Source organism: Diuraphis noxia, unplaced genomic scaffold (assembly GCF_037042655.1).
Source record: "Diuraphis noxia isolate RWA-SAM2 unplaced genomic scaffold, SU_Dnox_SAM2 contig0005, whole genome shotgun sequence".
NCBI lineage: Eukaryota > Metazoa > Arthropoda > Insecta > Hemiptera > Aphididae > Diuraphis > Diuraphis noxia.
The window spans coordinates 37,333,419-37,444,501 of NW_028301715.1; the positions used below are offsets into that span (position 1 = coordinate 37,333,419).

Genomic DNA, 111,083 nt, shown 5'->3' on the forward strand with positions numbered 1-111,083 from the left:
CGGTGCCAAGAGAGAGATACGTTCGCTGTCCGGCCGGTTCATAATGTTTGGTGCAGTTCGACCGTGTTCAGCCACGAGGACATATTTTTTAGACACTACACTGGCATTTGTTGTCTCCGTCTCACAAGTGCATAAATATTAAATTTACACTCAGCAGATCACAGTCAGCTATAGCTTCTCTAGTTTAAAAATTAGAGTGAATCGACATATCATAGAACTTGATATGAATTTATAGGTACCTGTGTGAGTTTTTATGATAGGTAATTCAGTTTTCGTCTTTTAAGGGAGTTATAAGCATTTTAAATTTACACTGCATTATACATGCAAAACTTGCTAAGACATTAAACAACCGTAAAACCCACATACAAACACAAATATTGTTCTTACCATCAAGTTACATAAATGGTCAATTCACTCAATTCTCCCTAATTTTTAAATTAACAAAGCTAAACGTTATCTACTGATCTATGATATACGCACTTGTAAGAAGGAGACAACAAATGCATATCGAGTACCGTTCTTTTAAAGTATAAATATTTCATTATCAGTGTAAGCCTTTTCGAATTATTTGCACATTTGCTTATAGAAATAATGCCATGAAAAGTTTTGAAAATAATAACGCGATTTGATGATCGATCGCAACTATTATTATATTATTACAATAGTATAATGTATTAGGTACCTTATGTTATGATACCTATAATAATCGTGTACCCTATGAGTCTACTCTATACGACTATACCGCTTGATTTAAGGTTTTCAAATTTAAAAGTTAATAAAAAGTTCTTTGATTTGTTTTTTGCATTTCATTATCATTTCGAGTTGTCCAAGAAAACATTCAAATGGAGATATTATTGATTTATAAAGCAATACTACAATATTAAAATAAAATTATATACGTATACCTTAGATTCTTAGCGGAGCGAAGAATGTATTGATTTTACCATATGATGTGTGTGTGTTTTTTTTTTTGTCTGTCATCACGTTTTGGGGCAGTAAAAGTGCTTCGATTTTTGACTTCAGTACCTCGTTCGATCAGAAAGTGAATCTAGTTGGTACTTTTGGGGTCAAAACTAAAAAATAATTGTCTTAATAATTGGGATAAACAAGCTAAAAATTAAAGAAAAACCGGGAATACACACTGTCAATTTTCGACAAAATCGAATTTAGATTGATGTTACTTTAAAACAAATCACCATAGATACATGACATTTTTACCAAATGCTAATATAAGTATATTCTATCCACCATACAAATTTCGACTTAAATTGAGCTATTTATAGGCATATGCAATTTTCGATCATTATTAGTTTATTTTTAATTAATATATATAGATACAAATTTATTTGTTGAGTAGAAAAGCTTGAAAATTTAATACGAGGTTCCTAATATATAGTTACAATAGCAGTGAAATACATAGTCACAATTTTTTTTTTTTATAAGCATCCAAAGTTTGAATTTTTCCAAAATATGTAACAATTACGAAAATTCGCAAATTATTTTAAGCTAGAAATTCATAAAAATGTTCTATTCAAATCTGATTTAATACAAAATTTCTTACAAGTTTGTCAACTTTTATCATAAAATAAATATCCACCAGATATTCAAATTAAGTTTTTATGAGCGTTTGAAATTAAAATTTTTACAACATTGGATTTTCACTTGATTTCTTATTTAGCGATTTTCTTATTTTGGTGTAACTCTAAAAAAAATGACCGCAGATACTTGAAATTTTCACTGAATGTTTATATAGAAATTTCCCATATTTGATAAGATTTTCAATATATTTTGATTAGTTTTGAGCTGTTAACTGACATTTTAATTTTGAAACTTTTTTTAGTTTTTTTTTTTTTAAATATCGATAAAATTTTAGTGATTGGGTCAAAAAACTTCAAAATTTAATATAATAATTAATAAGGCTTCCAACATATTGTTTCAATAGCAGTTGATAAATATTAAAAAAATATAATATAGTCACGATTTTTTTATAAGCATTTAAAGTACAATTTTGACTAAATACATAAAAACTACGGCAATGTTCAAATTATCTTAGATAGAAATTCATAAAAAAATTTCTTCTTTTTAAATCAAAGTTTTGAGAATTTTTAAAAATATATAATATATCCTAGACAGATAAACCGTCTCTGCTCAGAATCGTTTTTCGTATACAATGACATAATATCATTGGATTCAAATTTAATTCCATCCATTACAGTAACCCACTTGTAACCTATTGTACAGCATAGTGATATCCATTTTCTCGCTTTTTTTATTTTAAATATAATATTGACAAAGGGACATATTATTATTTTAAAGTTTGAAAAAATACATTAGAAATTATGTAGTCTCTCTTTGATAGTACTTATATAAGCGTGAGCATAATTTTTCACGAATGAAAATTGTCAAATCGAAAACTAAAATTTGGTTGGCTGACACTGACCTAGAAACTTGCTGATGTCATATGATTTCATAGTCTCAAATACAACCAAATATGGAAAAATTAGTTTCTGAAAAACAATGTAAATTAACATACAAAAAATGGAACAATAAATAAAATAAACTTTTTTATTTAAAATTTTAATTCAATAATTTGAAATATAATCATATAATATGTTATAATAATAAAAACTGAATTTTTTTAAAATACCTAGGTGGGCGCATGTTTTTACTATACGAATGCGTCCCTCGAGATTTTTAAAAAACAATATGTGACACACTGCATAAAAAGCTGGAGACCCATGGTATAGAATATAGATGATATAGTTTAAATACCTATTTAATATTATATTTATTGTAACATTTCAAAAAAGTATTGGTTTTCTACCATCGACAATGATTGCATACACATATAATAATATACTTACTACAAACTATTTTATGTAGAAATTTGTTTATTTTTTTGAATTATCATTTAACGTGCTTTGATTATTTTATTAAATTTACTAGCCGGACATTATAAAATGCATACCTTTATGTTTGGGCTGCCGTGGCTGCGTTTTTCTACCAATCTGTATGACTGTAAACTTTATACGTTTTAATTTGTATTTTTACAAAGTATTAGGTACCTACGCGATAAACCAAACTGTTTGTATAGATAAATAACTGTTCTTTAATACTATCCGAGTTAAATCAATCAACAGGCAACAGCCATTTTTTACCAAGCCCTATAGCTATTAATGTGTGTGCAGTGTGTTATGCACAAGGGTAAGAGCAGTTGCGCAGTGCGCACTTAATAATTACGAAATTATAATGCAAAAAACGGACGACGCACTTTTACCGCCATTGCGACAAACAACTGCGATGATGGCCACTCGACGAGCGTACACGTTGCCAACGTCCTAACAAGTTTCAACTTTTTGAGACCATTACTTCGACAATTCACACTCTTTGTAGAGAATACAGTAGCCCGATCAGCTGATCGAGTGTCGTGGTAAACCGGTACCTAACTACCAACTGCGAAACACAAATAGATGTACTAAAATATTGTATTTGAAATTAAAGCTGCAGGTACATGATATTTCGAAATTTCGCGGCCAATCCCCGTGCGTCGCAATAATAATAAAGATGCGTATAGGTACCGGCTATATAAACCTATGACTATTTATAATCAACGTAAAATAGGGTGTTTAGAACGACAGTTGACGAATCGTAGCGGGTATATCGTACGCAATGAATTTAATATTTAAAATGCATTTTTTCCAACATCCTTATAGACCCGAAGGTATATTACGAGTTTTTTTTTTTTTCAATCCAGTTGAGAGTATATCCATTGAGTGTTTACGTCGTGTAATCGTAAATACATCGTTCGCATACGGATCGATTAATATTTATTACGCTCGGTCGTTTAATTTTAATTCGACGGGCGGAAATGCCTATACATAGTAGGTATACCTACCTACGTAGTATATTATATAACACGCGTAGAAGGTATGTGTTTTATAGGCACACGTAAGCACGTCACGACGCGCACATACGGCACACACACGGCAAACGTAGTTGTATATACCTATATATACCACGACGATACCACAATAACCGCACGGGCACGGCGTTTATACCCGTCTTCCAGTTGCTGAACTCGAGCAATGATCAGTCAATTCGCCGTAAACAAATAATAATACACACTATATGCCGACGTTGCGGGCGCGTTTGCAGCACACAGTTTTTTATGCATATGTTTCCGCGCCGTGAACGCTCCAGACGGAGTGGCGCGCGTGTGTGTAAAGGTATAGGTACCTGCGATGTAACACCCCATCGCGACGTGGACATGGGTGGAAGACATCACCCGCTGAAATGTTATATTATAATATGCATATTTCAATACAACAATTCGGAACCATCCGTCCGTGATGTGTAGGCGCGTGCACGCAGGGTGCAGGGCTGACGATACGCACCATCGCCCGCTGTCCACGAGCGCGTGTAGAACATGCGTAGCTATAATATGATGATGATCATAGTAATAATAATAATATGTGGTACAACGCCTCTGTCTTTACCACGCGGCCGGCACAACCCTTTATGACAAATAGGTCACTAAAACCATTTTATCTTGTCCCCCGGTGAAAATTTACACCACATTTCCATTATCTCCGGTACACATATCTAGATGTAATTCGCGTATGTATTCGTGAACTGCGGGATATGATGAGTTTCCTCCGCATACAATATGATCCGACTATTACGCACGAATATTTACCATACATACAAATATCATATAATAAGCGAGGTACCTAAGTACTTATATACATAGCCACATAGGTATATGTACCTACCTAGATATACATATTGTGTACAGATGATGGAGAGACGAGTTGTATACATTATGATATGATATACATTATACATATATTATTAGGTATATACGACACACCATAGGCCACGTTTATATATAAGGTGTAACAGCACTATTCAACAAATTTCCATTACAAATATTACTCTTACGCCCTGTATAGGCACGCATTGTACATTATTATTATTATCGTGTCGTTGAATGCGACTGAGCTGGTCTTATATTTATATCGTTATCAGCTCACGATTGCAGTTTCGGGTGTAAGCTCGACGCTCGTCTATGTATATTATATTAAACTAGATGAATTACAGCTCTCATGAATAGAGAAATACATACGATTTCCCAAGTAAATTCAGAACTGTTAATGTAACTTCATCCTTGGATATTTCATCCCGCTCGCACTTATGCAGACTATACTTACGTCACAATTAAAAATTATTACAAAACAATAACGATAATAATATGTACATTATTAATTATCATATTTACAAGCGATAACCATTCATGACGGTCAATCACTGCTGTAATTAACAGCCTGTTATACAATTTAATATACATAATTCACTGATGGCTAATGTCCATTAACCCATTACAGGAACGCCAGGAGGTAGGACAGTTAGTACAAATGCATCGCCAGAAAATATAATAAAATATATATATAATTATTTTTTAATAATTTAAACTTTTCAAATAAGTAATCAAATATAAAAATCCAATAATCCTCTTTATTGTTAGTAAATTTATTTCCATGATTATGGCCAAAAATCAAAATAGTGAAATTTTGAGAAACTCTAACGCATTTTCATATAGGTATAGTTAGGGTTGGGATTTTTTTTTTTTTAACTCGCGGGACACACAATTTTTTTAAATGTAATATTGTAAAAAATCGGGATATTGACGTCCCGCTTTATCAAAAAGCGGGAATCGGGACAAAAAAAAAATAATTGTAAATTGATTAGGTATCTTAGTATCTATAGTAAAGTAAAATAATTATGAAAAATTATGGATATTCTTAAATTAATATAACTGATACAAAAGTAGTTATAAAATCTAAAAACAAATCAATATTGTTTTAATGTTAGATGCTGCAAATATTTTGTTCCAAGTAGTTGTAAAAAAAGCGGGACTTTCTTGTCCCGCTAGCTCGTAAGACGGGACACGGAACAAAAATTTAAAAAACTCATAAAAATCGTGACATACGCGTCCCGCTAAACATTGAAACGGGACGCGGTACAAGTATATTAAAAATCGGGAATGTCCCGCAAAATCGGGACGTATCCCAACCCTAGGTATAGTCAGGCAAGTACATCAGTTTCATGTAATTGGAGTTTTATTTTACTAACATTAACAATTTACATTGAAATAAATAAGATAATCATAATATTTGATAAAATATTATTATTATAATTATAATCTAACGTTTGTTTAGCAGGTGGAGTTCCGGTTAGAACAAACGTTTCTACATGGGAGCAATAATTCATCGCAAAGAACTCGAGTGGTGGTCACTCGTCTGGTAGCCTGTTACGCCGGACGATACTCAACCAAGGAACACCAAGACCCAATTTGTTCATAAATCAGTTATTATTGTTAATACTAATAAACTATTTACAAAATAGTACTCTATCTGCAAATGTCTCTATGTAATATCACAGAATAGATACAATCCTAAAGGACACTCTAAATGTAAACAAAATCGCGACGGATTGGCGGCCATCTTCCTAACAGGAAAAATTCTCATAGGTTATCATTATTCATTTGATAAACGTGATTTCATTTATTCAAAACATTAAATTTTAAATCTTTTAAGTTTAAATGTTTACAGTTTTTACTTATTAAACAGCAATTTAACTTTGCTACCCCATGTATTTTAATTTATTTTAATAATAATTAAATACTAATAATTATATTGTATACTAATTGAAAACAATAAGTTTAGTTTTACAGAATGGTCACACTGTTGGCCTGTTGGGAAGATGGCCGCCACGATTTTTCGTTCGGCCTATGCTGTATGTGTTAATTCCTATCACTGTCAGGGCCCTGAGTAATATCGTTGAGTTATAAATATCTTAGATTATTATTATATTATTGCGATATAAGACAATAAAATTCGATTAGGTATTTTATAGCTATAGCAATCAGAGCGTTGTTCATTTATTGCTATAAGTTGATATCATGTCAGCGAAACATTTTGTTGTTTCTATTTAACCGCGGTTTTACTCATTATGTATTACTCAGGTACGCGTTTAACGATATTTCAATATATAAGCACACTAACAGATGAGTATTTTATGTTCAATATTATAGATTTTCCATTGTGTGGGAATGAACCATCCATAACAATATCATTATTATGCTATGTATTTTTTTCGCTACCAACAAAACGAGAAAAATTACATTCTTTAAACAATAAATATGATACGGAAATAGATCAATAAACTAAACATGATGAAGCACAAAAATTGACAAAAGATTGATATTTCGAACGCCTTAAAATATATAATATATTATTCAAATCCAAAAAAAAATTTTTTTTTAAGAAGGTTCGTCAGGACTAAATGTAAATTTATGAAGTAAAATAAATATAAAAACTCTTAAAAAAAACTACGTATAAATGATACATTTTCATTGTAATTAAGAATACTATGATATTTTATTATGTAACACTTGATACCTACATAAAAAAAAGTTAAATTTTTCAAGCTAATTAATTATTATAATGCATTTTTACACCCACACTCGCATATATTAAGTAAACAATTACACCATTAATAGATTGCGCCTTAAATGACCTTTGTGACAAAATGTAGCTAATTTAGTGTACTGTGGTGCTTATAATAATATGTGTGCGTACTATAGTCTGAACTTTGACTATAAGGTAGGTACAACAGAGTTTTCATCATTCATATATGCATATACAGAGGGTAAATAATATTCACCGCCCGGCGGAGGTGAGTGGGTAGATATGTGAACTGTTACTTTTTTACTAGTGAATATACCAACAAAAAAAACAAAACTACGAGTTTAACTATTGGTACTTGTACCCACGCTATTAATCGACCCAATGAACGATAATATTTACCGAAATGTAACATGCCACTTTTCAACTGCTGAGGACTTTATAGTGTCACACATATAGCGTAACTATATAAATATTATATTATACCTATTATACGTACAACGTATAGTACCAGAAAATTACGTATTGTTACATCGGACTGTAAGTAATACCTAACCTATATGCAATAACTGTGCGAGATTGTTGGTTGTTCTGTGTCAATTATTGCTGGAAACATTCTCGTTATAATGAATGTGAGCCATTTCGAGACAATATTGTGGCGTCTGGCGTGGAGGGCTTAAAACTCAGTAATCGGTTATCGTTTAATTTTGATACTATAGTAATCTGTATAACCGTTTCTTTAAAGATATCTCAAACATTATGATAAACGTTAATCGTTTAAAAATCGTTGATATGGTTTTTTGGTGATTGGTTACGCACTTGGAAGACGGAGACAATTCATACGGGTGCTGTGGGCACTTTTTAGTAGCTAAAAGGTATAGGTATTTAAGCAAAACCACTGAAGACTATATTATTCAATGTTAAAAAGAATAGCTATTATATTCTTTGATACAAAGGAAACAAATCATCTACAAAATAGGATTGATAGGTTTATCTAATGTTCCCGAATTTTCTGAAAGACAACTCCATATCCATATTCGAGGTCATAGTTTAAGCAAAACAGCTACAGAAATATATATATATTTATGAAATGAATGAATTCCAAGAATTATTTCAAAGGATCCCAAATAAAGTCATTACGCAAAAACATAAAGGTAAAGTACCTCCAAATTTGTATTTACTTTGAGTTAGGAAAATCGAAAACATCTAAAATGAATTTAAAATTAAAATTAAGTTACAAAATATGGTAAGAAAAAGCTTTTTAATTATTAATAGTTTTACGAAAATTCACTTTTAAATTTATAGATTATAAAAGCTCTTTTGAAAAATAAATCGTAATATACATTTGAAAAAAAAATTAAATTATAATAGATTCGGAAAAGATACAAAAATTCCTAAAGGTGCATACTACATTATCACTTACGAGTTACGAATTACGTTTAAAACAATACCAACAATTATTTTAAGATATATTACTTTTATTCAGTTAAATAATTTAAGTCTCTATACATTGAACGCATACACTATAATACTATATACAACTACTTTTTTCTAAAGGATTTAAAAGTTTAAAACATAAAAGATCCATTAACTTGGCAGTATAATACATAGGTATAATAATATAATAAACATGATTCATACAATCATATTATAAAATCCACTTGAAAATATTTTTGTATTTTAATGACACGTATAATAATTTTACTAAACATGTAAAATATTATGTGTTATTTGCCTTAATTATCAAATCAAAATACACATATATATTGTATTACGCAGTGTTTCGTTAGATTATGAATAAATAGAAAAAATTAGATCTCACGATCTCTATAAAATGCAATAAAAACCATCTTGTCTTTAACAAACTCTGTATAAAACTTTAAAAAAAATAATTATGATATTTAAAAATGTTTAAATTTAATCAGTTATAAGTTTATAACGACGAGTTATACTACTCTGTTATTTTTGAAATATCGAGTACGTTTAACACACTCTAAACGTGGATAATGTTAAGTGGATATAAATGTTTTATAAGTGAAAAAAAAATATAGAATTTGAATTTTGAAGTACCTATACCTATCTTAGATGGTAAAAAATCCTGAGAAATGGACCTTTCGTCGCCCGTTGAGTATGCGTTGAGGTCGCTGCATTTAAGTGTGAATAACATTGTTCCACCAGAAACCACTTCAAGCATCACGTTGGGGCTGCCCGTTGGGTATAAAATTATCATTTTAGTACGTTAGATAAAAATTAATAGCATAAAATGTATAAAAGTTTAATAAAAACATATGTTAGGTACTTAAGTATACTAATATAATAATAATTAATAATATTATATTATTTAAGATATATACGATATAACTATAACAATATAATAACACAGCACTACATTTAAATGATATACTATATGTAATATGTATTGTGCATTTAATTATATTTTAATGGCTTAAAATGTATACTTTTATTGAAATAAGTAAAAAAAATGCAACGATGACAAATACTAAAAACATAATTATCCTTAAAAATCAAAATTTTGTTTTTGAATGAATTCCTAAATATATTCAATTTATGTAAATAAAAATAATAATTTTCCATAACGATAATTCTTCTCTAAATAATAAACGTTTATTGTTGAAACAATCATGTAATAATGCAATATATATATATCGGTATTATATTCGCAGATATTTATAGCTTATTACTTATTTTATTGATTTATTGTTATTTTAAATTTGTACTCAAATATGTAAAAATTATACATGCTTTTTGAAGTATTTTCATTCAAATCATCCCCTTTCCTAGGACACATATCAAACATGAATCTATTTAATAATGCAGAACTCACAATTGTATGGAAAGTATTAAATAGTACAATGACGTTATTGAAATATTTTTACCGTCCAATTATATTTAATTGGCAAAAAAAACACGCGACCCATGGGTCGAAATCTCCTAGTTTTCATACATAGTTGCTGTTCGTTAGTGGTGACACAATGTTTATGACAAGAATACATATTTTTTTATTGTGGTTAACAGTTTACACAAATGGAGAAATTTACAAAATTGGTAAGGTATTATTTACAACATTTACTCTGTATATTTAAATACACACAATTTAATATGTATTACATTATTCCGTTTTTTAAAACAAAGATATAAAAAATATATGTGTTGTCTTTGTCATACAAACCTACAATATGATGGCAAACTTAACGTTAACAATAATCCATATTGATTAAAAATTTGTTATTTTTTAAATGAGACTAAACTGACCTAATATAAAGTTTAAAGATAAAATCTCTATTATTTAGAGAATCTCGAAGACTTTTATTGATATTATAATTTTTATGCTAGTTAAGATCATATAAAATATACAAAAAATGTACAGTTTTATAATGCTCATAACTTAATTTTGATTAAAGGATCTATAAAAAGCCTCGATATTTCATTAATGGGTAATAATATTATCTTTAAATTTTAAAATACCTCACACTCAAGTTTTAAAAATAACAAAGTAAAATGGATTACTCTGTACTTACAATTTTCTTAAGTCGTAACTCGTAGTTACAAACCAATCTTGTAAGACAAAGAAAACACATGAATGTGTTGATGGTGGCCACTTAATAAATAATGGATAAAAAACAAATTTATAATGTATACCTATTAACGATTACAATATGTTTGCTTAACTTGCATTTAAATATTTTACTTTTTAATTTATCTTAAATTATTTTGAAGATATCATCATGTATAGTAAATAATAACACACGTTAATGGCAAAAATTATCAAGTCCCTACAATTTATATTTTTTGAATTACAACAAAATTATTAAAATTATTAATTTTTAATAGATGCCTAATTTTGTAATAATTGGAACTTCAAATTCCAATGTAAAGACATTTTGCATACAAAACATTTTATGATAAACCTCCTGCATTCAGTTTTAAAGCTTTTTGGCTCAGCATACATTTGTAGAAAATTATTTATAAAAATTTGAAAATTTGAATTTCTATTACAGCATATATTATAATATAACACTTTATTATATGTATAGAGTTAAGTTACAAAAATGCAAAATATTTTGAAAATTGTACAAATAGCTAGAAAATAATAGTATAAATATTTGATGAAAATTCCAAACATCTATAAAATATGACTTTGTTTGTATATGTTGAATTACAACAAAATAATGGAATCGATTTTGTCAAAAATTGATGTTGCATAAATATTGCCGATTATTAGTAAAAGTAACAGAATTTTTTTTTAACTTTTGAACCCCAAAATACCAATTAGATTCAATTTGCTACAAGAAACCACTCATTGAAGTTGAAGATCAAAGCATTTTTTCTACTATAAAAAACATCATTCAGACAAAAAAAAACAATAAAAACCTCATAATATTGTAAAACTAATAATTGTAAACCATTGTGAACCTTCATTGTTCCACTAAGAATTTAATACAAATTATCAATAGCGTAGGTGCCCACATAATATAATTCCATAACAATATAATTATTAATGTCTGTTCAGAACTATATTATTTTATATACCTACATATACGATATACCTACCTACCTAACCAAATTAAGCATTTTCCGTGTGGACATAAAGATCCATCTGTCAAAGGTTTAATTGAAACGGGCGACGAAGCAATACTCCCAGCACATGGAACTTTTCTTTTGAAAGTAAAATATTTATTATCTTTTATGCCCGGATTCGTTAATGAAAGAGTGGCTGTTTGTTATTTAACTACATGCAGTTATTTAATAATCCCAAAACGGTCAAAACTCGAATTTAACATAAGATGTTATGCTTCATTAAAAATATTATAAAAAATTAATATCAAATATCAAGACAGTGTTATAAGTGCTTAAAGTTGAAAATATACTGAAACAATATTACTTAAGCAATCCAAATTTATTTTATATTTGAGTTAGGTAGGTACATGGTAAGTATTAGCAAAATATTAGGAATTAGCCTAATATTTTCGTAAAATTAAATTTGAAATTTTTGTAGTGTTAATCGTTTTATTTAAGAATATTCTAATTTTATTCTACCTAAAAATACAAAACATGTTACTTAATAATAATTATAATATTATGTTTCCATTATCGAGTGGTTTTTAAAATCACACCCTCCCTAGAAAAACACGTACCAATTAATAAAAAAAACTACTGTCTTAGGAGACGGTTACGATCTGCTTATTGTTTAAACACGATCAGTCAATATAATATAATATAAAATGTATAATATATTATGTAATTATACCTACTCGTATATTATACATTTTTAAATGCAGCAAAAACAAATTAGATTTTTCTTCGTTGTTTGTCGTATTTATTTTTGTCTATGATGTTTAATAACAAATGCATTATTTACACACGATTTTTCATTAACTTTAAATCAAGGTTCAATTTTAGACTCTAAGTGGAGCGATGAATTTATTGATTTTACAATGTGTTTTTTATTTAGTTTTTTTTGTGTCTGTGTACACGATAAGTTGTCGAAATGATGCTTCGATTTTCAACTTCAGTAGCTTTTCCGGTTGGAAAGTGAATATAATTGATTGGTGAGTTGGAGAGGTAAAATTTTGAATTTCCTCAAATAGTTTTCAAAAGCACCGGGAAAAAAAACAAAAATTAAAGAAAACGGGAATTTTTACACAAAATAAATTTTTGAGAAAATCGAAATTTGATTGTTGGTGTAACTCTAAAAATTACCGTAGACACTTTAAATTTTCACTGAATGTTTTTACAGGCATTTTCTATACTCCATAAAATTTTCAAAATATTTCAAATCTTTTTAAGTTATTTATAGACAATTTTTTTTTTATAAATGACAATAAAATATTATTTGTTTGGTAAAAAAGATTTAAAATTAAAATACCAAGCTCCTGTTACGACGAAAGTTAAAAAATATTAAGAATACATAGTCACAATTTTTTTTTATAAGCATTTAAAGTTTGAATTTTGACAAAATACTTAAAAATCAAGAAAAATTTGTAAATTATTTTGATGAGTTAGAAATTAAAAAAAAAAATTATTTTTAAATCTAAGGTTCGAAAATTCAATACAAGATTCTTTGTGAATTAATCTACTTTTATCAAATAAAAAGTATCTATCTGTCAAATTATCAATACATTCATTGCTCCACTCAAAATTTAAAATAATTAGGTATTGACTTTTGAATATAGTTATAGATTTATTGAAAATAACTAAGGTCTATAAAGAAACTAATTTATTTCTACATATTATGGCTCAGACGTCACAATGTAAAAATATTATCTTTGCCATACATTATATAAACAAAAAATAACAACTACAGTACTTACCTATATTACGTTACAACCTTTTCTGTCTGTTTGACTAATTGGTTTTTGTTGTAATATACCCATATCAGAATTAAAACCATATATCGACTTCATTCACAATAAAATAACATTCCTTTACAGTTTACATCACCATCGACTCTTTTTTGACACTGTAACTAAAACACAACAATAAAGTACATTGAAAAATTAATTATTTAGATAGTATAAGTAACTGTATACCTAATATGAAATAAGATAATATGTAATAATAGTTTGAATATTAAACAAAATTTGAATTACTCCATTAACAAATTCCTATTTTTAGGAAATATAAAAACGACAATATCTTGAAAAAATTATTGGCCACAGGCTGTTTTAGTTAGGTTAAAAGTTCTGGCAACGTCACTGATAATTATATGACTAAAAAAATACATATATGTATATTGAACAAAAAAATCATTATTAAAATGCTATAGGCATACAACGCCCATTCATTAAACGCGGTAATTAAAATTAGATGTGCTCACTTTTTTTTAGATTCTGAACGAAGTGATGAATGTATTAATTTTACAATGATGGTTTTAGATTGTAAATGTTGAGCTATCATAGTTTTATACTAATAGCTAATAAAAAAAAAAAAAAAAAAAACTAATAAACTTCAACTTAAAAATACAGAAATCAATCTCACTAATAATAAATACACTGTAATAGGTAGATAATATGGCTATATATGCAAGCATTGCATTTGTTAGGGTTGAAAAATTATAATTAGATATTTTATATATGGGTTTTTAATAAAATTGTAATATAGATTTTTTTTTTTTTTTTTTTTGGGGGGGGGGGGGGGTGAGGCTTCTACAACAAGGGCCATTAGCCTGTGGAACTGTCGGGGAGGAAACTGTTGGTTTCGGTACTGGTGGATGTTTAGGCAGAATTTCGAATGGGCACCCGTAGGTTTCTGCCATGCCTAGGTGGGGAGCGGCGGCCTTTCTTTCCAGATAGCATGAACGGGCCGGAAAGCGATGCCACCCATGACCACCGGGATTCGGTGCGCGTCGCAACCGACGCCTTAATTTGTCCGGCCACTACACCCTCTATTATAGTTTTGCATACGATATTTTCAACAGAAAATTGTCAAATTATTTTAAACTAACGTAAACTATTAACATTTAATTATAATAACAAAACTTTTACTAATATTATGTTTCTATATTTTGTAATATTATATATTTTACAGGTGTATTAACACAAAGTGAAAATGATACAAACTTCATTCAATTGAAATCCATTGCGACAAACTACAACGTTTCGATCGAACCTATTTTAAACAATCCGTCGTATAATATAACTAATAAATGTATGTATAGCCTTGTGCTATATTTAGTATTCACCTTTATTGAATTAATAAAGTCAAATTAGAATAGTTAATCAATAAATACGGAAATACCCTGGAAACATTGTTTTTGTCATAATTAAGTATTTGAATAACTATTTACTGCTATTAGATTAAATACGTAGAATTTAATTTTAAAAAGGATTTCAAATTAACTAAACGTCGTATTTTATACTAAGGTCATGGTATACAATACGATTAATGTTTATTAATTGTATACCAGTATAATAGATATTAGTACTTGGATACATAGGTACTATTGTACATAATTCTGAGTTTTCAATATTCAAAATCCTATATCTATCGTCCTGAAATGCTATGGAACTGATATAATTAGACATTAGTATACCTACAATACGTTACAAATAGTTATTTACTTTAAACATCAATATTACCGCAAGATTTTTATTTTTTACAGTTTGCAGTGCTGTGTCGAATAACGCATTAGCCACCATTGACCTCCTCGTTCCCCCGTGTATACTATGCTGGAAAATAAGTAACGCAAATTCAATGGCCTATTTTCGAACTGACTTTTCCTACATTCAAACGACAATCCAATTAATTGAATCATATGTCACATGGTTGAATATTACTAAAGAAATTACGTTCGTATTCACTAACCAAGCAGGTAAATGTATTATTTTTAATCAATATTTTCTAAAATATTTGAACTAACTTCTTGTACTCAGATGCAGATCAAGCCGTTGACTATTTAATTTCGGGAAAATCATCTTTAAGAGCTATTGTCTTAAATCAACTAACATCGAATGAAATTGCTCAAATTAAGAATACGAAAATTGGTATAAGACACGTAGCTCTAATAGGAAATAATTTGGATCAATATGTGCAGACAGTTAGTGCAAAAATCAATACATAGCCGTGTATCTAACCTACACTATAAAGCTAATGTAAAAAACAACTGTTTTTTAATCAGATAAATCAAGAGAAATTAATAAAACTGGATGAATCCTGGATAATTGTTACAAACGATTCGACCAAGTTAAAACTTGAATCGTCAGTAACACTCATGAAGTTCGCGTCATGGAGAAATGGATACACAAATAAAATGACGCGTGCTAGAACTTTATTTAACTTCATTTTCTACTTTTTAGACCGTGTACCACGGGATCGTCCAAAACTTAGTTGCGACTTGATTTCAGATGTTTTAGTCTTAGAAAAACGAAAAAAAATCGAAGATATACTCGACTCGGTATATTCCTAAAACATATTATCTAAGTATACTATATATAACCCATCATACATATTACAATTTATAATTTTTATATCTAATACCTAATAATTCTTATAATATTTATAGAATAATGCGTTTTAATATATATAATAGTATGTACTTATTATGTTTAAGTATATTATGTATATGTGTGTTACTTGTATCCAATGTTTAGTACAAAAATAAAAATGAATTGCATTACGACATTGATACCAACCTGATGACGTACAACGAACAAGCGATGATACTCAGAGTCAGTCCGGATGGTGAACCTAATCAGTTGGGTGCGTGGACCGTAAATGAAGGTTTAGAAATGAAATCCAACGCTTCAACTCTAATCAGCGGCCGCCGATTCTTTAGAATTGGAACCGCAATGGTTAGTTTAAATTTTATTAAAGATTTGATACCATCATATTAATAATGTTGTAATTGAAAATCTTATGAGCTCTATTTTTATACCCTAAGTCTATTCCTTGGACGTTCATGGACGGTGAGTGGAAAGGTTATTGTATTGATCTAATCGAAAAACTGTCCAATGAAATGAATTTCAAATACGAATTAGTCGTTAAAGACAAATTTGGTTCACTCGACCCAGTAACAAACCAGTGGAACGGGCTCATCGGTGGACTTGTGGAAGGAGTGAGTGAATGTTGAGTAGGATTTACGTATAGGTACGTAATTATTAATTTTCAAGCTTTTATATTACTGTGTGGTTACAGGAATTAGATATTGTTATAGCTGCACTCACCATGACATCGGAACGGGAAGAAGTTATAGATTTCATCGCCCCATACTTTGAACAAACGGGAATATCAATAGGTGAAAGAAATATATAAACATTTTAATTGGTTTATAATTTTAAAAAAAAAAACGAGAAAGCCATCACTCTGAGGAAGTGAATATGTTAAAGATATTTGAATTCAACAATAAATTATTTTATGGCATAAAAAAAAATTCTGAAGTGAAATGAATATAGTAGCCTATATTTTTAAGAATATTTTAAAATACATTTATATTGGTAACAAACTAATAAGTATTAGTAATACGGTAGCTAATATAGGAAGAATAGTAAAATAGCATGATATAATATTATACTATACTATTTTTAAAACCTACCGTAAATGCTAAATCGGTGAGATTAAGTTCGTGGTATAAGTATATACAATGTTATCAAAGATGAAATTTTTATACTAAAAAATTCGGATTTGTATTTTTTTAATTTCTATTTACATACGAAAAATCTTATGCTGAATTTCCAAGCTTTAGCAATTGATAATTTAATAAATCGTTTACTTAAAAAAATTGAATTTAAAAAATTATATCTATATGTATATTTTTGACATTTTTAAATTGTTAAAAAAAACAACTTTTTAACTAATTAAAGCTAGGTAACATTTTTTTTTAAATATAATATAGAAAAAAAAGCTATAAAGAGACTAAAATAGCAATAAAATATTTTGAAATTTATATTATACCTAAATATTAAAATAAATATATGGTAAAAATCCAAGTATTGCTGCAATAATTTATTTTTTTGTTACTATGAAGAAAAAAATTGATTTTGTCGAAATCTGTTTCTGGTTAAAAATGCACGTTTTTCTTTAATTGTTATGTTTTTTTTTCAATTTTTTTGAAAAGTACCAAGTATGCATTTTTTGAAACATCATTACTGATGTGATTGGCGACCTATGGTTTAAAACAAACGTGAATCCAAGAGGGGCCAAGGGTTGATGCCCCCCCCCCCCCGTAGACTTGTGGATTCTAGAATATCTGTTTTCGGTAGTAAAATACATTACCTTGGCGATTGGCTAAAATGTTATCCCCCCTCCCGTAAATCTATACTGGATCCACGTCTGGTCTAAAATAAATTATAAAAACACACATCATTGTAAAATCAATTCATTTATAACTCCCCTCTGAATCTAAAAAAAATGGCTGCACATTTAATCTTCAGATTTTTCGCTTAATGCCAACGAACGCGCAATTCTACAACACTAAATAGTGTAAAATAACAATGTTGAAATGTTTCTTTCTTTATGTGTGTATCATTGGTATCAACCATTCTTTTACTGTTAGACTCAAAATTATATTTGCGCAGTGCTATACAAAAGCTTAACAGGCCACTACGTAACATATTTCAATTGAGATATATTAAATTTAAAAGCAATAAATCATCGCATTTGAAAGAATATTCTGAACAAGAGTTTTTTAAACTGCACTTGTTTACATTTCCACATTTTAATCCTTAAACATTCAAACATTCTTTAAAAAAAATTTGTGCTTAAGGAAATCACCGAGAAAAACGAACGTACGAACGTATAATTTTACTTTAATTGATATACATTTTTCTTGTTTTTAATTCATTCAAAATAAGTATTGGTTTAACGAAACGTATTTTAAAAGAAAATTCTTAAAAATATACTATTGAATAGCGAAGTCTTGACTCAAAATCAATTATCTTAGCAATGAAAACTAATAGAATTATTTATTTTTGTATAACACTTTATAACACAACGAGTACATTGCACGAGTACATTCGATTGAGAGGCAAGACATTTCTTATAGCACATCGGTATTAGGTTTTATTTTTCTGAAAGTTAAAAAAAAAATCAGATAACTCATTTTAAAGCATTTATTGTGTATAAATGAAAACCAAAAATAAATATTTTACTCTCGGAAATCAGAATCTATTGCTAAAAACTGAAAATTGCGTTGCAATCAGATGGCATTAAGACCCCAAAAATACATACGCAGAACACCATATCACCAGTCTATATTTCCCAAGTAATTCGTGATTTTAAATTGTGAATACTGTATTGAATACAATATTTCAAACTCAAATGTGAAATTATTACTAATAATAGTATAGCCACAACACAGTGCGGTCCTTATTTTACGATTAGTAATATTGAATAATTGTAAAAAATTGTTAAATGCCCACAGGTAATACACTTCATATTATTAACAGTAGGTACAATATGTTTTGTGAACACATAAATTTAGTTTTCACTGTTTTTATTTTCAGTATTATTTTACCAGAACTAGAGATAAATTAAATAAAAACCAAAAAGTTTTTTAAAACTAATTATATGTTACAACTTATAAGAACCGTTGATCCTCGATGTGTCATTATCGAATATAGAAAAAACTACAAACACATGAATACATATTACATAGTACATACACACATACCTACATTGCATGATACATATAAACATACATACACGAACTGTAGTGATTTAAAGTCACGGAAACAAGAAAAACAACTTTTCTTCCTGTGCTTTTATCTTTCTTTGTGTCTATTTTATAGTCTGTGTACTATATATATTAATATCCTGTTACCGCCAAACTATTTTAGTGTCGTCTGCCAAATTGTATAACTTGGGTAGGTAGGAATATAACGATAAATTATAATATTACTTATTACTTATTATCATACCTACAGAGCCCACTTTTATCCAAACAACTAAACCCATTTCAACAAAAAATACAACCGAATGCAATCCAGTAAGTAAAATTAGTAACTCATTTCATTATTCCACTTACCTATACCTATATATTATATAAATACCGGGTTCCAATTTGACAATTTATTTCAGGCAGATCTCAAGATTTAAATAAACAGAATTTGTGTACCGACCAACTACTACCTACTCGCTGTGTTATAATACTTGTTTATATAATACTTGTGGTTCTTAAGTGTTCCTCGGCTATATATAATTATAGTACCGCCAATCAGTGGCGGCGCGAATAGCTATTTTATGAGGCGGCCGCCTCATACAAAAGTGAGGGTGGGTATCCCAATGACTCCAAGACCTATAGGGCTAGTTTATAATTTACACTCACATAGTCACATAATCACATACCACAAACATACTAGGGTAAATATTAGGTAATCTTCGTTACATTATCGAGATATGGATTTATTAGGTACTTTTGCCTCATGAAATAAAATAAATGCCAATGTAAATTGTAAAATTACGCCTACCCCTACCATGATCTCCACATATACTTCTAAAATAGATACCTAACAATATTCGTCGCTTGGTCGCTTTATCTAACCATGTGTCATTTCAGTGATCAGGAAACCGTTCAGAAAGACTTCGCTGTTCAAGTTCATGACCGTACTAAAACCCGAAGTTTGGCTTAGTATCGTAGCTGCTCTGGCCATGACTGCGGTCATGATCTGGATACTAGACAAATACTCGCCTTACAGTGCACAGAACAACAAAGCCAAATACGAACAATTCAGGTATATTTACCTACCATTTACGATAAGTATAAATGGGGAATTATTGATTCCGCCGAAACTACCTGTTTAGAAAAAAGGTTTGTATCGATTCCGCCGGCTACTGTATAAAATATCTACATATCGATTCCGCCGGCTACTGTTAATATTATTTACATATTGATTCCGCCGGACACTGTTTATCCCCCCCTTGTATATGTATTTTATATAGTACATAATACAAATAAAAAAATAATAATTGTATAATTCAAAAATAAAATGTATATTCAAATTAATTCGTGTATGTGAATATATTATAAAATATTAAAATGTATATAGGTAATATGTACTATAGTCTGAATTGTATAGTCTTGTATATTATGTAGGACTGTAATTTTAAAAATACATTTACAAATTACAAGGGTGGGATAAACAGTAGCCGGCGGAGTCAATAGCCGGCGGAATCGATATAAAATCGGCGGAATCGATATACGCCCCGAGAATCAACTAAAACATAAAATAGATCTCGGAAATCAACTAGGGTGCTGGGTGGTGATCTACTTTTCCGCCAAAATCGACCTTTCCGTTTACCGCCAATACAAAAATATATATTTCCTTTTACTGCCACCACAAATTTCAGTTTCTATATTTTGGTAACCCCTTGGTAATGATTTTTAAAATAACAAAAATAATTAGGTAATCAATTTTTAATTAAATATATGATTTTACAAAAACACATTCAAGTGATTACTTAAAATTAAAATTATATATAATATTGTATAATATATTACAAAAAAGTCAATATTACGACGTAAAATACAATATCACAGTCAAACATTTAATTATATTATTTATTTATTTCTTATAGTTATACTCTATTGATTACCTAATGTTATAAGTATCGTAAAATCTATAAAAGATCAAACCAGACAAGCGTTATCTTTATTGTCAGTTGTCGCATAAATTTCGAACATGATCTTATTAATAGAGAAAAAACATGATTTTGAACATATTATCTACGTGATAAATATACGTAGGTATATAATATAATATTTTAATACTTTCAATCATAATTTTAAATATCACTTGAATGTTTTTTGTAAAATCATATATTTAATTAAAAATTGAGTACCTAATTTTTTTGTTATTTTAAAAATAATTACCAAGGGGTTACTAAAATGTAGAAACTGAAATTTGTGATGACGGTAAAAGGAAATATATATTTTTGTACTGGCGGTAAACGAAAAGGTTGATTTTGGCGGAAAACGGTGACGCTCATCAACTCACTTATCCCGCGATTTTCAACCCCAAAAAAAGTTATATCATTATATTTAACTGTACTTACGTTTTTTATGAGTTTTTTTTTTTTGAAAAATCACAAATATTGACCACGAGTGTTTATTTTGGATAGCTGTCGAAAAAATAAAATATTATCCCATATTATATTAGGATTTACAGACAAAAGTCAAACGTAAGTGTACGTATATAATAGGTACCTATATTAAAGCCGCATATATTAGCACAATGATTGCAGTTTTCAGCGTACACATTACATCTTACAGTGAATCTTTATTCTATACATTATACGCTGTGTGCAGGCATTTCACACTCGTCGAGAGCTTTTGGTTCGCCTTGACGTCTTTTACGCCACAAGGAGGAGGAGAAACGCCAAAAGCGATCAGCGGCCGCGTCTTGGTGGCCGCTTATTGGGTTTTCGTCGTCCTCATGTTGGCTACGTTCACTGCTAATTTGGCAGCATTTCTGACAGTGGAAAGGATGCAGGTGAGCTATATATTATTATTATGTTCCTCGGTTTTATATATACCCATTGGCGCAACTAGGGGGGTGCAAAAGGGTCTTTAGCACCCCCAAGTTCTAATTTAGCACCCCTTGATGTTTTAAATCTAACTATTATAATTATAATGAAATAACATCAATTTTATGTTTTTAATAGTATAGTTGCGCCTATGTATATATACCCATACGTAACACACTATAATAAATTGCATGATGTTTATATTTATTATATTATTTAACAATTTGTCCGTATTGCACTACCTACTGCATAATATATACAGACGCCAGTGCAGTCCTTACAACAATTAGCTCGACAGTCGAGGATCAATTATTCGGTGGTTGACGGTAGCGACGCCCATCATTTCTTTCGCAACATGAAAATGGCAGAAGACATTTTATACAAGCGAGTACCTATACTACCTATATGTTTACTGATTTCACATGTGTAATATTTATACAGCGTAAAAATAAAAAAACAAAGAAAAACAATAATTGATAAAAACCATGAAATACTTGAGGTTTTTGTACTGTGGTAATTCAGAAAAAAGTTCTTAGAGACTTGTATTCTTTACTACTCCGTTGTCCAGCAAGTATAACGTAACTCCATATATAGGCATGCGTAAGCCTCTTTTTTAGGGTATGTAGAAAAGCTGCCACTGACACGCCCTAAAAGTTATTTTAAGCATGTAAAATTCTGATGATATTTTATATACACAATGCACAAATATTGAAATGCCTTAGGCCGGTTCTTACAATGTCCGGTAAAGTGTCTGTTAACTTTAACAGGAAATTATAAAAACGACTCTTAGTGTTTAATTAAAAAAATACCATGACAAAATACAAAAAATATATACTTCGCAAATACTTGGTACCTCATTGATAACTGATAACCATGGATGTTTCAACTTTAAATTTGCTATAGCTATTGTAATATCACCCGGCCATGGGTATGCCAATAAGTGGCATACCAATATTCTTATTGTGATTATATAAGTGAATCAAACCTAATCACTACCGTTAGTCTGATATCATTTCCCTGGTTTTTAATCATTTGTTATCATCATAAATATTTCAATATACGTACTAATTATTTTTCTTGCGCAAAAAAAAGTTTTTTTACAGGGTCGATTTTCGCCGCACAAAGAGCTTCAAGGCATACAGCTGCATACCCTGATACCCCCTGCGCATTCCTATGAGTAACTCTGATAATATTCTGAAGAAAGGGTTGAGATTTCCATAAATCCCTCAATCGTTAGATATTTTGCGAAATTCAATGCTTTAGAACATTTTTAAATATGATGAATCCATGAAATATTTTATTGCTTTAAAATTTAAATCAACATTGTACCATTTGTACCTATAGCCTATAGGTATGTTATGTTGCATGCAATGTCTAGTAGATAAAGTCAATTTTTTTAATAATCTTTTCAAGTTCACCATTTTACACAAATAAGGCAATAGAGTACTAAACAGTGAACACTGTGTATACGAAAACTAAAATACAAATAACGATTAGAATTTTTAATACTATGGATCACAAGTCACAATGGTGTTGGACTTGAAACAGTTATAGATACCACGTACCGACATACCTATAGGATGATTCCACCGTTGTAAAAAACAAATTAAATCTATTTATTTCGAGGCTAGACAAAACTTGTTTTTTATATCACTGGTAAACAGAAGTATACTGTATCTATTTGACATTTAGTAAAATACGTTTAGGTTAAAGTGCTTCAATTTCAAATAGAAAATAATATGTATCCAAGGCTTAGCTTAGGTCCTAAGCATTCTAGAAATCGACTAATTTAATTTCAATGCCTAGTAATATATTTATATATATTATAATATAGGCAGGTAGGTACTTATGGTACTGTATATAGTAATTAAGTATATAGACCACAAGAAAATTGTATGTTACACATGTATTATATTATTATTGCAGAATCTGGATAGGTATATTCTAAAAATAATTCTCACCGATGAGGCTATGATTTATGAGAAGGAACCAAGTAACTGAAGTAACCAACTTATTTTTTTTCAATAAGAAAATTTAATATTTTTAGTGTATGGAAAGAGATAGCATTAAATCAAACAAACAATCGAAAAGATTTTCGAGTTTGGGATTATCCGATAAAAGAAGAATTTGGACAAATATTAGCGGCAATAGAAAGAACTGGAACCGTTCCGAACAGATCTATCGGATATCAAATGGTGACCGTAGTCAAAAACTTTAATAATCTAAAATTAAATTAAATTCATTTAAATTAATTTAAACATTAATAGTTTACTATAAAATTGAACACTTATGATTTATAATACATCTACCATTTTATTATAATAGGTATTGGACAATGAGCAAGGTGAATTCGCTCTAATTCACGATTCGTCTGACATTGAGTATGAGGTTTATAATAACTGTAACCTGACCGAGGTAGGAGAAATATTTGCGGAAAGACCATATTCGATAGCTGTCCAGCAAGGAAGCCTCATACAAGAGGAAATTAGTAGAAAGTAATTTTAATGACACTTATTTGTATTGATAATAAAATAATAGGACCTAACCACCAGACAATTTTCTAGGATATTGGATTTACAAAAGGATCGATTTTTCGAACTATTGAACGCCAAGTATTGGAATGCTTCCAAAGTGAACATGTGTCCGAATGCCGACGATAGTGAAGGCATCACATTAGAGAGTTTAGGTAATCACTATAATTTTTCAGTAGACTAATTGTAAAAGTAATAACTCTTAATAAAGACACAGACTATACTCCGTTTGTAATAAGGACCTTGGCAGCGACAGTTTTCGTCACCTTCACCTAGTCAAATGCCTGACGTATAATAGTTAAGACATGCCCCAGCGCACAAATCGACCACCGAGGTTCCTTGTTAACATGAACGAAGTATAGAGTCTGAGTGGTCCTAATAATGAGTAGGTAATAATAATTCCTGACATTAAATTAAATTTAATGTTTGATTGAATAATATACTATTTTATCTAACATACATAATAATATTGTAATATTAAAACAAGTAATTAAACTTATAGAATGTAAATCGTTCAATCGCGAATCTTATCAAACAAAACGTATTATAATTATAATACGTAGGTAGCCTAACAAAAATAAAGTTTTTCTCAAAATTTAAGTTAATAAATATTCCAACAAACTACATACTTACCTTAATTTTTAACTATATTATTATGTTTCTAGGCGGTGTTTTCATAGCTACATTAGTTGGCTTGTTGATAGCGTTGATAACACTTGCTTTCGAAGTTGTCTATTTTAAACACAAACGCGCCAAGGTAGCTGAAGTCGGTGTTGTTAATAATATCATTCACAAGGATAAGCTGATGTATGGCCACGAGTTATTCATGACGTTAGGCAGGAATTCAAATTCAGATGAACAAACACGTTGGGCAAATAAGATCAAACTAGATTCAACTACTGGCCGTCTAAACAATGCATTATTCTTTCGAAGGAACAAATTTCAAAACTAGAACTTCAGTTGTTTGATATAATGTTTTATAATATTTATAAATAATATAGTATGGATATAAATTGATTAACTAATACATTTCATAAATAAATTATTTTACATCATATATATATATATATATTATACAAATGCACTAATTCAACATAACACCAAGAAAAAACGGCGAATTTCAAATATAATCATAATAAAATCAAAAAATAATATAATAAATATAATAACAACAGATATTTCTATGACTGTGTATACATCATTAAAAATTATAACTGTAACATAACAATCGTGCAGTATAATGAACAAAACTATAAGTAATCATATGGTAATTCAAGTAATTGTATTGGTGTTAATCCCACATTGACCCCTACCAATTACCTAAAAATAAAAACAAAATATAAGATAATTAGAGATTCAAATTTAATTTTTAATAACCTAATATATTTTTAGTACTTATGTAGAATTGTATTATACTATTATACTTGTTTAGGTTTATTTTTAAAATAATATAACCCAACATTTTGTTACAGAACTCGACTAACACGATGGCTTATTATTTTATTAATACTGTTTAGTTTATTAAATTAATTTTTTAATTTCACTGGGAATCAAATATAAAACAAACAGGAAAAAAAAGTATTTAAAAGTTATTAATATTCATTGTTTAAAATTTGTCAATTATCAATACTACAGTAGTCGCACTTTAACATTACTATAGAAAGGTTTTCTAAAAATAAATTTACATTTAACAATGAATAGTACACATTTCATTTCCAAATAATAGCTATTGTTTAAGTATTTTATAAAATGATATAGGTACTTGAAAAGTTTTAAATTAAAATTGACATTTTTGTCACTGAGGTATTATAGTGAAAATAAAAAAAAAATTTAATAAAATAATTCTCAAAGATATAATACATTGGGACAAAAATAACCCGAATTAATATGATGCATGGGAATTACTGAATTTTCTCATATGTCCAGCACAATAAGATCTTGTAATAACAGTCAAATGTTTTCGTGATGATTACACTGTTATTTAAATCACAAATCACTTACATTTAATGAATATAACGCATACTGTAAGAAACATAATGATATAATACATCACACAGTAAAAATAATGCATAAATAGAATAAAATTGTAAAACTAGAAAATGCAATGTCTCATGAAAAAAGATGCACCGATTAGTTTAATTAAATTTATTGGGATTCAGTTATCACAAGCATACTATAAATTATGAAACAAAACAATTTTAACTGATATTGTTAATAGATAATTAACAGTAATATATTTAGAGCAATTATACTCTCTTATTCCAAATAAAAGTAGTAAAATAATTGACGTATTAATTATTATTTATCAATGGAAAAATATTTTTGTACAATATTATAATAGAATAATACAATAATTATTTATTTAAGAAAATATATTATCATTTTAAAATTAATATAAGAAATAATGTAATATGTAAATGAACAATAATGAAATATTTTTTATTTTTTACACTTCATAGATTAAAACATAAAAATCAATAACTTTCTTTAATTATTTTAAAGAAAACTTAACTAATTAGTACAATAAAAGGTACTGAAAATAATATGTTTACCATTTTTGTATGTGCTAACTGAGCAAATTGCGAATTTCCTTATGCATGTGACACAAAAATTCTACATAGGATGGACTATTGTCGATGCCATGATCTTCGACTAAGAAATGTCTCATAACAGTTTCAATTTTATCTTTTTGTCGTATAATTGAAAGCTATAAATAAAATATAGCATTTAACATATATGATATAAATCAGATTAATATTTTGCTACAGAAGTAAACATACTCTCATTGTATGCCTTCGTTCTTTTTGAATTTTAGATAGCACCTGACGAATAGCTTTATTGAGTGGATTATCCAACACAGGAATAGCAGAATGTTCAATATTAACATATGCTATGTTCTGAACACCAAACACGTCTGATAAAAATGTTTGACTTAGACCCATACCAAGCCACAAAAACATATATACCCCATTTTCTATAAACAAAAATATTGTTAAAAAAATAAAAAACCTAGTGTATTTATTTTGATGAAAAAAAAAAATGATTAGGTTACCTAAAATATAAGCTCCATTCTCCGCAAACTTTTCAATAGAACACCTCAACTGATCTGGTATTGGAACATCATCCAAGATTTTTTCATCAGCAAGTGTATGAATAGGAATCAGACGTGGATAGAAATAACCCAATGTAGTAGGAATGTCCGCAGTTATAACCAGATGCATGTTAAACCAACGATCATCAACTGTCAGATCAGGACCTACATAAAAAAATAACATACATTTTAATTTCTATCATAGGTAAATAAAATAAATAGCATACCACCAGACATTGCATCACTTTTAATTAAACAATTAACATATAGAGGCATAAGTTTCATGCATTCGGGCAATATAAGTTGACCAGCTGAAGATGGTGAAGCACAATGTTTTCTATAAGTAGCTAGTATTTGAGCAGTCTTATTAGTAATTGCTTCCTTTACTTGTCGTCCAGAACTTTCCAAAATTTTATACATAACTAAATAAAATCAAAATACAAATTAAAAATTCAATCTGTACTATAAAAACAAACACAACATACCTTGTTTTCCAAAGAAATTCATTATTGTATCTAAGTCACAACTACGATATAATTCACCCATTTGTCCACTAGAACGTAATGATAGATTTAATATACGGACACGCCTTTGTCCACTACATGACGTGTATAACATGGCTGTTTGTACTAATACTCCATCTTGTTCATCTAGCTTATCATCATGTTTTACTTCAATTGCAATAGCCTGGAAATACATGGTTTAATACAATTAATAATGTGTTAAATGGCAAAACCAACGATATAACATATGACATAAAGTTCACTGATTTGGATTGACTAAAAATCCAGAGGAATAGTGTTGTGTATTATTATTTGTTACATATTATAAATTTAAAAGTATCGAATAATTACTTTGAAGGTTTCTTTAAGGGGTCAGTGATGTAAAACATAAAGCCAAAGTGTTGCTCACTTTTAAACATGGATAAATAGGTAATGGGTATTGATACAACTATTTAAGATAAATATGACATTTTATCACTATATATTTAAAATATGTGTAGTATAAAAGAAAAATACATTTAAGTACAACAATTTTTTTTTTTAATTTAGTGAAAGTAGATCACATTCTAGATGCACATTTTGAGATTAGGTACCTAAATATTAATAAGTAATAACTCATCAAAAAATATTATATTTAATAAAAAATTGTTTTTTTTAAACTTACTTTATCACAATCAATAGCAGCCAACTCAACATCGGTAGAATTCGACATAAAAAAATGTCCATAGAAATCAGTGGGACGAGTACCAGTAGATGTTCGTACTCGCATTACAGCATCAAAGACAGTTGGTCGACTAATGTCATGTTTCAAATCAGACAAGAATCGTTGACCATCAACTTCAGCCTATAAATGTTGAAATATTAATTGCATTATGATAAAATTACAGTAAAATTATAGTATGAACATATTATAATTAATTAATAACAAAACATTAAATCTAAACAACTTACTTGGAAATATGTGTATTTGAAAATTTCACCCCCACTAATTTTAGAAATTTGACCGATTGTAGGCAAATCTATATAAGAATTATTAGTGATGAATAGATCAACACTACACCCGACTTGAACGCACTCTTCTCCTAATTCTTTATACACATTTGTTTGCGGGTCTGTTTACAGATACATTTATGAGTATTTTATCAGAAAAATTTAAAAATTATTCAAGATTTATCTTACTCAAAATAGTTTTTTCCTTATCTGTGGCAAGTAATTTTCGATCTTCACGATTTTTAAGTTTACCTGGAGCTTCTGCTATTGGTAAGGATGAATGAAATACAAATAATTTACCACAACAATCAGCATTCTAAAGAAACAATGTTTTGAAAATAAATAATTAAAAATTGCTAAAAGCCCTGATAGAAAAAGAACATTACATATAAACATTGTTATTCAATTATCTTAAGAATAGATCTTACAGTATTGCAAAACGAAATATACCTTCAATGCTTCCATTCCTGCTTTTATTGCTGGTAGAAGAATAGTTTCAGTTATCCTTGTTTCATTGAACAGAGTGGGAATTTGTTCCATAAGTACATCAATAACTTGAGAAGATTGTTCTGGATCGCATAAGAACCCATCTAACAATGGCATAAACACTTCTGAAGTGTCACCAACAATCATCATTTGAGGAACAGCTAATGTTTCCTAAAATATATTTTATTATTTTCATTACTAATTTAGTTGTGGAGACAATATTCCGTAACATTTAAACACAATTGACAATACTAATGGTTTTATGAGGTTTTAATTTGACAGATTTTAAATTAACCATCAGTCTGGTAGATTTACTTTATACTAAACAAATGGTTGGTCACGAGGTCCATAGGTTATGTAATATCATATATTTAACAAATGGCTTGGTAAAATTATAGCTTAATATATATCTGCTACAAATTTAGTGCATTTATAGTAGATATGTAAAATAAAAAGCTAAAAAGTTGATAGTGGTCAATGGTTCACAAAAATAAACCATGAGTATTTAAATTTTAAAGCAAGATATGAGCATTTGTAAATAATAAAATTGTACAATCTAAATTTAGTTTAAGTATATAATTATGTTTCTTACCTTTATATTATAAAAATGGACAGTTGTATCATAAGTTATAAAACCAACACGTATTTTACTTTTTTTATTTCCCAATTCAGTTGGTAATTGAGTTAATAACTCTTTCATGAAAGCACATAAGAGTCGAACAAGTCCAGATTTTATATTATTATAAGAAACATCTATAACAAATATATATGCAGGAGGTTTTGGTTGCATTTCTTTCTGGAAAATATAAATAAATATATTATATTAAATTTAACTTCTATAGTCTACTGATCAAAACTAATACAGTGAACCTCCTTTAACGGACACCTCCAAATAACGGATAGAATTTTGGGAACAGTGAAATGTGTACTCAATGTATTTCCCCTCTTATAAGCGGACAACATTTAAGCGACTGAGAGTGTCCAGTATTTAGAGGTTTCACTGTATATTATATATTTATTTATTAAAAAAGCAAATACTATATCTGAAACAGTTACCCATAGTTATCATTATTAGATTAGGCAATGAAAATAATAATAAGCAAACTAATTTATTTTTCACACAATATCAATGAAGCAAATAGTTAGAGAAAGTAATTAAAGTAGTCAAAAGAACATCTTTAATATGCAGTACTGGAACTTTGAAATCAACTAACACAGGATGGCTAACAGACTCCTTAAAAAATAAAACAAAGTAAACAGTTCATATGCAGCGATGCTCAGATTGAATAACTAATAAATAGATAGTATGTATCTCTCATTTTACTATATACTTGAATAAACAATCCTGCTTTTAATCAGAATCTATACTGGTGTATAGTTATAAGTAATAGAACTTTTTAATCTTGCAAAGTTTTCACTATCAGTTATTCTAAACACATTCAACGCTGCTGACCTGATTGTGTGTCATTACAAGTTGTTCACTTATATCAGTAACGCATTTACGAGTCATATCAACTCTGTTTCAATTCATCATAACAGAACTTATTTAGTAGATCAGAAGCCATGGTTTTATTTTATCATAAGCTTTTATTATTACATAAATAAAATATACCATATTAAAAATAATAGAATTACCGATGTGAGCTAATTTTATGTTTGGGAAGAATTACTATAGCCAATGTACATGTATTGTTCCATCATGAAATTTAAGGGAATGATTGTGAATAAACATAAAATAAATAAATCATGGTTAATTAGGTTATGTATTTCAGTTGCAATTAAACGTGGGATTTTTTGTTAAGACTTGCCGTGACACATTGACTTTATATATTATGCAATCAGCAATGACACATTAATGTGTCACAGACATGAAAGGTGTTAGAAAAAATATCGCTTATATCTACAAGTTCTAGAAAATTAAAATATTTTATTTTAAGTTTAGATATTTAATTTGTCTTATAATTTAAAAGTTTTTTGTTATACATACCCTACAATATTCTTTTGGGACAATAAATTCATATGATCCAAAACATAATTCAGGCCTTTCAGAGCGGTCAAGTCGTTGACCAGTATGATCCAAATGTTGGAAATATTCAACCGGAACTATAAAAGATGTATTTTGTTAAAAATGTATTATTAATTTATGAACACAAAAAAATTACCTTCAGTTGTAGCTTTACATAAAAGGCAAGTAAAATGTTTTCCGCCATCAATGAACTGCATAAATGGACTCATGTAAGCTTTACACCTCTTACATCTAACTGGTCCAATTTCTCCAGTATTTATAATAGGTAGAGGATATTCATCTGGTTTTATTTTTGCTAATGGACTTATAACTAATCCAAAAGGTACAGATGTCTGCAAATATTTTAAAAGCAGTTATTTATATCAATTATTTAAAACTAAAATAAAAATGTATTCACCTGTTTCATAATATCCGTTGTAGTAGGTACACAATACATAGTTGATCTTATTAATCTAGGTGATGCATTACCAGAATCTTGCACAGTAAAATCTGTAGTAACTAAAGGAGGTACTAAACCTCTTTGATTAGTTAAAAATAAACCACTTTTACTCTGCTGGTCGTCTTGTATAACTTGTACCTGAAAAAAATAAAATTGTGTCATTATTATCTTTGATTATCTAACAAATTTAATATGGTTTAATACTTACTGGACTTGGCATTTGGTCAGGATCTAATCTCCTACTTGGAGCTGGCTGACCCATATAAGCTGGTGTACCTTGATTAAAACCTGGTTGTTGAGGTTGATACCCAGGTTGTTGAGGTGGATACCCTGGTTGTTGAGGTGGATAACCAGGTTGTTGAGGATGAAAACCGTTATGTTGTTGTGAATATCCAGGTTGTTGATGTTGTTGAGATGCTAAGCCAGGCTGTTGAGGAAGGTAACCGGCTTGTTGCGATGGTAAATTACCAGTTTGAGGAGGAAAACCCATTTGTTGAGATGGCAAATTTCCTGGCTGAGGAGGAAAACCTTGTTGCTGCTGAGGTGGAAAACCTGATTGCTGGGATATTAAATTGGGTTGTTGCAGTGGCGAATTATTAGGTAGTGGTGGAAAGCCTGGCTGCTGCATTGTTGAATTAGGTTGTGGTGGTAAACCTGGCTGCTTAAGTATTGAATTAGGTTGCAGTGGAAATCCTGGCTGCTGCAGAGTCGAATTAGGTTGAGGTGGAAATCCTGGTTGTTGCGATGATGAATTGGATTGTGGTGGGAAACCTGGTTGTTGCAAAGTTGAACTGGGTTGAGGTGGGAAATCTGGCTGCTGCAGAGTTGAAGCGGGTTGAGGTGGAAAGCCTGACTGCAGTGGTGTCGAAATAGGTTGAGGTGGAAATCCTGGTTGTTGCGATGATGAATTGAATTGTGATGGTAAACCTGGCTGCTTTAGTATTGAATTTGATGGAGGTGGAAAACCTGGTTGCTGAGATGTAGAACTAGGTTGAGGTGGAAAACCTGGCTGCTGTAGAGTTGAATTAGGTTGTGGTGGAAATCCTGGTTGCTGAGGTGTTAAATTTGGTTGAGGTGGAAATCCTGGTAGCTGAGGTTTTAAATTGGGTTGTGGTGGAAATCCTGGCTGCTGCAGAGTCGAATTAGGTTGAGGTGAAAATCCTGGTTGTTGCGATGTTGAATTGAATTGTGGTGGGAAACCTGGTTGCTGCAAAGTTGAACTAGGTTGAGGTGGGAAATCTGACTGCTGCAGAGTTGAATTGGGCTGAAGTGGAAATCTTGGCAGTTGAGATGATGAATTAGGTTGTGGTGGAAAGCCTGGCTGCAATGGCATCGAATTAGGTTGGGGCGGGAAACCCGGTTGCTGTAGAGTAGAATTGGATGGAGGTGAAAAACTTGGCTGCTGAGATGTTGAATTGGGTAATGGCGGAAAACCTTGCTGATTTGGTTTTAAATTTGTTTGTGGTAAAAATCCTGATTGCTGAAGTTTTGGATTTGCTTGTGGTGGTGGAAAACCAGACTGTTGCAGTGTTGAACTAGGTTGAGACGGAAAGCCTGGTTGCTGGGATTTTGAATTAACTTGTGGTGGAAAACCTGACTGCTGCAACATTGAATTAGGTTGAGGTGGAATACCTGGTTGCTGCTGTTTCAAATTAGCTTGAGGTGGAAAACCCACCTGCTGTGGTGTGGAATTAGATTGTTTTGAAAAATCTTGTTGAGTTATTGAATTAGACTGTGGCTGAAAATCTGGCTGTGACACTTTTGATTGTTGTAGTGGATAATTTGACGGCTGAGATTGATACTCTAATTTTTGAGTAGGTAAATTTGATTGAGATGGAAAATGTTCAGCCAAATTTGGTTCTTGGACATTGCCTGAATACGGTATTTGAGAACGAGATTGAGGTGGAACAACAGAAAAAGCTGATTGAGTTGGTTGAGATAAAGAACTTAATCCAGAACCAATTTGATTGGTAATAAAACTTGAGTTATTTGTACTAAATTCATTAGATTTTGCATACATTGCCTCATTTGAATTATTTGGTGTGCCATTATTAAAATCTCTCGATTCTTGCTTAATAATTCCATCATGAATATTTGATTGAATACTATTTCCAGGAAAAGGAGATTGTGGTACCATATTATTGGTCTTGTCTTGAAAATTATCCGAGGAATGTACATTTTGGTTAGAACTTCCTCCAAAAAGTGCTGATGAAGAAAATTGCTTAGGAGGTCCAGTTAGTTCAACATTAAAATTGGCAGGTGAATATGACAGTGGAGTATTTACTTGTGATCCACTTGAAAAATTGCTAATATTACTTTGCTAGAAAATTAAAATAATATATAATTTTTGATACATCATGAATTTCTTATAAAAAATAACAAAACTATAAATTACCAAGGTATTGTTTTGAAATGATGGCTGTGAAGATCCATTATTAAATCCCAGTTGTGAAAATTGATCATTCAACTGTCCATCAGCCTGGTTATAAGACGGTACATCTATAATTAAAATAAATGATGTAAGTATGTTATATTTTAATCAATTAATGGAATAAAAAGAAATTTATTTACCTACTTATTCATTTGAACAAAACTATTGTTACATTATTATTAGTAGTAATTACTATCATTAATTATCAACAATAATTGTTTTTGTAATGTTAATTTTTATATGTATAGATGTTTAAAACACATTATTTTATGCAATATTTAAAAAAAAATTTGTACAGTAAATTTAGAAAATACATTTTTAATTTAAAAATATTACAATGATCGTTATAAAACTAGCAATTTCTGGAATTTATTTAATTTGATTAAAAATATTATATTTAATCAATATTTAAAGCACCAATTCTACTTTATAATATATATATGTATATTTTTAAACTGATTATGATAGGTAAGTGCTTCAGTAAACAAATTATAACTCCTAAACCCATAAGTTGATAACGTATAAATGATATTTTACACTTAGAATAAATATTCAGCAGATTTTATGTAACTAGAAGATCATTTGACCATTATCAAATTTAAATATATATAAAAAAATTTAAATAACAATACATCAATGCTTTAAGTTTAAAGGCCAATTATAATTTTAAAAAAAAGGTAATCATTTTATATTTAATCATTATAATTACCATTATACTTGTTACTAGTATAAATCCAAAACATATCAGTGTAAACATTCAAAGAGCTTGTTACTTACTATTTGATGATGAATTATGTTGACCATTTTGTTGTGATGTCGGAGGAGCGCCATAATTTTGTGGTGGACGCTCTTGTGCAAACTGAGAATTATTCATTTCTTGATCAACTAAAATAACGTTACATATACTGTAAAAACAATCAAACTATAAGATGATGATCTACACAATATGAACTAATTGATAGGTACCAAAGCAAAATATAGTACACACTCTTACCAGTTTGAAAATATCCCAAAATATTGGAAAATACCAACTGTAAATTGTGGCCTTTTTTTCACTCGGACATTTACAAATAATTTTAATTGTACTTAGCTCTTAGGTCTTAACATCATATATGATACATCAACTGGTCGGACAGAGCTAAAAACAGTGAAAACGCTATACGTGCCACGTAAGTGTGTATTGCGCATGCGCCACCAAGGCCACGTTCCGAACTATTTCGTAGCCAATCAGAACAATTGGAAACCGCGGTATTACTATGAATTCAAAATTCTGTTAATGACGAATGATGATCATATTCAACATATTTTCAAAGTTCAAACCCCAAATATTATGTTTATGTAGAATCCTGGAATAAAATGGAATCTATGATAAAATAATATCATAAAGTATTATCATTTTATTTCGTTAATTGCGTAAAAGGGATCAATTTCATATTTGGATAGATACGCAATAATTAAAAAGAAACTTTTTTTATTAATTCAATGAAAAATGTCGTTACAAAACCGATAATAGTTCCCATAAATTATAATATTAGTACCTATGCATCTATGTATGTATATAATATATATATGTATGTATATATATTATATTTAATCATAGACGAATCTAGGAATTCATAACAGGGTGTGCCGTTACCTCAAAAAGGCCTTCTGTAGTTCAAAATACCTCTCAATAACTGCAGTTATCACACATTTAAAATATGTTTCCCATTTAAAATAAGATTAATAATATTAAATAATATTATTAAGATTAATTTTTATTATCTAGTTTAGATGCTATTTTTCATGCTGTAAAATACACATGTAATGTTTTAAAATTATTCAATTTAATAAACTACAATTATTGCAAAGTTCAATATATTTTGTTTCTCATTATTTTTTTTTTGGACATACTTACAAAGTTACAACCAACAATTAAATTGTTTATCAATTATGTTTAAAATTCTTGGAAGTTTATTATAACATCTTATTTTTATTGTTATTAATAACAAAGAATTGTATTAAATATATAATATATAACTGGTATCTAGTAATAGGCGACATGATGATATATTGATATTATACTTATAATAATACTTCTGTGTTAAATGTTAATACTTAATACGAAATAAAGTATTTTTTATTTTGTCAATAACCATAAAAATGATAATTATTGGTAAAATTAAATTACATAAAATAACTATGATTATGGCTATAAATTACAACTATAACCGTGCTAAAAATAAACAGGCATGTTTTCTCTTTTCTTGAAAATATTGCTGATCTTTTATCAACTATGCTTATTACTATAATATTTATTAACAATATTAAATTGTACCCATAAAAATGTATTAAAATTAAAATACAAATTGTTTAATGTTTAGACTCAATACCATTGTAACTGAAATGAGTATTATGGGCCCTACACAACTTTATACGAGACGCAGGGAGTGCCCTGGCACACTAGGCACACCCTGTAGATTCGCCCATGTATTTAATATAATATAAATTGAATTACAAAATAAATATCATCGTTATTCATTGTTCTATTGAAATTATATGAGCTTCTCTTTCGTTGCTTAAGTTTATAGTTTATATAGTTAGATACTACTGAAGTACTGAAGAGTATATGGGAATGGATACAACCTATATGGTCATATGGACCACCTGTCAATAAATTGCATTTTTACTACCCAATTATCGATAAGCCTTTAGACATTTTATTTAATTTATATATTGTTTGACACCTATATTGAGGTACTAGTGATATAATGTAAAGTAAAATAACTTTTATTACCGTAAAGGCGTAAATTCCCTATGTAGAGCTTTCCGTACTGTTATGCTATTATTTGAGTGTTTAATAATAATAATTTGATATCAATAATTTTTTTTTGTTTGTAATAATTAATTAAATTTGTTCTTTTTTCCGCGTTCTTTTCTTCCTTGGTATTTTTTACCGATTATCATTTATGTACCTAGGAGCTAAGGCATTGGTAAAATTATACACCACTCACTGTTATAACTTCTAAGTATGTTTTAATATTATTGATGTCCCAATTAACTAGCAATCATTTGCAAGACCTAAACAAAAATCTAGATAAAAGATCGCACGCAATTAACTATTAATCAATATTACATTAATTTTTCCACCCTGGGAATGATATAAATTAATATGCACAAAATTTCATATAGGTGTAAAATTATCAATTATTATTACAAGATAATTTTCAAATTTTCTTGAAAATCATTAAAGGTTACTTATGAGAATATTTTTTTGTACAAACCTATTTTGAAAAAAATTGGTTTTGTTATTTTTATCGTTATCATTTTATAAGTATTTTACTATTTTGTCCGACTATATTATGTTTTAATACTCATTTCAAAGCAGAATATTTTTCTAAGACTTTCAAACGGAAATGGATCATTCCTATGTATTTAATGTTTTAAGTATTGTAACCTTACAGGGGACAAACGTCTTGAGACCGGTAGTGCCGGTAGTGGGTACCACACCTACTCTCTGACCCCTGCCAATCTGCTATGTCTTTAGGTACTTTGATTAGTGATAAAATACTTATAAAAAATTATAAAATGTCTATAATGTTCGGGTTTTTGAACATTTTAGTATTTACTATTTTACCCAATTAGATTCAGTAAATTCGAACAATTTCTATACCTACACCTACTACATTCACAAAGACATATAAACAAGAATCTCAATGGGGCTAAAGGGGCTTAGTCTCCTACCACTAGACTCTCAAAAATGTACAGTTTTTTAGCTGTGTAGGATAGGAGCACCCTCCACTCAGTTTGATTTCAAAAATGTTAGTCTTCCTTGACATTTTAATGAAATTTGTAACTTTGGACAGGCATGGTATTATTGGTATTTGGTATTGTATTGCAGTATTGCATGTTGAACGATAGAATATTACCTATATTTTTACATATATACCAATACCTACCTGGATACTTTTATAGTATCAATAGTATAGTTCTATAATGTTACACAAATACATTTACTTCTTATATTTGTACGAGCCCGAGGCAAAAATAGCTTCGTTTTAAAGTAAAACAATGTGGAGGAGCTAAGGGATAATGCCGATAACGGTACCAACTCAGTGGTGCTATTGTATATTTTTCTTAAATGGTCAAATAATCAAACAAATTAAAATACAATATGAAGCAAGATTGCTAAAACATGATTTGATACATACTCTATTGTAAAGGTTTTTTTTTCAAGATCGTGATTAGATTAATTAAGAATAATAGTTATATTTGTCTTTAGAATTTCTATAGCACTATAGCATCAGCATCTTAATATAATATATGTATGATTAATAAATATTTTATTATTAAAATAATTTCACCCTACATAAAAAACAAAAAATTTATTATCATTATATTAGATTTTTAGTGCTTTCCTAATACATATCTACTCAATTTTGTATAATTATTTATTTATATTTAGTTATCTGTGCGTACAATTTCATAGAATTATATTTCCAAACCTTAAAAAATTATAGCAATGTTATTCCACAACAAGTGAACTGATTTTACAACCAGACAGCGACAAATGATCTTTTCCCTCTCAAATGACACCACTCGATGTCCATAGGTTTAATATAATTATTTAAGTACAATGTTGAGAAATTGGTGCACACTGCACAGGTATAAATGATAGATATGTCAGCGAGTCAGCCAGTTATATAATTCCTCTTAAAACAAAGTTTTTTTTATTGAACAATAAAGTATACAGTATACTTCCATTTAAATACTAACCAGTAGATATCAGGTAATGAATTCCTGAAAATTTCAACCACAGCTCAAGTGTATTTTATTTTATAATTTGAAGATTTCTTTCTTAAAAAATATTTTTAAATTTAAAATAACTTCTACTTATAGGTACCTATTGGCTATTACTCTTAAGTCTTAAACATAGAAATAGATTATTAAAGTGTACAGATAAATATATTTATTGTTTGATAAATCTATTTTTATATATTGACATTAATTAATTTATCCTTATTTATAAATGATATTTGCATATTGACTATATATACCTAATACCTATGATAGTATGCTTCTGATAAAACTATTTTAATCATTTTACAAATATAGTAGTTGCCTATTTAATTACTATTACCACATTTAATTAACTCTAACACACTTCAAACATATTAATGTAGGTATATCATCAACCCAAAACCCATAGACATATGAGGGTATATTTAAATGTCAACTAGGTGGATAACCTAGATATATTTGTCACAAGGTTAGCAATTTCAAAATTAAGAAAGATGCAAAACATTTATAAAATAAAATTATAACTCCAAAACGCCAAGGATAAAAATAAACAAATAATAAGCAAAACCACTACAAATTTAATTTTATTAATATTCAAAATACTGATAGAAAATTATAATTGTACATTTCAAAATAATCCTTTACAAACAACAATGGAAAATTAACATTGAAGGGACTAAAATAATTTTCTTAACATTCTTAAACAAAATTATTTGATTATTTCTTCTTTTTTTTACAACTATCAATGTTATTTTTTATCAAATCACAGAAATGGAAATTTATTTAATTGTAATTAATATCAAGAAAAAAAAATACATAACTTTGAAACAATAGAAAAAATAAAACTCTAGGTAGATAACAATGTTATTTCCTAGCTAGTCAGTGCAACACACAAAGACTATCACAGACAATCTAAAGAAGCACGAAAGCTGCTTATATTTAATATAAGCAAACAACACCATTCTGCACAATTTTTGTACATAAATGGAGTAAATGACTGGTGTTTATTTGATGAAATTGTATATTCTGAACGGAATGAAAAATATTACTCTTTTGCCTTTTCCAGTCTATTAATAATGTATAAGACTTCTAGGAATGTATACAATAGTTTTCAAAAAAAAAAAAAAATTAAATATTAATTAAAGTCATTATTTATTCATTACATTATAAATATAAACCACTGATATCAATACTTTTTATAAGGACGGACCTCAATTAATAATTCATTGAAAATAAACTGTACTATTTGATTATAAAAACATATAGAATTACAATTTAAATGCAAATGTTTCACCTATTAACTAACATTTTAGGGAATAAATAACTCAACTTTTTAAACATATAGATTAATAAGTCATGTGCATTTTTAAACAGTAAAAAAATTAACTAAAAACAACAAAATACTTGATTAAATTTATAAAAAAAAAAATTATACATAGTTAATCAAGTAACATTATATTGCAACATTTCAAAAGCAAATCTGACCAAAATATCTGGTAGATTTGCATGAGGAAAAAATATCCAAGCACACCCCTTCCCTTAAACATTAGAGATCTGATCCTGACAAAAAATTGTATAAGAATTAACAAAGACTAGATAATAGTAATTAAATATTAAGTTAACATAATATTTTTTTTATATATAATAATAATAATAATTCATTTTGTTCTATGCTACAACATTATTGTTTAAACAAAGAAAAAACAAGAACAAGTAACTATAATAACATAATAAAGTGGCATATTTACAATAATTGTCCAAAAGTATAATAATTTTACTTTATCTAAGAAAAAACAATTCAATTTACATAATTTGAGACCATACAATACTGAATTATAACTTCAGATATTCTATTATTTATATAAATTGAACTTAATTAATAACAATTATATCAATAGCTAAAATATTAACAAATCTAATATTAGTCATGGTAAGTTACACATTTTTTAGTGTAATAAAATAGATTCAAAATATATGAATATGATCCTTTGCACAAATCTTTGAAAATATGCCACTAATAACATAAATTATTATTAAAATAACCACTTTTGTTCTTTTTCAAACAATTTTGTGAAATAAACCAAAGTAAAAAAATAACTTAAGTTGAATATTATTAAAAATTAAAACAAAAATAACCATTTTAAAACATTAAAATAAAGAAACCACAATTTTTAAATAAAAAAGTAGGATTTTCAATAAATAATTATGTTTAAATGTAAATATTTATTATAAAATTCATGAATGAAAAGAAGAATGAAAATGGATTACCAATTAAAAATACTGATGATGATAGGTATTATATTTATTTTTAATATTTGTAATACTGTGAGGAGATATATGGAGTAAGAAAAGTTGTCAAAAAAAAATACATATTAATTTTAAAATGTAAATAGAAAGGAGTAAAATTTACTTTGATTATTATGTATATATAGATAAATATTTGATGTATATGAATGTATCCCACAATGTTTTACATTTAAATGTGAAGAGAAAATAAAAATTCTGCTTACACAAAAAAAAACACTAAAAAACTACATATATTAATTAATATATATATTTATATATATTAATATATATATATATATATATATATATATATATATATATATATATATATATATATATATATATATATAGACATTGTTACACGCTTTTAAATCATTTAGATATTAAAATATAGTACTTGTTGTTTTCCAAAGATTGATTTAATTATGAATTTTAAGATCTTAGAAAAGTAAATTTAATATTTAAAAAGATCAATTATAAAAAGAAATTAACTACTTTAAAACAATAAGACAGTTAACACAAATTTCCAGCATATGCTTATAAAAATTATTAATACCAGTTCAATTAGTAATAAAACTAGAAAAGGAACTATTATTAATAATGTAACATAGTTTAATGTTTTATTTTGAAGACATTTATAATAATTTTCACGTTTTATCATATTTTGAATAATTTTAAGTTAAGTATACATAAGTTATGAATTTATTTGAGCAAACAATTGGTGTGTAACAATATATATATATATATATATATATATTAAATTTTAAAAAACAAATAAACGCATGTATATATGTCAAAGAAGTAGGAATATTTGTAAGTATGGAAATGTTAATTGATTTATGGTGATATTGTTTTATATTTTATATTATTTTACAGCCAAGGAACATTTTTTTTAGACGAAACTTGCAACCTGGGCTAACTATCTCGATTGGGATATTTGGCGGCTGTGAAACGTCGAGGCCATGGTAAAGGCCAATTATATTGACGAGGTATTGGGCCATTAATATTTCCTTCAAAGTATCTGAACATCCAAAACCACCATGTCCGTGATAAGTAGTTATTGGAACTGCTATGCTATAATAAAATTAAAATAATAAAGTGTAAATAAAATATTAAATTGTTGGTAATAAAATAAATATATTTAACTATAAATGGCTTAATTAAATTTCACAATTTTACAAGAATATTAAGTGATATATAATTAGTAGCATTAATCTTTATTAAAATTTTACAAACAAAAATTGATTATATTATAGTTTTTATTGGCGGCATGATGTGGCCCTGTTGTACACTCAACTACTAAAACGCTTTGAGTATACATATCAGCCGATGTTGCTAGCTTCCGGATAGATGACCACCCTGATTTTTAACAACAAACCCTTGCAACACATACAGCATGTGTTCCAAATTAACCCCCCCCCTACAAACAGTTAATGGCCATAATTGCCAGGCTTATGATCAATAAAAAAATTTTTTTTCTTATTGAAGACATTTTATAAATAAATAGTTAATGAGAACATATTTAAATTCATAAAAAACAAGTTATTTAAAATTTGTATATACAATACAACTCACAGTACACACAGATTATTATATATTATTTTCTATATTATTAATTTATATATATATTATATATATATCCATCAGTTGTAGAGATTTTATGTTATATCCAACAAAGTAAAGTAAAATTTACATTATTTTAATAAGTTGTACAACCATTTAAGGATCATTGAAATTTTCCTCTTCTCCGAAATTTAAAAAGTCATGGAATACTTAGAAAGTTTAGTATTGATTATTACACTTTTACATAAACTATTAGACCAATTAAAATTAACATACCTTTAGATAAACATTGTTAGCTAATGTATGGTATATCCAAAATAGTCGTGTAGTAACCAAATATGCAATAATCACATCAATAGTATAGTGACCGTGTGCTATGAGTACCATTAATACTCCAACAGCTGCCATCAACCATGAAGCCCAATGCAATAAATACCATCGCCTGGGAGAGTCTATAGAAAATTAAAATTATTATTAGCTTTTATACCACTTGAGAATAACTCTTGATGTATATACATTCAACAGTAATTAAGTAGCTCATCACTAAAATTGTTGTATGTCCACTATATATATAATCGCCACAAAATGTGTGTTTGCCATTGATTGATAAACCAAAACCAGAAAATAACTGGAATACACGTCTAACAATTAGTAATGGGTTTGTTGAGTTTGCTTTGGGTGAACAATAATAAGTGGTACTAGATGTGGGCAATACAGTTACAAACATAGTAACAGAGCGAAGAAGATATAGAAGAGACAACATGAACATCAGTCTACGTAGTACAATAAACCTAAAAAAATCATTTAAGCAAATAAATTCAAATAATAATTTATATATAAATTATACACAATTGAAAACAAATAATTTTAAATTAGAGGAGATTACATAATATACAAGGTGTACCGTGAGGATTTACCCATTGCGATATCTCTTGAAATAATGGTGATATTGAAATTCTGGTTTTGTAATAAGACTCACAGGGTAAGAACTACAATTATTTCATATTTTAATTTATTTTAACGATTTGGTAAAAAAGTTAAAAAATATATTTTTTCGTTTAATTAATTCCAAAAATAAAATAAAGATAGCCATTTTGTAGAATTTGTTTTTCTGAAAATATTGGCGTTTCAAAATTTAATTTTCATAAATTTCCTGATTTCTAATTATTTTTTTTAGTTTCGAGAAAAATTGCAAATTATTTAATACTGTAATTTTATCAAACATGTAATGCACCTGCGCGCATTCTCATACGGCCGGCCGAATACTTTCCGTGTTCCTAATAGTTGGATCATTTTTTATTTCTTCAAAACTAAAAAAAATATTAAAATAAATTTTAAAGAAGAAAAATGAAATAATTGTAATTCTTATCCCAGTGAATCTTATTATAAAACTAGAATTTTGATATCTCCATTATTTCGTGAGATATCGCAATGGGTAAATCCTCGCGGGACCCCTGTATATATTATATTAATATGCTTTCCACCAGATTTGTAAGTCTTGTAACACAACATTTGGACATCTCTATATCAGTTTTAAAAAGTGTAAATAAAAGATTTTAGATTTCACCTAAGAGAATTATTAGTACAAATAATATATCAATTAGAAAAATATTTTTAAATGAGAAAAAAACAAAAAAATATGATTGTATTAATTAAAAAAATTATAAAAGAAATTTAATATGTAAAAGATTTGAGCTGTAAATGAATACAATTAATGATTATATTGTTTTGTACCATAAAAGAATGAGTAATAAAATTCAATCCATTCATCTCTGTAGCAATGATTTAACCTACTTAAATAGTTTGTAATTACCTATACTTATGACTGGCAATAATTAACAATGTTAAATTTGTGCTGACAATGATAAATATTTCTGATACATCTAATGCCCAGTCTCGAGCAGGTACAGCATCTAAAAATGTATCCGGTAATGGTTTGTACAGACTACGATCAGGCACTCTTTCATGGACAACAGCCAAGGATGTTGTAGTGATCAAAAAATTCACAATCAACAATATTAATGCTAGATTTAAAAATTAATTATAAATGTTCATTATATTTATACAATTTAAAATAATATATCCCAATATTTACCAACAAAAGTCTTAAATTTCTCCTGTGGGATCCTAATTTTATCATTTGATGGCAATACATTAACATTATTTGGTATATCGATGTGCACAGCTGCTCCATTAGCATTGTTGTTGAGATATTTGTGACTAAATCCAATTTCATCTTCAGCAGGTGTTGTCCCACTATCAGGTTGATGTTTGTTATCCTCCAAGGCTTGGTGTGTATGACCCATATTTGGTCGTTGATGCTCACAATTGTCTGTATTTGAATCATTTCTTGATTCCCAACCAACACCATTACTAATGGCTGTTGTTACTTGTTTACATAAACCCAACAATGGCTGTCTTTGACGTTCATTCTAAAAAAAAAAAATACATTTAGAATTAAATTATTTTGAAATAAGGAAAATATAAATGATAAAAAACAACTGAATTAAAGATAAAGAAACATATTTTAAACACACATTATTTTAAAACGATTTTTTTTAAAATAATTAATGAAAGTTGCTCTTGATCTAGTATAATTTTTACCCTGATGAGACTATCAATTATTTAGTGGCTTAGTGCAGGAGGATGGAATAAGTTACATAATATTTTTAGTATTGATTACAAAAATAATATTGACAAATATTAAATATAAATAGTTACGCTATAAAAAGATATAATTTCAAGGTAAATCAAAATTTAATATCCATTACATTACACTAGGTCTTAATTACTATATCTTGAAACCGTAATAACCTATAAACATAATTGATAATTACAAAAAATATTTCTGAAAAACCATTTTAAGAAATATCATGGTTTATACTTTAGCCTTTTATCATACAAGATTTATACCATAATGTCAATGGGAAGGGGGACTGAAGCCTCTTTAGCCACCCCTGAGTACACCTTCTATTATACAGTTAATTTTAGCTTCTTTTTAAAATTTTTATCTAATATCGGAAAGTCAACAATATTAAAATGTATAAATGTAGGTATAGTAAATAGAATGCTACTGAATATGACACTTAATATAACATAATGTAATACTAATTAAATTTCAATAATTATGAGTATTTTAAGTCATTGTCGAGTACAATTTAATATTTTGAATAACAACTAACAATAATAAAACCGATATTAAAAAAAAAAAAACAACAATAATACTGTTTAGTTATTATACATCTACCTATTTAATTACTGGACAATATCTCATAATTTTAATTCGGTGATTTAAAATGATTGGAAAAAATTACACAAAATTTACATCAAAGATATGCACCAGTAAAACTAGATAATTTAAAAAAAATTTAATTTTTATGCGAAATCGGTTTTCAACAAAATAGATTTTGGTTTTAAGTGCGATTCTAAAATAATGATGTGTTACATAAGAGTTTTACTGAATATTTATTATGTGATTTTTTTATGTAGGTACCTAAAAAATTTTCAAAATATTTCGACTCATTTAACATTTTAAATTTTTTATGAGCATGAGACATTTTCAATTAACTTCTAGTTTTTTTTTAAAATTAGTGTCGATAAAATTTACGGCAAGTCATAAAATTCATAAAACTTAAAAGTTTAATACAAGGTTCTTTATAGGCTGTTGTTAGCAGTGGCGTATATAGAAATTAATTTCGGGGAAGGGGGTTACAAAAAAAATTAATATTTTAATCAAAAACCTAAACTATTTAAATATAACCTACTCAAAATATGTAGAGTCTATCTCGTCTGCTCGTCACTCTAAACCTAGTATCTATCTATAAATTGTACGCAGAGCGACTTTCCAGTATTATTTATTAAATATTTAAATTACATTTTAAATTCAGGACAAACATCTATTACATTTAAAATCGAGCTTACAATCATTTCAGAAGATTGAAATTCTATTAGATTTTTATAAAAATATATAATTTTAATGGTTTACTAACATTTAATTTACCAATCATAAGTCACCAAATCTGTTTAAAGCACCATTAGCACACCACGAATCGGATAAATGTTCAGTTATTGTTTATGCTACTCTGAGTATAAGATATTATAATTAATGTAATACAATAAACAGGGGATAAATGTTTATAAAAATAAAATATTGCGAATACATAGTGTAATAATTCATGATTTTGTATAGGTAATATAGTTAGAACCTTGTGATTAATGTGTAGATACCCATATATATTTAAGATAAAAACAGGATAAAATTATAAAGTTGTAAATATTATAAATCATAATAATGAAACAATACTAAATATTAAGTAATAACCAGGCGCGGATCTAGAACATATTTACGGTGGGGGGGGGGGGGGGCAACTTAAATAAAATTTCAGCCTAAGTCTGATAAAAACATTATACATACCATGTAAGCTAATAGACCAATAGTATTACTTAAACCCAGTTTATCAGTGCAATAAAATATATAAAATAAATTTGATAAGTAATATAAATGGTTTAATTAATAATGATACGTAATATATAATAAATAATAATAAATAATAAAATATAACAAATATTAAAAAATCCACCAATCTAGGGGGGGGGGGCATGGCGCCTGGTAATAACACTATTTATATCGTAGTATTGTACATAAATATAACGAGTATTTGAATACCATTATACCTAATACAAATGTATTGTTTTACGTCTATACTAATAGTTTTTCTAAATGGGTTTTGAAATCTATCGATATTTTAAGCTTACAATGTATATTATTATTTAAATCACAGAAAAACAGTTATTATTAAATTACTATATAATTAAAGACTTTCCTGAAAACTTAAGTGTCGTAATTTTTCCACTTTTCACTTTTTCCTGACAATAACGAAGGTTAATTTTATCATATCATATCTCTCATATTCATTTTTGAAACATTAAGATTAAATAAATTGTATAATGATATGAATCTTTTAGGACACTTATTTGAAATTTAGAAAAAAAATTAACTATTATTACAACTTCATAAAACATACACATTTGTACATTACACATATATAGTAAATGCGTTATGCATATTATTATTGAAAATTTACAAATGATAAACTCTTAAGTCCAATTTGTTAGTATGTTGAATATAGTAAGTCACCTTGGCGTAATTAACAAGTTACATAGCATTAATATATTTTCGGAACTACTATTTAACTATTATAATTATTATATTATTTATATTAAAGAGTAGGTAAAAACACATATTAATAATATGTCATGCCACGCATATACCTATTTCTTACTTCACGACAAAATAGTGTTGATAAATGATAAATTGTTTTCAAAATGTACGTAAGCTGAAGAATTGGATACAACTCGTTATAAAAACATTAGCGAAAAATAATGGTAATAAAATATACGTATTTTACAATACTTAGAGAAGTATTTACCATAATAGTACAAATTTGTCATTTACATTTGTATATCTTATAGCTAGGTACAACTTAAAAATAATACAAATCTAAGTATCTACCAACATGGACACGTCAACATTAGATTACATTTGTTTTATATTTATTTATTGTACTGAACAGTTGCGGTCTAAAGCAAACAAACTGAAATTAATTAAACAAAAGCCTAGTTTGTTATTCGTCACTTAGGTAGGTACCTACGAAATTTTATCAGTATTTATGTGGCGCTTACAATAAGATACAGACAAAAACTGGATGACTTATGGTGATGGAGGGGAGCTTTAAGGGGCTTTATTTTATTACACTGCATAACTAATACACTAATAAGATAAGAACAGAAATATTATGAATTCATGAAAAACCTATTATACTGCATGTGTCTAATACACGTTTAGAAATACACTATACACAATAACTATTATGGATACATTATTTCCACGCCAAACACTCATATATTTTAGTTGAAGTTACCTGCTGTTTATATAGTAAACGTTTCAAACACATGATAAAAGAAAAAAAATGAAATGTATAATAGTATCACACGTCAATATAAATAATATAATATTCTTATAAAACACCATGATTTTTGGCTTTTTCTTAAATTTAAAAACGTACGTTCTTACAATGATAATATAAGGTGAGAAATATTTTCACAGCGTATTCTTTCTTGTAAACCTAAAACCCAGGATACTCACTGTGCTGTTTTAGATGTTTAGATGTGTTAAATAAAAAACAAAAAAAACTGAAGGTTATAAATTTGTAAATTTTCCTGCATTTGAAGTATTTTTAAAACATAAAAACTAAAATGTCAAATGTCAACATTATTCATTTTTGAATTACAAAATAAATTTTGTCAAAACTGATTTAGCGTGAAAATTCCTATTTTTTCTCATTTATTAAGAAAAAAACTGGAAACATTTAACTTCTGCCCACTTCCCCAAAATTACCTATCAGATCTACTTAACAGAGAAGATGTTTAAATTGAAGATTGAAACATTTTTTCGAATATAAAAAGTATCTGGATACAAAAAAAACCACACACACGTAATCATTGTGAAATCAATACATTCATCGAAGCTTATAGAATCTAAAAACTAATATTTGACTCTTTGTCATCAAATTATTTTCATTAATAAATTAGGTTGGCAAGTTTAATTAACTGAAGATAAACAATTAATATTATGAACATAGACCTAAACGGATTTAAATATAAATAAGATCAAATTGAAATGTTTAAATTTTAAATTTTAAAATATAAATTTATTGTATGAAAATACCAAATATAATTCTTGTCTTGAATATAACGTCATAACTTGTGTTTTATCACCGAGTTGTCATTACTCGTTTTTCAAACAAGATAATATTATAACTTGTTTTTTTTTAATTCTACAGATTTATTTATTCAGTATTTTTTAATAAACTCTCGTTGCCATGATTAATTGATAAGTAATAAAACAATTTTTTATTTTATAAAAAAAATATTACTGTATGAAAATGGCAGCTTATACTCAAAAATTATTGTTCATTTTTTTTTTTAGTATAACTAAAATAATAATGAAAAGTAACTAATATTACACTGAAATTTCGTGTAATTATACACCAATATTTCATAATATATTATGGGCATATGACAGTTAGTATGTATCAAATTATATTGTTTAGAAGTGTTTACAGTTCAAGTAAAGTAATATCTACTAAGTACATTGAATTTCATGAGACATTATGTAATATGGTTATAATTCATATAAGACTCATAAATGTCGAATAGAAATCACAGAATTGTACATTATTTCTTTTTTTTAATTTTAACTGAAAGTTAAAGCCTCAACAACTAATTTAACATTTATTATTTAATATAGTAGTTATAATATAATCAAAAATATCTGTTGAATGCTTACTTTTTCTATTAAAATATTTATAATATAAAACTATTTAGGTATTTATATATTTTAAAATAAAATAATGATAACACAATAACTTACTAAATGTCCATTAGCTGGAGGCATGTCAATTTCAATATGAACGAATTCTTTTTTATGGCCTTCGTTAGATGTATAGGAAACCCCTTTAATTCCAATTCGATTTTGGATTCCATCAGTGCTAGGCTCTCCTTTCAGTTCTAGTACCATCCTAAAACAATAATTTTCAATGAAAATCAATAAATCGCAGATTTTCAAATAAATATTGAAAAATAATAACGTCAATCAATGTATGTTCCTATATATACCCCATTCATGGTTTATGGTTAAGCGAGGACTACAACGTCAATGTTTTTACTTATATTATGCTTACCTATAGGTAATCTGTATGAAGTAAAACGATAATCATATTTATTCTCGAATAATAAAATAACTATGATCAACACCTAAGTTTCCTAATATCAGTGTTTTTATAAATCCTATCATTAATAAAAAAAAAACAAAACTGCCAAATACCAAAAAAAATACAATAATTTTAATTTTTTGAAATATATGACCACTCGTGTCTAAATATTATTAGGCAATTGAGCATTGTTTTTTTTCTTACACAAGTAAACGCATGATTTTGATTTGTATAGAGTAATTAATAAATATAGACTTTTAACCTATTTGCTTTAATAATTTATACTACGTAGGTATAAGATATAATCATATAAGTACCATTATTTTCTTAATTCTAAAACACCTTATCATTAACACAAGCCATTATTGCATGATTACCTATACCTAATTGTAACAATACAAGTTAAATTGATTAATGAAGTTTTTTTTTTAAAAATAATTTCTATAATTATACGTATATTTAATAAGAGTAAACTATAAATGAGGACATAGGTGACGTCAATATGTTAAGCTGAATAAACACGGTCGAAAACATCGATCGTTTGAAATATGTAATAAAGTTTATTCGTCAATGGTAAATTCACTAAATTCAAATACACGTACAAAAATTCAAATACAATTAATTAATCTTTGATAATGGATATCAAGATAAGATGAATGGATTGAAAAGTATAACAATAATTACTGTTGAACACGAACACAAAAAACAAATCATTCATTTACTACACAAAACATAAATTCCTATACTTATACGCCCTTAATATTATTTAATAGGTCAGACACTCGATAATACATCGTTACTGTAACAACCCTTAACGACATTTAGAAACCGTCATATATAACACAATCTACCTAGTAAAACATGAATGACAAACTAATCAATAATATGTGTATAATTTTTTTCTTAATAATAATATGTAATACATAACCATGATTAATAATAGTAAATAGAATAAATAGATACTTACGTTATATAAAATAAGTATAACAATCAATGATAATTAAATCATTGTCCGTATTTTATTTTATAAAATTATAAATTTCATTCATTCAATCTGTAATATTTATTTTAAACATGCATTTTATTGATATGCCGACTATTTCTAGTTTTTAACTATCTACAATAGTTTACACATTTTAAATGAATACGATTCATTTTTAAAAAGCAAAAAATTTAAGGTTAAAATCATATTTAAGTTAACATAAGGTTAAAATCATATTTAAAATCATCGATTTTACAAATTATTAAAATAAGACAATGATACAATTTTCAAATCAATAACAAAATAATAAATACAGTGTCAGGTAATAAGGAAAAGACAATGGTGGTTAATTTAAAAGCAGCTGATATGCCATAGACCGTACCATAAGATTAATTATAATAGTATAACATGGAATAATAATTTTGTTGATATCGTGAATCACGCCTATTTCGTTATTGAAATTCAATTTTAAAATGTAATATTTTTCAAGAAAATTTTTATTAAAACATGTTATTAACAATTAATACTAGATTCATTTATAACCGCAATGTTTTATCATATCTCACAAATGTTATTAAAATAAACAATAATTAAAATATTTATAAATATTGATAATATATTACATAAAATACGCTATATTTATACGCGCACTTGAGGTTCTTATATTTGGAGTTAATATACATTTAATGCATTAATAGTAAGCAAAAATTAGACATAATTTAGGTGGCCTATGATTAATCTATTACAATTTAGTGAATCATTAAATTAAGCTGTTTTTATGCAACTCGGCATAAGTGCTAATTTCGCCCATCATAACTTTTATTGCTAAGGTTATCATTTAACAACCAATACAATTATTGATATTATTAAATAATATTTTTGTCTTATAGGTATACCTAGAGGCATAATTTACACTTATAATTAATGTATTATTCTATTGACACCAAATTACTTTAACTATAATATGATATAATAAATTCATATCTATATAAACAACTAACATAATTAATTATATGTAATGAAATTTTTACATTATTTTAGTAATTTCAGATTCCAGATTCAATTTATTAATTATGAGTAGGTAATATTACATTATACAATATTAATGTGCATATAAACATAATTAATTTTAAACTTAGAATTTACGTTTAAAATTCAGAAAGTAATTTGTTTTTCGTATAGTGTACATTTTTATAAAGCATTCATATGTCAACTTGTATGATTTACGTCTTAATCAAGGATAATAACTATTTCATATTATATAAAAATGTGTAGACTGCAGTTCACTACGAAAATGAGTATGTGATTTATAGAATACGTTCAACTAATAGCTTCTGTCATGTTGATAAAAATAAAAATGAATTAATAATAAAGTAGGTACCTATTTTTTTTCTAGGCAAGATATTCGTTAAAATAACATAATTATTCTAAAATAAACCGATAAGAAATTAGTTTTAATAACAATTGCATATATACTAAAGTAACACAAAAATTCTCAATTGATATTAAAGAGCATTTGTTCTTAGAAATAAATAATACGTGCATTTCCATAATTAAAAAAATATTGAGATATTTGTATTGCTCTCAATATCTATTTATCTCCTCTATACATGCATTTTATATACAACAATATCATTTATATATCTATATAACTATGGGAAATAATATAATAACGAAAAAAGTATGTATGCCAAAGGAAATAATATAATTCGTCATGGAAAATTTAAGCGAAACATTTAGTTTCTTTTTTATACAATCCCGTAAATCATCGATCAATCATACAATTTAGTTTAATATTGAGTGAATAGAAAACTATTTCAGGTAAAACATAAACAGAGTAAGTAGATAATTCGTCAATGTTTTATTTACTATAGAATTCAAAAAAATATTAGACTTAAACGCATTTTAACTTTTAACCAAAAACAAAAAGCTTCATATTTAAATTTAATTAACACATCTAAAAATTATACTACCTAGTTTAATCAATTTGAAAATGTGTTCTACTAATGGCAAATACTTACAGGATCTAAATTGTATAGATAAACATTTTTAATGCGAGTATAAGACAAGTATAAACTAGTATTCATATTATATGTTAATCCCTATAATATAACGTGTACCGGTGTATCTATAACAGTATAACCTATTGTAGGTATATTAATAAATAGGTTCTTATATAATATTACACAAAATATTTTGAGGAAAAATAAAATTATTAAGTAAGGATAATAGGTAAATAATATGATATTTAGTAAGTAGTTATTTTATATCTATTATTATTTATTTACTTACCTAGTCAAATCAAACTTATGATAAATATTAAATAGGTACGAGTTTACGACCGTTGAAATATTAATATAAACAATTCAGTAAAATAACGATATGTGATAGTATTTTTTAATTTTTATATATATTAATGGGCTACTCGGGTCATTGAGAACTACATAGCTCATTTGTTATTATTCTATTAAATAATCAAACTCAAATATATTAATACAAAAATTAATTTATTATTACAAAATAATTTTATCATTAATCAAATGTATATTAGTTTAAATTTATACCAAAGAGAGGATGTATTTATTGGTTATAAAGCTTTTTTACCATATAAAAACTTTTTAAGCTAGCAAAAAATCTATAAAAATTGCATATTAAAATATTAAAATTATTTAGACAACATTTTTAAAAATAACAATAATTTAGCTTGTATCCTACGGGATTAATTCCTTATGCGCGTAAGGGTAATTTACCAACAACCTATGGAAAATATGAAAAATTCTATTTTAAGACAATATGGAGTATTATTTTAATAATACAAGATAAAACTATAGTATCTAAAGAAAAATCCTATTCAAAATTATAAATTAATTAATTTAAATATATATTAAAAATATGAACAAGCTGTAGGTGATAACCAATCATAGTTGCAATTGAAACTTAAAAATACATTTAATTATGCTCACTCCATTTACATAAAAATGTTTAGATCATAAAATATGATTATTGAATCCATAAGAAAGCAAACGTAAATATAAGGAGGAAGACTATTCGGGTTTTAAGTACGACAAAAACAGGTATTATCTCATGAATTTGGAATTGATTACTATCAAATTGGCTGGTTTCGAATTATAATTGTCAGTATATAGGTTGTTTTCTCAATCTTTTAAAATTTATAAAAATAAATTCGATATTTTTTTTTTTTTTTAACATTTATTAGAATATATACAATCTGTAATAATGGTTACAATAAGCATATGGGCTGAATTTACAGTTGTTGTGAATGCGTGAGGTGAGTAGCAACCCAGCGGTAACACTCGACATGATTTAAATGCGATATAAAATTAAAAAATAGAAATATTAATTACATATAGACTATATTATAGTTTCTATATACTTAGTATAAGTAAATTAAGATTTAAAGAAAAAGAATCAACGATCAAACACATATAATTTATTAATATATTATTAATGTGTGTATAAACTAATATTTGCATTATATCTATAATATGTATTGTTGGTTTCCAACGAAATTAAATGCAAATACTAAAACATTTAAGACTATTTGCCACTATTAAAGCCCTTTTTGAATAACAAACATTTATTATTTTTTGTTTCAATATCCAATTTCGAGATTTAAACTTCAAACGCTTAAAAAATACTAGGTATAACTTTTTCTTCTTCTTAGTCTTCGCCTTCCTTCTTCGGCCACCTGTCTTACACCTCCACTCTTCTCGATTTTCCATATCTTCTATGCACATACTAACAGCCCCAGGGGCGCATCAAGGGGGGGGCAAAAGGAGCAGATGCTCCAGGCGGCAGGGGCGTCCAAATATTTAAGGGCGGCAAAAAAAAGTCGATAATGTTGTTTGTAATATAATAAAAAAAAAATATTTAGTAGAATAAATATTAATTATTTTAGTTTAAGAATTTACGATGTCAATTGTCGGAATATTTATATAATATCGTAATGGAATCTAATATTAGGTACTTATTAATTGGGAGAGAACGCTGTTTTTAGACCTTGTTTTCGTAATATCTAGTATTTGACGTATTAATCGTACTATTTTTATTTTAATCACTATTCACTATATATATATATATATATATATATATATATATATATATATATAGACATGTTATAACCGCCGGGACACGGAGCTACCCGCATTCGATATTGTCATGTACCATTGTACCTACTACTGCAATACTGCAAATCTGTAGCTTGTTGTTCGATTATAATATTCAATATTGTTAAAACTTTTATCGTTATAATAATAATATCATAGTCTTGATAGACGAGTAGAGTAGTGAGTAGTTGACGATCTCGACAGACGACAGTGTAGTCAGTGTAGTGAATAGTGATGACGTACTGTTACGTTTATTAATCACGTGTTATACTAATAAACCGTACGATCAAAATATTTTTTAAATGCCTAATAACTTAAAACGTAAAAGGTTAAGCGGTTCCCAATATAGACGAATATCTAAAGAAAAAAAAGAACGTGAAGAACAATTGATCAAAAAAACGGAGAAATTAGAAAACTATTTTAAGTTAAAGGTAAGTGTATATTTTATAACTATTGTTTCAATTGTATTTTTACAAAGTAACTGATTATTTAATTATATAAATATAATACTGCCAATTGGTCTCAATTGGAACGCTTTTTAAAGTTTTTTAATAATTTCTAAAATTAAATTAGTATATATAGGTATTATTGTATATTTTCAAAAGAAGATTTAACAATAAACGGTTTATTCCAAAAACTATCCAACTCCCCTTTGGCATTAACTTTTCCAAATGTTTTAATTGTCTTAAGAATATATGCATGTATGCCATGTTCTAATGCAAGTGGTGAGCGATCATTTTCTGTCCTTAAAAGAATTAAAAATTACCTACGATCAACACTTTCACAAGACAAAACTTCTTCCTTGACGCTATTATGTATTGAAAATGATATTCTTAGAAATATAGAGTGGTCTGATATTATTCAAACATTTTTATCTGTAAAAATTCGCAAGAAAAACTTTAAATAAAGCAAACAATAATAATAATAATAATTTAAAGACATGATGTATTTATTTGTGTATTTTAATTTCCTATCATATTTTGTATCTATACTATATATTTATACAAGAAATCACAAAAGTTTTGAACTTTGTAAATTTTTAGGATAAGTAATGTTATTGTTATATAATATTTAAAATTTTAAACATAGTATACCTATTTCCTTGGTCGTTTATCATTACAATAATTCATAGCTAGGTATAGAATATACCAGATACCAAGAGACATGAGTTTGAAATTAATAATGATATGTAGACATGTAGTATATGTAATAATGTATTAATATGTATAAATTGTATCTGGTTCATGTGTTTAAATATATAGTATAAGACAATAGGAAGAGTAGATGACTAATTATTAGGTAAGCATAAAGTTTTTTGTAAGTATTAATGTTTGTTCGAGCGTAGCGAGAAAATTTTTTTTTGGTTATTTACTTGTAAAAAAAGGCGTATACTGAATTAGGGGCGTCATATTTATGTTTGCTCCCCCATACATTGTCCCTTAATACGGCCCTGAACAGCCCTCATATAATTCTCAATAGTATCCAACCATCTCTTTTTTAGTCTTCCTCTTCCTCTTTTTTTTTCAACGTTCATTTTCATAACTACTCTTACTGCTTTTATTTCCTCTCGCCTAATCACATGCCCAAACCATCTCAATCTATTTTCTTGTCCACTATCGAAACTACAGCAATACTACTGCACATATTCGTTCCTTATTCTATCTTCTCTTGTCACTCCACTCATCTAATCATTCTCATTTTAGTGATACTAGGTCTAACCTTTGTATTTCTGATATTTTTAATAGTTAAGAACAACTTATGAAAAATCTTTCATTAGATTTACAAGGTTTTTGACTTGAGAAAAAAACTGCATAATTTTATTACATAATACTTTTAAAATAGTTCAAAAGATCCCAAATATATGAAAATTATTTCATTTGGCTATAGTTACCTATAATGATAATATAAATATTTTATAAAAATTCCGGGTATCAAGGGTTAAAATATCTTATATTAAAAGTATTATAGGCAAGTGTGATATTATCTGCATTTTGTAAGCAATTAGATTTTTAGTTTAGCTATAAAATTCCATACTATTTTTTTTTATTTTTTTTTAAATACCTAAATATAATATAATATTTTTAAGATTAACAACTAAAACTTATTAAACAATAAATAACTGAACCAAATATTAATTAGTTCCGTAATCCACAATAATACATTATTAGTTATTAATTATTATGATACACTAATCACTCTGTAGTCTGTACACAAACATTTATAATATATTTTTAAGGCCCCCTCCAACTAACAAGATAGTAACAGATATGATAAAAATAGAAATAGCTACAATTATTTAATACATACAATATTGCATGGGAAATGTAAAATAAAACACTAGCTTGAAAATTCCACAGTAGTTGTAGTTGTTTATTATTTAATGTTATCGTCAATTATTTTTAAATGCGTATTATGGTTATTGACCAGGAGACGTGATAAAAGCTTTCAATAAAATAACGAAATATAAAACGTATTTTAAAATCATTTTATTACAAAACTGTATTGTAAAATAGGTGCAAATAAACATTTAAACCTAAGCATAAAGTTATAACACCTTTAATAATATTATATTAAAATAATTGAATAAAGATATAGGGTAGAATTTTTTTATTGACGAATCATTTCCCAAGACAAATATAAAACACATGAAGTAAAATGTAAAATAAGGTAGGTATTAATATTTTGAGGCTACTACAGCAATACATAGGTAAGTATTAAGTATATACGTAAGAAGTCGGTAATTGCAATATCGTGCTAAACATTTATCTATTACGTTTACTTCCAGAACATATGTGAGATGTAAAAATTAATCCAATGATAATGCCAAGACTGATAAATATCCCAAAAATGTATTATATGATGCTAATCATTATTATCAACATAATATTTTAAACCTTGTAGTATGACTATAAAGTATAAAATAAATAGCAGTTGCAAATAAGGTCATTACGAGGTTATGTAAGTATAATTTAACTATCACTTTTACTAGTAAATTATAATCGGAGTCGATTTTCAGACACGAAGTTTAGACAACGACTAGTTAAGTCATCGTCTTGACCCACCCAAATGTTGACCCTCGCCACTCGCCAGTCTAATACTAAACAGGTGCATAAACCTAGTATACGTACATGCATTAAGTTTAAGTACACATGTATATATTATACATACATTGTAGTAACTAAACGAGACGACAACAAATGTATCGTACAATACAAAGCGTGGGAGGGAAAAAATCGTTAAAAACGGAACGAAACGTACAAATAAACAGAGATGTGATTCTCATCGAAGAAAGTTTGAATGCACCGCCGGTAAAATAGAGCTCACCATGTGAATGCAGAAGATACCATTAACAGGAAACCGTGGATCGGTTGGCCTCGAGCAGAATATTACATGTTATTATTATTGCACGATAATGAGATGGGATACACCACCGAAACAACCACTACCAGTGGCGATCACAATCCATACGTATATTATATATGTTATGTATATATAATATATGTGTGCGACGGAAACGGTATCACACGAGCACAATTCTATAACAGTTGTAGAACGAGCTTACTGAACGTGAAAATTGTTTTTAACGTTTACAATATGACATTGTTTTCTACGAGAACCGTGAAAAATGATTTGTGCGTCACCAATAGATCGGAACGGCGGTCACGTGAGACACTACGACGTATACGCACGCCACGGAATTAGACGGTACACTGCCCGCCGCCCGGCAGTCGCGAATCGCGATTATTTCCGACGCAGAGGCGCGCGCGAGTGGTGTCGTTGGGAGACGCGCGCGCACCCGGCACCGCCGACGATTGTCGGTCGGCTGGCGAGAGGTGGAAGTCCCGCCGCCGCCTCCAATGTTTACAGTGCTGACGATGGTGTAGCGTCGGCAGCGCCGACTTGACAAGAACCGAAGGACACGCCACTTGTCTTAATGTCCGTAACGTGAAAATTGAAAAAATATACATAGATGCATATATATTTCAGAACTGACTAAAGCCTAAAAATATGGCATCAAATCACAATTTACAATAGATTATGATGCATGTACGAGATTTAATTAGGACACCGCGCTACTGCACGACAGAGTGAAACGACATATTTTAGAGCCTGATAGCTGATCCGCGTTCAGCCACTTTGAATGTTTCATACTAATATACCATTCTCGATAAAATAATATTGTTCTTCAAATTTTTTTTCAATTTATTTTGCATATTAACTTAAAAACGATTGCAATCAATTTGTTTTATTTTAAGAATACATTACTGGTTTTTACAGTGTGATTTTTTTTTGCCTCATAAAATAATTATACAACATATACTTTTTAGCACAAAATGTAGAAAGAAAATAAACTACAAGTTAATCCGACAAAGCAAACCGAAAGATATGCATTTAAAATAATATTTTTAATGTGTTACTTGATTTAAACAGTTATAAGTGGAATATATAGTAAGGTGTTTTATTTAAATTGCTTACTTTTTTATATACTACAGAAGTAACAATGTAGAATGAGTGCTAGAGGAAAACTGTTGTAAACATTATAATGTGTTTGTGAAAAAAGGTTCATATAGTGTATATCTGTATACTGTATAGTGTACAAGTATTATAATACAATATGTCTCTGTATAGGTAATAGGTTTAATACTACTGCAGCCGTAATTTTGGGATATTGTTTCCAAAACTACACATTAAGCCGTTAAAGCTTGTCTATATAAACCAAAACAACCTAATCAGATCAAAAATAATGTATATGTAATATTACAAAATTAAGGGGAAAAAATAGAATTTTTTTTAACACATCAATTAAAATCACTTAACTCTCAATTTTTATTTATCTTAAAAATATTTTTATTAGATATTTTAATCTGCAATAATGTATTTAATATTTAATGTATTAACATTAAACAATCGTTAATAACATCACCCAAAGTGGATTATACAGTTATACGACTATAATCAGACACCCACCATCTGCATGAAAACTACATATTTTACTTCTTAAATTAAAATTATATAAGCTGATATAGCAATATTTGATTAAATTAGCCAATAAGTTAAAGAATCGGGTGCAAAAACACTTGTATCCTTGCCTTTGTCAATCAGACATGAGCGTGTTTTATACTCTTATTTAATTATTACCATTTATTGCCTGCGAAAATAACGGAACTACTTATATAAACTATAGTATTTTTATTAAAAAAATATCAGTCAAAAACTTAAAATGTTGACTGAATACCTTAAGTACATCTTTTATAAATAATGTTAAACTATTTCTGTTGTACCTATATAAAGTATAATAATTTTTTTTTTAATATTATAAATAGGTAATATTAGTAATAACAATAAGTATATTATAAAATGCATTATTTTATGTTTTTTTTAGTTTGCAAAATTATGTGTAAGCGATTAATGCTGAGATGCATAATATAAACACATCGTACAAAATTACATAAAATAATATAAATATAAATAAGTTTTTTTAAGCTTTTAAATTGCATGGATTCAATTGAATGTTAAAAAATAAAATAGTAACAACACTAACAACATAATGACGATTTAATTTAAATTATTAATATATAGATTAATATTGTATAAATTATAATCATGACATAGCTTTCCTGTATACATACGCAATTTCCTAGATGAGTCATTCGTTATTTATTGTGAATTAGAAATGTTATATTCAAAGAGGTAATACAAAGAATCGACCGCAAGATACGACCGCGATACTAACGAAATTTAGAGTCATCAAAATTACAATTAGCGAAGAACTGACATACCTCTGCGCTACCTATTCATTATGGTGTATATTGTATATTGATATAAATATAATCATTTATATTTTTTTATACTGTTTATTTGTACCTAAAGGTAATAATATGTAATTTAAACAACAATACAGTAAAACGATAAAATAATAAACTAAAACATAGCAGAATGAGAACTTTTTAAACTTATTTATTTCATCTAAGAGTGTAATAAATACTTAATATGAAGTGTATATTGTAGATAAATATCATCTAAGAACTGTAATAAATTAATGTACCTAGATACTTTTTCAGTATCTTCCATTTTTACCCATCTTTGCTATAATACCTAACTACTAAACATAACAAATTACAATTCTTGGGCAATAACTATAGGCCTATAACAATAACATACAACCAAGTATATACAAATAATATCATAATATAAAGCATTTAAAATATAATTAAGTTATAATAAGTAATGTTTTAGTGAACTGTTAAAAATTATTTAGATAATATATTATGTTTATTAAAACATTAAATTCTTAATACTTTCAAATATTATATTTTATATAATATAATTTATGTAAATTATTAACAGACTCTAGAAGACACAGTCCTATAAAAAAAAGGAAAATATTAATATTTAAAGATGCGTATTCAGCTGAACTTTAACCTAATATTAAAAAATATTGTAATAGAGCCAATAACGTACATATAGGGAATAGGGGCTAGAGTAGGGATTCAATCTCACCTGAAAAGTGTACATGTGTAAAATTATTATTACATTATAAAATTATAATTACACTGTCGGGGGGATTCGGACTAGGGATTTCTATAACCCCCTCCCCACCCCACGTAGTTAAATACTATACATCTTAGTCATCTTACTAAATAGAGCAATAAAGCGTTTTTTTTTATTTAAAACTTAAATGATTATTTAACTATAGTAAGAAATACATTTTATACGTACCTATTTCAAGAGTTCAAAAACATTTATACATCATCCAGCCTTACAACAAAATTATTTTTTCGATTTTGTATAGTGATTTTACATTTATACGTACACATTAAACAATAGCGATATCAATATAAATTATATTATATAATTACTGTATAAATAAGTGTAACTAATAGCCTTTGTTGTCGATGTAAATATGCTCAATAAAAAAAAAAAATACAATAGCGAACTCAGAATTTTAATACAATATTTAGCGTTTTTTTAAGTATATAAAATATTTTTAGAGTAATTTTCGACTTATCGTTAACATTACATTAGCATAATATTGTTCGTCTGTAGTCACATCGTGCCATGGTGACAAAGCCACGATGCATACAAGTTTTTAAAATTTTAAAAATACTACAATCACAAATTAAATCGAAAATCTAAACTAATATCATAATACAAAAACTTTGGTTAATCAATTTCACAACAATATTTTATTTAATTCTAAATGGAGTTAGAGGTGTTCGTTTTTTTTTGACATTGTTCAGATAGACAAAATTCAACAACTTGTACCTACATTCAATATTCATAAACCTTGGATAAAATAAAAATGTTAGTTCCCAAATAATTTTCAAAAAATTGCTAAAAACTGAAAATAATGTTGATATTTTGAATAAATTAAACTCCCTTAGGAACTTAATTCGAATGCTAGATTCTTAATGTTTTGCATCAATCATCATTGTTTGATCCACTAGATAACGAAATAAAATAAGACATTTACCATTTCAATTTTTTTTTTGTGATTAAGAAAAGTCGTGTTAAGATTATACATTAGGTGGATGTAAATTGATAAATAACAAAAAAAATTCATTGGCATTTAACTAAGTAGTAATTTTTCACACTTCACGTAAATTATATTATTATTGACTATTGATATAACGGACTTATAATATAGATGACAACCATGGGGACGAGACCAGCCACTTGCCCCTCCTTGGAAAAATTATACAAGCTTATAATTTAATAAATATTAGCACAATACTGACAACATACAATAAAATTATTAACTTCTAGGGTATAAGATAGGTCTTTGTGTATGACGAGCGATCATCGTGAAAAAGTGAACTTGAACTAAAGTAGTTTCATTCAAGATAGCATTAATATTTTCGAATGAATCAAAACAATTTTCAATTTTTATTTACCAATTCTGAATTATACATTTGATTACATTTTTTCTATTTTTTAAATAGTACTTGTACTTATTAAAATGTATTTTAATTAATTATTATTTATACCATAAAAATATTAACTTTATAAATAATAGCATATTTATATTAATATGTTGAAATTACATTAAGCCTTTATTTAGCTTAAATCTAAGAATTTTGTTATTTTGTCCCCATCTGAAAAGTTACCAATTTGCGCCCACTGTGACAGCCATTAAAAACTAAAAGATAATGTATAATCTACTAGCTGATAAGATTTTTTTTTAAGATAATATTAAAAAATAATATATAACACTATTACAGTAACTATTATTTAAAAACAATTTTGATTAATAATCGTACCTATACTGACTTTTCAAACAAACCCATATACCTATAATACAACCATTTATATAAGCTTATTTATTACGTATATCTTTAAGTATACGACGTATAGATACAAACTTCAGACTCTCAACTATTAAAAGTAATTAATTCATAACACATATTTTGTAATATATAACTAGGTATCAATAAATATAAAATTATTCTGTGAGACTAGAAAAACCTGTAAAATATTAGAAACAAATTAATATCTTGAGGTTTAAAATTAATAATTTATTTTGGCAATACCCTTGACCTAATCAACCCTTGACAAGTATGTATCATTATATATTGATATTCGTCACGAACATGTCTAATTATAGGATATATTGAGAATTTTTCGAGTAACATTAAAGACCTTCAAAAATAAAATACAAAATACTCAATAATATTCTTACTTTTTGTTATTATATATTTATAGTATACATCAATACATCAAAAAGTATGATCAATCGTGTATAATATTATTTACATTCAACTTAAGCAATTTCATTTTTACATTCAATTTGGATGATTATGTGCTCAAAGTTCAAATTAATTTTATCGATTAATAGAAAAAAGGAAATAATTAAAACTTATTCAGTTATTAATGTATGAACAATTAATTATAACTAAGAACTAACTTCTAAAATTATTTACACAGTAATATCACAGAATACATTAATATAATAACATGTAGTGTACGTGTGCCAATATATAGTATTTTAGATTTAGAAGAAAAAAATAGTTAACTTTAACGACATTACTTCACATCTTTTATACTATATTATTATTATATAGTTAATATGTTTAATGTGATTTCAACTATATTTTTTAGAATTATATTATTTTTAGAAAATTAGTTTACATTAATGAGTCATCAACGGACAAAATAAGCCCACTTTTAAAAATTTTACTCCTACATTCAAAAACGCTAATTTGCTCTAATACACATCTGTATACGTAGTTTCTTAGGTAACATTATATTTGTTTACGAGATCGTCGAGATGATTAAAAATGAATAACAATTTTAATAATTGACCTATTTGAGGCTATACGCCTATGGTATAAAAAAAATGTATGATGCCAGTAAAAAATAGGAACAATAAAGGGGCGTATTAGATATTTTGGGTGGAAAATTCCACAATGTTAAGAAATGAGAATCGATAATTATTTCACATAAAGCAAGTTTGCGTGCAGTGGTGCCACGCCCCAAAATCGACACTTCCCTTTTCCGGTGGAACCTGTGGAGTGTGGAACCCTATCCAAGTATGCATTATGTCAGCAGTCAGCTCAAGTAGTAAATTATAAAAATGTAATATTTATTACATATTTACATACACAATACATTCAATTATTTAAACCCCAAATTATTAATGAGCATCTAGAATTTAGTTTATATTCATAATCAACAGTTAAGTAAATAAAAAACAGATTTTTAGATAACAAGTGCTCAATATACACTTAATTTCTAATTATTTGAACTGGAACTTTCAAAGTTCTAACGCACACTATAAGCTCAAAATATTTTAAATAATGCTGGAATTAAAAGCTCAACACATAATCACTTCAAAAATTGTTAATATCCCATTAAAATATCAAAAAGATAAGAAAGTCTTATCTGGGGTTGAAAAACAATCACTAAACTATGAATCAATATAAAGCTAATGAATAATGATCCATTTAACATGTTTTAATGACCCCTGATTGATGTATTAAATTTTAGTGAACCACCAAGTTCATCTATTTCTTTTATTACCAGGTTGTTTATAACCTGTCATCAAATTTCATTCCTAGTTATAATTATTTTAAATCTTATCACCTGTCTAATACATGAGTAGTATTATACTAAGTATACTTATATTACTATACCCATTAGAACCTATTACTATACGACTGGTATTGATATAAAAATGTTATGCAAACATTATGACAACAAAAAATGAATTAAAACCACATAATTAATGAAAATAAACTCACCCGTTCGGTATCCGAATAAAGTGCGTTTATATTGATCTTGATGTAAAGTATATACAGTGTTGAAAATTATTAAAATCATATTAAACAATAATATAATTTTAAAAACACAATAGGTGACATTCAAGTTTCTGAAAACAGTAAAATTAATTATTTATAAGTTTATAATAATATATTTAATTTATTATAAGTTTATAATATGTAGAGTAACTCCTTAACTTAGGTGAACTTAATTGTTTATGACAATTGGTAAAATAAAATAAACTATAAAGATATACAAGACAATTTTAGGTAACTAGAAAACTAAGAGTGTTAAAATCCTTTCTAAGATACATGAACTTACCTTCATTATTCGCTTAAATCTATTAGAAACTTTCTACCTCTCAGCTTAATTTATCCTTTCATAATTCATTTATATTCATTTATCCGATTTAAACAATTAATTCAACTTTTTACACATTGCAATGAAGATCATAATTTTAAAATGAAGTTTTAGTATCACTATAAATTTATCTCAGTAACCTACCTATTAAATATTGTTTACAACTTAACGATAAACATTTTTTTTTTTATATACTGTCTACTTTTTTATAAAATTGAATAATGATTACCTAACCGCCATTTTAATCATTAAATAATAATGTAATTTGTAAAACTGTTCAAAAAGCAAAAAATATTGTATATATAACAATTTTATCAAAATGACAGAAAGAAACGATACAATTTTAATTTTTTTACTAGTGTAGGTAAACACTTTTAAAACGTACAACTTAAATATAACTGATTATATTTTTAAAATATGTTAATAGCAGGTAACGTCAATAAGTACCTGATACTGAATAGTTTATAAAATGTAAAGACAAAAAGCATAATTACTCATAATAGACATGTATCATATAATAATATTATGTATACAATAAATTGAGAATACTGATTCAGCATTTATGCTCTTTATTGTCTAACAAATATGATTTAAGTAAACAATATTTATTGAAATGTGTATACTTATAAGTTGCAATTCAGCATACTTCATTATTATTATTTTTTCTTGAAATATTTAAATCATTTATGTTTTATGAAGGTATATCCAGTTAAAATACTCATTAATTTTTTGATATAACAAAGACTTTTAAATAGTCACTCATACATTTCACTATCTATAGTCACTCCGAGTTCTGATTCATTTATCATTTGTTATTAAATCCAGTGAGATCATAGGACATCTTAGGTAGGAAGAAATAACAACCTATATAAGTATACTATTATAACTAAGATCAAACTTACTTACAGATTAAACATTGACCTCCATCACTTCGTAATTCTTTAGGCCGTTAAATTCCACAATAATAGGTAAGAGTTAAGTCTGTATAACTCATTTAGTATTATTAGTACTATGATGAAAATGAACTAAAAACTTTTTGAATTTTTTATGTGAAAAATAAAATAAAATTTGCAACCTATAAATTAGTAATAACGATAATAATTTAACAAAACTTTCACAAAACTGTAAACACTAAATAATTATTGTTGTTACTTGTTAGGAACATATTAATGTATCACTACTAACTTTATTTGAGTATTTGACCGATATCAGTACATTCCAGTTTCCGGAGTTATTTAATATTTTCTTATAATGACGTATTTACTAATTCACTGTTGATATGGAAAACAGCCTAAAATATTATAATGATATACATATTAGGTATCATCATTGACATAATATAAATTTTGTATATTACATTACATATTACATTTATATTATGTCAATGGGTATCATCCACGAATTATCTGATAGTCAGTGGTATCATACAATAAATTATGTTATCATGGAAACCCTGAGCTATTTGTTATTATCACGAATTAAGTTATATATATATAACTTTCGTTTCGTGGTTATTATTGTAATATAAAATATTGTTGTTGTGCTACTGCTGTCTGCTACGCTAAATGCTCTACAGAATGAAGCTCGGAGTGTGGCACATAACAAAATAAATAATATTATGATTATGAATACGTCAAATGTCAAATGCACGATGACACTATAATAATAATCACTGTGGCACACTTTTTATCTAAGAATTTGACAGATTTGAACGATTAGTGTTTATTTATTATTTATCTGATGATAATCCTATCAATAGTGTAGGTGATAAAATACAAGGTAAAACACACGTCATTGAGTAAAATTACTCTATGAGTAAGAGTAATTGAGTACCTACCCTACCCACGACCTACACACAAATACGCAACGCGGTATTGTTAATTATTAATATATATGTAAAAATATGTAATCGACCAGTATTTACATTTTAAGAAAGACTAGGCCACTAGAGCAATCCTCTCCTCGGTTGAATTGCGAGTAATCGGTCAAAAAGTCCGAGCACATTTTTTTTTTCATACAAATAGTCCGAAAATATTAAATATTCTATTACATTTTCATCTATAGTTCAATTATAACATGTACCTATAGGTATTTCATGCGTATAATTAATATTTAAATGTAATTAGTAATTACTAATGCAGCGATTCTCAACCTTTTTACATCTACATAACACCTACATAGTTTGAAAATGATCATGTGCCACATGATCAAATAACGTTTTTTTTTCTCTTATATACAAAATGTATATGTTACGGGCAAAAGTCGAAATCGGGCAAACCTCAGAAATGCCCGGGCAAAACGCGAATTGCCCACAATCCTTGGGCAAAATGTCATATTTCGGCTTTTGACCGGGCAAACCTAGTTATGACCATCCTCATTTGGGCAAAACTGTATACTGACTTTTATCGTAAGGGCAATAACCTAACCTAACCGAAGTGTATTAAATACGTTCGCTAAAATTTAATACAAATAGTAATTTTTATCGTATGATATTATTACGATTATAGATGACCACGCGTATCTTGTTAATTTATCGCTGTTATTGTATTTTATCAACTCGTTATATTAAATAGGTACACAAAATACACCTTATCTAAATGGTACAATATTGTACTGTAGTTCGTATTTTTGTGAGCTTATATTAGTACGTCTTTAGCAATGGCTAACGAAATGCGTGTGTCTGATTTTAAAACTAAATTTGAATTAAAACTTTTATTTTATTTTTATTATGAATTATTAAATGAAAATGATAATGAGATGGAGGTATTAAATGAAAATGATAATGAGATGGAGGTATTAAATGAAAATGATAATGTAATGGAGGTATTAATTGAAAATGAAAATGAAAAAAATTTAGTCAACATATTTGAACAAAAACAAAATTTAAAAAAAGCACGGAAAAAGGCTACTGATGGATTAGTGGCGCAAGCAAAAAAAATGAAATTAAGGAGTGAAAATCAATTTCCACCTCTAGCAGTCGAAACGACAGTGAAAATTCCAGTGCCTTGTATTGATAGAGGAAAAGTCGATGCAAATAATGTGTTAGGTGTTATATTAAGTGTTACTGATGATGGATTCTATAAAATAGGAACCAAAAATGGAATTTTGTCATCACTTTATGCCAGAAACCAAATATTTCAATGCAAGGAACAATTTATTAGTAGCAATGATGTACCGAATATCGAAATACCACTGAGGACTGCTAGTACTCAAAATTCGTTAACTGGAGGACAAGGGTTTATTTTTTGTTCTTGCAAAACTAAGTGCACTACGAAACGATGCAAATGTAAACAGCAAAATATTTTGTGTAGTTCTAAATGCCATGGTTCTAATATGTGCAGCAACAAATAAACAAAAATATTATTTTTTTATTATTATTTAAATGTATTCAATTATATCTGTACAATATTTTGTGATTATTATTTTTTTGTATTTAAAATTAGTGAAGTTATTTAAGACGTTACAGTTTGGCCCTAATGAAGTTTAAATGTATTAATATTTTTAATTATTTATTTTAACATTATAAGAGTAGGTACCTAATATTATTATATGTTAATTTTTACACGAGTACTTAATATCATTATATTTTTATTATTATTTAAGTGTATTCTATTGTTGTTCAATAATATTTATTTTACAATTATTTTTTATATTTACCTTACGATAAAAGTCAGTATACAGTTTTGCCCAAATGAGGTTGGTCATAACTAGGTTTGCCCGGTCAAAAGCCGAAATATGACATTTTGCCCAAGGATTGTGGGCAATTCGCGTTTTGCCCGGGCATTTCTGAGGTTTGCCCGATTTCGACTTTTGCCCGTAACATATATATTATTTTACATGTGTAGAATTGTAATTCATTAGGAACTACAAAATTACGATAATATTCTAGGCATTTAATGCATAAAAAGAAACTATATTATATAATATTATGGAGTAAAACCTAATAATATTTTATGTGAATTACCTACTATATTTTAATATTATTATATTAATTATGTTCTATTTTATTTTTTTTATTAAAGAAGATTTTTTTAGTATAGGCATACTACGTACATTCCACGTACCAATAGTACGCTGTAGTAATTAATGTAGGTACCTAATTAATATAGGTAGAGAGCTGCCAGAGCTGGATACCGATAATTTTTATAAATTAACACCTTATTTGATGATTATCGCGGCTGTATGTCTACGGCTTATCTTCTATAATATTACCACTTTATTTTTTTATTTGTATAATACGGAGTTATAATTTATATTCTCGGACTTTATAGTGTCCAACAATAAAAAAATTAATGCGGACTACGAGTTTTTCTACGAGAAGGTTAGTAGGTATTTTTATAAGTTCTTTTTTGTTTATATATAATAAAATGTAATTTAAATGTTGGAATAAATACAATTTATCCCCCTAGCGATATTTGGAAATTTTTTTCAGTGTGTGCTTAATAATATAGGTACCTACTACCTAATGTAAGTTTTTTCAAAAAAAGATATAGAAGTTTTCCAAAATCGATTGAAAGCTAAACTGCATTTATACCAAATGTGAACTTTAATTATACCTAAATAAACAAATTGAACATTTTATAGATTCTTATCAATAAAACAAATTGCAAGCTCTGGTAATTTTGACGAATTTAATCAATACACCTACCTAGCTATTTCGTAGGTATTTTAAGTACTAAACAGAGCTAGTTATCTAGTTTTTTATAGTGGTAGGGGGGATTTAATAGCCAAAAAATAGAATCTTCAACAATGTTCATCATCAACAAAACATTTGTTTGATCCTTGTATTTATTTATTTTTTTTAGTTTCCACAATCCTCTAAGTATTCAAAAACTATTTAAAACCTTTTCAAATAGGTACTCAGTAGTAGACTTGCATACTATGTAACAGGACGATATAAAATATTTTAAAACGTTGGACGTAAAAATAATTTAATAAATAAATTTAATTGGGTTATCAAGTTGCAACTTTTTTATTTTATCAACTATCAAAGCAATATTGTTTTTCACTAAAAATTTCAAAAAATGTATGAATTTGTTTCATAGACAAAAATTATAAATTTTTAAAAGAGCCAAATTGTATTGATTTGTTAAAAACAAGGTTAAGGAATAACGAGTAGGTACTTATTACTAATTACTGAGGACACTGAGGTAAACAAAAGATGTGAACATGTTTTTGTAAGAATGGGTTTTGGGATGATGGACATCTAAAAATATTAGAATTTCATATTTGTTAATTGTACTTTTGTCTAATATTGTATACAATGTATATTTTGGTACTTTTGTACAACTCCATCTAATAGGACATGGTATAATTTTCTGCACTAATGATAATATAGTGGTGCATAAAATTGTACCATTCAAGGCGTTCATGGATGAATAGATTATAAATGTGTTTAATTTTACACCACTTAAAATAATAATTAATATACTTAATTTATAAACTTTCAGCAATAAATTCTCAAATCAAGAATATGATACATAAAAAAGAATTACATTACTTATTTTGGCTATATCTAAAAGATAAGTATAGGATTTCATAATATATTTTGATTATTATTTTAATAATTAAAGTAATATAATATTTAATTTTTTGAAAAATTATAACACTTATGTAAAAAATACATTAATATTATGTGTTTGTGTAATATTACAATAGGTAATTACCAGGTATATTTTATGATATTATTGCTATTTGCTATTAAAGCAATTTATTTTACTTGGAGTGTTCAACATTTTATTATTACAGGTACAGAACACTATCATTATTAAGTTCAAATTTATCAAAATATAAAAACTCTATATTATCGTGATTACTTTTTTACATAAATTATAATTATTTTTAGTGCAGTAGTAGTCAATAAACAATATACATAGCTAAGCTAAAATTGGTATAGGTAATTTAAAAAAAAAATTGTTGGGGATTATTCCAGGCCCCATAACCCTGTAATCTATGAAATGGATTGTTTTTATCTAATCTAACCCAATTATTATTAAAAGTACTAGAAAACACCTACCTTCAAGTTCCCGAACACAAATTGCAACTATTAATTTACTAAATAATATAATATCACACACAACATTATAATTAAAGTAAATTTCCTGCTCTATAGCATCATAGATACACAACATTTCTTGTTCTCCTCAGAATCAAAAATAATGTTCTATTTAGAAGCCAATATAAAGTAAGTATTTATAGGAAATGATATTTAACTATATTTATTCATTATTTTAATTTTTCAACATAGAAAATTACAGTACATGATTGGTATACAAATACATTACAATATAAACAAATTAAGTACATGAATGCATATTATTTTCAATATATTATAAATGTATACAGCACTTTTAAAATAAATTATAAATATAGTCAAAAATAAAATTATTAACACAATTAATAATTAATATGAGTAGAAATTTCACCTTTCAAAAAAAAAATAAATAAAATATATCAACATAATTTTATTTATTTAACACCTTAGTTAATAAATGTGGATAATATTAAATACTTGATTGAAAAGTATTTTAGCAATAAATATTATCAAACAATCAAATTTCATAAAATAAAAAATGTACAAACGTCTTGATAGATTATGGAATGCAATAACTAAAAATATGAAAAATCTCTGAATGTTAAATCATTCTTTAAATACAGTATTAGCAAAAATCTGTAAATAGGTTGTGCAAATTTTTTTTTGTATACAAAAAGGTAAATTTTATAATATTAACTTTCATATCAATTTCAAATATAAATAATTTGTAAATCAAAAAAAAAAAAAAAAAACTCTAAAATTGAAAAAAACTACATAATATTAATTAAACATTTGTCCTTATTAATATAAAACCATTCAATTTTTTCAAGTCCTTAGAATAATTATTTTTAAGTTTGAAAAGTTTTGAATGCACTTAAAAAACACTATAGTTAAATTTTATCAATATTTTAAATGGTTAAATCAGTCCATTCAGTTGGTGGTTTTATCATAGTAACTTTCATCATCATTGTCCTGGATACTGTGAAGCAGAATATTGTGGATTAGGAGTTGTATTAGTTGGATAATACAACGAATGAACAGGCTGATTTCCAGTAGGTGGCTTCATTTGAGCTGTTATTTGGGAATAACCAGATGCTGGTATTTGTGTAGAATAAAGATAAGAGTATTGAGCAGTTGGATATGATGCACGCATTCCTGGTTGCTGATAAGGATTCACCCATTTAGTTTGAGGCCCTGTCAAATATGTTATTTTTAAGTTATCTTAAATTAATCATCCGTAACATAATACAATTGATACAAACCTTGTGGTGGTGGGATTTGTCCCCCAGAGTATGGATTGTGTTGATTCATATTGCCTTGAGATTGTCCATTATACATAGTTTGAGGAATTTGAGGCTGTTGAACTGGTGGAGTTTGTCTTTGAGGTTGAGATATAGCTAAATTTTCCTGAGATACTTCAGCTATTACACAAGACAAACAATACATAGATTAAATTACTAATTAGTTACAATTATTTTTATATCAATAATAAATATCTATGTAACCTTAGTTATTCTTATTGAAAACATAACTATTTTATGTATACAATTTTGTTATAATATAAACCCTAAAACAGCATGCACACGTATATGTATGTTTCCCAAAAATTCCTTATTGTTAGTATTGTGTTGTATTCGTCTTACAAGTGTGTAAAATAGCAATTTTACACTCAACAGATCACGTTAAGCTTTGTTAGCTCAAAATTTAGAGTGAATTGACCTCTGACAAAAATTAAAGGTAACATTATTATCAAGGGCTTCTCATCGGCTTTTTATTATATTTTAATTTTAAAGCGAGTAATGTAAATTGTAAATTTTTTCTATATCTTAAAATACTCATAACTCATTTTAACATTTAAATAAAACAAAATCCCATGAGTAGCCCTTGAAAATAATGTTACCTTTAATTTTTATAAAAGGTCAATTGTTTCAAAATTAAATTTTAAACTAACAGAACTAAAAGTGATCTCTCGAGCATAATATTTGAACACATGCGGGTGTAGTGTCCTCTTAGTTTGTTTCATTTGATTGAATAATCAAAATGTTTTATATAAAATATGTGCTGCCATCTATGAAGTTAAATATTAATCAATCGATTAATATTTAAATAATATATATTTAATATATAAATCGATGCTGTTTTTCAAGGGTTAAAGTAGATACAAATTTGTAAATATACTAAGTGTGTCAGGCGTGGATTCAGGGGGGGGGACTATGGGTGCTCGGGCACCCCCTGTCATTTAGCCACCAACAAAATTAATTTATGTTATATATTAAATTATTTGTTATTTTTCAAAATAAAAATAATAATAATAATAATAATATTGGTGCTTTTCGTCACATACGACAATAATAACTATTATTGTTAATTGTTTTCGAAGTATACTCGTATGTAACAACACGCGTTGACAGCAGAAAGCACCGATAACAATTATTATGGAAAAAAAGTTAGCACTAATAAATCAAATAGTAAATGGTAATATTTAAATAAATAGTAAGGTGTAAAAATTTTTTTTTTTTTGAGCACCCCCTGTTAAATTTTTCTGGATCCGCGCCTAAAGTGTGTGTTAAGATCATGACTGAATGGTGGACAAATTAGTATCTGTTACGCGCAGCTGCTCTGGTAGTTCCCAAAAATTGTGAAATCATTATACGGCACAGAGATGTGAAATGTATTATTCAAAAAATATCTTTTTGTAGGCTGTCTACAATTGGAGCAACCCATATACATTTGGCAAAATGAAAACTTTGGTGAGTGGAGTGGTGGAGAAGGTATTATGCATTCAATAGAAGACTTTTATAAAAAATTAATAAAGGATACTATTATCATTTTATGATTAGTTGTATAAAAGAAGACAAAAAAAACACAAAATGTACACTACAGACATAACATTTTAACTATAAATAAAATTTAAATATACATCCACAAATACGACAATTTAACATGTTAACTGCCACGCGACTGCAGGTAGTCACACAATATACCATTATCGTGCACCAAATATATTTTTCAATGTCAAACCAAATTTATAGTATATTATTATGCTTAGCATTTGAAAAAAGTTTAAATATATATTTAATACATCAAACAATTTGTAATGAAGCTTGCCAAGGTGTTTCTTTGGATGCATTATTTTCACCCCATGGATAATATGATAATAGAAAACCATATTCAGTTATGGGTGCTGGCGGTCGCAAAAGCATCAAATTTAAAACCATAAAATGACCGCCAACGACCACATGAGAGTCAGTGTTAAATTTAACCATTTAAAAAACCACAACAAGATACAGAGACTGGATGTTAGGTATTTGTATCATTTCTCTGACTTTATAACAGGATAGTGGTGGCGAATAAATGATAACATTTAGGGGTTTAATTGATAAATGTATAACATTTTTTTTTACAAATTTTAAGTTTTCCTTTTGATTAGGGAAATTACTGACAAAATAATAATTAACAAATGGAAACAATTTAAGTTCTGTAAATTAATATCATAATTAATTTTTATTTCATACTCCAAAATTAAAAGATAAGTCTTAACCACAGAAAAACTTAACTATCTTGAATTTATTTATAATTATAATTTTAGTATAAATAGAATATATGTAGGTAGCATATATTATACTAAAATCTAATTAAATTTATTTTTATTTTTATTCATCCACTTAAAATAAAATAATGGATTTTAAAATCATACTTACATTTAACCTGCTGTGAAGTTTGTGGAGTTTTAGAACGTTCTTCTTTAGAACTACGCAATGGATCGAATTCCTTAGTAACGCCATTATCTGTTGGTATTTCTGGTGATACAATATTCACTGGTTCTTGCTCTAACAAAATAATTTGTAAATAAATACATTTTTCAAACAATTGATATTGTTTTTTATTACGTGTAGAACTTGGCATATTATTACTGTTTCCTTCATTAGTAAATTCTACTGTATCTAATAACCATGTCACAGCATCTCGTATTTCTCGCAATTGTTTTTTAAGTTCGTCAGCATTTAATTTTGACTTCAGTCGTTCTTGATAGCTCAAATTATTCATAAATATTTGCAATTTTAAGACTCTACTTGTTTGTAAAGCAAATGATAAGTCTTGGCTATCAAATACAGTGACTAAATCTCCATCTAAAAATAAACACAACACATGGCATTGTAATATGTACTAAATAACTTAATTTTATTAAATTTTAAAGCAATACGAGAAAAGATAATTCTACCTTCGTCTTTGTATTTGATGGTGAGATCATCATTAGCTGTTAATTTTCCATTAAATATTCGTTGCATCATTAATAATAATTCATCGTATGTTATAGACTCATTGTGAATTAACACTTTTCTTATGTCATCGCCTAACTGGACCTGAGGAAATAAAATGTATTCTCGTTATAAATAGAGTTGACTGAAATTGCATAAGATCACATACTTTAATTATAACTTTGCCCACCAAGTCTATGGGTTGAAAAGTCGACTTGTCTGATTCCATGACTGGAAAAAAACTATATTTGTGTCTAAATATATATAACTAAAACCACAACAATAGATTAATGCATAATCAACAAAACAAAACATATCTATAAATATCATATTCTAAATCACGGTTTTTTTTTTATAGCAAGCTCTGCTGGTGGACAAGACCACGGATCAAACGATATACTATCTTTTAACTTCGTACTTACCACGGAGCACGTAAATCGGAAGAAAAAACTTGAATGTTGATGTTAATAGCTAAATATACACAACACGCCAATAACAATTTTTAGAATTAGCAACTAGTAAGTAGCAACCACAACAACTCACAACTTGTAAATTACAAGTACAACTGGAAAGAAAATGTTAAATAATACTGAATAGTGAATACTGAAAAGTGAATAGCACTATAGCAGGCTGTAAAGCACTGCCAATGGGCAATGACCAATGAGCTTGCGAGCCTAAAAATGATATTATCCGTGCAGTTATCATAGTTGTATCGGAGAATTAGCAAACATTTAATTAACAACAAAATGGAGTTACAAGTCTTAATTGAATGTTGGTCACACTGATATTTTAAAATTTTTAAGGTAGTGATCCTGTTTTTCAGTAGGTACTCACTGTTTGATCACCCAATATAATATGAAATAAATATTATATTATATTATTATGTATTTATGTCCTATTCTGTGAACGGTCTTAGACATAGATAATATAAAATACTATAAATAGTATTTGATAATATAAGGCAATAGGCGTAAGGTATGCGAAATAGGTACTTCGATATCTTACTATCTTAGACGATAGGCACGGTCGCACGCCGCACGGATCTTGGTTTGTGACGATTGACAAATAAACAACTTTAAATTTTAAATTTAGCTTATGGTTTATAGATCAGAGGTTGGCAATTAATTTCCATTGGAGTCCGGAAAATTAAAATAATAAATAAATGAGGTCCAGAGAAAAATATTTTTGTCAAATCTTTATATTTTTATAATAGTGTAGGTAATATTAGGAACACAAAAAAATTGTAAGATATGTTGACGGTCCATTCTTTGGTCCAGTTTTATGTCTTCTATGGTCTGGATTCGGACCACGGACCGCCAGTTGCCGACCGTTGTTATAGATTAACGTTCGACATATAAAAAATTAATAAAAATGAGTAGTACTAGGGTTGAAGGATACCCCGAGTCACCAAAAATTGATGATGTATTGTTTATTACAATATTATTATTACTTTATAATTTACATATTACTTACATACTTGTAGTATAATACCCTTATAGTTACTTGGACATAAATGTTATATCTAAAGTACTTCATATCGTTATACAATATTACTGTCAGTTGTTGGAATTATAAAATTAAATATGTATAAGGTGATCCATCAAGTATGATCACTCCTTTTTTTTTTCAATAATGCAGTTATTCAAAATCATATTTTTAAATATGCTTCAAGATCATATTTTCAAATTCTTGAGATGTTTTGTACTCCTTAAGAAGAAATAAACTTATGTTTTTCAAATGAGAACGCCCCTTCCAACTGTAAATTATATAATGAATAATTTTTCTGAATATTTAAAAGTGCCAAAGTTATATAGGTATGAGTAGTAGTTATTTAACTGTGTTCGAAGATATCTTGATATCAGTGTTCATGTATTAATAAAATTATGAGGGCCCCGAGCTTTTACGCGATAATGATAAGCGTGTTGCTCGGTCGAGTGTGCCTACCTGATTTTTTTAAGTTTTTAAAGAAAGACACATAAAAAAAAAATAATAACCAGGATATTATCCCTATTCCGAATAAATTTATGAATACTCAATTAAAATGTCAATAAAAAACAGAAACACGATTATTGTTTTGAATTTAAGAGTTAATGATCTACGAACGTTGTCAAATGATAATCTGATTATAATACTTTAATAAACGAGTAAGAGTAAAAATGAATTATGATCATACGTTCAAAATAATTCGTTGAAAATCATTTAATTGGTTTATATGCACATCAATTCACATCCAATAAATATTTGTAGGCAAGTTATGTAAAATTAAAAAAAAAATTCATACGAATAAGTACTAAGACGTGACAACTGGCAAGATATTTTTACATACAAAAAAAAAGTATAGAGCCCATGAAAAAAATCTGACTGGGCCTCGCCATCATAGTCGCAAAACCTGCAGGTGTTGATAATCTTTTTTAATAGTTATGTACTATATACATAATGTGTATGAGGTGTGAGGACTATGAGCATGAGGACAAAATACAGTGAGAGAAAACTGAAAAAGAACTAATGTGTAAATGTGTAATTTGCATTGACTATTACTGTTCTATGCGAGCCGCGAGGTTCTAATGGTTCTATGCTATTGCCCATTATAATAGGTCAATGGTAAATGGTAATTGGTAATTTGTTTAAGAATATCATGGAGGACCATTTACACTATGGTTTTTCAGCCATGCGTTTTACCACGGTTTTACCATAGAATATTCCATGGTTTTACCCACGATTTAATATCTTAAATCGTGGTTTTACCACAGAAAATTCTATGGTTTTACATACATACAGACCTTACTAACTGTCCGTGGTCCATGAATCCAAACACTGTTATCTACTGATAACAAGGAATTATTGTCAAAAACAAAACAACGACGATAGAAAAAAAGGCATAAATGTTTTTAGTACTTGTAAGTTATAAGTTTTCCAATTTTCTAATTGTTAATTAATGATTATGGATTGGAAATTAATTTTAGTCATTAAATTAATATTTTGAGTTTTTTTCTGGTCGGTAACTGTTACAATTGACACAATTTTCATATGAAATATTTATTCGACTTCATTATTAATACAATACTTATTACTCTTATAAATTATAACTTAATAATATTATTAATAACTTCTAATATTAATGTACCATTGATTATTTAATCTTTAAACTACACTGATATAATATACGGCCTAATCATTAAACGAATTCGTGCATTATTCCATAATATAATGGAGAGCAACCGAGATGAGGCTTCCCGCTGTGTTGAGTTGACTAGGATATACATAAAAAAAAAAGATTTGGATAATGCTTGGAAATTTTCAGTTAAAGCTCATAGATTATATCCATCACCTGAAACAAAACGTAAGTTACCTCTAAACTTTTGATACAATTATTATTTACAACAGACTAATTAAATATTATTACCCAGATAATATTATTTTATTTTAAGTGTTATCCATTATGCATTATGATCACACTTTAGGATTTTAATTTCCTTTTAAAAACATGTAGTTGGTTCATAATTTATTTGAAGCGATAATTATAGACCCAAAAGCTAAAAATAAACTTTATACCTTATAATATGTAGATTAGGGTGTTCCTTAATTTTTGATTTTAAAAAATGTGTGCATATATGTATAAAAATAAACTTCAAAAGACTTGAAACCAATCAGTTAAGGTTAACCCGTGCTGATTTGTAATTTAAGTTTGAAGTTCAATATTTTCCACATTTCCATAAATATTTTTTTAACCTTTATAAATATCGATATTTTTTATATAAATATTTTGAAGTAAATTAAATTTCCTATAACTTTTATTGTATGATATTTTTTAATATCTCCAATGGTTCGTGAAGTATATTGACTTGAACGTAAACAAACACAATATCTTTGGAAATACGAGTAACATAGTAACGATTAGTAATAATAAACAATGTTATAGAATAATTAATAATTGTGTTTATGATTTATAATATTTTTATTATGAAAAAAAAATCCTATAGAATAAAGAAAGTTAATACTGTTGTAATAAAGAACTTTTTTTACAATCTTGATAAATTGTATGATGTTCTTGTACATATTTTAGTATATATATATATATATATATATATATATATCATTTTTGACCTTTATCTAATGTTAATTTATATTGTATTGTTCCATCAGCTTTACGGCTCTTTCTGCAGTATCGTTAACTATTTTTAATGAATTTATAATTTTTTTACCATTTATATAACTTACTAGATTCTCAGGAATACAGATCACTGTTTAAGAATTCGTCATCAATGTTAGACCAGTAAAATAATTTTAAGCTTTCTTCTGATATAAATGCGTCAATATTTTTTCTGTAAAATTTGTAATATAAAATAAAATGAATTGCTTATATTTTATTTTATGAATTATTAAACGTATTCAATATATATTTTAAACTTAAGGTTTATTTACTTACCAATAAATTTATCATCTACTTAGTTTGGTTTAATTATCAACCGTTTTGCCGGATATTTTATCGCTTTTCTTCTTAAAGCTTTTACCATCTGACGCTTTACCTCTAATGGTATAGAATCATCAAAGAAAGATAATGCAGCAGTTTCTTTGGTTAAATACCACAAGTGATTGCATAATTTTTGAATTGATACTCTAGATATTTCTCCATCAAATGCTTCATATAATTTCATATCTCTTATAAATTGTAAGTCTTGATTTGGGGACTTATTTGTCTATCAACATCAATTTTTATCAATTTTAAAACATCGGAATTAGCAATATCGAATAACAGATTTAATTTATTTTAAAAATAATTTTCTTTTAATCTATATGATTCACCTACTTTTTTAGAATTTTTTTGGAGACTACGCCATTCATTATATAAATTAGTTAATTTATCAATGCGATGTTGAATTCCTCGAATAGGAATTCTTGCTTTTTCCCAAAAGATACAACATTCACGCACAGCCAATGTAACAAGGTTACAAGGTTAACAGTTTGCATATTGTAAAAGAATACTGAAAGCATTTAACCGTTTGATGGAACCTTGGAACCATGAATTTGTGTCTCTTCAGGTCCGATTAAATATATTTGATAATCACTTCTCAGTTTTTTTGAAATTTTTTTATTTAAGATTGTAAAAAATGTGATCAATTTTAAATTATACAACGACAAATTACAATAAATGTTAGATCTTCACTAAACAGATATTACAATCAAACTAACATTAATTTATTATAAGTTACAATTGTATCAAAATAAAACCAGATATATCCGGCTATCAAGACCAAATATCAAAATAATTTAGTATACGAATAGGTACCTACCTACTATTTAATCTATTGATATTTAATTTTTATAAACGGAATTATATTGAAATAATCAAGTGAAAGAGATTAGATTAATATATTAGCATTGCGAATATTATGTTGCCAGTGATAATATGAAGGCAAATTTATATCAAATTAGTTGATGGAAAATTTCATATGGGAATTTTGTAAAATTATTTTAGCCTGCACTATAATTCATAAGTATGAAAAAATACCTAAATTGTGTTTTCTTACAGTCAAGTCCATATACATCACAAACCATTTGAGATATTAAAATATATCATACAATAAAAGTTATAGGAAATTTAATTTACTTCAAAATATATAATATAAAAAATGTCGATATTTCTAAAGGTTATGGAAATGTGGACAATTTTCGTAAATATTGAAAAATGTAAGGAGTTCAAACTTAAATTACAAATCGACACGGGTTAACCTTAACCGATTGGTTTCAAATTTTTGCGGCTCATTTTTATACATATACGCACACATTTAAGGGGTGAGACCAGAAATATTAGGATATTTTTTTTCATCATATATAGTTAAGGAACACCCTAATGTAGATATATGATTTATATCATTACATTTTGCTTAGTTAGTATGAAAACTGTATTTTAAATGACATTAATCAAAACAATATTCTGTAGGTTTAATGATAAAATTAAAATCATCAATGAAACATTCAAAACAACGGCCAATGAAACAAAATCAATCAGGTATGTATAACTTAAAAATATATTGTATTGTATTGCATTACATAATCATATTTGTATATTTAAAGGTGATTCAGATTTGTCTTATAATGGCGATAATTCAAATTCATCATCTAGTACTGACGCTAATACTAAAGAACCACCAAAAAAAACAAAAATGGGCTACAAATCAAGTTTGTACAACTACTTATATTTATATCAGTTTCATAGAAATTGTAAAAAGGTTTGGCTACACCTATACAAAAAATAAATTCTGCCAATCACAAAGGTTTTTAATATTTATTTGTTTTAATATCTATATTTACTCAAAAGTGATGGCATATAGTATACCAGTTCTGGCACTAGGGATGTGCACATAGTGTGGCAACACAGGGCTCACAATTTTTTAATGGTGTTTTGTACAATTTTAACTATTATATTTTTGTTGTCACTTGTCCAAGAGGTGGGAGTAGGGAGCCTCACTTTTATAAACTGCCCTGGGTTCGTTAATCATAGCACTGACACTGTAATATACTGTCATATAAGTATTGGAATTGTATGAAAGTAAATAATAACAATAATAATTGTTTTAGGTACTACTTATTCATACAAAATGTTTAAAGAGATAAATAAAGATGAATCTTTTAAGTGTCTTGAAAAGGCAGAAAAATACATACAAAGTAAACAATTTGAGTTAGCAGAAAAGTTTATTCTTAAATCAATAAAACTTTTTCCAATGGTCAGAGCTGATGGTAAAATCAATATATTATTTATACTTTACTACTTAATAAGAATAAAAAAATAAGTAATACTTTAATATTTTAGGACTTTTAAAACAGCTTCAAGAAATGAAAGATACTAATAAGCCTGATTATACGGAAGAACAGGCAAATGTTGTTAAAAAGTAATTATATATAATTGATTATTTCCAATAGACTAAATTTGTTCATTTTATGGTTTTCAACCAAGATCAATTATCAATATAAACTGATACAAAAGTTTTGAATAGTAATATTTTAATAATAACAAGTAATCAAATAATTATTTGTGTATGATTAAATAGCCACGTTACTGCTTGACAAAATTAAAGTAAATTGCGTTGTTTAGTTTTTATTCTGAAAAAATATATTTAACTCTACAAAAAATTGATCATTTAAGAACATTTAGTAAAAATTAAATTCAAATTATTGTGAACTACAATCAAAAACTCGAAACTATGCATTTTTTCAAATTAAAGTTAATAAATGTATAATGTTTTATTGACATTATTTTTGCTGAATTTAAATATTCTTTTAGAATTAAAATGAGCCAATGTTAACTAACTTTAATTTTATCAAAACAACCAGTGAGATGTCAAAAATTCATATAGTGAATTTTATATAGTTGACGAGTTATTCATATGAATGATACCAGCATTGAAATTCACTCACACTAATAATCATTTACAACTAATACCTAGATCCCAGGTGGTTTAGACAAGATTATAAATAGCCTAAATGTAATCCCTTAAATAATAGCCTTGTGAAATGCCTTAAGGAGTCAATTTTTAGGGTTTGCAATAACTAAATATTTCCTATAAATTATTATTAATGCATATAATTTTACAACTGTTTTAGTTCAGAATATCATAAAAATTATAAATATGTTTTTTATACTATTATGGTCTGAATTCTAAATTCTGTCTTGGGTAATTCCTGCATTTATCAGACCAACTTCTTCTTTTTATAATTTTCAGCTCAATAATTGACGTAAACATCATTTTTATTCATGTTTGTTAGATATCAATAAAATAGGATAAATATTTTGAAAATCAACTCTAGAAGTGTCAATTGTAAATTTAATAATATTTATTTATAGGGTGAAAAATAGTCAAAATTACTATACAATGCTTGATATTAAAACTACTGCCACTACTTCTGAAATAAAAAAAGCTTATAAGAAATTAGCTTTGTTATTACATCCAGATAAGAATTCTGCACCTGGTTCAGGAGAAGTTTTTATAAGTAATAAAGAAAAAAACTGACTTTTTGTATATACATAATATTATAAATTAATATTTTTTTTATGTTTATCAGTTGTTACTAATGCTGTTGACACATTATGTGATTATACAAAACGTAAAATATATGACCAAACTTTAAAAAAACCTTCTACTTCTACATCTAATCATTATTCACAAAGTTCCTACCGTAAGTAGTGTACCCACATTAAGTAAAAAGGGTGAAAATTAATTTTTAACCTCAAAACAAAGTTTACCATACTTTGATTATGTAGGTATTTATCAAATGCTTTATTATTTATTATTTTTAGGATATCAACCTCCTCATAATCATTCAGGATATAGTGGAAATCGAAACTCATATAGATTTCATCAAAATCAACAAACTACCTATGATTCCACTGATGATGGTGAAGATGATTATTGTACTGAAAATGAGTTCTATAATTATTATGACTCATTTGATTATTAATTTTTAATATTGTGTAAAACATTATATTAATTATTTTATTTATGAAAACTTGATATTATTATTTAAGCCAGTGTTTCCCAATCTACGGGTTGCAAAATTTAATAAATATATGAAAATAATTTTAGCTGTAAATTTATAAATGCTTTATGTTTTATTTGATACCTCTATACAAAGAAGTCTAAGTGTCTAATTAGTATTGTTGAATATACTCATACAGAACATAGATATTACAATGGATATCAATTCATAAAAAATAATTTTTATGTTAAGCTGCATCATATATTTATTATTGAGTATTGTATTATATTAAAATTCTATGATAAAATATCTTATAATAAAAATGATTAATAATAATAGTTATTAGTTACTATATTATAATCACTTTTTTTTGCGTGTGGGTGACCAACAAGCAGTCAATTTGTGGGTTGCCAACACAAAAAGGTTGAGAAACACTGGTTTAAGCTAATGGTAATAAGTAGAAAAATGTAATTAATTAATCAATATTTTTTTGATGTTTTCATTCTATTTCTAAAATCGTTTATAAAAATCTATGTTTGTCATAGATAATATATATTATTTATGGTTAATGTCAATACAATTTTAAAGAATTGCAAAAAATGTTTATACAAACCTAAATAATAATTATGTATATTTTGTACTTTGGTTGATAAATTGTTTGAGTATAATAACTGATATATGTATAATATGATCTATAAGTAATATAATATGTTTGACGAGCTGATAGTATCTACATTTTATTTACTACAGGTACATGAAAAATTAACTTAGTTAAGAGGACGATGCACACATATTTGTTGTCTCCGTCTTACAAGTGCGTAGCATTGCAAATTTACACTTAGCAAATCACTTTAAATTCTGTTTGTTAAAAATTAAAGTTAATTGACCTATTATGAAACTTGAGGGTAAGAACATTGATAGTGTTTGTATATGGGGTTTGTACGATAACTTAGTTTTAAGTGAGTTATGTGCATTTTTAATTTATGCTTTTTACACATGCATAACTTGCTACAAAATTAAACTATAGTAAAAAACCTACATACAAACAGGTAATGTTCTTAACATTAAGTTTCATAATAGGTCACTCACTCTAATTTTTAAACTAACAAAGCTAAATGTGATCTACTGAACGTAAATTTGCAATATTATGCAATTCTAAGACTAGACAATAAATGTATGTGTAGCATTAAGTTAATGAAAAAAAAATAATAACGGTAGAATGGGTACAAATTGCAGTCTATAATCTAAATTCTAAATGCCAATAATTTATTCACAATACTATTAGTTCATTAAATAATAATTCAAATTTGATTCAATTCTAAAAATATGTACCAGTTAATGAAAATTAAATGTATGAGGACTACACTAGCGAACATTTGTAAAAACATTCTAAGATGCATAAAAGTTATAATAATGAAGAAATAAGACAGGAAGTAAAAGACTGCAGTCGATTTTGAATTATATACTTGCTAGCTACTATTTTATACATTAAAATGAAGGAATAAAATATCATATTTTAAATATGATTAGGATGTTGGAAAAATTTTAAGATGGTAATAAGCTGGTTAAAGTATCTAAAGACAGCAAAATTAATAATTTAATGTGTATTGTTTCGATACAGATTTTTAAATTGTAGTTGTCATAGAGGTTAGTGTGTATAGTTTCTGTAATAATATAACAGTTGGTACTCACTTATAATATTATTATATTAAGGTTATGTTGTTGTATAATAAAAGTGTGCAGTACGCACTTACAAGTCTTACCTCGTGTACGTTGTATTTATTTTAATATGCAAGTTATTACAGTTTCATTGTCTAACACAATAAACACTTATGAATACTAAAATACTTCTTGATTGTTTCTGGACTGAATATTCTTAGTTATTATACAGTTTTATTATGCAAACTGTAAAGTTCATTGATTCAAAGAAGCGGAGTTGGAACTTCTTGTTAATTTGCCAATTTGGATTAAAAACTTTTTAATTTTCAATGGATATGATGATCAGGTGGCTTCCTAGAAAGTGATATCACATTAATTGAAAATCTTGCAATAAATACTTTACCAAACTTCATCAGGGAACATGAAAAACCAGATTATTTTAGGAAATTCAAAAATAATCAATCAAAATTCACAATCTTAAAAGGGTTCACAAAAAACTTTTTATGGTACCAAGCTATATTTTATAAAAATAAATGTAAGTCATCTCAACTCAACATGCAAATTATAAACATGCAATAGTTCTTTTACGGAAGAAGAAATTGTAAATATTGATTTAACAGAAGAAAAAAACAGTTTTGAATGGATTTATCAAGGATATCATAAAACAGGACAAGTTCGTCATCTTATTTCCCAACTAGAAGTTACACAGTGTCAATTTCAAATTTTCAAATAGTATTTGCAGTATAGATGATGATGGTAAATGTGAATGAGTTTGTTTTAGTATATGAAGATATCTTCATACCTATATCATCTATACTACAAATACCATCTGAAATTGACACTGTGTAACTAATTTAAATTGAAACCTATACTTTTTTTGCAAACATAATGTGAAGGTATTTTTTAAATAAACTGTAGTGCATGAACAACATTAATTAATGTAAAACTCTATGCCTGAGAGCTTTTTAAGATTTTTAGAAATTGCTTTTAACTACACTACGCGTGCCGGCAAGTAGCAAAATAAATGGATGTTGTCACACCATTTAATTGAATTAAATACAGTGTGGTTCGTGTAAACTGTGCTATTTACAATATTAGGGAATGTCTGAATATGTTTACTGTCATGGTGAACCTACCAAATTGTAGAGGACTGAGCTGGCTGTCCATCGGTAGCGTGTGCGCCAAAAAAGCGGCTAGTGGCTACCACCTATAAAGACTAGACTCGGGTCGGTACATCTCAGATATATGGCCGGGAGGTTAGTCGGTATATGACTGACGACAAAGCACCGTCTCTTGCAGGGCAAGGTATTGTTAGGCCGGACACTCGTCCGTGCAAGGCGAACGTATCTCCTGCAGATTACGCCGAATTTTCAGTGACGTCGTTGGCGCAGCAGCGTGCGTAGGGTTTCCACTATATCGCACTATTTCATCAAGGTTCACTGATAATCCTCCTAGTTCGGGGCTTTGGGTTGGTCCAAGTGTAGATGAAACAAAATCTATAATTATTATATAAATATTTCATGGGTATTGTGGTAGGTACTTATCATTGCACTGGATGCAAAAAACTGGCGTAGTGCATTGAGGTGAAAAATGAAAATGTCCACTCAGTGCACATTAATCTTGCCGATGGAACATAAAAATATGCACTGATGGCTATTAGTCAGCCATAGTCGTTGGTTCGGCGATATTGCAGACGACTTGAACTGGTCACGAACCGCAATTTGCGGTTAGCTCGTGGTTTATTAACAAGAACGTCAATTTTCGACTATGGTCGTCGGTTTTGGTCGTTTTTGATATTAAAGGGGTGTCGGTAGCTTGATATATCGGCAATGTCTGGTCTTTGGTTAATCTGTAGTTGTTGAACGGTTGATGTTTGAAGGAAGACTATTTCGATCGAGTAAAAACGTCCGGTATTTAAGTCATGTCTCGTACCGCCAATTTAACTACGTGTCACCGCCTCTATTTAGTAGTTCGTAAAGTTTTGGGTCTATAAATATGAATAATTATAGGGTTTCATTTGATGTGATATAGTCTCCTTTATGTATAGTCCAAGTTATTTGGTGTGTGGAGTTATTCAGGACTAGATAATATTTTGGTAAAGTTGCCCTAACGGTTTTTGCTGTAATGCCGTGTTTGCCGTTAGGTTAGGCTACCGCCAATTAGGGTGGTCCAGAAAAGAAATGTTTTGTAGGGAATGACGATTGTACTTTTGCTGCAGTTGTATATATTATAATATTAAAAACCATTTAAAATTCATAGCAGTACGACTAATGTAATTATAATAATTTTACTTAGGGTGAGTTGCATAAACGTTCGTTAACGATTTGCAGACAATTTATATACATAATAGTATAATACTGATAAGTGATTACGCACTAATGGTCCGGTAACTAAAATTAGGTGTTTTATAAACGTCAAATAGTATTAACGGCTCTGTTGCTCTGTAAGTTACCAATGAACATGAAGTGATGCTATATTATTAAAAGATGAGAAACGGTTTGCGAAGTTACACACCCATTATTCATTAAGTATGCGACGGGTTGCGTAATAACGATCACACGTTATTATATTTAATTAATTTTATTATTATTATTATATATTATTATTATATTTAATTATATTTATTATTATTATTATTTATAACGTCATTAGACGTTGCCAATACGGAACGCGATAGCCGATGAGGCACGTGCTCCGGGATGATGGCCGAAAAGTCGAAACCGTACTAACAAGTAACAATTATATATTATGTTATGGTAATAAAAATTAAATCAGTACAATATATCATACGGACCTGAGTCCTGACTTCTGACGATAGCTGGTGTCTGGTGATGATGATCGATGTATTAATATCACTAATAACAGGGTTGGCCAGTGGCGTATTTTGTATGTTTTTTGGGGGGGTGTCCAGATAATATCGGTATATACCTACTTATTTGTTAATTGGTTGCAATATTTCTCTGTTTTACATTTACTACCACCAAGTTCATAATTATTATACTCATCAAATATTGTAATGAAACATTTTTTATTTATTTAATTAAAAGTAGTAATTTTTATGTAATTTAAATCATACATGTATAAAATACCTACTGTAAACATAGTTTTAAAATTTAAAAATAAAAATAAAAGCAAATAATAATAATTTTTAAAATAGAAAATAGAAAATAATAAATACACTTAAAATTATTATACAAAGTAATTTAAATAATAAATTCAAGACGCCTTTTTTTTAAGCTTAATTCCTTCAAAACATCATCAGTAGTAATTTGTTCATTTCTGTGAATCGATAACACAGCCAAACCATTTAAGCTTTTCTATAATAAAATTTAAAATATATTAGTTTTAAATAAATAAAATAAACTATTAATAAATTATATTTACTTGAGATATCGTGTTTCGTAAGCAAGTCTTTATTCTTTTTAAATTTGAAAAGATTCTCTCATTCGATGATGAAGAAACTGCATATTTGTAGCAATTTAAAAACATTTGGATATATTTTTTGACTGCATAGTATTATTGCTTCCATTGCGTTTTTTGGTAAATTACAAGTCTCAACATTTTTTAACCGTCTTTGCCATAGTTTATATTCTGATAATAAAATAGAATCTTGACATTCACTTAAATCAGTCGTGTAAGTTTTTGCCAACTTCAAAAATGTCGTTTCATTTTGTTCAACAGCTATTAACGATTTAAAATCTAAAATTGTATTTTTGTGGTCGATAAATCTTGATTTTAGTTGTTCGATGAATGTATCTAAATAAGGTATAAATACGCTTATTCGAAAATAGGTTTCTGGTGATTCAGTGACAATATTAACTCTATTTATTTGTCTGCCTGTTATTCTTGGCATAAATATATTTACATTAAATTTACTTGCTAAACCTTTTGAATCTTCAAAAATAGCATGAAATTCAATATCTACATTTGTTCGTAATGTCTGAAGTTCTTTTAAGGTATCTTCTGCAAGGCTCATAGCTTCTACTAAATCTATATTTATCCGTTGTAATTGTTTTGATAATGGCAGTCCAAGACCAAATCCTTTAGCTATAATATGTAAACAGATAATAAATTCACCTTGTAATATAGAAGAACGCAAATTACTCGCTTGTGTAGATGTGTCTAAATCCGCCCAATTAGAAATTAAGTCCAATGATTTAACAATACATTCAAAAAGTTCTAGAAAATCATTTACAGGCTTACAGCATGATACCGTTCTATCCACCGAGTAGAGCATAGTCGTTTTAAAGATTTTTTTGAAATATTATACTCTTCAAATCAACTATATTATGGTAAATGTGAAATTGGTGCCGGTGCCTTCTTGACTTTTGCACTACGCGACGGTGGCGTAATTACGGGGGGGGGGGGGATTTGGGTGTCGTATCCTCCCATGACCTTTTTTTTTAAATTGATTAACTACATACCTATGTACTTCATTATCTAATAATATTATTATTTTTTTTTTTTATATAAATGTATATATTGAAATCAAATACCTCGGCGAATTAATATTATTATAAATAGCCTATATTTTATACTTTATAGAAATAATACAAAAAAAACAAATCCTTTATGCTAGTTGTACATAAATATTTCATACCTAGTTTGTTTTAAATGCAGCCACGCAAGTTTATAAGTATCACTATTCACTATTGCAATATGAATATGTTTTGTGTAAGTTTTGAGTTTGTTTATGCATTGTGTAGTGGTACAAAAATAAACCACCGAGCAGTAAAGTGTTATTTTATCGTGGATCGACGACGATCGAAAGAATATTGTCATATCTGTCCTATCTTATCCTATCCTAATATTTTTCCGTAGTCCTATTGAACTAAAAATAACTTATCGATTTGTACACTTAATCGGAATTTATTCCATGTCTCATGTGTACATAAATATATTACTCTGAATTCTGAAAGGTACTTATAATAAGTACTTTTTATTTTTTTTATGGGAGGGGGGGTATAGCCGTATAGGTAAAATGTTAAAATATTTTATCCCCCCCCCACAAAAATGGCCAAATTACGCCACTGCAATTGATTACAGAATAGACAGACCATAGTATAGGGATTTTCGGGGACTACAATTTTATTTATTAAAGCTGCCGATAGGTAGCGTTGTATGAATCAATATTAAATTATTACTACTGACAGCAAAATATTACATATCCAAAACCGGTTTAGTGGCTGTGACAGAAAAAGCGAAAAGCCTATAAATTATTTTATCATGGATAAACACCACGGACTACAAGAAATGTGTATAATTCTTATAATTAATTTCCAAATACCTAGGTACTCAAAACACAACCTTATGCAGTTCACAGTTGAGCCCCTAAAATTAACATATCAAAAAGTTTTAATATTCATAGCTCTGATGCAGATTGGATTGTAAAATATATTTTAACTAATATTAAAAAAAAAAAAAATAATAATAATAATAAATATTATGACATTACAATCAAAATACTATATTATTACGTAGTACGTACATCGTCACGGTGTCACGGTGTCTAGTGTAAAAGGTAGCTTTATTTCAGTATATTCCTTAAGAATGTTCCAATGCAACAAAACAAACATGTTTTTTATTATAACGTGCGTAGGTAGGTATACTGATGTATATGTATGGTACAATATTACTGAATTACATTTATTACTTATAATATATAACTGATCCGACTTTCGAAAAATCTCATAATTATTTGTAATATTTTTAAGTTTTCAATTTCAATTTAATCAAATTTCGGGGGGAACGTCCTGAATCTTAATTCGCTTTCGGCTAATATGTTATCAAAATAATAAACACATCTGTGCATTAAACCACGTCATATAAAATTTATTGTCCTGCGGTATATTTCATCAGGTACTTTATCTGGTACCATGTGACTACCGTGGTGTTAACAGTGTTAGATTAACTATCGATCAGCTGTTTTGACTTTTGATTAATTCTGTCTATCATTATTTCCATATCTTCATTCCTGACTCCTGTTCGTGTTTCATGTTTAATTAATAGTTAATATTAATCTATAACAAACTTTTTTGTTATTTCTTAAATATATTGTTTGTGCTCATTTAACTCGTTTATGTAATTTCTTTATCTTTCGAGCACATTTTTATGCCACACAATTTTTTTTACCCTGTTAAATTTAAGCTGTTTAGACGGCTATAACATTATACAGAGTACCACATTTAAAATGACATAGGTGTATTTTGGGTTTTAATCCTAGTATTCCATTAACGGGAGAGTATATTTTAAAAATTTTACCAAGTTTTGAACTAATATTTTAATTCATACTATTTAATTAACATGGAAGTTAACAAAGATGAAGCTTATCGCTGTTTAGATCGTGCTGAGTATTATATCAGCGAAGGCGACGTTGAAAAAGCAGAAAAGTTCATAAATAAGAGCAAGAAACTATTCCCAACTTCTGAAGCAGATGGCAAGTACATTAATTTTCTCAACTATTAAATCATTTATAAATTTAAATCTGTGCAGAGCTTTTAAAAAAATTAAAAACTCAAGGCTCAAAAAAACATTCAACATCAAATCCAAATGTGAAACCTGACGGACAAAATGCAAAAAAACGTAAAAATACGCCTCCAGGTATTTAATTCTCAAAAATTTCTTTTTCTTCATCAAATAATATTAATTATACTCATAGGTAGCCCTAAAGGAGAAAGAGCTAATCAGCCAACATATACAAAAGCACAGTTGGACACGGTCAAAAAGTAATTAAATATATCATTTAATTGATTATTATTAACTACATTGATTACATAATAATAATTAATTGCAGAAAAAATAAATTGTTTTACCTATAATCAATGCAATGATATAAATCATTCCTTTACAGGCTAAGCACCACATTGATCTTAATACTTGTCAGAATGATTATGTTATTATTATGTATAAGAATATAGTGAATTATAAGCATCCTAATTCTTATTCCTTAAATTATGCCTGGAGCTGAATAGTCATATTGTGTAGATAAATAAACCCCACATTGTGCTATAATCAAAATTACATTTTAGATTCTGAATGGAGTGATAATAAGCATTTAAAGTTTCAAATTTTGACAAAATACTTAAGAATCATGAAAATTAGGAAATTATTTTGAGTTAGAAATTTAAAAAATCTATCTATTTAAATCTGAGATATAAAAAAAAAATCAATATAAGATTCTTCATAAGTTTGTCTACTTTTATCAATTAAAAATTGCCACCCGGATAATCAAATTAAATTTCTATGAGCATTTGAATTTTGAATTTTTACAATATTGAATATTCACTCAATTTCTCTTGTATCAATATTCTTATTATGTTTTTATCCAAAAATGAACAACTGTAGAAACTTTAAATTTACTCCATAGGTATGTTAATTTTATTAATTCTATACTTGATAAAATTTTAAAAATATTTCTGCTCGTTTTATGTTATTTATAGACATTTGAAATTTGAACTTTCTATAAATGTCAATATAATTTTATTCGTTGGGTCAAAAAGCTTGAAATTTTAATTCTAGGTTCCCCATAAGTTGATATAATAGCAGTTGGAAAATATTAAAAGTATTTAGGTACATTTTGTTTTTTATATAACTGTTTTAAGCAGTAATATTTAAACTGTACATCTCAGCTCCCAGGGGCGTTGTGAAAGTTTGCAAAGGGAGCCGCGTCAAAGCACCACAAACCAACATCATACCTAGGTGTTGTATAATTATTATTAAAATTATTTGTAATCATTTTGGAAATGAAAACGACACACCATTTTAAGTTTTATTTCTAGCACTAAAGTCACTGTTATTATCATCCATAAAACATATTGGCCATATTGTATCCTTGTGTTGTTTCAATTTTATCATAATAATTTGGAAGTTGTAAAAATATTGTGAACACCCAAAGGAGCCGCAGGATGAAAAAGTTTGAATACCTCTGGTTTAAAGTTCAAATTTTGACAAAATGCAAACTAAAAATTTAATAATTATTTAGTTAAAATATTCTAGACTGACAAACCTGCTCTACACAGAATTGTTTTTCATGTACAATGATATTATTATTTTATATAATTAAATTCAAATTTAATACCATCCATTACAGTGACTCTCTTGTAAACTACTGTACAGCAGAGTGACATCCACTTACCCACTTTTTTGTACTGGCGTTTGACTTGTTAAAGATTTTAATCATATTTGTATACGTTTATAGAGTTAACAACTGCAAAGATTTCTATGATGTGCTTAACATTAAAAAAGATGCTACTGATACTGAAATAAAAAAAGCATACAAAAAATTAGCCCTTGTATTGCATCCAGACAAAAATCATGCACCTGGAGCAGCTGAAGCATTTAAAAGTGTGTAATTAAATTTTGAAATGATTTCACAAATAAATCATTGATTTTGTTTGTTTTATATTTAGCTGTTGGCAATGCAGTTGCCACTTTAACTGATGCAGAAAAACGAAAACGTTATGACATGGTTGGACATGAGAACTCTACATCAGATCATGTACACAGAAATTATGATCATGGATTTGAATGTAAGTAAATATTTTGAACTTTTTAAAATACTATTGAGATACTATGTCTATTAAATAAATATTTTGCGTGCAGCGGATATTACAGCTGAACAATTATTTAATATGTTCTTCAATGGAGCTTTTCCAAGCAGACAAGGGCCAATGTCAAACCCATACTATTCTCGATCTTTTTCAAGACGTTGGCCACCAGAGACTGATAATGATAATCATCAACAACAGGTAAAATTTTTATTTTCATTATTTTTTTATTAGAAGTGTTATGCTTATTTTTATACCAATTATATTTTAATTCAACACAATTAATAAATAATTTTTTATTCACCAAATAAATAATAAATAAGATACTATTGGTCCAACTGGCTTCTCGTTTTATGCAGGTTCTTCTTTTTTATTTTAATCAAATTAAATATTAAAGCCTAACGCCAAAAAGAAAAAGAAAAAAATATTGTTTTTTAAAATAAAGAGACGATTTCTGTTGGCTTACATATTTATAGGATTATAATTTCCAGTTCTTGAACTCTTTAAATTGTTAAATCAAGATCAAAATCATTTTAGTACCTACTAAGTATGTTATGATTTATTTTGTAGTTGCTCTATACATTACCATATTGTAATAGGACGTATTTTCTATATATTTAAAACTAGCTGATCCCTTTACACTTTGTTGCTTGTTAAAAATACTAACTCTATATAATTCAAAATTTGAGTTTAAATCGTTGTTTAATACCCAGCTAGATATGTCCAAAATTTCCCGTGATGAATTCTTGTAGATTTGCCCTAACTTAATCTCCATTAAAGATTTTTAACACAACAGTCACATAAGATACAGGACTAAAACTATATTCACTATTATATATATTCACAATCATAATATTTTCTTGCATTTCTAGCTTTGTGAAGGTGAAACAATTTGTAAAATTGGTCCCTTATAACAAATAACTAATTTCTCATTTGAACTACCAATCGATCTTTTTTTGGGAGGCATCACAACATAAAAATGGTGTTATTATAACAAAAAACGAAATATCAATAAAAACTTTTAATGCTATAGACGCACGTGCAATAGAAACAAATTCAGGGATAAAAATTTCTTTCACACTAATTATTATGGTTATTACTATTGAAACTAATAGTAACCATCTATAAACAAAAATTTCCATCATAAATTTCAAAATGTGTGTTTGAGTACCTCCCGGGATGAGGCCTTTCACTTTTTAACTAGCCTATCTTCTGTCCATAGGTTTAATATATCTCTGTACCACAAGTTCCAACTTAACCTATGGACTTTCTAACGATGTTATATAGCCTATAACTTTCCTCAAAGGACAATATAACAAAAAAAAAATTTTTAATTCGAACCAATAGTTTCTGAGATTTTCAAAAGTTCAAACTTTGTTAATTCTCCAGCTTTATAATATTAGTATAGATAAATTAATATAATTCCAATAGCGTAATTATTAAATTTACCAATTATTATTTTATATATTTGGTTCTTAAAATTATCTCAAACAAATTACATAATTCTGTATTAGGTATGTTAATGATTATATGATAATTGATTTCGGTAAGTCAGAGTTTTCAAAGTATCTATGATGAACAACATAAAGATTATTTAATAATTAAATACATAATATTAATTCTTCTTTGCAACAAAGTTTCTTAAAACATATGTTTTCATAACTGAAGATCTTAAAAATAAAATACTGGTAATCTATTAATAAAATCATGATAGTATAATATATATATAGAGAGAGAGAGATATAGGAGATAAGATTGAGATTAATTTTAAAGCCAGATATATGTTACATGTAATGAAATAATTTGTAATTTAACATAATAACATATAAATTCAATTTTTTTTTTTTTGTTTTAGTCTGATGAACCATCAATATTATTACAAATTTTCTTCTTTATTGGAACCATAATTTTTAATTATATTTTAAGAAAAATAACTTAATGTAATATTGTAATTGTTTAGCTAGATTTATAATTAAAAAGCTTATAAAAAAAAACTTTATGTAATATATTTATAAGTATTCAGACTTGAAATAAAGAGTGTTTAAAGAATCATGGCGTAGCTAGGATTTCAATCAGGGGGAGAGGGGCAAATTAAAACAAGATTATAAAAATGCCAATAAAAAATATATTAATAATTTAAAGTAAAATAAAAAAAACGGGTAAGGTAATAAAATAAATAAATATAAATAAAAAACAATTGAATAAAACAATTTTGTACGTATAATTATATTAATGACAATCGTCTAGGATCTTCACAAAATCTACTTAGAATTTTCTGTTGTAGCTTTTCCTTCTTTTCATCTATCAGCTTTCTATGCACACTAAGTGTGCAGAGATTTAAAATAATTTACATTGTATATAATTAATATAATTTTGATTTATATGAAAAAAACTATTTCAATTAAAAAAAAAAAATTGTTTTAATTAAATTTGAAGCGCAGGGGTGGGCAAATGCCCCCTGCCACACCCTCACTACGGCCATGAAGAGAATAATTAATAATTTATCAGATGTAATATCATAAGATATTAAAATTTTACTTTTTACCTTGAAATAAAATAAATGTGTTTAAACTAAGTTTAAAATATTAATCGCCATATTATAGTTCATAAATCTTATAAGTATTGGTTGACAAATGGATCATAAATATATATTTTCTATTCGTAAACTAAATTAAAAAAAGCGGAAAAGTGGATATCGCTCTGTTGTACAGTAGATTACAAGTGTTTAGTTACACGTATTTAGTCAAAATTTGAACTCCAAATGCTTATAGAAAAAAATTGTGCCTATTTAATTTTAATATTTTTTAACTGCTATTGAAGCAATATGTTGGAAGCCTTATATTAACTTTTATAAAATTAAAAAAGTTGAAAAACTAAAATGTCAGTAAACAGCTCAAAACTAATCCAAATATTTTGAAAATCTTATCAAATATAGAAAATGCATATATAAACATGTGATAAATTAAATTATCTGCGGTCATTTGTTTTAGAATTACACCACATCTACGACTTACCCGCTTTTTTAATTTTTAATTTATTATAATTCATTGTTTCAAAACATATTATATAATCGTGTTTGATTTTTGTTTAATGTGTTATTAATTATTATAATATATTGAAATAGTTATAAATTGTGTCTATTCTTGTAAAAAGCCATAAACTATATTATAAAGTTGTAAAAAATAATTATTTGTTCTATTATTTTTAATGATCATGTTATGCTACTCCCGTTTATCTAGATAGATTTTATTCATTAAATTATTTTGAAGTGCGTTTTTGTCTTTTTAGTTTAGTTCAACGTTCATATTCATTAATAATAAACAATTTATTTATTATAAGTAGGGCCCAGTTCTCTTTTAGATATCATTATCACTACTGATACTTATAATATAAGAGTAAAAAATGTGGACAATTGAACACAGAATTTACCAAAGGTTATTTTAAATATTTTAGGAGTTAAGTAATATTTATTTTCTTTAACATATCTTGGAATATTTTATTTATTATGAGAAAAAAATACTTATAATCTGATCTGATTTTTCATCGGTCTGCAGGCAGTTAACACTTGTTTGTGATTCCCACCTGGTCAACTATTTGTCGTGTAGTATTGTTATGCCCCTGCACATAAGTCAGGTGCTTAACAATGTTACTCAAATTTAACATTGTATATATATATATTTTAATTTTCAACTATTATTGTTATTTTACATTCGAGACCTACCTTAACATATTTATTTTATGTTGCAGTGAATATTTGTTCTCTATTAGACTCTGAACAGAGTGATGAATGTATTGATTTTACAATGATGTGTTTTTTTTTTGTGTCTGTGTACAGCATAACTAGTCGAAATAATGCTTCAATTTCAAACTTTGGGGGGTGATTTCTGATGTAAAAGTGAATATCCTTGGTGCATTATATAGGTCAAAATTAAACATTTTCCAACAGTTTTTAAAAAAATCGAGAAAAACAAAAAATAAAATGACAGAAAAACGGGAATTTTTAGTTTTTTACGCAAAACCAGTTTTTGACCAAATCGATTTTATGGTTGTAATTCAAAAACTAATCACTGTAAATACTTGAAATTTTCACCAAATGTTTATGTTAGTGTTAACTATATACAGTTTAATTTTCAAAAAAATTGTTGAAGTGTCGGTAAAAAAATTTTGGATGACCAAAAAAACTTGAAAATTTAATACAAGGCTCCTTATGAGTTGTTCTTGTTTGAAAAATTTGAAAAATTGAAAAATTGATTAACCATGCCTTATTCAAAATGCGTCCTAATTGAAAAATAATATATTTGTTTCAATATAGAATATATGACAATATTTAAATATAATATATCCTAGACTGACAAATCATCTCCGTTCAGAATCGTTTTTCGTATACAATGATACCTATCATTGCATTCAAATATAACCTACCTAAGTCCACCCCATGGCCTAATGTACAGCAGAGCGACATCCACTTATCCACTTTTTTTTTATAATTATTATATTAGTTTTTATTAATTTGTTACTTATTATGTAAAAGTTAAACATTTTACAAAAATAAAGCTTTATTTAGTCAAAAAATAATATTGAAATTTAGAATATTATTGCACATTAACGTTAAGCAGGAACATCGGCTCACAGACGATGATGTCTGACTTGAATAGTCCGAACCCAACAAAACTGATTGTTTCCTAGGTTCCTTTTTAATAGAAATGGAGTATAATCGTAATCATTCAATTTATTGCTTACCAATTATATATTTTTTGAAGAAAAGAATAATAAATTCAAATTTTCAAGAAAATTTCTCCAATATTTTTTATACTTGTATGCCCAATTAACTGTTAAATATTAGTTATTTTTATTTAAAAGTGTTCCAAAAATATTCTGTTATAACACATTAATATCTTCAAGTAAAAGGTATTTATATCTGTATTAAAAACTAAAAAGTAGGTATAGTTTATTAATATTATGCCTTGATTTTTGAGTTTTTGACACTTGTTACAGGGACTTAGATAACATTTTCTGTGGTACTTGTTGATTTTGTTTATTGAAAACTACAATTTTTGTTTTTACTTGTGTTTTATATAAAAATTTGTTAATATTTACAATAAAAAATTGGTTTGTTCTTACATTATATAATGTTAATCAAACTAAAGTTTTTGGTTATATTATATTTTGATATGAACTTGATAATATTCAAGGTTTGTTCTTTGTTGACAATTTGTTTGATGTTGTATAGGAGACAGAGAATTTCTGTATATCAGAAAAACATAGTTCTTACTTATATCTATCATGATCTGATTTACAAAATGTCAAAAACTTACTTCTGTATCTCTAAGTTTAGATTATTATTGTAAGGAAACTTTAAATTAAAAAAAAGACAAAGCATTATGCTTGATGATTTTTTTATAAAGCATTCCTCAAGCATATGTTTTAATGTAATCTGTGTTGACATATATTGCATTTCAATGGATGATCTTTGTTTATAAAGAAGAAATGAGTGGCAAAATTGTGTACAATTCTTATTTTGATTATCTCAATATCTTGACATCAGTTGAGGTCTGGAGGTGTATACCATTGTTTTACTGAACTTTTGATAGATTTAAGTTTATTTTTAGGTAGTACAGAGTGTCAGTAATGTTGTCATAACAAGATACAGCAAAACTTCTCTATAACGGACCCTCTTTTAAAAAATAATTATTTAAATGAAAAATATTATGGGTTTGTGTTTGAAAATTTGGGATTTTAACAAATATATTATATTATTTAAAGCATCTTATAAAAGGGATCTTTTATTGGATTTTAAGTTTTAAGGCTAAGAAACAAAAATGTTAACAATCCTAAATGAATTATTTTTAATAAGTAAATTTGTAAGAGATGTGCATAATCCTTATAATTAATTTCCAAATACCTACTCAAAACACAACCTCGCACAGGTCACAGTAGAGCCCCTAAAATTAACATATCAAAAAGTTTGAATATTCATAGCTCTGTTGCAGATTGGATTATAAAATATATTTTAACTAATATTAAAAAAAAATAATAATAATAATAAGTATTATGACATTACAATCAAAACACTATATTATCATGTACACTGTGTCTAGTGTAAAACCTTGCCTTATTTTAGTAAATTCCCTAAAATGTTTTAATGCAACAAAACATACATGTTTCTTATTATAACGCGCGTAGGTAGGTATACTGATTTACATTTATGGTACTGAATTACTGAACTGCATTTATAACTGATCCCACTTTCACAGTAGACACTAGACATTTTTATGATATTTAAATATGATACAACACTTGTGGCTTTGTCAAGTACAAAATTTCATAATTATTTATAATATTTTTAAGTTTTCAATTTTAATTTCATCAAATTTTGTGGGAAATGTCCTGAACCTTAATTTGCTATTGGCTAATATGTTATAAAAATAATAAACACATATCTGACATTAGTGACATTAACCCAAGGTTTATAGAATATACTAGCTTATTCTGGTGCCTTTCGTTGCCCGTTAAAAATACCGACTATATAATTTGTCGTTTATACCAGGCCTAGTCATGATCAAAACTTCCCATGGATTTACCCTATCTTAATCTACATTAAAGAATTTTAACACAGTTATTCAAAATACAGGACTAAAAGTATATTTAATAATATTATTTTTTTGGATTTTTAGCGTTGTATAAGTGAAACAATTTTTAAAATTGCTGCCTAAAAACAAATTGCTTATTTCTTATTCTTCCATACTAAATTGTATAAAACTATATTTAATAGTATTATTATTTCTATAAAAAATCTCAAATTTACATTAAAAAATTAAGGGAAACTTATCAAGATCTAATATTGCCTATAGATTTATGGGATTTTGTAGCTTTCTGATGGTAAAAAAATTTTAAAATCAGTTAAATAGTTCCAGAGATTAAACCAATCAAATGAACAATTTTTCTTCTTTATTAATTTGTATGTGTATTGGTGTATGTTATCATTGTGCATTTTATCGTTCGACAATTATTATATAATATGAGTATAATATTCTATTCAATTGTTGAAACTAAACTAATTGTATCTACAAAATTTAAATAAAAAAAAAAAATAAAAAAATATTCTATTGGTATATTGACTATTAAGTATATATTGGTGTACGCGCGATGCAAGAGATTAGTTTTAACGATAAACTTTTCGGAATAATGCTTATTGTTCACCCTCGGACAAAAATGATAGGTTGAAGGTAGCTGGAAACCCACGGGCCCTCATGAGCCAGTGCTGTGCAGCACAATACATATTGGTGATGAATAATTATAATTGATAATTACTCCACTAAAACGCAACATTTTTGAAAATCCTCTCCTATCGCATTGTGAAAATATGAGAAGAACCTCTATTCCAAATTTCAAGTTTGTAGTTTTTGAGTTACAGCTTTTATATGTATAGATTCTATAAACCTTGACATTAAACCACGTCATGTCCTGCTGTATTTCATCAGTAACGGGAGAGTATATCATATTTTAAAAATTTTACCAAGTTTGAATTAATATTTTAATTCATACCATTTAATTATGGAAGTTTATAAAGATGAAGCTTTCTATTAAATAGAATCCCCTGTATAACTGAAAATGTCAATAGTCCCGAGGCAAATAATATATGCAATTCTACCTCTCTATGACGGAAAACTCTTTATAATGAAAAAATATTTGGTCACATGCAATTCTGTTATAGAGAGGTTTCACTGTAGTTTTATTCTAAATTGATGGGAATATATCATTGGGGAATATTTTTTTGATGGTGTAACACCATTGGTGTTGTTTGTCATATTTTTACTTGTTAGAAAAGTTGCTGCATTAGTCCTTTCATTCCTACACGTGAAGGTATCTACTTAAAATAAATGTTTTATGAGTGTCATTTAATTTATTTTGGCTTATTTGGTTATTTAATATGATATAATATAATATTTCATTATGAATATTATAATACTTATTTTACTTATCAACTAATATTGTTACTATTTAAAGTATTAGAATTTTTGTCCTAATAAATATTTTTGTTGTGTTTTTTTGTTTTTGTTAATTTTATTGTATTGAACTACTTGAAAGTTGAGATTTTCTATTTTAATAATATTCAGTATACTTAACGCCTAATTAAAGCTTTGATAAAGGTTGGCATTTTAAATTTAAAAATTATTTCTATTTATAAAATATATATGAGAGAAATAATGATTTTTAAGTTATAAAAATTTAAATTTTGGACAGTGTTATATGATTAACTTTTATAAAATGTTTATTTGTAATATTACTATGTTATTTTGTTTATAGGAGTCATCAAGTATATATTTTCAACTGTTACCAATTCTTCTATTACTACTGCTATCATTGTTTTCAAACTTCTCCTATGACCCAGTGTATACTCTAAAACATTCCCCGTAAGTATTTTACATTGATACTTATTATGCCGTTGTAAGTAAAATGCCGTAAGTCACCATGGAACAATTTTGTGAAAAACATGTTTTTGTATAAACTAGAAAGTATGATTTACAGCATTTTAGTTATTTGATTATTGCTTATATTGTACTTTTTTGGGTAATATTTCAGACATATGACATTTTCATCTGCAAAAGCCAAATTTTACAATTATTTATTTTTGTTTTTACCTCATTTGTATATTTTTAAGGACATGTCTTTTTTGCTTATGACAGCAGTATTATAGTTAAAGATTATTGAATAAATATGTTAATTTTTTTTTAAGGAAATACCCTGTTCTTCGCCGTACTTCATTCAGAGATATTTCATATTTTGTGAAAGATAATTTTCATACTGACTACACAGGCGATTTAAGACGTCTAGAGCTTACTATTGAAGAAGATTATATAAATACAGTACGAACAAAATGCATACGTGAAAAAGAATACTGTTAGTAACACTTGACTAATAATTTGAATGTATTGAACATATTATAATTATACATTATTATGATGTTTTAGATGAGTCCTTAATGTGGAGAGCACGTTTAGATGATGATTCTACCTTATTCAATAAAGCATCTAAATACCAAATGAAGTCGTGTGACGAGTACCAAAAATTGATGAAACAAAAATATAAATAATTTTATGTTCTATAAATCTATAATCTATTATACCACTTCTTAGTTATGTTTAATTTTTATTTTTTGAATGTAAAGAGTATGTATAGAATGTATAGATGTTAACAGTTCATAAAATATAAACACTGCGTAGAATATCACATTTTAGTTCAAGTTTAATACTATTTTGGTTTACAAATTGATAAATGTAATATTTCTTTTAATAATTGCATTATTTTATATAAATTAGAACATTGTAGTTGGTATGTCAAGTTATGTACCTATGCATTTTTTGTAAGGATAAACATAAATATGCTTAAAATAATCATTGTAAAAGATAAAATGTTAAAAAAGAATTAATTTTAAACTATGTATTAGGATAACAATTATGTATGAGTTATTCATATTAACGACCTTGTTATTATAATAATTCATCCGATTTGACAATTAGTGAATGCCAAATGGATATCAAAAAATACCTCAAATACAAAGTGGTTATACTTTGAACACTGATATAAATATTATTTAAGAATACACAAATTCATAACAATTCAAGTATTATGTTACAAATATTATATAAATAATTTATTCATAAATAAACTATCGCTTTTAAAATTAGTTAGCTTAAAATTGTGTGTGAATTGTTGGCTTTTATATTTCTATTTATATAATAAATTACTTTATTATTTTGTTGTTTAATTGTATTAAGGTTATTTAGAGAATTTTTTCTTTTAAGATAATTGATTTTTGATTAGGTATTGGTTAAATTATTAGTTAAATCATTTTTTATACAAAACTTTGGTGTTTAAAAATAAATAATGTTTATAATACCTATGTTTGTATTTATAATAATAGATAATCGTCAATTTTAATAAAGTATAAATATAAAATTATTTACTTGTATAATGTATTTTTACAAATTTACAATGATTTAAGTGTTATCATTCCTAAATCAAATTCATGGTCTTATAATTGGAAATTAGCTCAATATATCTTGCCTACTGGTATAATATTACCTACATCAAAACATTTGTTATTTTGTAAGCTACTGTCTAATGCCTACCTATGTCTTACACATCATATTCATTATAAATTATAAAAAAAAAATTTACATTAGGTATGTATTAGTCCTTAGTTCTTAGAGAAAAGCTTTAAATTAATTATTTGAGTTTATTGGTCATCTCCATTCTTTTCTAAACTATTGATTTCACTTAGGTTTATTTTCCTTTCGATCCAAGACACTTAATACAATACCTACTTGGTCTTTAAATGCAGCCAACATATTTTATATTTTGATTTCAGCACCAGTTTTAAGTTCAATAAAAAAATGTACAATGGCTCCACTGCATGATATATAATATTTTAAGTGTATAGACTTGGATACTTATTAGGTACATATTATTTTAAATTACCACCTCAAGTATTTCCATCCCCAATTTTAAACACTCGTCAGAGGTTGGCAATCGCCTAAAATCTCTTTCAGAAACTACAAATATATTTTTTTGTTTTAAACCAAAAATTCATAGAAGTCGTCATAGATTAGGGTAGGTAAGTAGGTACTAGATATCCTAATTTATTAAATATATATGTATGCAGAGTGTCCCACAGAGATCTGATAAATGAAATAACTTTTGTTCTAATCAATATTTAAAAACAATTTCTTTTAAATATAATTCATAGACACTTGGGCTACATTTTTTATTTTTTAATACTGAAAATAAAAAACTTAAAAATTGATAAAATTTTTTTTCGAAATATTCAGTATAGCCCATTTGTAATGTATAATATGGTAAAAACACTTATTTAAGTCAAATGGCTGATTTTTTACAATTTTTTTAAATATCAATATTTTCGTTAAGTAAATTATAGTAAATTATAGTAATGTATAGTTTATACATCACATATTATTAAAATAAATGTAATAAAAAAAAATAATTATATTTTAACATGCGCCCATTTAAAAATTTTCTTATAAAATTTTGAAGACATATTTATATATTTCATCTACATAATATATTACATTTTAAAGAAAATTAAATAACCTTTTAATTTAAAATTTTATAAAAAGTAGTTAGTACAATCACGTGAGTTGTCATATTACTTAATTAAATATATCGTGAACGCGAAATCCCATATCGTGTATCGACAATCTTATTATTATATAGTGTTCGCAAATCGTTACGTTACATTATTATACCTATATTTATATTGTCGTGGACGCGATTGTCACTTATTATAATATATTATACATTTTATTTTTAACGGAGGCTTGACTATTTTCCTTGACTCGCATTTAATATTTTTATACCTCCATCGAGAATCACTACATATTATTATTATCGTTATTGGTGAAGACGTTTGCTCAAAACCGTAGCAGAAAAAAGTCATTTTCATTGTAAATAAAATATTATTATTACTCTTTCCAAAATTATAATTCAATAAATTATTAATTTACTATAAATATATATTTTTTTTTTATTGCATACAAATAAACAGCCCCAATGTTTAGAAATTTAAATTACAGATATAGGGCCTCCAAAAAAATTGTATCCACGGGCCTCAATGATCATAGTTCCGCCACTGTAGGTATATATAGTATACACATGCAATATTATATTATATATAGTCGGTTCATATATAATTATTATTTATTTAGAAAATGTAATTGTAATACTTTTATTACATTATTGTATCATTGTACCTACTTTTTTTTATGTTTTCTTATTTCCTGTTATTTCTTTTACCTAAAAAAAAAATTACGGAAATCCGCTATAGTTTGGTAGGTAGGTCTTTATGGATCTAATGTTTATCGTAGCCGTAGGTACGTCTACAGTTTATCTACCATATCATAGGTACCTACAATCTACATACTACAATAGCGTTATTATTACGATTATAATATAAATCTGATAATTTCTGTTGTATTTATATTAGGTTTTTATAAAAATAATAAATTATAATTGTAAATGTAATTTTTTTTTTTTTTTTTTTTTTTTTTTTTTTTATTAGGAAAGAGCCCTCGGCAGCATAGGCCATTGGGCTTACAAAATATGAATAGCTTAAATTAAATATTTACAGTACAAATGTAGTTTTATATAAGTATTTACATAAAGTATAATTAATAACCAATAAAAATTTGTATATTAGTAAAATAGGTTAAAAATATGTTTAAAATATAGTCTAAAAATGTCGAACTAAAAATGATATATATTTTGTAAAATACATTTCATTTCTGATTATTTTGTTATATCTATAAGCACATATTTCGTAATCTTTTCGTTCATATTTATTTTATTTTTGTAAAAAAACCCGTAGGTACCTACCTATTTTAATTTTTAATAATTCATTAATTGCCATTGAATTTGACTTTTGTGGTGCTTCAATAAAAATTCAAATATTTGGATGAAGAGTTCTTACCAAAAATTTAAATTTATTATTGAAACCTTCACTTATATTATTTGTTCTATTGTCTGTGTTTTTCTTTGTAGCATTATGTACATTCCATAAATAAGGAGAAAATATTGTTGAAAATCTTCACAATTACAAAGCATAATTTGATTTTGTAGTACCTATATAGTTATATCTTGTAAGTCCCATTGACGTATGTTATATCAAAGTATAACAATAGTTCATCGATATTTGGATCATTGAGATAATTTGATAAATCATACAGCACAGACATATTCAAATACCTAAATAATTAGTATAATAAAAAATAAAACGTATATAATAGTTGTTATTGTAATAATATTATTTACATTAATAATAGTACATACTTTTCTTAACATATTTCAGAGCCAATAATGCTAAACCTTTAATCATGCTAACCATTTGACGAATGTTTTCATTTTCTTTATATATTGTAGCTAATCCTATATGCTTTGAACTTTACGGCAAATACTTTGGGAAAGATGATAATAACTGCAATATTGAAAATTAATGTCAACAAACATTAATTCAATAGCTTGAGTCATTGATTGTTCAAAGTCAATACTTATAGTTTTAATATCAACTCAGAAAACATACATTTAAGTTTCTATAAAAGTTCAACATAGATTTCTTTTGTTTTTCTTTGTAATAAAGCATAAACACATGGAATTGATGTGTTCTTAATATACGCATGAATAATGTATAAACTAGATAAAATTCTCTAGGACAAGTAAAAAATATTCCATCCATACACCACTTGTCCGATTATGATAACTCTAACATTCTTTCGGGAGATGCAAACCTGCAATTCGATTGCAGGTATATTGTTTTCATTAATAAAAACTGTTTTGGTTCGGCACCTCCTGTATCCCAATTACTATTTATTTTCAATTCCGATAAAGGGCATACTGAAAGATACTTTTTATTCTGAAATCTTTTTAGTGATTTTTTGATCGAATTTTCTACTGTCAATAAAACTATTGTTTCGTTTGATAAATTAGACGTTTCTTCTGCATAAACTTTGGAAGGTGTATCAAAATTGTTTTGGGCTTTAGTTTTTAACTTTTTTTTCATTTTTGTTTTAATATGTGCTTATAGATATAACAAAATAATCAGAAATGAAATGTATTTTACAAAATATATATCATTTTTAGTTCGACATTTTTAGACAATATTTTTAACATATTTTTAACCTATTTTACTAATATACAAATTTTTATTGGTTATTAATTATACTTTATGTAAATACTTATATAAAATTACATTTACAATTATAATTTATTATTTTTATAAAAACCTAATATAAATACAACAGAAATTATCAGATTTATATTATAATCGTAATAATAACGCTATTGTAGTATGTAGATTGTAGGTACCTATGATATGGTAGATAAACTGTAGACGTACGGCTACGATAAACATTAGATCCATAAAGACCTAGGTACCTACCAAAAATAAATAAGATTATAAAATATTACATAGGTATAGGTATAATAGATCAAAAATGAATAACACGATTTTTTTGGTCATTGTGGGTGAGGGGGTCCAATTTTGCTTTATGGTATAATTGATTAAATTTATGAAAAAAAATAATTTCTTAAAAAAAAAAAATAATAATTTCTTATTAAATAATAAATAATATTACATTATTAAATAGTTAACTTTTATAAAATGGGGGGAGGGAAATGTCCGCATCGAAAATATATTAAGGGGAAAATGTCCAACTACTCTAAAAACAGTGGGGGGGGGGGGGGAATTTTCGAAGGGGAATTGTGCACCATTCAAATATAACATGTGGGGGCCTTTACACACTCAGTATTGTAGTATTTGAATTTGCAGGTTGCAAAATTGCGAACTTCATATTTATATTATATGAAATAGAACAATATGGCAACATGTTTTGAAAAAATAAAAATCTTTAATTACTTACCTACTTATATTATTTACATAAACATGGGCAATGGGAAGGGTTGTTTCTACTCACAAACACTACCCCCTCCACCGCCTACACAACTACAGTTGCAGGTAGTGTCAGTAGACGGTTAGATATATTTTGAAACGAATAAGGTCGTAAGATATTGTTTAGTTTAAACTTTAAGTATATTACCTATATAAACTACTGTGCCAAATCATCATAATTGTATATTTGCATTATCGATTTCACGGGTGATGTGTTCTAGTCGGACATTCGAGTCATTCTACTTACAAGTGACATCGTTTTCATTTTATATTATAGAATTATCCACCATAAATCTATGGAAGGTATACCTAATACTTGTCACCCTACACAAAATGGTTGTATAACTACAGCAATCTAAACGGTATTAGGGTATCAATTCCTAAAATATCCAAATTTTCGTACTACACATATATAGTCCCAAATCAGTCAAATCTAAATTATACATAGGTAGTACCTATCAACTAACGATAATATATATTAACAATAAATAATTTTATTTAAATAAAGTAGTACCTCAAATAAACAAATTTAAAGGTTCTATAAAAAAAATTGTGAAATAGAATTTTTGTTGAAAAAA

At 27.1% G+C, this 111,083-nt stretch overlaps 8 protein-coding genes and 2 pseudogenes across 15 annotated transcripts; 4 read left to right on the plus strand and 6 right to left on the minus strand.

Moving 5' to 3' along the window:
- Nucleotides 1–10,457: 10,457 nt before the first annotated feature.
- Ir8a (Ionotropic receptor 8a) lies at nucleotides 10,458–25,942 on the plus strand. The gene is made up of 15 exons (XM_089228414.1): nucleotides 10,458–10,532; nucleotides 15,015–15,134; nucleotides 15,589–15,798; nucleotides 15,860–16,023; nucleotides 16,105–16,380; nucleotides 16,577–16,777; nucleotides 16,867–17,040; nucleotides 17,121–17,220; nucleotides 20,479–20,653; nucleotides 22,228–22,411; nucleotides 22,708–22,829; nucleotides 24,493–24,640; nucleotides 24,771–24,940; nucleotides 25,010–25,131; nucleotides 25,642–25,942. Exons 1-15 carry the CDS (start codon nucleotides 10,460–10,462, stop codon nucleotides 25,926–25,928), a joined length of 2,526 nt encoding a protein of 841 aa, XP_089084540.1. The 5' UTR covers nucleotides 10,458–10,459; the 3' UTR covers nucleotides 25,929–25,942.
- Nucleotides 25,943–26,081: 139 nt separating this feature from the next.
- Nucleotides 26,082–36,095, minus strand: Sec24CD (COPII coat complex component secretory 24CD). 2 transcript variants are annotated; one of them, XM_089228412.1, is made up of 18 exons: nucleotides 35,937–36,095; nucleotides 35,720–35,847; nucleotides 34,907–35,010; nucleotides 32,720–34,831; nucleotides 32,470–32,649; nucleotides 32,209–32,404; nucleotides 32,034–32,149; nucleotides 30,639–30,842; nucleotides 30,011–30,217; nucleotides 29,750–29,876; nucleotides 29,522–29,682; nucleotides 29,235–29,414; nucleotides 28,553–28,754; nucleotides 28,295–28,489; nucleotides 28,029–28,232; nucleotides 27,757–27,950; nucleotides 27,529–27,683; nucleotides 26,082–26,296 (listed from the first exon to the last, which is right to left on the minus strand). In XM_089228412.1, the coding sequence occupies exons 2-17, from the start codon at nucleotides 35,814–35,816 to the stop codon at nucleotides 27,543–27,545; spliced, it is 4,620 nt and encodes a 1,539-aa protein (XP_089084538.1). In that variant the 5' UTR covers nucleotides 35,817–35,847; nucleotides 35,937–36,095; the 3' UTR covers nucleotides 26,082–26,296; nucleotides 27,529–27,542. The 2 variants fall into 2 exon arrangements, with proteins under 2 accessions (XP_089084538.1, XP_089084539.1); XM_089228413.1 differs by having other exon boundaries at nucleotides 35,720–35,827; nucleotides 35,937–36,093.
- Nucleotides 36,096–40,854: 4,759 nt separating this feature from the next.
- LOC107173732 (phosphatidylcholine:ceramide cholinephosphotransferase 2-like) lies at nucleotides 40,855–68,398 on the minus strand. 5 transcript variants are annotated; one of them, XM_015524387.2, is made up of 9 exons: nucleotides 68,257–68,387; nucleotides 67,978–68,146; nucleotides 66,693–66,820; nucleotides 51,003–51,150; nucleotides 45,666–46,002; nucleotides 45,384–45,594; nucleotides 44,087–44,361; nucleotides 43,847–44,022; nucleotides 40,855–43,081 (listed from the first exon to the last, which is right to left on the minus strand). In XM_015524387.2, the coding sequence occupies exons 4-9, from the start codon at nucleotides 51,147–51,149 to the stop codon at nucleotides 42,923–42,925; spliced, it is 1,305 nt and encodes a 434-aa protein (XP_015379873.1). In that variant the 5' UTR covers nucleotide 51,150; nucleotides 66,693–66,820; nucleotides 67,978–68,146; nucleotides 68,257–68,387; the 3' UTR covers nucleotides 40,855–42,922. The 5 variants fall into 5 exon arrangements, with proteins under 5 accessions (XP_015379873.1, XP_089084472.1, XP_089084474.1 ...); XM_089228346.1 differs by having other exon boundaries at nucleotides 67,978–68,398; XM_089228348.1 differs by having other exon boundaries at nucleotides 67,974–68,398.
- Nucleotides 68,399–69,828: 1,430 nt separating this feature from the next.
- Nucleotides 69,829–70,422, plus strand: LOC149055266 (uncharacterized). Its single transcript, XM_089229530.1, has 2 exons — nucleotides 69,829–69,894; nucleotides 69,976–70,422. Exons 1-2 carry the CDS (start codon nucleotides 69,829–69,831, stop codon nucleotides 70,420–70,422), a joined length of 513 nt encoding a protein of 170 aa, XP_089085656.1.
- A 2,856-nt stretch (nucleotides 70,423–73,278) lies between these two features.
- LOC107173713 (uncharacterized) lies at nucleotides 73,279–78,024 on the minus strand. The gene is made up of 7 exons (XM_015524350.2): nucleotides 77,787–78,024; nucleotides 77,534–77,632; nucleotides 77,328–77,469; nucleotides 76,996–77,235; nucleotides 76,807–76,935; nucleotides 74,368–74,526; nucleotides 73,279–74,299 (listed from the first exon to the last, which is right to left on the minus strand). Exons 2-7 carry the CDS (start codon nucleotides 77,591–77,593, stop codon nucleotides 74,070–74,072), a joined length of 960 nt encoding a protein of 319 aa, XP_015379836.1. The 5' UTR covers nucleotides 77,594–77,632; nucleotides 77,787–78,024; the 3' UTR covers nucleotides 73,279–74,069.
- A 2,103-nt stretch (nucleotides 78,025–80,127) lies between these two features.
- On the plus strand, nucleotides 80,128–87,601 carry LOC107173729 (uncharacterized). Of its 2 annotated transcripts, none has more exons than XM_089228435.1 (8): nucleotides 80,128–80,261; nucleotides 83,306–83,374; nucleotides 83,440–83,544; nucleotides 83,944–84,102; nucleotides 84,176–84,254; nucleotides 85,208–85,353; nucleotides 85,426–85,539; nucleotides 85,661–87,601. In XM_089228435.1, the coding sequence occupies exons 2-8, from the start codon at nucleotides 83,311–83,313 to the stop codon at nucleotides 85,819–85,821; spliced, it is 828 nt and encodes a 275-aa protein (XP_089084561.1). In that variant the 5' UTR covers nucleotides 80,128–80,261; nucleotides 83,306–83,310; the 3' UTR covers nucleotides 85,822–87,601. The 2 variants fall into 2 exon arrangements, with proteins under 2 accessions (XP_089084561.1, XP_089084560.1); XM_089228434.1 differs by lacking the exon at nucleotides 80,128–80,261 and adding an exon at nucleotides 80,281–80,704.
- LOC149055267 (uncharacterized) lies at nucleotides 81,356–82,314 on the minus strand (annotated as a pseudogene). Its single transcript, XR_016191900.1, has 3 exons — nucleotides 82,172–82,314; nucleotides 81,787–82,061; nucleotides 81,356–81,686 (listed from the first exon to the last, which is right to left on the minus strand). The product of XR_016191900.1 is annotated as an uncharacterized LOC149055267 (transcript).
- A 3,119-nt stretch (nucleotides 87,602–90,720) lies between the features above and the next one.
- On the minus strand, nucleotides 90,721–93,092 carry LOC149055268 (52 kDa repressor of the inhibitor of the protein kinase-like). The gene is made up of 3 exons (XM_089228436.1): nucleotides 92,987–93,092; nucleotides 90,883–91,545; nucleotides 90,721–90,815 (listed from the first exon to the last, which is right to left on the minus strand). The coding sequence occupies exon 2, from the start codon at nucleotides 91,472–91,474 to the stop codon at nucleotides 90,941–90,943; it is 534 nt and encodes a 177-aa protein (XP_089084562.1). The 5' UTR covers nucleotides 91,475–91,545; nucleotides 92,987–93,092; the 3' UTR covers nucleotides 90,721–90,815; nucleotides 90,883–90,940.
- Nucleotides 93,093–93,469: 377 nt separating this feature from the next.
- LOC149055269 (dnaJ homolog subfamily B member 14-like) lies at nucleotides 93,470–106,011 on the plus strand. Its single transcript, XM_089228433.1, has 9 exons — nucleotides 93,470–93,934; nucleotides 93,991–94,098; nucleotides 94,157–94,223; nucleotides 95,696–95,841; nucleotides 95,907–96,026; nucleotides 96,100–96,245; nucleotides 104,352–104,458; nucleotides 104,782–104,945; nucleotides 105,017–106,011. The coding sequence occupies exons 1-9, from the start codon at nucleotides 93,802–93,804 to the stop codon at nucleotides 105,136–105,138; spliced, it is 1,113 nt and encodes a 370-aa protein (XP_089084559.1). The 5' UTR covers nucleotides 93,470–93,801; the 3' UTR covers nucleotides 105,139–106,011.
- A 2,552-nt stretch (nucleotides 106,012–108,563) lies between these two features.
- Nucleotides 108,564–109,289, minus strand: LOC149055270 (uncharacterized; annotated as a pseudogene).
- Nucleotides 109,290–111,083: the final 1,794 nt, after the last annotated feature.

Excerpts from the sequence above, each read along its gene's own strand:
- Ir8a (XM_089228414.1), top strand. The coding sequence starts at position 10,460 with ATGTTTATGACAAGAATACATATTTTTTTATTGTGGTTAACAGTTTAC. Across the intron at positions 16,778-16,866 it reads TTAGAATTGGAACCGCAATG|TCTATTCCTTGGACGTTCAT; the intron begins GTTAGTTTAAAT and ends TTATACCCTAAG. Across the intron at positions 22,830-24,492 it reads GCAGAAGACATTTTATACAA|TGTATGGAAAGAGATAGCAT; the intron begins GCGAGTACCTAT and ends TAATATTTTTAG.
- Sec24CD (XM_089228412.1), bottom strand. The coding sequence starts at position 35,816 with ATGAATAATTCTCAGTTTGCACAAGAGCGTCCACCACAAAATTATGGC. Across the intron at positions 30,843-32,033 it reads TCCCAAAAGAATATTGTAGG|AAAGAAATGCAACCAAAACC; the intron begins GTATGTATAACA and ends TATATTTTCCAG. Across the intron at positions 30,218-30,638 it reads TCCATTTTTATAATATAAAG|GAAACATTAGCTGTTCCTCA; the intron begins GTAAGAAACATA and ends AATATATTTTAG.
- LOC107173732 (XM_015524386.2), bottom strand. The coding sequence starts at position 59,798 with ATGGTATCTTCTGCATTCACATG. Across the intron at positions 51,151-59,775 it reads GTATCTTCTGCATTCACATG|GATGGTACTAGAACTGAAAG; the intron begins GTGAGCTCTATT and ends TTATTGTTTTAG. Across the intron at positions 44,023-44,086 it reads CTACTTAATTACTGTTGAAT|ACTCTCCCAGGCGATGGTAT; the intron begins GTATATACATCA and ends AATTTTCTATAG.
- LOC149055266 (XM_089229530.1), top strand. The coding sequence starts at position 69,829 with ATGGAGGTATTAAATGAAAATGATAATGAGATGGAGGTATTAAATGAA. Across the intron at positions 69,895-69,975 it reads AAAATGATAATGTAATGGAG|GCTACTGATGGATTAGTGGC; the intron begins GTATTAATTGAA and ends GCACGGAAAAAG.
- LOC107173713 (XM_015524350.2), bottom strand. The coding sequence starts at position 77,593 with ATGGAATCAGACAAGTCGACTTTTCAACCCATAGACTTGGTGGGCAAA. Across the intron at positions 77,470-77,533 it reads TGGGCAAAGTTATAATTAAA|GTCCAGTTAGGCGATGACAT; the intron begins GTATGTGATCTT and ends TTATTTCCTCAG. Across the intron at positions 74,527-76,806 it reads AACTTCACAGCAGGTTAAAT|CTGAAGTATCTCAGGAAAAT; the intron begins GTAAGTATGATT and ends CTTGTGTAATAG.
- LOC107173729 (XM_089228434.1), top strand. The coding sequence starts at position 80,572 with ATGGAGAGCAACCGAGATGAGGCTTCCCGCTGTGTTGAGTTGACTAGG. Across the intron at positions 80,705-83,305 it reads TCCATCACCTGAAACAAAAC|GTTTAATGATAAAATTAAAA; the intron begins GTAAGTTACCTC and ends AATATTCTGTAG. Across the intron at positions 83,545-83,943 it reads AAAAATGGGCTACAAATCAA|GTACTACTTATTCATACAAA; the intron begins GTTTGTACAACT and ends TAATTGTTTTAG.
- LOC149055268 (XM_089228436.1), bottom strand. The coding sequence starts at position 91,474 with ATGAGCCTTGCAGAAGATACCTTAAAAGAACTTCAGACATTACGAACA.
- LOC149055269 (XM_089228433.1), top strand. The coding sequence starts at position 93,802 with ATGGAAGTTAACAAAGATGAAGCTTATCGCTGTTTAGATCGTGCTGAG. Across the intron at positions 94,099-94,156 it reads ACGTAAAAATACGCCTCCAG|GTAGCCCTAAAGGAGAAAGA; the intron begins GTATTTAATTCT and ends TTATACTCATAG. Across the intron at positions 104,946-105,016 it reads CATACGTGAAAAAGAATACT|ATGAGTCCTTAATGTGGAGA; the intron begins GTTAGTAACACT and ends ATGATGTTTTAG.